Source organism: Halichoerus grypus, chromosome 1, assembly GCF_964656455.1.
Source record: "Halichoerus grypus chromosome 1, mHalGry1.hap1.1, whole genome shotgun sequence".
Classification (NCBI taxonomy): domain Eukaryota; kingdom Metazoa; phylum Chordata; class Mammalia; order Carnivora; family Phocidae; genus Halichoerus; species Halichoerus grypus.
The window spans coordinates 143,715,703-143,819,382 of record NC_135712.1 but is presented as its reverse complement, the minus strand read 5'-3'; the positions used below and the strand labels follow the sequence as shown (position 1 = coordinate 143,819,382).

General features: G+C 44.2%; 1 protein-coding gene across 2 annotated transcripts; it reads right to left on the bottom strand.

The window, feature by feature from the left end:
• Nucleotides 1–22,666: 22,666 nt before the first annotated feature.
• GPD1L (glycerol-3-phosphate dehydrogenase 1 like) lies at nucleotides 22,667–103,176 on the bottom strand. Of its 2 annotated transcripts, none has more exons than XM_078072749.1 (8): nucleotides 102,960–103,176; nucleotides 89,223–89,400; nucleotides 72,397–72,537; nucleotides 70,716–70,854; nucleotides 57,657–57,769; nucleotides 48,087–48,320; nucleotides 47,455–47,561; nucleotides 22,667–23,818 (listed from the first exon to the last, which is right to left on the bottom strand). In XM_078072749.1, exons 1-8 carry the CDS (start codon nucleotides 103,004–103,006, stop codon nucleotides 23,710–23,712), a joined length of 1,068 nt encoding a protein of 355 aa, XP_077928875.1. In that variant the 5' UTR covers nucleotides 103,007–103,176; the 3' UTR covers nucleotides 22,667–23,709. The 2 variants fall into 2 exon arrangements, with proteins under 2 accessions (XP_077928875.1, XP_035934759.1); XM_036078866.2 differs by lacking the exon at nucleotides 22,667–23,818 and adding an exon at nucleotides 38,745–41,647.
• Nucleotides 103,177–103,680: the final 504 nt, after the last annotated feature.

Sequence of the window (103,680 nt, the reverse complement as noted above, 5' to 3'; positions counted from 1 at the left end):
CAAATTGGGTCCTTTGGGAAGAGCGGAGCAGAGGGACTATTTAGGAAGTTGTGACAAGAATGGGGAACCTGCAATTCCCCAGGGAGAGGACCAGGTGGCGCTGTGACTGCTCCTGGGCCTGGGGGAGGGAGGACAGGAGAGGCTGAGTGATGGGGATGGGGGTGGGGGTTGCTGTCCTTTGAAAGCTGAAGCAGCCGGGTCCTGCTGACCTTGCAGGGAAGATGCTGGAAGAATAAACACCCTGACCTTGTCTCCCCTGTCCTTCCTCCTTCCAGCCACCTGCTGAGGCTCCCTATTGGCTACCCAAGGCAGCCTGGTGCCAGAGCAGGATGGGAAAGTGTTGGGGGGAGATCAGGAGGGCGACAAGAATAATCTCCTTCAGTGTTGTTGTCCTGATTTACTTTTCAGTGGGAAACCAGTAAAGGCTCAAAAAGATTAAATAACATTCCCAAAATACAAGGAAATGGGTGACTCTCCCTGGAGGGATGGCCCAGTCATTCCTTTTTATAAATACATCTTGAATCCAAGTTCCTTGATATTATCAGAGCCAGATTTTTATTTGGTGGTGGTGGTGGAGGGAGTAGGGCATAAATATATTCCAGTCTGATTTTAAAATCTATTTATGTCAATTAGCCTCACTGGGAAAGTGTTTCTCTCCGTGAGCTGGGCCCAGGCTGGGCTAAGAGTAGGGAGGTGGGGGTGAGAGGCGACAGTGGTGATGTAACTGCCCCAGAACCCCAGAAAGCACCATCCTGGGAATGGGAAGACACCCAACATTCCCCCCCCCTTTTTCCAAGTAGGTTTACAGTGTGACTTCAACTCAGTTCTTACTTTTCTCTTGTGTTTCAACTACAACTGGATTCTAATAAGGGCTGAGCTGAGACACATTTGTCTCCTTTGCTGGTAGGTAGTCAATATTTGTGATATGCAAGGTGTGTATACCGTAGGCAAACGCAAGAGGCTTGGACTGAATTGAGACGGGAACAAAAGCTGGTCTATTTTCAGTATTGCTGGTCACTGGAGCTCTCTGCGCCTTATCTGGGAGGCAGGAGTATAGCCAGAAACACAGATTCTGAAGCCAGAATCTCAGCTCTGCCATTTCTAGCTGTGTGACCCTTGGCAACTGACTTAACTGCTCTGTCCGTTGGATTCCTCATCTGGAAACCAAGGATCTTAATAAAAGCACTTGCCTTTTAGTGCTCTTGTCAGAATTCTATTAACACTGTCAAGCACTGAGAACAGCCACCACCTGGCGCCAACTAACAATAACCATGGGCAATTATGATCTCATGGTGTCATGGCAAGTATCAAATAAGCTCATACATGTAAAACACTCGGCATAGTTCCTGGACATAGGAGTGTTAGATAGTATGTTCTCCCTTCGTTCATTTGTGCAACAAGTTCTTAGCAGCCAGCCACTGTGTGCAAGCCCTGGTCTGGGCATGAGGAGTGGGGCGGGGGAGCAGAGGTGAAGACAATAGACTCATATCCCTGCCCTTCTGGAGCTTACATTCTAAGGCTATTAGTAGCACCCAGCAGAGGTAGACTTACCGTAAAGATGCTTACATTCTAAGCTCCTCAATTGCACAGATCCTTCCAAAAGCTCTATGAGGGCCCCTATCAATGTCTTTACATTTCTTGCCTAATTTTGTATTTATAATAGTGCATTGTCTTTCTTAAAGATGGCCCTCAAGATTGCAAAAGCTTCTGACTCCTCAAGACCTGGGTTTGTCTACTTAAAGTTTATTATCAGTGGCAAATTATTATTATTATTTGGGTGATAATAATCATGATTATTTGTTGGGAAATGAGGCAACACTGTAGGTGACTTCTGGGGTTTTATATTATTACCCTGAATCTTTATGCTATTAAGTATCCCACAGAAGGCCAGCCCTTGTGTACTCACAGGCGGGGGGCGGAGCCTTGTGAATCCAGATAGGGGTTATGGCATCTCCTCCTCCATCACGTCCCCCTGTCCTCTTTGGCACATTGCACCGTCTAGTTAAGCCCCAAAGCTCGTCTGAAAAGAAAATTGCTCCCATCAGCTGCTCCCAATGACATGTTGTCTCAAGGCTGTGGACTGGGCTAGGAAGGTGGGAGGGAGGCTTAGAGCCCATGGAGCCCCAAACCCTCAAGTCACAGATGCAAGAGCAAGCTCGGTGGGTGAGTGCCCAAAGCTAGGACACAAACTCAGTACTCTTCCCTCCCGCAGCCTGGGTCCCGCCTCTAGGTCAGGAACAACCCACATTTGTTAAAATATCAGGTAATGTGTATCCAGGTGTTTTTTCACAATGGACCTACTGCCCAGGTATCTGCAACACACATGCAAATGTCATTTCCAACCCACCTGCTGGAGTGGTGTGTTTGGATGGCAAACAAGACTTTGTTCCCTCCAAATGCCTCTGTAGACAGAGTATCCACAGCCACCTTTTCCCAGTGCAGCTGATTAGTGGAAACAAACACAACTGTTGATAGGCACGGCCATTAAAGACATATGCAAAAAAGTTACTTTACAGGGTTTTAACTAAGTCCCTCTAGAAAACCTTTTTGCTTTTCGGACTGGAACTATTTCAGCAAGTAGGTTTTAAAGAGCTTGACATTTGGGTGCCTGGGTGGCTCAGATGGTTAAGTGTCTGCCTTCGGCTCAGGTCATGATCCCAGGGTCCTGGGATCGAGTCCCGCATCGGGCTCCCTGCTTAGCGGGAAGCCTGCTTCTCCCTCTGCTTCTCTCTCTCTCTCTCTCTGTGTCTCTCATGAATAAATAAATAAAATCTTAAAAAAAAAATAAAGAGCTTGACATTTTAACCATAGCAAGGTGTGGTTTCATATCCATGTGTTGTACTATTTATTGCCATTCTGGAAAAAAAAGTGTAAAATAGAATTGCCTCTCATATAGATCTTTGGGGGGAATTACTTGCAAAATTAATTTACTCCTTAAACCGGAGAAGCATATATAATTGCTGTGGCTAGGGTTGCAGTTTTAAAGAGTGCTGGGAATAGCAATAGGTGAAAAAGAGATTTGGATGGGAGCTTACAAATAATTACTCCATTAGAGTTGGTTTATTAACTTCTGATATGAAATGAATAGATCTATGGCATACTTGTTCCAGGAACAAATTATCTTTAACCTTCTCCATATATCCAAATGCCCACACAACTTTCAAAAATTATGCTGGGCAGCCTTGCTTTTAAAAATGCCTTTCATACAATAGTCATTTGAATGAAGATTCTTTACAAGTTAAATAACTTAGTTGCACATGATTTTTCAGAGCATAGCTTTAAAGTACTGGTGGATCCAAAATGGATGGTGATTTTTATTCCAGTTCTGATTTTCCAGCCAGTTCCTTCCTTTTTGTTTTTTTATAACATGTTGTATAAACTTCCATTAGAACCAGGGACAATCTGAGTCTACGTGTCTTGTCTAGATGCCATATTATTTGTGTCCCCTCTGACTCTCAACACTGTCTTAGAGGATATATTACCTAGTCACCCCAATTATTGTGCAGGTCACACTGAGTTCTGGTGTCTCCCTATGGAGATCCCCATCCTTTTCTTTCTATCCTTGTGTCCTCAATGCCTACAACAGGATCTGACACATGGTAGGTACTCAGGAAATGTTTACTGAAGGATTGAAAACCAGTCACTAAAGGATTGATATTTCTTATCGAGATACATTGATTAAGCCCAGTCTTAGTGATTTCATTCTATTTACTGAATTATGCTTGAGCCTATCAGCTAATCAGCAATTGGCCATTATTATGGTGGGGAAAGAAAAAGTCAATGATAGAGTTACAAAAACCTACTAGGCAGAGGGAAATGAAGAAGGAGGTAAATATGATCAAAAGCCAGGGAGTGTTCCAAATACAGCAATGATTCCAGAATCTTTTTATTTAATAGGATCAGCTACTGTAAGACCAGTTTGGAAAATGCAATGTACCCTGCAGCCAAAAATTATTAAGATCTTTCAGTATTTACAGTGATATCATGTGCTGGAAAGATAAAATTATTTATGGTGTGTGGCTTGCCTGTGGCTGTATTTGATATATTTTGATCTTGAAAATATAAAAATGTTACTTTATAAAATTATAATGACTGTCTAATCTGAAGAGATCTAGAATACTTGGAGAAATGCATGCTAAGATTCAGTTTTAATTTAGTAGTTTACTTTTATTTAGCAGAATGGTAGAAATAGTAGTTTTGATGTTTAAAATTTATTCCCTTGCTGAAATTATTCCCAAAACATAACTCTCAGAACCACTGAAAACAGAGTAAGATTTCCTTCTGAAAATGAAGAATATTCAGGAACATTTTCATTGGGTGATTTGAGTATTGTCGCTGTTTAAGGAAATGTCCACTGCGAGCACTCCATGCCCCCAGATTATAAAAGCAATAAAACTTTATGTATAACATTCCATCAGTAAAGAAATGCAAGAAATGAAAATTACTTCTTCCCCAGGCCACCCTCCAGAAGTAACCATCACTTTCATTTTCAGTGTAAGCAGGATTTTTTAAAAGAAATCTTTGAGGGGTGCCTGGGTGGCTCAGTCGGTTAAGCCTCCATCTCTTGATTTCAGCTCAGGTCATGATCTTAGGGTTGTGGGATCGAGCCCTGCATCGGGCTCTGTGCTGAGCATGGAACCTGCTTAAGATTCTCTCCCTCTTCCCTCTCTCTTTGTCCTTCCTCGTTTGCACTTGCACTCTCTCTCAAAGAAAGAAAGAAAGAAAGAAAGAAAGAAAGAAAGAAGGAAAGAAAGAAAAAGAAATATTTACAATTATAAATATGCTAACATCAATGCAAGGGTACTTTTTTCCCAGAGGGCAGTATCTCTTTAATGGTGTATAAATCACTTTCTAGCCATAATGCTAAGATCTAGTGATCCAAAAGATCATTTAATTTTTAAAAAAATTTTTTATTTTGAGATGCTGATAGTCTTGTTATGGACTGAGTATTTGTGCTCCTCCCCCCAAATTCATAAGTTGCAGCCCAAATCCCCAAGGTGATGGTATTTGGAGACGAGCGAGGTCATAAGAATAGAACCCGCATGAATGGGATTAGTGCCCTTGTGAGAAGAGGTCAGCAAGCTGGCTTGCTCTCCTCCCAGCATGTAAGGATACAGCCCAGAGGAGGGCTCTCACCAGAACCTGACCATACCAACACCCTGAACTTGGACTTCCAGCCTCCAGAACTGTGAGAAATAATTTCTCTTGTTTATAAACCACCCAGTCTATGGGACTTTGTTATAGCAGCCCAAACTGACTAAGTCTCAGAAGTCGCAAAATCAGTAGAGAGGTCCCAGGTGCCCTTCACGCAGCTTCCCCTAATGGTTACATCTGATCACTATAGCATGCTAGCTAAGCCAGGAAACGGACAAGATCATTTCTTTTTGAAACATCCAAGTATTTTGGGAAAGTCCTGCTATTTATACACAAGAGGCCCCTAAGATTCTTTATGCCCAAATAAAATTATTCTACAAAGTATCTATATTGTAGAAGGACCGATTGACAAATTTTATTATTAGATGTAGTCTGACGTCAAGTTACAGGCCGGATAGATGTCAACACAGAATATTTAATGGGCTTTGGTGGACTATGTGTTGGTTTAAATTCTGTGCCATCCTAGGTTCAAGAAGCTGAATTGAAAGTAACAAATGACATCAGTGGGTCAAACACATGTATACTTAGCAGTAATGATTTTGGAAATAAGTTTTTCTTTAAAGTACACCAATGTTTTAGCTGTAAAATAAAACCCTGCTTCTAAGGCTGCCCTTAACATTAGTTTCTCAAAAGCTCTGGGTTTTAACTTATTTGGGAAACACCTACATTTAGTGCATCATTTCCTTCACCCTTGAGATTGCATTCAGCAACATCCAAGAAAACAAATGATAAGGTAATGTGGGTATCACCACAATGTAGTGTAGTTACTAAGTAGGTGGTTTGAGGCTTGGCAAGCATGATGGTGTATTTTTATAGGTCAGAACTACTGAACAGAGGAAAATAGCGGGTCAAAGGAATCTTTAAAAATTTTTAAAAAACTATTTATTTATTCAAGAAATACTTACTAAGGATCACCTGGTAGGCAGGCACAGACCTGAGCACTGGGTACATAATGCTGGATTAGACATTTTTTTCACATTTTGACATCTCAGAAATAGAAAGGTAACTAATGGCTAATGGTGCCTAATGGATTAGACATTTTTTTTTCACATTTTGACGTCTCAGAAATAGAGAGGTGGCTTAAAATCACTGTTGGCCACATGGCAGTTTTGATATACTCGTCACTGCCTACACATTTGTGAATTTAGCTATAATTCCTGGGTGTAAAACTGATTAATGGCCACCCTTCAGTGGCTTGGTCAAAAACTCATTTAGGAGGCATTTGAAGAAGGAATATGAGTCTTAGCTGTTGTCTGAAAATCTTCCATTGACCCTTCTAATAAGATCTAGAAAGCACCAACATCAAAACTTGCAAAATGCAGTCAGGACATTGGAAAAAAAATCCTGGAGATAATAGTGGAGTACTCTCTTAAGAGATCCTGAATATATGACATTCTTAATGTCTTAGAGGATAATATCAGGTATAAATAGCATTTACATGAAGACTCTAGGTTGAAAAGTGATTCAGAAGAATAAGACTATAAATGTGAATTTATTACAATTATATTAATATGCACACATATACATGTGTGTAATATATATAACACATTATATATAAAAATATATATTATATATGTATGAACAGATATGTCTTCCTTCTGCATATATGTAAGAGAGATAAATTATAAAAATCTATGTCTATATAAGTTTATAAAAAGCCAAAGCAATCTAATAGGGAAAGAAATTTTTTCAACAAATGGTGCTAGAACAATGGATATCTATAAGAAAAGAAAAAAAAAACAACCCAACCCCTACTTCACACCATGCACAAAAATTAATTTGGAGCCTTATTATGTGGCTATATGGGTATAAAATTGTTTTATTTTTTTGTATGATTGAAATTTTTCAAAATAAAATGATGGAAAAAATAAAAATTAAATAAATGTAAAGAGTCTATCAATAAATATAAAATAAAAATTCTAAGTGATAAGTCATTATCTCCTAGTTTAATTGACAGAGTTGTTTTTTCTTTCTTCTTTCTTTCTTCTTTCTTCCTTTCTTTCTTTCTTTCTTTCAAGATTTTTATTTTTTTTAAAGTTCTTTCTACACCCAACACAGGGCCAAACTCACAACCCCAAGATCAAGAGTCCGATGCAAAATTTTTTAAAAAGTATAACCATTGGTTCCAATGAATGAATGAATTAATGAGTCCATAAAGAAACTGGGGGCCAAAAACATTAATTATCCAGGATTATCTAACTAGTAAGCGCTCAGTCTAAGACTTGGTTCTTCCAACAACTCTTCCTTCTAGACCGTTTACCTTTGGTTGGGATCCCCAGAAGCAGAGCCTGAGCCAAGGATTCTCCTGTGCAAGTTATTTGTTGAGGTTGTTATCTCAGAAAATCCTGTAAGGATGAAGGGAGTCAGGATAGAGTCAGGGGATTGAAGCAACGTGAAGATGTGCGTTCAGCCAAAGTCCAGCCTCAATCTTGATCTCAAGGGAACCCTGTAGAGGGAGTTTCCCACCCTAGGGTAAGAGCACTGGGCTTATATACTCCTACATCAGTCTGTCAGTGGCTTTAGGTACCCCCACCTTCTCATGTAGGGGGTTGGAGTCTCTGAGCAAAGCGGCTCTGAGGTCAGTCCTCTGGGGAAGGTGAGGAGCTGTGACCAAAACTCAATAGTAGCGTAGGGCATGGATGCCCTAGCCGGGTAAAGGGTGGGACAGTACTGGCTTGCACTACACCCTTGCTCTTCTCAATATTATCAGAGTCATGGCCTAACACACTTTGTTAGGTGCGGCCCATTGAGATATCGAGTTCCCTGGCTAATGAGTTCCCTGTGAGATATTGCGAGCACGTAGCATTTAGCCACTAGGATTGTTCCCAGAGTTAGACAATGTTTACTGCAAAATGCAGTTAAAGAGATACTCCATGTACTGCTTTATCCGTTTACTACAGAGTTCATGAACCAGTGGTCAACAGGCGGGACTTTGGCTCACAGATGTGTTTCAGGTGGCCGGTACAGTGTTTAAACATTTTTAAAAGACTAGTTGCTGACATTTAAAATGTTGGAGAGTCCTTATAAAGATGTGGATTTCTTGCTGCCATTGATGACTTGGAAGGGCTGGATCGCACTGGGCGAGCATTCCAACGCCGAAAAAACTAACCTCCCAACGCTCAGCAGGCTGAGTAGTGGCTGCCCCTTGCCTCCCCCGCCTCCTGGGTCCACCTCTCACTTGCATATGTCTATCATTCAGCCCTGATTTTTTCAGTTTTTAGTTTAGTTTATTATTTAGTTTTAGTTAGCTTTTAGCTTTTTTAGGTTTTAGTTTAGCTACCTCAGGTTTAACTTCCTGGCAATACCTTGAATATGTTTTTTAGAAAATTGAATGAAAAGTGTATATACTTGTCCCACTTTCCCATCCATATCTAGTATAATTAAACATTTTTTTAAGATGTTTTTTTTAATTTCTGAGAGAGAGAGAGCACAAGCAGGGGGAGCGGCAGGCAGAGGGAGAGGGAGAAGCAGGCTCCCCACCGAGCAGGGAGCCCGATGTGGGGCTCGATCCCAGGACCCCGGGATCATGACCTGAGCCAAAGGCAGACCTTAACCGACTGAGCCACCCAGGTGCCCCTGAACATTTTTTACTGAAGGATAATGTACATACAGAAAAGTGCATATTTCATAGTGTGCAGCTTGATGTATGTTCACAAATTAAATACATCTGTGTAACAGCACTCAAGTCATGAACTAAAACATTTCCAGCACCCCCAAAGCCCCCGACCCCCCCTTCAGTCACCCCTGCCCCTGCGCCACCCCTCTCCTGACCTCTATCAACATAGATTAGTTGTGTCTGGTTTTTATAGTTGATAAAAATGGAGTTGCGTGTTTGGTATAGTTTTGGAAATGCTTTCTGTAGGAAATGTGTGACTCCAGTGTACAATAAAATAATACATTTGACTGTCCTACCACGCACTTCAAAGAGCGTTCTGTCCTAATCATAGAATAATTGCATTTCCAGTGGGACACAGTTTAATTGCATTGAGTTTTCCGGTATAGTCCTGAGAAGAACTTGGTCAAAGAGGACATTGTGTGTGAGAAGCATCATTCGGGTCCATGAGGACTTCCTTCATCCTGGTATTCTACCTCCGAGCATTGGTACCAAGGAGCACGGTTGCTCTCAGAAAAGACTGTGGAATTCCCCAGTGAAATAAGGTTTACCTACAGCAATAGCTTTTGTATTTGGTCGGCAAATGGTGAACGACCCCTAGTCAGTGCCAAGCCCTGTGGAGAGATGGAAGAGAAGCTTTCCCTCCAGATCTCATAGTCTGGCCTGGATAGAAGCAAGTGGTTAACTGTTTACAGTTCAGGTGATCAGTGAGGTCCAGACTCTTCAGTCAGACGACCCAGGTTTGAAATCAGGTCACCACCAATCAGCTGTGTGGCCTTGGCTCAGCTCCTTAAGCTCTCAGTGCCTCCATTTTTCATGACTGAGAGAGGTTATAATATTACATCTCCTAGTTATGAGAGTGATCATATTATAACTGGTGTTATAATAGTACCCACCTCATGGGGCTGTTGGGAGAATGAAATGAAATCAAGTAGATAGAGAGCTTGGCACAGTGCCAAACACATAGTGACAGCTCAGTAAATGTCACCATTATGATTATTGCAAGGCATAGGAGGGGAACTGACAAGGGGTCCTAATCCAGGGCAGATGGGGAAGGGGTTGGGGGAGAGGGATAACCCAGAAAGCCTCACTATAGGCGATCCTCCCGCTCAGCTTTGGAGCTGTCCTTCAAGAGTTAACCAGATGTTACCCAGCTCAACCGAAGGGAGAAAGGACTGGAATGGGGTGAAGAGTGGAAGGGTGTTTAGGAAGAAGGAATAGCCTATGCAAAAGACGAAGGGCATGAGTCAGCAGCACATGTTCTGGGGCACTGTGCTCCAGCTCATTTGCCTGGAGAATCTCTGAAGTGGCAGGAAATGAGCCTGGCAAAGTACATGAGGATCATATTTATGCAGAAGGTTAGGGAAAATTATAGAAAACCTAGCAATTAGGCCAAGTAGATTACTGCACATGCTTCCAATGTCCTACTGAAGCCATGAGTAAGAGGCCCACCCGAAGATCACACAGTTCTCCAGGTAACTGTAGCATTGTGTGATCTGGCCACATACTATTACTTAAGGACTCAGACTTCGGGAAGTTCCATGAAAATTAGTAGATTTGTGTCTCGCAGAGATGCAAATAAATTCTGTCTGGTAGAAAAGTTCATCTCAAGGGTTGCAGTTTATTGCCTTGTAGGACATTAAACAGTTTTGTATGTCATTTAGCAAACTTATTCTAACTTTCTTTTTTGAAAAGGTCTATATAAAACCTCAGTTCCACAGATGTTTCTCTTTTTTTGAAAGATTTATTTATTTTTGAGAGAGAGAGAGAACACGAGTTGGGGGGAGGGACAGAGGGAGAAGCAGACTCCCCGCTGAGCAGAGAGCCCAACACGGGACTCAATCCCAGGACCCTGGGATCATGACCTGGGCCGAAGGCAGACGCTTAACCGACTGAGCCACCCAGGTGCCCTCCTCAGATGTTTCTTTTTTTTTTTTTTAATTTTTTTTTTTAAAGATTTTATTTATTTATTTGATAGAGAGAGACAGCCAGAGAGGGAACACAAGCAGGGGGAGTGGGAGAGGGAGAAGCAGGCTTCCCCCTGAGCAGGGAGCCAGATGCGGGGCTCGATCCCAGGTTCCTGGGATCATGACCTGAGCCGAAGGCAGACGCTTAACGACTGAGCCACCCAGGCGCCCCTCCTCAGATGTTTCTTGAACCAGATTTATTTTCTTACTGGTTTCCTCACTAATGAATTCAACAAATTTTAGCATTTTTCTAGATTTTTCAGTTTTAAAAATTATGCTGAGAGTTACTGATTTTAACCTGAAACGAATAGGAAAATATTAAAGTATTTTATGCAGGAGAATGATGTAATTATAGCAGCACTGTAGAAAGTTCGTTTTTGCAGCAGCGTGGCAAGGAGCAAGTCGCTTATGTGAAAGTTAAGTTTGGAAGCCAGTGGACACTTGGTGAAAGTAATGATAAGAATTTCCGAAAATCCTGGGGGCAGGTAGTAATTTCTGTATGGAAATCTTATCATGTATAGAACCAAAGAGGAATGATATTCACATTGCAGTTTAGAAGGATGTCCTGTATATTGATATATGTTAACAACATTATGGTAATGAGTGATCATAAATATTTCAAATAGATAAAAGAAGTTGTGCCCTAGGGTTCCTGTTGGAAGCACATCAGCCACATTCCCTTGGATATGCGGGGAGAAGAATGCGGTGTAGCTTGCCTGCAACTGGAAAGAAAGCCAGCTTATCTGATGTGAAGCTGTCTCTGACACTTCTTTCCTCTTCCCATATTCTCCAAACCCAAGAGGTGAAGTGATATGAGAAAACATGTTGGGAAGCTCACATTCTCTGAGAACACTGCCCCTAGAGGGAGATATTAGGTCTGGAAGGAGATAATATTATTCCTGCCCTTGGCATTTTGAACCATTGGAATGGACAGGTATTTTGCATACTGCTGTACCAGTTGTGCACTGCACAAAGGAGTCCTTACCTGGAGAGGCACCATTTACATGGTAGGCGTTTTAGATCTGGATAAATTTTCTGGCAGTTGGCATTAAAGCCTTGGATCAGGAGTTCCCTTTTTTGTACAGAGGCACCAAATTAACTGGGGTCGCCTTGTGAATGACTTCTTTTTTTCACAGTGTTTTTAAAACATGCTGATATATTAGATTCCTAGGATTTTCAGGGCTGGCATTCTGAAGGGTTTTTCTCCTATTGTACATTACTATACTAGTTCTTCTTCCTTAAGATATATCGGTTTCTTCAAAGTTCTGCAAGTTGAGCTGAAGCCAGAAATTCTTTGCTTTACTGTTTTATTTTCACCATGTGTCTATAGATGACTCTTGTCATCTTTAAAAACTGCTCAGCATCAGGGATGTAGAGTGATACTTGATGTTGGGTTTGTGAGTTTAAGCCCCACGTTGGTTTTAGAGATTACTTAAAAATCTTAAATATAAATAAATTAATTAATTAAATAAATTAAATAAAAACTGCTCAGCATCTATTCCCCCTTTAAAACATTATCCTGGGGGCGCCTGGGTGGCTCAGACAGTTAAGCTTCTGCCTTCAGCTCAGGTCATGATCCCAGCGTCCTGGGATCGAGCCCCGCATCGGGCTCCCTGCTCAGCTGGAAGCCTGCTTCTCCCTCTCCTACTCCCCCTCCTTGTGTTCCCTCTCTCTATGTCAAATAAATTAAAAAAAAAAAAAATCTTTAAAAAAATAAAAAAATAAAAAAAAATAAAACATTATCCTGGTTTTCCTGTAGGGAACCATTTCTTTTTCTCAGACACGTGGTTTAGATGGGATTGATTTTACCCTCAGTTCTAGGACAGGGCCCTGATTGGCTTAAATCACCATGTTGACTGGCTTAGGAAAAGTAATATAACCCAATCAGAACTAATGAGAGAAGATGTTTGCTGGGGCCATTTTGCTGCCATACAAGAGGAGGGCCTAAAGCTGCTGGACGAAGGGCAATTGGTATGAGAATAAATCTAAAAACATAGAAGGAAAGAGTTTTCTACGGCGACATCATTTGGGCCCTGAATCACACTGCTCCTAAAGACAGCCTTGCCTTTGGGTATTTTGGTTATATGAGCCAACACGGTCCATTTATTGTAAAGGCAACTTGAGGTTTTGGAGGTTTTAAGGGGGAGGTTGGTTTTGTTTTGTTTTGATTTTTGTCATATGAAACACGCAGATCCTTACCTGATATATTCTATTTTTGATGTAATTTAGATTTTTAGACCAATGATTGAAAGGATGAATCTAGGCTCTGATAAATCATTTTATTTTATTTTATTTTATTTTATTTTATTTTTAAAGATTTTATTTATTTGACAGAGAGAGACACAGCGAGAGAGGGAACACAAGCAGGGGGAGTAGGAGAGGGAGAAGCAGGCTTCCCGCTGAGCAGGGAGCCCGATGCGGGGCTCGATCGCAGGACCCTGGGACCACGACCCGAGCCGAAGGCAGACGCTTAACGACTGAGCCACCCAGGTGCCCCTCTGATAAATCATTTTAAAAAACAACTATTTGCTCCTAAAAGCACTTAACACGAATTGCTGGCAAGAGAGCTTCATATTATTTGAAAATTGCAGTTAGACTTTTTCTGGCCTTTAATCAGAACTGAGTACCCTGATAGCTTTCTTGATATTTTCCTTTTGTAAAAAAGAACTTCACTTCACGTGTGTAGCAGTATGGGTCGAACTAGGAGAGAGAAGAATACAGTAGATTGAATAGGGGACGTTTTACATAAAGGAGTATTTCACTAAAATAAAAGAGTAACTGTAAGATAAAAGAGCAAATATATGGTACCCTAATGCTGAGGGAGCATACCCAAGGAAGACCAAACTTGGAAGATGTTTAGATCTCACTGAAGAAGGTATGGTTCAACCCACTGGACAGCAGAGAATTTCTCCTTTTCTTCTTCTTTCTCTTCTCTTTCTCCTCTTTGTTCTTTGTGAACTACGGAGTGACCCAGAGCGAGGCACAACCACGAAATGAGGTAGTCAGTACTGTCCCGACCCCCTAGTTGGGGCTGTTGGTATTGCACACCATCTTGGGTTTCTCCCCAGCCAGCACCCGAGTCTCTGGTGTCTTTGTCCTAGAATGGCCCTCAGGCTGCAGGAAGCCTTGTTGCAAATGCTTGGCGGTTTCCAAGCATCCTTCCCCTAACACGTCCTTAACTCCAGTGGAAGTGAGCCAGAATGAGCCCCAGTGGGATGGGGCTGGCTATTGCACTTGGGCTTGGCTGTCTGTTCCACTGTCCTCTACCCCTTGTCTATCCTGGAAATGCTTCCTGCTGTGTCACTTTCTTTTCTTTTCTTTTTCCCCCAGTAAATCAATATCGGTTTATCTATTTTTTTAAGTTAAATTTTGTTAGGTAACATACAGTGCAATATTGGTTTCTGGCGTAGAATTCAGTGATTCATCACTTACATGTAACACCCAGGGCTCATCACGAGTGCCCTCCTTAATGCCCATCCCCCATCTAGCCCATCCCCCACCCACCTCTCTCCATCAACCCTGTTTGTTCTCTGTCGTTAAGAGTCATTATGGCTTGTTTCCCTCTCTCCTTTTTTTCTTTCCCCCCTTCCCATATGTTCATCTCTTTTCTTTCTTAAATATCTGATATGTCACTTTCAAGTGAATCCTAGTTCTGGGGTCTGTTTCTAGGAAATTCAAACTAAGACATTCCTATTTAGCAGTCGGGAAATTGAGAGGTAAATTATCCAAGCTCTAAATAAATAACTAAATAGATGATAGATAGATAAATAGATAGATAGGTAGGTAGGTAGGTAGATAGATACATAAATAGAAAGAAAATAGATAAAATATAAATAAAGTGGTTGACACTGAGATCTAAACCTGGCTTTCTTCTGATTCTCCAGTCTGCATACCTGGCCATAATATTCAATACTGCTTCATGAAACAAGGTCATCGATTAACACGTAAGTATGTCTGGAGAAGGGCCGCTCTGGAAACAACATGGCTAGGCACGGCCAGCTACCCCAAGCCAGCCGCCTCTATATCCCAACGCCGGGGTTCTTTAAAGTTAGTTCTCTGAGGGCAGACTGTGCTGTATTGAGCTTTGCTTTCCCCTCCCAGTGGCCCCTAGCCAACTTACCAGTCTCCAAGCATCGGGGACTGATACCCAGCTATGATAAACTTTGCACTATGCCATAGTGAAAAGGGGGAAAAAATGTCACTATGGTAAATTTTGCATGACACCAAATGTATTCAGTTTAAAGGACTCTTCTTTATTCTGAGAGATTCTGTCCTTTCTACATTTTTAATGTTTAAATATCCTTTTTAATATAAGATAATAACAGTAAAAGTAGATAGCAGTTGATTTTTAAAGAAATGGTCCAATGTGACAAAATTAAAGTCGGCAACCTTGTCATTACAGATTTTTTGAAGGCAGGGTGGGGGTTGCAGGGCAGTTTTGTTCATCTTAAAATTCAGTAGTCTATAATTGAGTGTCTTGGGAGGAGAGGGTGGTATAGGACCAGCAGGTCTCAGACAACCTTCTTATTTGAGCAGAACCCATCCTTAATCATGACCACCAGTGTTAATCAGGATTGTTTTGACAGCAAGTGACAGAAACCCAATGATTTTAGACAAAAGGTGATTTTGCAAGATTCTCATTACTTCAAGAAGGTGCTGGTAGGCCCCACAGACGATGGAACTAAGTGCTCAAAAACCACTGTGACTCTCCATCTTCCCGAGTATACCAGTTATGTATTGCTATATAACAAGCCACCCCAAACCTTAGGAGCTTGAAACAATGACAGTCATTTATTATGATCATGAATCTGCAGTTTGGACAGGGTTTGCCATGGATGGGAAGGCTCATCTCTGCCTCTTGTGATATCAGCTGGAGGCCTCAGCTGAGGGGTGGGGGATCTGCTTCTAAGAGAGTTCAGTCAGGCTGGCAAGTTAGTGCTGTCACCTGGAGGTCAGCGGGGGCGAGGGCTCTAGACATCTCTCTATGTGGGTCTATCCATGTGGCTACTCAGAGCATGGGAGCTGGATGCCAAGGACAGGCCTCCGAGAGAGAGCCAGGAGGAAGCTCTGTTGCCCCTGTGAGCTGGCCTCAGAGTCCAATAGTATCTCCCGACCTTCCTCTAGCAGTGGTGGCAGTCACAGGGGCCCACTGGTCTCATAGGATGGGGTCAGTCGTAGGGAGTAGCTAGGTTCTAGAAAAGCATGTGGGACGAGAAATATTTCTGTGGCCATTTTTTGTAAACACAATCTGCCATATTGTCTTCATTCCCTGGGGTGGGTTTCTTCCAGGTATGGACAACATGGCCACTCATGATTCTCAGGCCTTTAGCCCCTCTTGCCTTTGGCCCAGTTTGGGGTGGATCTTTGTGGTAATTATGGTGGTAAGAGATTGAATAATGTGGTTTGGCTTATTTTGAGTAAGGGGCCTACCACTCTACCAATCACTGTGGCCTAAGGGGCGAGCATGGGATTAGGGATAAGGCACAGAGCCAGAAGAGGGGAGGAGTGCTATCATGAGCTGACAGATCTATAGCTGGGCGCCACAGGCAAGAAGTCCTGACCTTAAGGTTTGCTCTCTTGGAGGACTTGCTATAAAGCCTGCTCTTCCAGAGTGACAAGGCATGCGGCTAGGGCCCCGATAAATGGGCTCCCTGGTTACAACCGTAAGAGAAGACTTGTAGGACTTTATAGACCCAATTCTGAGAATATAACTACAGCTTTGGGTGGCAGTTGTAGAGATTTATATTTAAAGAAACAAACCCAGCCGGCTTAGCAATAAATGGGATTCATTTCTTTCTGGAAGTTTCTGCCCTGAGAAGGGATGAAGTTTCAAGCTATATAATCCTTAATGGCTGCAAGCAACCCACATATGTTTCTCAAAACAACTTCTTTGGTTGAACACTTCAGCTTTTGAATGCCAACTTTGGCCCTAAAAAGCAAGAAGCCACTTAAGACCATCTGAATAGAATCTAGATATTTGGGGGCCAGATATTCAAGACCTTCCACAGTCTGGCTCCAGTTAAAAAGGACCACCATTTCCACTACCAATTTAAGCTGTAACAAGTAGAATTTAAAATAACGTTTTAAATGCCTTTCAATCATTTTCTTTTTCACCTTTGGTAGTTTCCAAAGGAGGTGACTTATGGGCCACTTTTGTGTTCTTCTTCATGTTTTCCTGTATTTTAGGAAACCTAATAAGCACCATTTTGGGGGAAATAAAATTCTTCCCTCAACAGAGGGTTCCTCTCAAACCTGTCAAGCGCTGCTGGAACTCTTCAACAGGAAAGAACATCCTGTCAGGCAAGGCTGTCCATCTTCTGTCGCCAGACAGTTATCACCCTGAGAAGGTTATTACATTAAACCTGAACCTGCCTCTCTCTCACCCAGGAGTGCACTTCTGGGCTCTGGACCAAGGTGCACAATCCTACTGTTTCCCCCAACTGCCTTCTGCATATTTTAAGATCCCCATCAAGTTCATCCCACACAATCCATCCTGGCTCTTTGTTACCAGTTAATCCTACCCAGGGTTCACCATCCTGGTTTTCCTCAGGATGGGCCTTAATTTTCAATATTCCCTCTGACAGTGGAATGCCTGTGTTTGGTTCAGTATATCTTCATTCCTTCACCAAGTATGCACTGGGCACCTATTACCAGCCAGGCTCTGGAATCCAATTAAGGGCAAGGAGGACCCAATCCCTACCTCACCAGGTTTAGTGTCTCAAAGAAGATGGACTGTGAGAGTATCAGGGGCTGCTATTTCTCAGGATCATGACTCCTTTTTCTCTTAAAAGTTTTCTCCTAAAACTGTGTCATCTTAGTTGGTTTCTTTTGTACATGGATGGGGACAAACCCAGGCGCCTGGTCTCCCATACCTGTGCGGGCTTATTTAGTTTATACTTACATACAGCTGCAGTTTCCATTTTATCTTGCGGGTTTCAGCTCAGCATTCTGATGTGTTGAAATCATTTAAATATGCATTGTGCCATTTTTAAATTTGCCCTTTCTCCCAGTTTGGGGTCATCGACAAAGTTGCTGAGTGTGACTTTTAAGATTTGTGTTTTTAAATCAAGAGTTGATTTTACAAAATGTGGACAAAGCGATAAACGGTACCCCATGAAATACCACATCAATTCAAAGACCCTTATATATACTTGAATGAATGATTATGTACTTTTCTCTGACATTTGATAAAATTTCCTTTTCTAAAGTCTCTTTGCTTGCTATTTTCCCCATCAACTGTTTTTTCTAGAGAGTCTGGCAGTTCAATGTCGCTAGACTAGTCGTGGCATCTCAAACGTAATTCATGACAGAACTGAGTTACAAAGAACTATAATATCGGTACATCAACACAAGTATCTGTTGTCTGGAGGATTGCCCAAATTATCACAGCTCCACTACCCCCTCCCCCCCATGCTCCTTTAGAAAGGAGAATTGGGTCATTTGATATAAAGCCCAATTTAACTTCATTTGTAAGTATCAAAAAGGGATAGCTTTCAAAGAATAGCTAAGGTCAACAAAGGCATCTGCTAAAGAATTTTGTGGGTAATTTTAAAGGCACGGACTTGTCATGAAGCTTCTATTTTTAAATGCTTATTGTTGAGAACATCAGGTATCAACAGGAAAGCAAATCCTACTGAGCGAGATCAGATCATTGAGACAATGGGTTGTCCAGCCACTGCTCCAAAGCTTCTGACTGAGCCTGCCGAGAGTTCCGGGTCTCTTCCCAACCCTGGAGCAACTTCTGGTCCCATGGGCTTCACAGAGCCTCGATCAGAGGCAGATCCTGGATGATCTGTCATTCTCTGGCTTGTGTGGGGGGCTCACATTAAGGCAAGCCCAGGAAATAAAAACAGTCTCTGCTTGTGCCCGTGCAGTTCATGCCTCAGGGCTGGATGCAGGCACGTGGGTGTGTGCATGTGTGCGTGTGTGTGTGGACGCAGGTGGACTCCTTGTCGGCATAGACCCATCTCTGCTCAGTGGTTTTGGAACATACAGTGTGCCGATCAGGTAAAATTCCAAAACCAAATATTGCTTCTCATCTTGTTGTTTACAGGGACTGACAGATTTCTCTTATTATCAAAATTACACTTTATGGGGCGCCTGGGTGGCTCAGTTGGTTAAGCGACTGCCTTCGGCTCAGGTCATGATCCTGGAGTCCCGGGATCGAGTCCCAAGTCAGGCTCCCCGCTCGGTGGGGAGTCTGCTTCTCCCTCTGACCCTCTCCCCTCTCATGCTCTCTCTCACTCTCTCTCTCTCCAATAAATAAATCTTGAAAAAAAAATTACACTTTATGCCTTCCAAGAAGTTTATGGACTCTTCACATGTGGGAGTGGGTCTGGTTTGATCATCTTGGAAAGCAACAGTCTGGAAGTGCTTAGAGAACTTAGGTGTGCAAATATGTACTGCTAGTCCAGAGTTCCCCACTCCTGGGTATAAGCCTCAGAGAAACTCATTCCTACATCCACAAGGACACGTGAGAACATTCATTGCAGCACCCTATGTGTGAGAGAGGGTGATGGTGTCCATCACTAGGAGTGTGGAAAAGTAAGCTGTTGAAGAGAGGCAGACCATGGAATTCTTGCATCAGATAGAATGAATGAATTGAAGACATACACAATAATATGGACAGATCTTGAGAATAAAAGGTTGAATGATTCAACTTTAAAAATAGAGGGAGATTTAAACTAGTGCTATTCCAAGTATGGCCCACGGCCCGGCAGCCTCAGCATCCTCAGGGAACCTGTTATGAATGTAGGCTCTCCAGCCCCACACAGATCTGCAGAATCATGTCTGGGGTGAGGCCAGGAATCTTTGTCTTTCTCCAGGTAATTCTGATGAAGCTAAAGTCAGGTTACCATTTACATGCATTTCGAATGCATACACACATTACACAATTCTCTGGACTTTTTCTAAGGCAGGGTCATGACCAAGGACTACACATTGCACTATATGCTCATAGAGAGAATCCAATAAAATGAAATGAATACAAGAGGGAGGCATGCTTCAGAGAGAAAATGATAGTGAGTGATAAGCTAATACGAGTAATGTAATTTTGTAATTGAGGTTAAAAATATTTGATTCAGAAAAGCCCAACAAACAACTGGAGAAAGAGGGACATCAGAAGCAGAGGGAATCTCTTTTGCCTCAAGTTTTGAGTCTGCTGACTCCTGCGGCCAGCAGAGGGATACGCAGTGAGTCGAGCTGTTTGGGCCCGTGTATGGATAGAAAATCAGTTCTTCCCACTCCTGCTAAGCAAATATTTAAAAAGCATCACTTTGAGGGGATGCCAAATTATGAGCCTGCCCAAAATGTCCACTAATTTTATTCTGGCCCTGAGTGGGTTACCTTGTTTTAAGACACCTATAAAGCAGGTAAGAGGCCAATGCATGTTCTCCAGGAACCATTTAGCCGGCAGATCACGTAGAACCTGGCCAGAAAACTGGGTCTCAGGAGCCCTTTGCCCAACGAAAGAGAAGCTGAAATGACCATAGAATGGCCAGGCTCTCCTGTTTTGTTTTGTTTTATTTTCTCTTTTGTTTGAGAATCTTACTTTTGACTGTTGGGAAAAGTAGAGTGGTGGTTTCCTTGGCTGAGTCCTCAAGCATTAAGTAAGGAAGGTGCCAAGGGATCAGAGGCACCTCAGAGGTGTGGTGGTGAACGGGCTGGTACCATCCCGATGAGGGGCCCCAGGAGTTGATGGCAAAGGTCTGCAGGCTGGGAGTGCACACGGCTGGGTTCCCACTGGATTCTGAGAGCAAGAATCATATATGGATATTCGAGGGACTCAGAATAACCAAAACAACCAAAAAGGAAGAACTATGCTAGAGAACTTACACTTCTCTATTTCTAAACATACTCTAAAGCTACAGTAATCAGGACCGTGTTGGTATGGGCATAAGGATAGACATGGGTCAATGACATAGAATTGAGAGTCTAGGGGGTGCCTAGCTGGCTCAGTCGGTAGAGCATGCGACTTTTGACCTCAGGGTCATAAGTTGAAGCCCATGGGTGTGGAGCCTACTCAAAAAAAATCTTTTTTAATTAAAAAAAGAAGGAAGGAAGGAAAGAAAAGAAAGGAAAAGAAAAGAAAAGAAGAGAAAAGAAAAGAAAGAATTGAGAGTCTGGAAAGAAACCCATTTATCTGTGGTCAGTTTGTTTTTGACAAACGTGACAACACCATTCAATGGGACAAGAAGTCTCTTTAATTAATTGTGCTGGGACAGCTGGATAACCACATGCAAAAAAATGAAGTAGGCCCTTACCTCATGCCATATACAAAACTGAGCTCAAAATGGATTAAAAACCTAAATATAAAAGCGAAAACTACAAAACTCTTGGAAGAACACATAGGCTTAAATCTTCATGACTCTGGATTAGGCAATAGTTTGTTAGGTATGACACCAAAAGCAGAAGCAAGAAGAGAAAAAGTAGGTAAATAGGGCTTAATCAAAATTTAAAATTTTCGTGCTGCAAGGATGCAATCAAGAAAATGAAAATGAAAAGAAAATCCACTGGATGGCAGAAAATATTTGCAAACCATGTGTTTGACAAGAGACTTGTAACTAGACTATATAAGGAACTCTTACAACTCAATTTTAAAAACACAATCAACTTAAAAATGAGTGAAGTAGGGGGGTGCCTGGGTGGCTCAGCATGTTAAACATCTGACTCTTGATTTCAGCTCAGATCATGATCAGGGTTGTGGGATCAAGCCCCGTATTGGGCTCCACGCTGGGCATGGAGCCTGCTTAAGATTTTTTCTCTCCCTTTCCCTCTGGGCCCCATCTCTCTAAAAAATTAAAAAACGAGAACGAAGGATCTGAATACACATATCCCTAAGAAGATACACAAATGGCTAATAAGTACATGAAAAGATGTTTACCATCATTAGTCATCAGGAAAATGCAAATCAAAACCTTAATGAGATGCCACTCATATCCACTAGGATGGCTATAATTAAAAAGACAGATAATAACAGGTGTTGGTAAGTATGTGGAAAGCTTGGAACATTTTGTGCACTGTTGGTGGGATTGCAAAATAACATTGCCACTGTGGAAAACAATATGGCAGTTCCTCAAAATGTTAAATATAAAGTTACCATATGACCCAGCAATTCCAGTCCTCGGAGTACACCCGAGAGAACTGAAAACACATGTCCACACAAAAACCTGTACGTGTATGTTCATAGCAGCATTTTTCATAATAGCTAAAAAGTGGAAATGACCCACATGTCCACGAACTGATGAATGTGGTATAGCCATGCCATGGAATATTATTCAGCCATAAAAAGAAATGAGGTACTGATCCACGCTACATGAATGATCCTTACAAACACTATGCTGAGTGAAATAAGCCAGACACAACAGACCACATATTGTGGGATGCCACGTATATGAGATGTTTAAACAGGCATTTCCATACAGACAGAGAGTAGATGTAAGTGGCCTCGAGCAGTTGAGGGCAGGGGACAATGGGCAGTGACTGCCAATGGGGATAGAGTTTCCATATAGGGTGACCAACCTTCTCGGTTTGCCCGGGACCGGGAGATTTCCCTGGGGACGTGGTAGGAGTTTCCGTATTCAAGCTGGGACAGTCCCAGGCAGACCAGGGTAAACTGGTCACCCTATTCCATATCTGTAAATGTATGTGTCATATTTGGTTGTCTCTGAGTTGCTTTCTAGCTCACAGATTCTTTGAGATTTTATTTGTGAAAAACAAACAAACAAACACATACTCAAAGACAAAAAACAAGAAAAGCCTGTTTTTCTTTCCCTGTATGGTAGACGATACTCCTTGGACAAGCTGCGGTCATACCTTAGTCATTCCCAGAGTAACAGAGCCAGCAGCAGCGTCCCCTGGTTGTGGGAGAAGGCATGGGTACCATGTATCTAAACTCAGTCCCTGGGGCGCCTGGGTGGCTCAGTTGGTTAAACCACTGCCTTCAGCTCAGGTCATGATTCCAGAGTCCTCGGATCGAGCCCCGCATCAGGCTCCCTGCTCATGCAGGAAGCCTGCTTCTCCCTCTGCCTGCCGCTCCCCCTGCTTGTGCTCTTTCTCTCTTTCTCTCTCTCTTGCTCTCTCTCTCTCTGTGTCAAATAAATAAAATCTTTAAAAAAATAAAAAATAAAAAAAAAATAAACTCAGTCCCTGACCCCAAACTAATTAAATCAGAACATCTAGGGATGGGACGCAAGCCATGAGTATTTTTTTAAAGACTTTATTTATTTCAGAGAGAGTGAGAGAGATCACAGAGGGAGAGGAAGAGGGAGAAGCAGACTCCCCACTGAGCGAGAGCCTGATGTGGGGCTCGATCCCAGGACCCAGGCTCCCCCATGAGTATTTTTTTTTTTTTTTTTGAAAGCTGCCCAAGTGATTCAAGTGTGCAGCTCCGTGTGAGAACCAATGGCAATGTGATCTGACAGCTGCCCAGCCCCCTTTCCCTTTACTTCCAACTGGCACCAGCCTCTCCCATGACTGGATCACCAGCTGCTGAGGAATATGAGCTGAGCCAATCAGAGTCACTCTCAGGAATTTGAACGAAGACATTTTGGGGGAAGCTTGAGAAAGGCTGGAGAGGCCATGGTAGGTCACAGGTGGAGGATTGGGGAGGGTTGAGGGAAGAGCAGGGGCCAAAGGAAATTGAGGAAGACCAAGGAAAAGACAGTGAGCCAGACAGGGACCCAGCCAGATACGCAGAAGGTTTGCGGACCAGCTGTGCTAGTCCTGCCCTGCTTCCATTCCAGGGTTTTCCTAATTCTAGTCCATTGTGTTTTTATAACAGTGGGCTATATTGTATTGTCTGTAGACAGCTACAACAATATCTCCATCCCGCAGTCTCTCCTCAGTGTGACCTCGCCACTCCCCCCGCGGGGAGACGGCTTGTAACTCCTCTCTCCTTGACCTTATGCTGGAGCCAACGGAATGCAGCACAGGGGGGGGCCCCTGGGTGACTCAGTCGGTTAAGCAGCTGACTCTTCATTGCAACTCAGGTATGATCTCCGGGTCCTGGGATGAAGCCCCATGTTGGTTTCCGAGCTCAGTGGGGAGTCTGCCTGAGGATTCTCTCTCTCCCTTTCCCGCTGCCCTGCCCCAAATAAATAAATAAATCTTAAAAAATAAATAAAAGAATTCAGTGCAAGTAACACTATGTGACTTTCAGGGCTAGGTCAGAAAAGCCATACAGCTTCCAACCTGTTCTCTTGGGATCTTGACTCAGGGAGGTCTGAGCCGCCATGTAAGAAATCTGACAACCTGAGACCCAGTGTGAGTAGGGCACGTGTGGGCTGTCCAGTCGACAGTCCCAGCTGAAACTAGCCATCCAGTCATCCCCCACCAAGGCACCATATTGGACCCAGACAAAGCCATCCACTGGCTGAGTACCACTGAGTGACCTCAGTCAACACCACGAGAACTGCTCGGCCTGAGTCCTGCCCCCATTGCTGACTCAGAGAATCCATGAGATAATAAGATGGTTGTTGCTTAATCAACAGAGTTTGGTGTACTTTGTCACAAAGCACCAGTACCTGGAACAGGTACCCTAAGAAAATCTGTACTCCTTGTTATCAAAAGAGCGTGACAAACCCACCCCTCTCTATCTCTCAGGGTCTGTCCCCATTCCTAACTCACCTTAATTTAGTTTTCATCAGGCCCCAAGCCCCCAGCCACCAACCTCCCACTACCAACAGGTGAACTTGAATTGTGGATAGGAATTGCTGATGATTTTCAGTCAGAATCATTCCTAAAAACCCACAGCACGATTATAAACCCACAGCACTATTAAAAGTAATATGAGAAAATATAAGCAATGTGGTTTTTTTTTTTTAAAGAGAGAAAAAGCACATGCAAGGGGGTTGGCAAAGGGAGAGGGAGAGAGAGAATCCCAAGCACAGAGCGGGACACAGGGCTCAATCTCACAACCCTGAGATCATGACCTGAGCCGAAACTGAGTCAGACCAACTGAGTCGCCTAGGCGCCCTGCAATGTATTTTTTAAATTGTGGTAAAATATACATACCATGAAACTTACCATTTTAACCATTTTTAAGTGTACATTTCAGTGCTATTATGTGCTTTCTTGTTGTTGTACAATCACCATCATCATCCATCTCCAGAACTTTTTCATCCTACAACCCTGAAACCCCACATCCATTAAACAACTCTCCATTTTTCCCCCTCAGCCCCTGGCAACCACCGTTCTCCTTTTTGTCTCTGACTTTGACTACTCTAGGTACCTCATGTAAGTGAAAACATACAGCATTTGCCCTTTTATGTGTGGCTTATTTCGCACAGCACAATGTCTTCAAGGTTCATCCATGTTAAGGATGTGTCATAATTTCCTTACTTTTTAAGGCTGAATAATATTCCGTTGCATGTATATAGCACTTTTTGTTTATCCATTCATCCATTGATGGACACGTGGGTTGCTTCCATCTTTTGGCTGCTGTGAATCATGCTGCTATGAACATGGCCGTGCAAACATGTTTGAGTTCCTGCTTTCACTTTATCTGAGAGAGAGAAAGAGAGAGGAGAGGCAGAGGAAGAGGGAGAGAGAATCCCAAGCAGACTCCACACTGAGTGCAAAATTCCATATGGGGCTTGATCTCACGACCCTGAGATCATGACCTGAGCTGAAACCAAGAATTCGACGCTTAACCGACTGAGCCACCCAGGCACCCCCTGCTTTCAATTGTTTAGGAAGTGGACTTGTTGGATCCTGTGGTAATTCTGTTTTTACCAAGGAATCACTGTATTGTTTTCAAAAGCAGTTGCTCCATTTTACATTCTCAGTAGCCATGCACAAACCCTCCAATTTCTGCATATCATCACGAACATGGGTTGTCGTTTCTTTCTTCCTTTCTTTCCTCTTTCTTCCTTTCTTCTTTTCTTTCTTCCTATCTTGCTTCCTTCCTTTCTTTTCTTTTTTTCTTTTCTTCTTTCTTTCTTTCTTTCTTTTTCTTTCTTTCTTTCTTTCTCTCTTTCTTTCTTTCTTTCTTTCTTTCTTTTCTTTCTTTCTTTCTAGCCATCCTAATGGATAGAAGGTGGTATTATGGTTTTGATTGCATTTCCCTAATGATCAGTGATGTTGAGCATCTTTTCATGGGCTTATTGACCATTTGTATATTTTCTTTGGAGAAATGTCTATTCAAGTCCTTTGGCCACTTTTTGATCAGGTTGTTTGGTTTTTTTGTTATTGAGTTGTAGGTGGTCTTTATAAATTCTGAATATTAGCCCTTATCAGATACATGGTTTGTAAATATTTTCTCCCATTCTGTGGGTTGTCTATGAGCAATATTAAAAGAGTTAGGGAAGACTTTCTAAGCATGATACCAAAACAGAAGTTATAAAGGAAGTAATTGATGGATTTGACTACACAAAAATATGTGTTGGCTATGATAAAAATACCATAAACCAAATCAAAAGTCAAATGACACAGGAAATTTTTTTGGCAATATCCAGCAATGGATTTTTAATATACTGCAAGTAAAATCCAATCAGCAAAAAATGAACTTCAATAAAGTTAAATAGGGCAAGAGACAGAAATATGGAGTTACGAAAGACCACATGATTTTTTCTGCACATCCTTTATACACTTGTTGCCTCCATTAAGTCCCATGGTTAAGGGACAATAAATACTTTCGACCCTGTCTAATTTCAACCTGCCCACAAATAAATGAACACGCCTGAGCATTTCCTGTAAGTTGCTGACTGCTTAATGCAAACAACTTTATCCCTGACTTTTGCAATGCTGCTGTCTGAAGACTGGCCACAATTTTTGCAGAAATGATAGCCCTGTAAGAAAATTGCTGGGTTTTGGTCATGAACATACCAACTGTAAATTCAATCCCATTGGTAATTTTGTGGTGTTTGGCTTTAATGACCCGTTGTGTTTTTTATTTGATAAGCAAGTCCTTCTGAGTGTCTCATATTTTTTGCAAGTAAACTTCCTTCCTTTTCTAAATGCCATTATCTCTGAGTCTTGACTTCACTGGTAATCAATGAAATGCAAATTAAAATATCAAGATACTGTTCTCACTTATTAAATGGACAAAATTGTCTTTTTTCAAGATATTGCTGAATGCCAGCTAGATGGGCCCACCTGCAGGACTGCATGACAAATATATTTATTGAGAGCTTTTAAAATATACCCTTGAAACCCTGTAATTCTAGTACTAGCAATTCAACCAATGGATATAATTAAGTTGTATATCCTAAAATTAAAAAAAAAAGAAAACAAAATGCCATCAACTTACAAATAGTTAAACACATTTTCTAAGAATACTTAATGGCCTGGGAAAATGTTCTTGATTTAATGTAAAATGAGAAAAGTGGGATCATATAGGGCAATGGAAATTTTGATAATAAAACCATATATATGGCATTAAAAATTTTGAGGAAAAAAGAAAACATTTTAGTTACCACCCCTTCCCCTTCTTTAATGGAAAAGAAGAAATTATTCTATTTTCCTGCCATTTAATAACAGGACACTAAAACTTATTAAGTTCAATTAATTTGGAATTATATGTAATGTTCTGCATTAAGGTCAGTTAAGGTGGGTGGGACTGGATGTGGTGGTTAGAAATGAAGAAAAGAAGCGGGAGGGAGAAAGAGAGAGAGCATCATGTAGGGGAGGCAGGGGGAAAGACAGAAAGACCTAGAAATTTAGGGAGAATGAACAAATGAAATCATGGGACACTGTTTCGTGTTCTCTCTGTATCTCTGTCTCTGTCTGTCTCTCTCTCTCTCTCACACCCACACCCACACACACTGTTCAGGCTATTGTTTGAGAAGGTCTATAACAGAAACCAACTTCTTTAAGTCAGCCCTCTGAACTGACAAGAACACAGACTCTTCTGCAGATACAAGCACCAAAGTGGAAAAAAAAATGGTGTTCACATCAAATCCTTGTCAGTAGAGCGCACACAGGCTGGAATGTGCAAAGGACATCAGAGACTTCTCAGAAGTTGTGGTAGGTTGTTACGAAGGAAAAACAAATCTTGTTACAAATTGCTCCATACCCTTCTGTGGAAATCGCCAGTAAATATCATGCACGTGCTCCCACCTCCAGGAAGCAGGAAGATCAGGCTCAGGTTACTGAATTATTTACTCGCATTCTAATTTAAAAGAGTGAAACCAGTTTTTTGTTTTTCTTTTTAAATGAGAAGGGCAGGATGGGGGAGTAGGTAGGGACTGGCAGAAAGAAAAGCACAGGCTGCTATTTAGAAAGGATGCACACGCACGCACGCAACACGCACACACACTCGGGTGCAGACCTGTGATGCAATCAGAGAGGCAGTGTACCAGCAAATGAAGCAAAAGTCTTTAGCAAAGATCAAAACACGAGTAATTGCCGTCGGCAGGCCCCAGGTCTCACACCACTGGGCAGGTTTTGCTGGCTTCTGTGGATCCAGAACTGGCCCCGTGGAAAGAGCTTTGAAATGCTGGGTCAGACAAGGTCTGTCCTCTCGGAGACTGAGACGCATACCTTGAATGGCCTAGGTTTGAGAACTCTCTACTGGATTAAAAACCAAACCATGAGAGACTATGGACTCCGAGAAACAAACTGAGGATTCTAGAGGGGAGGGAGTGGGAGGATGGGTTAGCCTGGTGACGGGTATTAAAGAGGGCACGTTCTGCACGGAGCACTGGGTGTTATACGCAAACAATGAATCAGGGAACACTACATCAAAAAAAAAATTTAAAAAAAACCTCCAAGGAGTTTGCTGCAATAATAGGGCAATGTGCTGGAGTTGGAATTAGGAAAAGTATCACAAACACAGCAGATGCAACCCTTGGCGTCTGGAAAAGAAAGCAGGGTTCCTTGGCCCGGTGTGAGAGAGTGGATGAAGTGAACGGCTTAGCAGTTCAGCTACCCGTGTAGAGAACCCGAGAAGCTATTTGACACCTGTAGGCGCCCTGCTTGGTGTGGATTTCAGGAACCTCAGGGCCTTTGATTCCTGCAGTCACTCCTTTCGGCGTAGCGCTGAGGAGGCTGACGAGAGTGTAGACAGGAAATTCAGAGGACCTTGCACATGTGTCTGGGACTCGGATAATGGCAGGATGTACAGGACAAACATACCTTCCTTCCCCTCCCTCCTGTTTCCTTTAACTGGGAAAAGTGGCCTCGGCCACAGGGCTGGGACATCGCTATGACGTTAGGTGACAGAGGTAGGACAGGATTATAAATGGCCAGGAGGTAGACAAACCCCCAGCGAGGCAGTGAAACCTTCCATGGAAGGGCAAGCTGGAGACTGTATCGCTCACTCTGCCGGTGAGACGCACGTCGTGGCTGTGGCCATGAGATCCCCATGACGTGGCAGGGACAGAGACACACATTAGGCAGCCAGCGCGTGGAGGCAAATCCCCAGGGAGAGGAGCGGGGGTGCGGGGTGGGGGGGTCTGCTTGTTGCTTGTGGCCGCCGCAGCTTCCTTAGCAAAGATAAAATCGGGACTGGGTTTATTTAAAAAGAGAGAAATCCGGTGTCTACCCAAGATGTTTGTTCTTCCTGGATTTAATCTGTTGGCAGGAGCAAGGGAGGCGCCATTATTGGGTAAATGCTGCTTAAAGGAGTCGCCGTTCCTTGCAGAGCAAGTTTGTAAACTGGATACTGAAAACGAACTAAGAAATACTAGTGCGTCCTTGGCAGCGTGCCCTTCGCAGGGGCTTCAGCTGTGTTTTCTTCGAAACACAGACCATCTTTGTCAACAGAGCTCTGAACACCTGCTCAGAGAGGGAGGTCAGAGGGCAGAAGGTGGAGCTGGCCGTCACACCCCAATTCCTTAGAAGAGGGACATGGGGACCCTTCCCGGAGAGCCATCTGGTCAGTTTTGCTAAACAGAATTGCCCAGGTGCCTGTGTGGCTCAGGCTAAGCATCTGCCTTTGGCTCAGGTCATGATCCCAGGGTCCTGGGCTCGAGCCCCTCATCAGGCTCCCTGCTCAGTGGGGAGTCTGCTTCTCCCTCTCCCTCTGCCCCTCCCCACTGTTCATGCTTTCTCTCTCTCTCTCAAATAAATAAATAAAATCTTAAAAAAAAAAAAAACAGAATTGCCATCTTGATGGCTTAAAGCATGTAGCATGAATATTCCTAAATTCAAGTGATCTACAGAAAAAAGCTGGGATTGTTCCTAAAAGGTATGTGTAGTCAGGGCTTCTCAGGCCTGGCTGCTCAGTGGAATCAGCCCCGGAGTTGGGACCCACTCTACACCAGTGAAATCTGAACCTCTGAAAAGTGGGCAGGTCACTGGCATTGGTCTAAAAGCCTCCTAGGTGGTTTCAGCATGGACGCAGGGGAAGACATGGTGGTGTAGAGCAGCTCTTCTCAAACTTGAGTGGGCAAAGGAGTCACCTGGGGATCTCCCTAAACTTCAGTTTCATTCAGGCAGGTCTGGGAAGGGCTGGATTCCTACTAAGCTTCAGGTGAGTGATGCTGTCATCCAGGGTCCACACTTAGGATAACTAGGGTCTCTAGAACTTCTCTCAATGGGTATTGGACCAAGGATTCTCACCAGTAAAACGCAATTCAAAGTCAGTGATAAGTTTTTTTGCCATTTTGGTCAAAAAAACTTTTCCTTTAAGGAGGGCACGTGTGATGAGCACTGGGTGTTATACACAACTAATGAATCATTGAACATTATATCAAAAGCTAATGATGCACTGTATGTTGGCTAATTGAATTTAAATAATAAAAAAAACAAAAAACCACTTTTCTTGTAATGTATGGGAGGAGGATGGGGGTAAGCAATCAGATCAGATACGCAGAAATCAGAAGAACAATTTTCGTATTCAGTTACGTTTTTCAGTAGACATTACTTCAACTGATGAATCAGTAAACAAATGTGTTTTGGAATATTATTTGGCCATAAAAAGGAATGAAGTTCTGATACATTCTACAACACGGATCTTGAAAATACTATGCTAACTGAAAGAAGCCGGTTATAAAAGGCCACGTATTATATATATTCTATTTCTAGGAAATGTCCAGAATTGGCATTTTTACAGAGACAGAAAGTAGATTAGTGGTGGCTTAGGGCTGAAGAGATGGGGAAATAAGGATGCGGGGTTCTTTCTGAGATCACGAAAATGTTCCAAAACTAACTACTGAAAAAGCATTGAATTATACAATTTAGATGCGTGAATTGTATGGTATGTGAACTATCCCTCAGTCAAGTTCTTAAGTAATTACTGAGATAAGATCTTTGCAGTTCATATAAGCAATGAAACATATAAAGAATATCTGATATTCTTTATATATTATATATACAATATCATTATATTCTTGATATACTATCTTAATGTTATATAGGTCTATATTATGTATAGAATTTATAACATATAAAGATTATATAAAAACTTGTAGGAGCAAGTCTATTAAAAAAAAAAAAGGCAAACAACCCAACAGGAAGATAGAAGATGTGTACAGATCATTCACAAAAGAGGAAACCGGAAGGGACAATATACACATGGAAAGAGGCTCCATCTCTTCGGAAATCAGGGAAACACACATTAAAATAGTAACCAGATACCATTTCAGACCTATCAGATTGGCAAAGAAACTACAAACATTAGTATGACAACGCTGATGCTAAATGCGGAGCTGTGAGCATTCTCGTGGATTGCCGGCTGGAGAATAGATTGGTTCAAAATATTCGGAAACCAATTTAACCACATTTCAGCAAATTTGAAGTGTGTATACTCCATGACTTCTGAGCATATGCATTTGAGAAAGTCACACCACTGTATACAGGAGGCGTGCACAGGAACATTTTCTCATTGTTTTCTGTATTAGGAAAAAACTCCAAATGACCCACCTGCCATTAGTAGGGAAATGGAGAACTCTAGTGGGATTTTATTCATATAACGGAAAATTAGACCGCAGTTAAAAATAAATGAATTTGAGCTATTTTGTGTAATAAAAATATTTAAAATATGATTCATATTATCTCCCAGAAATGAGACTGAAGAGAGCCAAGGTCCAGGAGAAAGTCAATTTTACAAGTAAGTATATTGTTGGACCTGGCACCCTTCTGCCGTATTGCGTTGGTAAAGCAAGTCACAAGGCCGAATGCTGATTCAAGCGAAGGGGAGATAGACGCCATCTGTAGAGCCTCGTGGCTACGGGCAGGGATTCAGGGAGGCGTGCAGAACTGGGGCCATGATGGCAATCTATACATCACCATGATCTTGTGCTATGCTGTCAACATTATTGTCAGACAGAAACCAACGGGAACGGAGCGCCCCTAGACATCAGCTCTGGGCTGGATACCGGATGCACTTCAAGTATCCACAGAACCTTCTGGCTCAGGGGGATATTATCTAATTGAGAAGACAGAAAACATACACAAAAAGATCAGTAACATTCAACCTGAGGAGAGAGTTGACCTATGCATTGAGGGAAGAGTAGGACTCAGGGGCCAGTGGAGTAGGGGATGCTCTGGGAAGGAGAGGAGGCTGGAGGAAATGGTGGTGGTAGCCACGGCTCTTGCCTTTGTAAAGCAGATTTAATGCCACGTGCCCTGAAATGAAATAAGTTATGAGAAAGTGCCTGGCACATAGTAGCTTCTGAATAAATGTTAACAGCATCTAGAAATTTAGCTCCAGCCCTGATCTCCCTCCACAGTGCTCTCACTCTCTCAGCTCCTACCATACTATCTGTTTGTCCCTTACTCACTCGACCCTCTGCCATCGCAGGACCTTGGCACATGCTGTTCCCTTTACTTAGGATACTTCTCCCTCCCTTCTTCAATTCTACTGCATCCTGACCTATGGTTTAAGGGTCACCTCCTCAGGAAAGCCTTCCCTGACTTCCCAGGTTCAGCCAATGCCCTACTGACAAGCTCCCTTAGGGCATTATGTGCCCTCAGTAAGTGTGTGCTGATTCAGTGATGTGGGCTGAACAACCCTTGTGCAGTACTGCCCTCAAGTGAATCCTCTGGGCATTGGCAACAATTCATTTTAAATGGACTCCCAACGGCTTTCACACTTTAACTGGCTGCAGAATCAAATGCGAATAGGACCCAAGGCGCACATGAAAAGGTGCTCCATGTGCCTAATCACTGGGGAAATGCAAATCAAAACCATAATGAGATAGCACCTCTCATGTACTAGCGTGGCTCTTATAAAAGAGAAAAGAAGTGTTGGTGAGGTTGCGAAGGAAAGGGAACCCTTGTGCCCTGTTGCTGCGAAGGTAGAGCTGCTATGGGAGACAGCATGGAGGGGCCTCAAAAAATTAAAAACAGAACTGCCGTAGGATCCAGCAATCCCACTTCTTGGCATATACTGAAGGAAATGTAATCCGTATCCTGAAGAGACACCTGCACCCCCATGTTCATTGCAGCATATCCACAATAGCGAAGATACGGAAACAAGCTGAATGTCTGTTAGTAGACGAATGCATAAGAAGATGTGGTGTATACACACACACACACACACACAACTGAATATTACTCAGCCATGACAAGAAGGAAATCTTGCCATTTGCAACAACACGGATGAACCTGGAGGACACTACGCCAAGTGAAATCAGCCAAACAGAAAGGCAAATACTATATGATCTCACTTGTACGCAGAATCTGGAAAAGTCGAATTCATAGAAGCAGACAACGTGGTGGTTGTCAGGGACTGGGGGCAGGGGGAAATGGGGATATGTTGGTCAAAAGGTACAAACGCTCAGTAATAAGATGATTAAGTTCGGGGGACTGTAGTTAATAATACTGTATTGTATGGCTGAAATTTGCTATGAGAGTAGATCTTACGTTTTTTCATCACCACTACTGCAGTAAAAAGGTAACTGTATGAAGTAATGAATAAGATAACTAGCTTGATTGTGGTAATCATTTCACAATGTATATGTAAATAAAATCATCACGTTTGCACCTTAAATATATACAGTCATTGTCAATTATACCACAATAAAGCTAGAAAGAAAACAAGAATGGGTCCCTGAATGAGTAAATCCTGAGGAACAGGGTGCAAGATTTATAAATTCCTTGAAGAAATGACATGTGAACTTCTGTCCAGGCCTTCCCCTGGACACTTTAGTTTTATCTTATTTAAAATAGCTGCTGGGGCACCTGGGTGGCTCAGTTGGTTAAGTGTCTGCCTACGGCTGGGCTCATGATCCCAAGGTCCTGCGATCGAGGCCCATGTTGGGCTCCCTGCTCAGTGGGAAGCCTGCTTCTCCCTCTCCCGCTCCCCCTGCTTGTGCTCATTCTCTCTCTCTGTCAAATAAATAAATAAAATATTTTTTAAAAAATTAAAAAAATAAAATAGCTGCTCTGGGCACTGGATTTCCCCTTCCCTCCGGACCTCACAGATATGTCCTCCTTCACTCCACTCTGACTTTGTAAGTGCCTCACCCAGACAACACCTCTGCTCCTCATTCCCTTTTGATCTGTAGTCCAGAATGTTCTCTCGCCCCCAGACATCTCCCTCCAGAAGGCCCTAAGCAATTCAAAACAAATATGGATTTGTCTTTTTCTCTGCAGATTCTTTCCCTCTTGAAGTTCCTCAGTGTGTTCAGGGAACTGTGAGGAGCAAAATACATATTTTCTGACTTCTCAAAAAACCTGACACTATTGATAGATAAGAAAACTGAAGCCCAGGGAAGTGAAGTAACTTGCCCAAAGTCACACAAGTCCAGAAATTGAATCCCCAGCTGACTCCAAAGTCTTGAAACTAGATGTGGACTCATTTTATGGGGCCTGCGGCTCTCGCAACTTGGGGGCAGGAGGTGATCTCTCTTTGAGAAAAAGAACACAAATTTAAGAAAACCAAGGTACAGGGCCATAGAAGGGACTTGCACAAGGAAGCGTCCTTGAAGCTTGAATTTCATTAGCTTCCTGAAGAAATGGTGTCTAACTGAAAATTATACCATCTCCAGAGAAAACGGACAGGCAAACCAGAGGGAAGCTCAGGAGGCAGGGGTTTTTTCTTTCATTATATACCACCCTCCTTGCTGAAACTTCTTTAAAGCATGGAAGATCCGTTCTTTAGAAGTGTTTCCCCCAGTATGCTCCTAGGGTCTTTCCTGAAAACAGAAAGCAGGAAGCAGATATTTTTGCTTGTGTAGGAATGTCAGTGTCAGATCGCGAGGGAGAAGAAGACAGGAGTTATGAAAAGACAGATATGAGTGCGTGTCCAACATCGTGGAAGGGAAAGAGATCCAGAAGCAAAAAAAAAAAAAAAAATCCAATCGGACGGATGTGTGAGTGGATCCAGGCTAGGGTGTAAGTAAAACAGCCGTGCATAAAAATTTGTGGTCGGTTTTGAGTTAAAAAGTCAAAATCAAACATAGACACTGGACACTGCCTAGCACAGACTCAGCTGAGTTCCTAAGAAATGCATGGCCTTCTAAACACTTGACCAAGAATCACAGGAACAAGGAGGATGCCATTTTTTTTTTTTTAAAGATTTTATTTATTTATTTGAGAGAGAGAGAATGAGAGAGAGCACATGAGAGGGGGGAGGGTCAAAGGGAGAAGCAGACTCCCTGCCGAGCAGGGAGCCCGATGCGGGACGAGGATGCCATTTTTTGCATGCTGCCAATAGCCTAGGGCAAAGGCCTTCCCAAAGAGTGACCTCTAGTGGACAAGAGTGTCATAGTTCACTGGAACCCAGAATTTTCTCAAAGGAGCATCTTAACTACCCTTTCAGCTGTTTTTGTGTGTTTTTTTTTTTTTACAAGAGCCTTCTGGGGTTTGACTTAAACAGTGAATGTGTGGTGTTTAAAAATTTTATTAATGTTTCTTGTTTCAACCTTCCTTGTAAATGGCTAACTGAATGACCCATTCTGTGCCTATATAAACCCTTGGCACCACCAGCTATTACAACTGTTAGTTAAGACGGCTACTTGAACAAAGTTGTTGTTTGGAACAAGAAAATTTTACTTTTTCCTGTGCAACAGGGAGGAGAGACTCTAAATTCTTGATGAATACAAAATTGCACATTTTTTTGATGTCTTGGTTCACTTCAGGTCTCTATTATAAAGGAATCCCTAATAGTAGATTATAGTAGTAATTAGGAAAGAAAGTGAGGTCAGAGGCATGAATTGAAGTCATCCTTTTGAAGGTTAATTTGACAGCGTCTGTTAAAATATCAAACACACGGACCTCTGAGCCAACAGTTCCACTTCTAGGACGTTACCCTTTAGATTTACTCATATAAGTGAGCAGAGAACCATGTGAAAGGCTATTTACTGCAGCAATTATTGTAATAAGAGAAATGGAGAAAACAACTTAAATATTCATCTGTAATAAATCATGGAATAGTCATAAATAAAATATGATGCAGATATTTAAAGGATATGGGAGATTCATATGCTTCAATATTAAGACTATAAAAGAAGGTTTGTTTGTTTGTTTTTTAAGATTTTATTTATTTGACAGAGATAGAGAGACAGCGAGAGAGGGAACATAAGCAGGGGGAGTAGGAGAGGCAGAAGCAGGCCTCCCGCGGAGCAGGGAGCCCGATGCGGTGCTCGATCCCAGGACCCTGGGATCATGACCTGAGCCAAAGGCAGACGCTTAACGACTGAGCCACTCAGGAGCCCCTGTAAAAGAAAGTTTTAGGGGTCTCTGGCTGGCTCAGTGGGTAGAGCCTCTGTCTCCTGATCTCAGGGTTGTAAGTTCAAGCCCCACATTAGGTGAAGAGATCACTTAAAAATAAAGTCTTTAAAAAAAAAAAAGAAAGAAAGTTTTAGAACAGTATTTTAAAATCTTATACATGCATGAACCTAGGACATGTTTGCAAATTGGCAGAAAGAGTTGTTTGATTTTGCTTAACTACAAATGGCCATTCTTCCAAGGAGGTAGTGTAGCCCATAAATTAGGAACACAAACTCTTAAGTCAGAGTTCAAATCCTGCCTTTATCAATGATGATCTCTGTGATTTTGCCAGGTTCCTTGGCCTCTTTGTATCTCAGTGTCCTCCTCTGTATCAGGGGATGATAAATTTTGAGGATTAAATAAATTCATATATACAAATATAGGTTCACTCCTGTGAACCTATAATTATTTCAAAAAAGAAAGTTTTTTAAAATGCAGTTTAAAACAAGCAACCTATAAGAAAGACTGTCAAGGGGCGCCTGGGTGGCTCAGTCGGTTAAGCATCTGCTTTCAGCTCAGGTCATGATCCCAGGGTCCCGGGATGGAGCCCCTTGTGGGGCTCCCTGCTCAGTGGGGAGTCTGCTTCTCCCTCTCCCTCCGCCCCACCCCCCCACTCCTGCTCTCTCTCGCTGTCTCTCTCAAATAAATAAAATCTTAAAAAAAAAAAGATTGTCAAGACAGAATGTTATGTGAAAAAAAGCAAGATGCAGAACAATGTCTCTAGTAAGTGCTATTCTGTGTAGAAAAATGGAAAAGGGAATAAGAATATAGATTTATGTAAAATGAAATTGGAGGGGCACCTGGCTGGCTCCGTTGGGAGAGCGTGCCACTCTTGATCTCAAGGTTGTGGGTTCGAGCCCCACATTGGGCGTAGAGATTACTTAAAAATAAAATCTTTTAGGGTGCCTGGGTGGCTCAGTTGGTTAAGCGACTGCCTTCGGTTCAGGTCATGATCCTGGAGTCCCAGGATCGAGTCCCGCATCGGGCTCCCTGCTCAGCGGGGAGTCTGCTTCTCCCTCTGGCCCTCCCCCTCTCATGTGCTCTCTCTCTCTCTCAAATAAATAAATAAAATCTTTAAAAAAAAATTAAATCTTTAAAATAAATAAATAAAATTAAATTCTAGAAGGGTACATTAGAAACTAGTAACAGTGGCTAGTTGGGAAATGGACAATAGACTTTATTTTTGAACAAGTGACTGGGATAGCCATTCAAGAATATTTACAAATAAATAAGAGCAGGAGGACACTCTAGTGTTAAAGAAGCACATGTTATAAATCCTGGAACTTGCTGGTATTAATTCTGGAGAAAGAGGGACAAGTATATGCACAAAGTCCTGAGGAGAGGGACAGACAGACAGAGCCACAGGCTTACCCACCCACGTTCCTACACGGCCTCTTGGTCCAAACAGAAGATGCCCAAATGGATACTAACCACGATGCTCTAATGACCAATGGATAAATTCTCCCAAATCTCTTGATATTTCCGCAAGCCCCAGCCCTTAACCCCTCAAACATCTTTTTAGCAACATCTTAGGGTAAGTTATGCCAGCTGCTGTTAACAATAGCTCCTGAGTCTCAGGGGTGTAACACAACAGTGAGTTTTTATTTTTGTACCTATTACAATACAATGTGGACCAAGGGTGGGGGGATGTTCTCCACATAGTCATGTAGGGATCCAGGCTCAAAGAGGCTCTACTCTGTTCAACAGATAGCTTCCAAGTCATCCTGGAAATTGAAACCCAATCAGCATACCCAAGAACAAAGAATCAAACAAATGGCATTTCTTTCCTATGCCATTGGCCAGAACTCAATCACCTAACTGTTGGGCTGCTGAGAAATATAATTTAACTGTGTATCTCACAAGATATAAAAGGGACTCTGGTTATATCTTCCTAGCTTTTCTAGGTATTTGAGGTGGTGGTAGTGTGGATTTCAAATTCCTTACTCCAGGGGCGCCTGGGTGGCTCAGTCAGTTAAGCGTCTGCCTTCGGCTCAGGTCATGATCCCAGGGTCCTGGGATGGAGCCCCACATCGGGCTCCCTGCTCAGTGGGGAGTCTGCTTCTCCCTCTCCCACTGCTGCTCCCCCTGCTTGTGCTCTCTCTCAATCTCTCTCCAGCAAATAAATAAAATCTTTAAAAGTTAATTAATTAAAATTTATTACTGCACTGTGTGGCTGGAACTGGAAGGCCTCCATCCTACAATTATGATTGTATAAAAATATCACCAAACCACGGGAAGGAACGCAAATGGAAATAGTGTGTCTGAGGAGTGGGGTTAGAGAGGAAACTCTTCTTTAAAAAATTACCTTTCTATTATTGTTAATGCAACACAATTCAGGGAAAAAAGAGCTGACCCAGATAAATAAAACTCTTAACTAAGCTGATTATTGAAAAAAGGGCCAGTAGCACAGGTTTGGGGCATTAAATGTTTATTAAATCAAGCTTTTAAATTATATCCACCTATAGTCTGTAAACAGATACAGGATACATGTTAAGGAAAAGGCTCTTAGATTAGAAGTGGTGGAAAAATGAAAGATCCCTTTGTACACGGGCACCTCATCACTCCGTGGGCCGATGCCATGGGGCCAGGTTTTAGTTAACAGTTAAATGAAAAACCAGAAGGAGTTTAGCTCGACTCCACCTGCTAGGATGGATTTCAAGACAGATATTTGTTCCACATTATAGTAGGCTAGATTATAGCAAGGCAACAGTGAAGTTTTTACATTCACAGATTGGCTGAACTAGTACAAATTAAGCTTTTTCCTCTAGATGTCTCCCTCCCTATTACCATAATTAGTAAGGAATGAGAATTAAAATTAAATGATGGACCACAGGTGGTTACAAAAATAGATAACTTGTAGAGTAATAAATATCTACAGTCAGCAGATCACAAACTTACAAAATTTGCCTTTTTCCATTAATGTGCAGGATATCAGAAGTTATGTTCAAGAGGTACAGTCAGTGGACTTCAGATTGGCAAGAGAACACTCATAAAGAAAAAACAAGTACAAAACCCAGAGTAGGAAGCTGAATGCAGATGAGAATATACATAAAACAAAATCCTAATTCCTCACATCTAATCATCCTACAATAGACACCACAACTAGCTTACAGCCCTTTATTAAGTATCTTAAAAAGTAACACTTTGTTATCTATGTACACATTTTTAAAAAGATCATGAGACAAGCAAAAATTGATTAACTTAACAGTGGCACGAGAAATCAATGACACTTGTAGATTTTGTGTGCTTTCATAGACTTCTGTGTATGAGGATTTAAAATGCACCCCCTCCAGAATGTTTTGGATTGAGTTTTTAAAATTCCCCCCAAAAATCTATTCTACAATCATTTCAGATATAGAAGGGAAAAAAGTCCCAAACTGGAAAATTAAAAAACAAAAGTCAAAAATCTCACAAAGTGACTGAAAATCCATGAATATATAAGTGACATTCAGACCTTCCTTTAACACTTAACAAGTGCTATGTAAGGTAACTATAATGCTATCCTGAAATCAATCTCATTTAAGAAGATACAGTCATCCCCATTCTAATTCTAGAATTAAAAGCACTTATTCGACAATGTGCGTTTCAGCGAGGTTGACATCTACTTGGTTGTACTTGACAGTGTCACCCTAAAGCTTCATCCAAGATTCATTGCAGGCCTGAACTGTAAAAGTTCAGAGCTAACGATACCACAGGTAGGTAGTTACTCATCCTAACTTCTGCAGGGATAAAGGGTGTACTTGAGCTGTCCTCAGGTCACCGTAGCCTAGAACAGTGATCCCTTGAAAATTCGGCAAGATCCTCTGCCAAAAAAAATCTTCACAGTCTAAGCTGTTTGGAACTTGCTGGATTAGATAAGTTCTACTGACATACTAACATACATTCTTCGCCTTCAAGAGAGGTGTGCAGAGGCAGCTTTTCCCAAATGCACTTGACCTTGCCAGAGAACTCCCCAAATAACCATGGGATCCCAGGACACTCCTGTCCTATGGAACATGGTTTGAGAAATGCCAATCTGAGTAGAATTTCTAAAGTAGTGGTTCTCAAATTGTAGTGAGCATCAGAAACACATGGAAGGCATATTAAAGTATAGATACCTTACCCCACTTCAGAGGTCTGGGGTGGGACCTGGAAGCCGGCATTTCTGAGACTCTAAGTGGAGCTGATGGAGTGAGGACCACACTCTGAGTGGCATCCACCTAGACAGGACCCACACAAATCTCAGCTGCAGGAAGCCCTGTTAGTCTCAGGAAAGGCTGCGCATGGCATCTGCCACAACCAACCATCACTGGGATCAGCCCAGTGATGCCTGAGGTCTGGGCACCTTGGTGGGGTGGAGGAAGACTGGACTTGACTCCCAGCTCTGCCCCTACTCGCCAGGTGACCAGGCACTGTGACTGCAACTCAAAAGAGGAGTAACAGGAGTCCCATCTCAGTGGATCTGTGAGGCTTAGAGGAAATGTTTGCACAAAAGGACTACCCAACAAAAAGCATCATACAAGTGTATTAATCAGTAGAATGTGTCAGTCACAGCAGGAAAATCCCAGATGCATTTTCTGTCTTCCACCACGGCTGAACCTTTATGAAAGCACACTCTGGCAGCTAATGAAGAGAAAAGAGGCTAAAAATGCAGAAAACTGCAAAGAGGAAGATACATAAGCGGATCACCTAATTAAAAATCTCTAATTGTTAAAAAAAAGATCAACCCACAATCAAAGTAGTTAATTATGCTGGCTTTGAGATAGAGTTTAAGTTACAGTATGTTGATCTTTGAACACACTCACTCGTCCGTTCTACCATGTTAATGCTGGTTCAGTTTTAACATCAAGAGAATGAGAAAAAAAAAATCCCTTCACTCAAATGCATATGGATTCGACGTAAAAAATTTAGCTGAGATCATTCCCATCTTCTAAGCTACCACGGTGGGAAAATTTCAAAAGTAATTTTTAAAAAGGACCTTTAATTTTGGTTCATAGAAACATCCACAGCATGAGAAATGAACAGACTCACACATTCACACGTGTCTATTTGTTGCCCACCACATCTTAGCCAGTGAATCGTGTCTCGCAATTCAGAAATGAATTGGTAAAAATGCATCCGCACCCATGACAGGATTATGGTCAAGCGAACATCATGTTGCCCAGTCCCAGTTTCCATCTGAATGAAAAAGACTGATCAGAAAGGCAGCACGTTCCCCGACACGCTGCACCATCCACTTTATACGTGCTCTGGGTGGCTCTGGAGACAAGACAACATCTCTTGAACGGGTTTGCCTTCATAGCAGATCTGATACACTGCCGTAAACAACGGGAACCTGGTCGGGAGGAAATGGGAAAAAAGACAAGTTGAGCCATCTGGTTTACCTCACAGAACAAATGAGTCTTCCTCTCCTGCCGAACAGATTGCAGATGGATGTGCTACTTTGGACAACAACAAAGTGACTGCCTTCTATATTCCTCTATTATTTGGTGGGCAGAGAGCCACTGCACTGTGGCTGTAAGATGCTGGTATGACCTAGACCACCCTCTGCCTACTTGTTCGCGGTGCACGGTCTACAAACGAGTCCCATGGTAATCCTTGCAGGGCCATCTGTGGTTATTTACATGAAGAGCTGTAGCTCAGGCTCTTGGGCAAGTCTGGAATGAGTCCAAGTTTCTGTCAATAATTTAAAAGACTGGAGAATAAATTTTGAATTGCAAGGAGGTATTGCTCTCTCTCCTCCAAAAGGGATCATCCAAGGATAAAGATGAGGAGGCCCACACATCACCATAAATAGTTCGGGTCTGGAACATTCCTGCAAGAATCAACGTGGGCACCCACAATTAGCAAAGCACTGATCTCAAGTGGGAAGCTGGGCTTATTTTGCCTTTTTTTCCAAGATGTGAACACAGATATAAGTGAAAGTTTGAAATGGCTGAGGGTACAAAGGTGTGAGCTAATAATCCACCGTGAGAAAGGACAGCATTATCCCAGGGTCCAGCTTGCTCAGCAAGTATTTTAAATAGTAGGTATTACTAAGGAAATAACAAAGTTAATTTCAATCAGGCTTTTACACACACACACACACACACACACACACACACACACACACACACAGAGCCCAAAGTAAGCTTGACAGGATCAATAAAGTCCTAAAGGCCATTTTGAAAATTATCTAGTTGGAATCCTATAATGACAACTTAATTTAAGAATGGCAAACAGCCCTGATAGGTCATATGTCTTATCACTGTGGGTTTTTTAAGGTACAGAATGTTTTATTTTTTATGGAGTCAGGGAGGCAGTCAACTCTGACCCCACAGTCTATCCGCTCTGGGCGTTTCATAACTGCTCTGTAAAATGGGGCAGGACCTCTTGCGTTAAGGCCTGTCGTATGAAGTGACTTACATGTAACCTGCAGAGTGTAACACTTGGCACATGGTGGGTGTGCAGTTGACAGTTTATACACACCGCCACAAGATGGCCACTAGGTCCTAGCAAGCTCTTGGAGGACAAGGCCCCAGATGTTTCATTCACCTCTGCATCCTTGGGGCCTGGCACAGTGCACAGATGAGGGCAGGTGCTCAGCGAATATTTGTTGAATGAACTACTGGGAATGGGAGTTAGAGCCTGCAGATTTTAGCCCCTTCGTCTTTCCATGGCTTAGATGTCCTGATCCCATGATGAGAACAACTTGTGTGTCCCCAAAGCAGGGTGGCAGGTGATGAACGGCCACCCAAAGCCATTCCCAAATCCCTTCACTCTTTACCAACGTTGCAAATAGCCTAACGCTCAGTTTCCCAGCCTTACTTTCTCCTAGAATTAGCCAAGGAAGCAAATTCTAGAGAGCAAGACACGACACTTCTGCTGAGGGCTTCTGGGGAAGACACTCTCTCCTTGAGAGGCACTGGAGGAAAACTCTACTCCCCCAGACTGCACCTGCTCCATGTCACTAAGTGCAGCTGTGTATGTGATTCATGGAGCTGCTGCAGCCATCTTGAGGTTTTGAGGGAAGACCAACAGGATCAGAGATTCTAAGCTAGAGGCACTGTGCCAACACCAATAATGTCCACCTCCAGAATCCTTGTTCCATGAGAAAAATAACCCTATTGTTTGAGGCATTTTAAACTGGGCATTGCTCTTGCAGCCAGAAGCGCTCCCGACTTTCACAATCAGCACTTCCAAATTGTGTAGATGGGATGCTAACAAGAGATTTGGAGTATGGGTGGGGAGGGGGAGGGAATTTTTTATGGACAAGTAACTTGTTTAATCCTCACAACCACCCTATGAGGTGGGTAATAACATTATCCCCATTCCATAGATAAGGAAACTGAGGCATAGTTTCTGACTCTGGAGCCAAGATTCAACCACTAGGCTAGACTGCCCATCTAAATGTTATTTTATATAACATAAAATGCTATAAAGCCAATTAGATCAGTTTGGGGAGCTCTCTAAATGAGGTTAGAGATGAAAGGAGGACAAAAGACAGTATTTCATTGAAAAATACCGGCATAAGCCAAATCAATTAGCCATCCCACTAATGGGCACTGAGGACTTAAGATGTGTCAATCTTCAACCATGTGCAGGATGTGGAGTATTATCAATAAGGCCCCAGCCCTCAAGGAGCTTACAACACTGTTCTGGACTGAGTTGTGCCCTCAGCCCCCAAACTCATCCAATGAAGTCCTAAGCCCCAGTCCTTGTATTTGGACATAAGGCCCTTAAGAAGATAATTATATTAAAAGGGTTCATAAAGTGTGGGCCCCAAACCAATATGGTGTCCTTATGAGGAAAGGAGATTAGGACTCATCCATGGACAGAGGGAAGACCACATGAAGACCCAGGGGGAAGATGGCCATTTACAAGCCAAGAAGAGAGGCCTCAGGAGAAGGCACCTGCTGACCCCTTGATCTTAGACTTCTAGCCTCCAGAACCATGAGAAGGAAATTTCTGCTGGGTAAGCCTCTCAGTCTGTGGTAATTTGTTATGGCCGCCCTAGCAAACGAATACAAACACCTGATACTCACACATGCTCATAAAGATGCATGCACAAGCAAATTTAATAAAGCAAAATTTGTAACAGCAGAAAACCCCAGACAACTTTACTATCTATCCGGAGGAGACTGGTTAAATAAACTGTGGTTCTCCCACACAGTGGAATGTTCTGCAGCCATTAAATGAGATCTATTGGTGCAGATGTGGCACGATCTTCAAATCACCCTCAAGTGAAGAAAAGCAGGACAGAACGTGGAGCACAGCATCCATTCCGTAAATGGAAGGATATACTAAAAACTCAGAGAGCTGCCTGTGTCGAAGGTGGGGATCACTTTTCACTGGTGCCTTTTTCTAGGATTTGAATTTTTTTTTTAAACCAGGAGCATGTTGCCCACCCCCCAAAAAATCTAGAAGAATGAAAGTAAAATTGTGTGTTTATGTAAGACCCACAGCACATGAGCCCCGGGACTGTCTAAACCTGGGGTCAGCACACCACAGCCTGAGGAGCAAACCTGACCTGGGGTCTGTTTTGTACTGCCTGCAAGCTGAGGACGATTCAAGGGCCATAAAAGGGGAAAAAAAAAAAAAAAAAAAAAAAGGAATATACAACAGAGCTATATGTGGGCTGCAAAGACTAAATATTTATTATGTGGTTCTTTACAGAAAAAGTTTGCCAATCGCTGGTGTAAACAGCATGTTCAAAGTGGGGAAAGTTGTTTGCGTCTGGAGGAGGTGGATGAAGGCTGCTCTGAGGACAGACCCAGGCCGTCTCAAGGGTGGTCGGGGCGGGCTGACACGCCATCGAGGAGGGCTGTCCAGGCAGGCCAAACAGCAGGAGGACAGAGGCGCACAGAAGCCCCTGACAAAGGGGTCTCGGGGCAAAGGGAGGTCTGCTTCAACTGAAGAAGGGGTTGTACGGCGTCACAGGACATGGTGTGAGAAAGTTCCGTGGGTACAGAACTGAGTGGCGCTGCCCCAAATGCCAACCTAAGGACTCATTCTGGATGAGCAGGAGGCTTGCGAATTAGAATACTCGAGGTAGAAGGCGCCATGGCAATCATCAGGTGCACCAGGTTGATTTGGTGGGTAAAGAAAACTGGGGCACAGATAAAAATATGACCTGCCCAAGACCACATGGCTAGTAAGCCACCAGGTGGCTGGAAATGCTGCCCTCTCGCTCAGCGCTCTTTCTAGAACCATAGAGAAGAGAAGGGGGGAAGAAGGAAAGAGAGGAAGACCCGAGTAGAGTAGCGATGGCTGGGATGACAAAGGGAAAAAAAATCAAGGGAGAATGGAAGCGTGGTATCCCCTCCAACCCTGCAGTGGCCTCATTAATCACAGGCACAGCCTGTTCCATTTCTAATCAGAAGGAAAATGGGACTTGATGGAGGAGAGGCATCTGCTCAGAGCCAAGTTTCACCTGCTTGATTACACTTGTTTTAAAAACAGGCGCAGGTACTGATCCCAGAATGCCAGTTCCAATCCATAGCCTCCCCAAGTTCCACGATGAACACAGACTCATCCATTCATAGGATCCTATCAAATATGCCCCATGGTAGTGGACAGATGGCACTTTAAAACCGTGATTAGGAGATCATCAGCATCCACAAACACCCAAGTATTTTCTTAAGACTTAAAAAAACTCCTGATAACGGTCATTAAAGTGGCCCCACCACACACAAACACATCGCTGTTTGCCCTTAAGTATGTAAGGAAAACCATGCCCACTGGAGGTGTTTTCCTTTTAGCCACGATTTAAAGGTAATTCTCCTCCTCTGGAGGCCTGTTTATGACTTCCATCTCTGCCTGGCTGGTTCTGAAAGCCATTTCAGAAAAATAAAATGCAAATTAAAGAAGGAAGACGAATGTCCTGTCCTCCCTCCTTTTCAACTTTCCATAGGGAACTCTATGGCTGATCAGTGTGTAGTGGTCCAGAGAGGAGGAGAGCTGGGTGAAGGGGAGGTAAAGGTGGGTGGTTGGGACTAGCAGACATGTGGACTGAGCCGAAGAGCAGGAAGAAGACACACCTGAGAACCAGCCAACACGTCTATAACCATCACCGGCTCAGGGAGAAGTGTGTGCTCCGGATTGGCCACACCTGGCAGTGTCCCCACAGCTGCCCAGCCCCTTCCTCTCCCAGGCAAGCAAACCTCCCCCCTCCCTCCCGAAGAGTGAAGGATACACAGAATATGCTATGTACGCAGTTATTAGATGGTGTCATTGGCCTCGTGGTTACGGAAGGCTCAGCAAATGAGCGAGATAAAGGGCCACCTGGCAACCACAGAGAGGTTGCCAGCTTTGTGGTGCTATGGGGTTTATTCCCTCAATCAGGTGGCAAATGAGGCTGTCCCCAGCCCACCTTTAGCAGCTGACCATCCCAGAAGGGCAGTGGAGGCTAGAGGCACCTGTCCATCCACAGGACACAGAGACTGCAAAGCTGCTCAGCAAACCTTAACGCAGGTCATTGCTAGTGGTAGAATTCTGGGGTAACTTGTACCTTCTTCTTTTCCGAATTGTCTGACCTTTTATTAATAAGACTATCTTTTTATAACAAATAACAAGGTAATCTTTTTTTTTAATTCAAAACTTATGACATGTAGCGCTTAACCAGACACCCTGCAGGATAAACCAGGACCTCAAACTTCATGTTTTGTAACATGCTTTAGAGAATTGAGTTCTTGGGGCGCCTGGGAGGCTCAGTTGGTTGAGCATCCGACTCTTGGTTTCGGCTCAGGTCATAATCTCAGGGTCGTGGGATCGAGCCCTGTGTCAGGCTCTGCACTGGGCATGGAGCCCGCTTAAGATTCTCTTTCTCCCTCTGCCCTGCCTGCCTACTCCCCACCCCACCCCCCCCGCCGACCTCCCTGCTTGCTCTCTTGTGTGTGTGCACACTCTCTTTCTCTCTCTCTCTCAAAAAAAAAAAAAAAAAAATTGAGTTCTTCCCCCTGAAGCTGAACTTGGTTCTGTGTCAACACTCATTTTCAGGGCAGGAAGAAGTTTCCTGCCACAGATGTTCACATCACATGAGGGCGGAACTATTCCAGTGGAGTTCTGCACACAGCTGTGTGCCCATGTGCACTGACTGGGCTGGTGGTCATGAGGGAAGCAGGGGGTGGCCCTCTGGTCGTAGGGACAGTGTAGGGAACTTACTTGTCGACCAGCCCCTTCTGTTTTAGGATCCGGTACACTTCAGCGGACGTCTGAGGTCCTTGGAGCTTCTGTCCATTCAGCATCTCCTTCTCCAATTCTTCAATGGTCTTAAAAACAAGGATGAAAACACTATTGTAAAGACTAGAGTGGGGATGCCGGGCTGGCGCAGTGAGTTAAGTGTCTGACTCTTGGTTTCGGCTCAGGTTGTGGGGATCTCAGGCTCGTGAGATGGAGCCCCAGGTTGGGCTCTGTGCTGAGAGCAGAGTCTGCTTGACATTCTCTCTCCCTCTGCTCCTACCCCTCCCCCACTGGGCACGTGTGTGTGCGTGTGCGCGCGTGAATCAATCTTTGGGAAAAGAAAAGACCAGACAATCACTTATTTCGAGAGGACAGTGGCGGAGGGAAGCTGCCATCCTCGGCTGTAAACCAGGGAAAGAGAGACCTACAAGCTAAAGCGCTCGGGCATTAGTACTTTTAAGCGAAAACAGACAGGTGTCAGCGGGATATGCACAGCAAGTGCTCGCCGCAGCCCAGGGCTCTCAATGAGGGCGGGCAGACCGACGGACAGAAGGACGGACGGGCGGGCGGGCAGGCGGGTTGGGGGGGTAGGGTTAGGACAGGCCAGGGGCTACCTTCCCGGTTCTGGCAAACGCCTCGGCCACCCTGCGGTTCCGGCCTCCGTAGCAGGTGGTGATGAGGTCGGCCACGCCGCAGCTCTCCAGGAAGGTGGCCGTGGACACCTGGCCCTTGCAGAAGATCTTGGCGAAGGCGATCATTTCCATGAGCCCCAGGCGGATGACGGCAGCTTTGGTGTTGTCCCCGCTGTGGAGGCCGTCGCAGAACCCGGCTCCCACCGCTACAATGTTCTATGAAGGAGACAAGGAAGCCCCGGGTTGCCCGTCACACGCCCGCCGCAGACAAGGCTACTGGAAGATTGGGGGGAGCGGGGGAGGGGCAGGGCCCCTGGCCCACGCTCAGTACGCTCCACTGGCCCCCGCACTGCCCCAGCTTCTGCTCTTGCACCCTGACCGCCAGAGGTGAAAGAAGGCGCCAGGCTTCTACGTTCCCGTTTAGAGGAACCCAAGAGCCCAGGTCCGGGGTCAGGAGGAAGCCCCGCTGGGGAGCATCAGCCGGAGAATTAGAATGGCTGACTGTAGGCTCTGGTCAGATACTGTTTGGACAAACTGCCTCTTTCCTTTTTTTCTTTAATCGAATGCCTGATTGAATGATAACATTCACACGGAAAGGTATGCAGGTCATAAGTATACGGCTTGGTGATATTCTCACAAACTGAACACACCCTGGGAACCAGCACCCTGGCTGAGAAACAGAACATAACCAGTGCCCCAGAAAGCCACCCTCACACCCCCTCCCAGTCACCACCCCCACACAAAGGTAACCACTCTTCTAACAACATAGATTTGCTTCACCTGTCTTTAAATTTTATATTAGAATCAAATGCAATCATTGGTGTCTCCTTGTCTCATTTCGACATCATGTTTGTGAGTTTTAGCTGTATTTTTACATATGGCACATTTATTTTCATTGCTGCATTGCATTCTTTTTTTATTTTATTTTATTTAAATGGAGGGAGGCCTGGGTGGCTCAGTCAGTGAAGCACCTGCCTTCGGCTCGGGTCATGATCCCAGGTTCCTGGGATCGAGCCCCGCATTGGGCTCCCTGCTCAATGGGGAGCCTGCTTCTCCCTCTCCCACTCCCCCTGCTTGTGTTCCCTCTCTCTCTGTCAAATAAATAAATAAAATCTTAAATAAATAAATAAATAAATAATTAATAAATAAATAAGTAAATAAATAAATGGAATTAACTTATCATGTAGTATTAGTTTCAGAGAGGTAGAGTTCAGGGATTCATCAGTTGCATAGAACACCCAGTGCTCCTTGCATTCTACTGTGTGAATACAGTTTTTTTTTCAGCCATTCTCTTGCCAAACTAGGTAGTTCCCAGTTTGGGGCCACTGCAAATGGTGCTCCTGTGGCCAGGCTGGGTGGCCCTGGGTGACCACACGCAGGCATTTCTGTTGGGTGTGTGCCTGGGAGTGGCGTTGCTGGGTCAGTATGTCTGCAAATGTGCTTTTCAAGTTTCGGCCTTTTGTTTCACTTAATTACCCCTATACAAGCATTCGTGGGCCCCCCACCCCCACCCCGCTCTCCCAGGGCCCTCTGCTACACCCAAGGCAGATAAGACCGAGAGAGCTGCCTCTTCAGAAGCTGATAATCTGGTTCAGGGATCAGCACACTAAGGGCCAACTGCCTGTTTCTGTAAATGTCCTGGAGGCCAGGCCCCCCTGCTCGTTTGCGCACCATCTGTGGTTACCTTGGTGCTGTTAACAGCAGATCTGAGTACTTGCCACATAGCCCGTATGGGCCACAAAGCCCACAGCGTTTCCTATGTGGCCCTTACAGAAAAAGTTTGCCAACCGCTGGCCTAATAGGAAAATAAAAGGGTGCCCATAATTATAGCCTGGGCAGAAAAGGATATCCCGCAAGAGGGACTGAGAATCTGATTTTCATTTCAACCTGTGTGTACTAAGCATGCCCTGTGTGGGAACCTCTACACAGGGCCCAGAGGGTGGTGCCGGGGCACGTGGGGGCTGAGGGTGCCCCCAGGGAGGAGCTACCAAGACAGAATGAGACACAGAGCTTCTCCCCGAAGAGCTGACAATACAGTTGGCCTAAGAGACCACAAAGTGCATCAAGGATGAGAGCGAGCGGAGGGGTGACAGGGGCCACAAGCTTCATTTCAGAGTAGGGAAGCCTGCACCGAGGAGGGGGCGTCTGAGCTGGGCCTCAAATCCCGTGGAAAACCAAACAACCATATATGACAAGTAATATCTGCATGTGCCCACTCATTTGGGACTTCGGGCAAGTCCCCGGGCTCCTAGCCCTGCCCACGTGACCGGCTCCTGCACCGAGAGCGCTCGACACCAGGGAAAATGCAAGTATTTCGCCTCTGCCTAACCCCACTAGCATTTTTCCATACTACCTGGTGGCTACTGATGAATTTGTGCGTGGAGAGACCTTAAAATATGAAGCTAATTGGTAACGAATAGGAGATGAAATAAGCACAGCTCTTCCTCCAAAAACAAAAAGAAAAAGTGTTTTTTTATTAATGAAAGAATTATCTCTCAAAACATCAGGCCTATAGAATTTGACGGATGAGGTTAAAAACAGAACAAACCGGGGAGGAAAAATGTCTTCTCTGGTTGATACGCAGTTTCTAATAAAATACATCAAACGCAGCACTGATGTGGCCAGGCTCACCCCGAGAAACAGAGCTGGCCATTTAAACACAGCAATCGCTCACCGGGAGACCGAAGACACAAAGCCATTGCAGATGAAAAGGAAAAAAAAAAAAAAAACCAAAAACCACTGAGCCCAGCTGAAGCTTTTGTCTACTTCCAATACACCAATAAAACAGCACCCTCTCTTCCAAGCTTCAAGGGCAGAATGAAGAAGCCTAGAACAGGGGATGGGAGTGGAGGGGGCCCGAAATCTATCTTGTTCTCTTCCTCGGGAATAATCCCAGGGCTTACTCTGGTTGCTGGCTATTCTTCTCGTGGCTACTGACATGGAAAGGGAAGAGTAAAACAATTCTCTAAAAAATGATCAGAAAGCTGGCATGAGCACGTGCAAATTTTAGACAGATTCGCTCTCTTTCTCTGCTCTAGAGGGTCTCCCAGTGAGGTTATGGGCTGTTCTAACAGACCAACCAAGTAGCTTCCAGGTGGATCACTCTCCCCCTTACAAAGGCCAGACTCCATGTAGACCCCGCTGCCCACAGCTGCAGGTAGAGCTGGTGAGGAATCGGGTCTTCCCCATTCATGGCCCGAGCAGAGAGCCTGGGTTTTCCTACGGTACTAACTTCTGTCTGTGCCTGCAGAAGCCTCCCAACCCCTTCCTGCCCACGCAGGCAATGGAAGCTCTGGGTCTGATCAGCCCCGACAGCACCCATCCCTCACCAGGCACCTGCGGCGCATGCTCACTGATGCAGCAAGCGGGCAGCTCCTGGCTTGGCACACTCTTAGGCTCTGGCAGCCTCACATGAAGAGGAGAGGGGAGAGGCGGTGGGGAAGGAGCCCCGAGACGCTGAGGGGTGAAACAACCCCCTAACCTTTTAGGTGGGGCACGATGCAACGGCGAACCGGGGATGGTACGAACACCCAAGGGCTGGGTCCAAACAGACCCAAACACCCCTCCTGGCAGAGCAGCCGGACGAAGGAAGCCAGGGGGAGACACTGGAAGCACATGCACTGATAGCCGGCGGTTCTCTCTCTGCCTCATTGCTGTGCGACCTTGGGACAATGACTCCACCTCTCTGAGCGTTCTGGGCCTTGGGGATAAAATTCAGGGCGTGGATAAAATCTTTCAAGGCCCTTCTGGTGGTGACATTCCTCCAGGAAAGCTGGTGCAGCTGTGGCCTGCCCCGAGGCTGCAGATAAGCAGGGGCGGTCCTGTGGGAACGAAGAGACACCTGGGGACATGCAGGGCGACTGAGCACAGAGGCCATGAGGCCAACTGTTGGGTGAGCATGCTGAATGGTTGTATTGAAGTTGCCATGGCAACATGCCAAGGCCTAGGATCCAAACAGTGACTGTTGAAATGGCTATCTGCCGCCGCCTGGACCGTCTCCAGTGCCCCCTTCACCACAACGTGACCCATTCTGGAGGTTAGTTGATGAACCAACCTCAGTACATGTCTACGGACTGATTGAGAGATACAATGACTTCCTTCCAACAAGGGGCTCCTAGACACAGAGGAGGAGAGAGGGATTACTTACGAAGGGCCTACAGTGCGCCCACCACGCACACGGTCTCCTCTGAATTCTCATGACAACGCTGGCACGCGTGTCCCTCACCTCCTGGCTGGCTCACGGAGGTTCAGCGGCTTACCGAGAACACCTCTCGCTGGTGAGGGATGCCATCCCAGGGCCTGGCTTCCCAGGCCCACTCTGTTCCCTGCGCCTTGCCTCTTCCATGGTATGGCAAATTTGGCCCGGCCATCCCCCCAGCCCCCCATAGGGTCGGAGACCTTCCTGAACCCTCTGCAATCAGATGTCAAAGGGGAGTGCCTCTCTGGCCTACATGTGGGCTTGGGAGGTAAAAAGGGTAGGCTTAGGAGAACAGATTTTGGGGGGAAATAATGAAAATAACAGCTAACCTTCTTGAACTGCTCTAAGTGCTTCCAGTATTATTAACTGGTTTAATCTTCACAACATTCCTACAAGGTGGGCCCCATGATTATGCTCAGGGCAAGGTGAGGAAACTCCCCCACACACGGGTGGGTAGCCGGCCCAAGGTCACACGGTGGGTACCTGCAGGACCAGGCTGCCTGGCCCCAGAGTTCTCTCCGGGGGGTAGATCACACTGTGCTGCTCCAGGTCAGTGAATGAAAGGCACAGAGGGGCCACCTCAGATTCAAGATAAGAACTTTCCAACAGGAAGAGCTGACCTCACCCAACCAAAAGGACTTGGAGGTGAAGGAGTGAGCTCTCAGTCACTGGAAGCATCCAAGCAGGAGCTGTGTGGATGAGCCCTGAGCTCCAGAGCAATGCTTCTGATCTTTCGTGTCACTGCTCTCAGAGAAAAGACAGATGAGAGTGCCCATGGCCTGGGACTGCAGCCGCTCTCTTGGCCCTTCTGTGACCCCTTCACCGCAGGGCACACAGATGAGGACTACCTCAGTTTCCCCTAGATGGCTGACCTCCCCACGGTGGGGGCGGTGGGGAGGTAGAGAGGAGCAGGAGGCCACTGCAGGGTAAACTCCTCCCTTCCAACGGGACCCTGGGCACCGATCCAGTTTAATCGCCTTATGATGGATCTTGAAACTCTCACTCTCTCCCTCTACCACTTATCACTGTCAAAAGAAAAATAAACACACTGAGCCAGTCAGATCATGTTTGAATAGCATCCGAGCAGATGTCCTACGAGATCGCTCAGCTGTGAAAGTTATCATTATCCACTGTGCATTTAAATCTCCTCTAAACTATTCTGGGGCTAAAAATACCATGATTTTCAGAAGATAGACATGCTTAAGCCCTTCCCCATTTCCTGGGTTATGGCAATACTCAGAGGCAATCATTCACCCTGAAGCTCCGTCTTTGCAATTCTGAACTGGGGCGGTTTGGATGGGACTCCATTCCTTCCACTCCTAGCCTCCCCGTGGGAAGAATGCAAAAGCAGAGAAGCTGCCCGGCCCAGGCTACCTGCGGGTTATGCAAACACTCTCACCACCCAGGACACAGGGCTCCAGTGAAACCCAGGCAGCAGTCACTGTTTCCTGTATGGGCAGTGCTCCATCTGATTCTGCCTGAGGCCAGCTCCTAGGGCTCTGGGCCTAAGGGAAAACTCTGATTGCAGAGTGTAGGCTGACCCCGGGCAAGGCACCGAGTTACGGCTTGCAGGTCAGGCTCTGCAGAAGGCAGCCCGGCTGAGGTTCAAGGAGGGCTGAGGGACAAGCCCACAGTGAGCCCACCAGGCAGGGCACCCTAGAGCAGTGATGTCCAGTAGAAGCTTCTGCAATGATGTAGATGTTTTCTGTCTGCTCATGCAACAGAAGAGTCGCTAGCCACTGAGACTCCCTGAAGACTCATGTAGCGATGGAGTCTTTGAAACGGGGCTACTGTGACTCAGAAACGGGACTCTTGATTTTTTTTTTTTTAATTTTTAATTAATTCGAACGTAAATGCAAACAGCCACATATGGCTAGTGGGATCCAGTAGCGGCCCTGGCTAGACACTAAGCCTGAGGCTGTGCTTCACAGCGAGGCTTATCTCAGCCAAAGCCCTGGGAAGAAACTTATATGCCCAGACATCAGGGCTGCTTAACCTCACTACAGAACAGCCCTGCAAGGGAATGTCATGTGGCTGGGACACAGGGTCTGGGGTTATGCCCCAATCTACTTTCCCCTTCCAGAGTCGTAAGAGCCCCTGACTTTCACGCAAGTATATGGCTGACTGAGGGGGGAGAAAAAAAAACATTTCCCAATATCTCTTGCAGCTAGGTATAGTCACACAATTAAGTACTGCCCATTGAGATGAAGCCAAATTATTACATTGTGGCTCCCCAGAACCTGCCTTAAAGGACAGCTGTCACGTGCCGTTTATCCTTTCTTTTTTCCCACCCTAATGCCTGGGAGGCAGACGTGACGGTTGGAACTCTGGTCACCATTTTAGAACATGAGGACAAGGGCCTACCCTTGTGAGCAGGAAGGAGCCTGGGTCCCTGAGAATTCTGTAGAATGGAGCTATCACATGGATTCAGGATTTTTTACATAAGAAAGAAATTAACTTCTACTGTGTTCAGCCACTATCATCTTGGGTCTCTGTTAATGAAACCTAATCCTGATAAAGCATCTAGTAAAAATGGTAAGTTGAGCTTTACAGTTATGATTTTTGTGCTTTTCTGTAAGGAGTGCCACTTAAAATTTACATTAAAACAAACAAAAATACACCCTCAGTGAAAGAAGCCACACGCAGAAGAGTAGATACTGTACAACTCCATTATGAAAGTTCTAGAAAATGCAAACTGCAGTGTACAAAGGCAGATCTGTGGCTGCCTGGCTGGGGTAGGGGCTGAAAAGGGACACACAGAATCGCTTGGGGATGATGGAAATGTTCTGTATTATGGTGGTGATTTTCAGGGTATATGCACACGACTGTTAAAACCCACTGTATTAGGTACTTTACATAGATGCAGTTTAATGTACATGAATTAGGCTTAAATAAAGTGGATATTTAAAAAAGACATTCCCTTAATGGAGATTAATACAGGTCAGAGGTAAAGGGCATTCTGAAGGCAGTAAAATGCACTGTTACAAAATGATTTTGCATAAAACCTTTACATTTTCTTTTTGGTTTTATCCTTGTAGTGAGCTGTTCGCCTTTTTTTTTTTTTTTTTGGTACTCGAATGCCCTTATGTTTTTGAGCACCAAAAAAGAGTGTACATTTCTTTGATTGCTAGAATGGAGATTACTAAAGACTATTAATTTAATGTGAAAGAGTAAAACATGTCAAACTATTTGAACAGTAAGATCCAGTTTTTGTTTTTAAAAGGGGCCACATATATATGATACACTCACTAAAAAGACGGGGAGGGTATAGAAAAAACATCAACAGTGGTGATCTGAGGATGTAGGGATTATCAGTGATTTTCACTTTCTTTATACCCTTCTGCTGTGTGAAGCACAATGAATGTGCACTACTTTTATAATCAGAAAAAACAACAAACTATTAGTTATGTAATAAAAGAAACGATGTCCAATTGTCCTTGCCTTGGCAGCCTCTGACAAAGGAGGGCTTCCTTTTATTCAACTGGACACAAACCAAAAAAGGCAGGCTGTACATAGTAACCAAAGAACACCAGACTAAGATTCCTGGAGCCCCCGTTCACACTCCAACTGTGTCCATATTTGCTACATTTGAGTGATTTAATCTCTCTGGATCTCTGTCTCCTTATCTGTATGACTGAATGGTTAGACTCAGTTACAGCCAAAAATGCCCGTTTCTCAGTTTTAAAAAATCCCAGCTCTGATGCAAGCCGACAGGAATGATGGTAACTGATCCTGTTTCAAAGGATAGCCAGAGGAAGGAAGATAAATGGTCCTCCACCCCCATCTGTCTCTGCCCCCCACGAGCCACGCTCTGTCCCGGTAGCAGGCACTGATCCACTTACAGGTTTCCTGCCAACAAAAATGAAAAGCCAGTCTAAGTTCAGACACAAAACCAGCATGAGGTCCCATTAGCTGAATCTTTTCCAGAACCCTCCAACTAGAATCTTTCTTCTCCCCCAAGCCCTCTTTGTTCTGGGCAGGATCTCACAGCTTCTCCATCCACCACCAAAAATACCCAGTCACTTAAAAACTGTTTTGGAGCAACATAGGCTGGTGCTGAGCAATTAGGCGTTCATGATGCCCCTGCTGTCAAGTGGTCATTAGTTTAATGAAGGACTATTAAAAGCACATAAAAATCTCAACCAAAAAACACACAAGGCAGCCAAAGCCAGTGCCTTAACTGTGTAAGAGGGCCTGCCCGTAAGGTGAAGAATGCCCCCCCACACTCAAAAACGGGGTCGTGTGCTGCCCTTGGGGGAGCCCGAGCCTTTCACTGGCTTTCCTTCTTAAAATCCTCATTGTACAAGGACACGTGACCACACAAACACATGCGATATGAATTCTACAAAGTGGTTTTAAACTCTGACGAGAAAAAAGGACGTATGTACAATCGAGAGAAAGAACGGGAAGGCATTCTTTGGATTCTCGTCTTTACGGCATACTTTCTGTCTTTGCAATTTTTACCTGACAAAGCCTGAGCCCAAGCCTGATTGCCTGACTTCCTTCCTGAGGTGCTCAAATTCCTGAAAAGCGGCTTTTGCTACAAAAGAAAGGACTCAAAAGTGCCTCAAAGGGGGGCATTCATTCACACCGAGGCTTTTTTTTGAGAAGGCAGCTGATTCCAGTTGGGGTGGGGGGGAAGGATCAGAAAGTGCAGCCCAGCTTCCCACTGGCTGTTGCCCAGCATCAGGCTAGAGAGGCCCCCCCCCCCCCCCCCACCAAGAAGACTTCCACAGGCAGAGTGGAACAGGTCAGGAGCCCGTGTGGAAACTCTTCCCTCTACCCTTCCAAGCCACCGGCTAATAGAAGCTTCTTCTTTCACTGGACCATTTCCCTTTACGGATAAAGATAAAACTATTCCTAGAAAAGCCTTTGTCAGCAGCAGACTATTTTCCCTTTAAAAAGAACAACCAGCCAAGCCATCAAACCAAAGGAGTAGCATAATTCAGAGGGAATAAGTCCCTTCCCCACTCAAGACAATGTGTAAGAGAAATATATGAATTCATAGGGGGGAAAAAAAAGAATGCTTTGGTCCCCTGTGAAACTCTACAATCAAGACACCCTCCATGCTTTTGAAATATCAATGCTGCCAATTTCCCAAATAACAAAACACCACATGTCCCCCCCCCAATTTACAAATGAAAGCAAAGCGGCCTGGAAGAGGAAGTCCAACCACCCAGGACAGGCTGAGGCAAAGCAGGAAGTGATACACAAGGCTCTCAATTCAGTATTCTTCTCTCAAGTACAAGCACAGAACACAGAGCCCACTCTTCAGGACTGGATTTGGTAATTCGGACAGTGCCCCGGGCATATTAGCTCCTCTCCTTGAGCAGAAGTAACAAGGCCGACTTTACCTTAAGAGCACCACAAAGTTCGACAGTGTCTGCGTCGTCAACCACAGTAATTCGAAAATTTGGGGTCTGCAGAAGCTCTTTGAAGAGAAGGCCATTCTCCATTATTTTGCTGCCTATTGACAGGTTAGAAAGAAAGAATAAGAATGCTTAATCTTAATAACTTCCACATCTAACAGTTTTGAATGTTTTTCTTATTGCAATAAGTAATGTATATTCATCACAGAAAGTGTAGAAAATTCAGGAGTAGAAATAGAAAATAAAAGTACTCCATAATTCTACCACAGACGATCATTAGCAATTTGGCACACGTCTTTAACCTACTGAAATATGAATATACATAGTTCTTCTCAGAATTGGCAACATTTCATAATCTGCTTTCCCCCATTTTGTGGCATGAATAATTTTCAATGACATATTTGCTACATCATTTTAAATAGCTGCTTTGTGTTTTACTGTGTATATGTGTTCTATTTTATCTAAGTATCTTTCTATGTTTAATCCCTAAAACTGTTGCAACTTTCTGCTACCATAAACACTTACGAAGGCAACTTCCAGGTTTTCATTTGTAACAGATTCCCATTCAAAACCACCCACCCTGTCCTTTCCACTGGAGGAGTGCAGTCCCTTCCACTCATGTTAGGCTTGACCACGTGAAGTGCTTGGACTCAAAGCAAATGGGGCATATTTCCCTACCCCTTAACTTTGGGCTCAGTCATGTGATTTGCTTTGGTCAACAGGACATGAGCAGACACGACCCAGGGGATACTTCCAGCCCACTCACGCAGAAGTAGGGCTGGTTTCCTTGTACCTCTGCCTTCAATGAGAGAACATTCCCTGGCTAGCCCGTTGGGCCCGTAGGGAAGAGCCACCCAGCCCAGCAACTCTGGCCCAGAGCAGCCCACCCCCAGGGGACCCACAGGTGTTAGCTGTGCTTACTTTGTATGCCACTGAGATTCTGTGATCGATACTTAGCATCACTATGGCAATACAGAACTGATACAAACAACAACTATTTTCATTGACTGACCATCGGAAGATGGAACTGCATTCAAAGCATACTGGTTTTTGCTACTGCTACATCCTGTCCCCTGAGACAGCCCCTGGAATGGGACGGAGGCTCTGTAGTTTTTACTTTCCCTTCTTTTGTTTTGTTTAGGGGCTTGGGATTAAAACTAAGACAAACACAAATAAAACTTTCCGCATAATGCCTGGTGTGAAATCTGCTCTGATCAGTGAGGGTGTGGGGTGGGGCTCGGCTCTGGGAGGCCCTGGAAACCAGGTGATAAACCTTCCCAGCCACGTCCTGGCTCCCACGCCAACGTCAGCACACAGAAATGGCAGAAAGCTCACTCAGGACTACAGTATTGGGGGCTCTGCCTGCCTCTAGGTTCCCAAGTGTGTTCCCACACATGTCTTTGCACCTTACAGTCACCTGGGGATCGTTAACGATACCAATGCCCGGCCACATCCCAGGCCAATTAAATCAGTTTCCGTGGTGGAGCAGGGCTCAGTTAACTTTTGAAGCTCCCCAGACGACTCCTGGAGACAAGTCTGCAAACCTCTGATTTCACCTACTTCAGGTTCAGCTTCCTCATGAGTAAAATACTATGGCACCCTCAGGATTGTTGTGGGGTTAAATAAGAAGCAGGTGTGAAAACAGCCTATTAGTGCACACAGAGGTCCTAGAGAGTAACGATGGGGAGGGCGGACACACACTTATGACTGTATTTCCCCATTTACAGACAGGAGGCCCAGAGAGGTTTACCAACTTGCCCAGGGTCACATGGCAGAAGGCAGAGCCCAATTCTAACCCAGGTACTATGGCTCCAAGGCCCATGCTCTGACTCTCTATGCTATGCTTCCTCGCAGGGGTGGGGGGGGTGGCGGCGAGATAAACCAGCAAAACCCAAATAAACATCACAGAGCTATATTCTTCCAGTGAAGAAAAAAAAGATGACTGTCAACAATTACGATTACACCCGTAAGTTATACAATGTCAAAATAATCCAGGGGAGAGTGGAAGATGGATGATGGATACATGGGACTCATGACACTGTTCTGCCTCTCCTTTTGTTTGTTTTAAGACACTGTCCATAATAAAATGTTTAAAATCTCTACACCCAACACTTAGAAACACATTTTCTATTCTACAAGCATTGCTATTATCTATTATTTGGTTGAGTTCTCCAAATATTAGAACTGTGTCCGTTTGAGCAAACTGTCCTCTTCCTTTTCAAACAGTCCACCAGACCATGTGGGTGATTCTGTGCAACACTGTTTCATCACCTGGGTTGGGTAAACTAGCCCCCAGCCTCCACATCGTGACCTCATTACTGTCTTTCTCCTGTGTCCCTCACCATGGGCCACTCCTCAGTGCCTCCAACACAAAGGACGATCGTGAGCACCACAGACAAGCCCCTCACTCAGGTAACTAATCCAGCTGTCTACAGCTCGAAGCGAGACGCCGCTATGAGCAATCTGACAGACAAAACAGGCAGGGAGAAGGGCACTCTCCATTGGCCACTGATACAGGTGGGGTCTGTCGGGTCCTCTGTGGCTGCAAATTATACACAGTGTCCCTCAGAGAGGTGGGCTTGATTTACTGTGATCTCACTTTTTCTCAGGTGTACTTTAAGAAAAATTATTTTAAGTCACAGCTAAGAAAGCACTAACTGTATTATTACCAATCATAAGTAGTGATGAGGGAAGCAGAGACCCAGACCATCTGGTCCAGAATGGGTAATGTCCAACAGCCATGGGGAAGGGCGGCCCCAAACTCAATATGAACCAAAGACAGGGACACCTCCCTTCTGTTTCAAGCCAAGTTTTAGAGATAATCAACCTATGTAATAGGACACCTTCAAACCCTCTTTTCCGTATGTGATTCCATATTTGTTTGTGTGCTTGGAAGCTCCACAAGGAGCTTATGTATCCTCGACATCTAGCAGATGCTGGATACATAATAGGCTTTGAAAAATATTTGTGAGGTGACAGTGAGAGTCTCCAGTTCTTGAAGTCAGTCCCGAGAATGGAGGGAACTCTCACCACAAGGGGGCACCACAGTTCACCATGTCAGTTAGTATTTTTACAAGCTACTGGAAAACAAGGCTGTTTTTTCTTCTTCCTCCACAGAAGATTCCAGTGGGCTAAAACTCCTGAATCTTGGTTGCTAATGTCATCAAGAAAGGAGATCTGGATTAACCCCATGCAATTATCAAATGCAGGAAATTTAACGTTGGAAAATTATCTAATATACAACTCACATTCCAATCTCGCCTATTAGTGCAATGCTGTCTTTCATGGTAACCTTCCCTCCCCCAACCCAGGATCCTACTGCATTTGGCAGGCACGTCTCTCTCGAATCTTCTTTAATCCAGGACACTCTATAATCTTTCGTTGTCTTTCATGACATTGACATTTTTGAAGAGTGCAAGCCAGTTGTTTTGTAACATGTCTTTTACTTTGGGCTTGTCTGTTATTTCCTCATGGTTAAGTTCAGGTTATTTAAGACAATTTAGAAAATATCACCTTTGGGTTTTATCTTCCTTTCAATGTTTTACTTCATTTAATTCAGGTCACTGTTGCCAACCGTGATCCAATTCACAGAGAAGGCAGTGGACACATTGGATAACAGAAGCCAGAAGGCAAGAGACATAACTTCTGTGCATTTGTCTTTACAAAAGAGCCTAATGTGCCCAACTAGAAGCTTTCCTACAATGAACATGGCTTAGAGGTACATAAAAATTCTAGCCAAAACTCTATAGGTAGACACTGGTTTCAATCAAGGATTGGAGATGGTATCTCAGCCTTACAGAATGATTAGGGCAACCAGCCATTTCCAACCAATTGCCAAAACTGATTGCCAATTTAATAAAATTTATAATTTCACAGGCTACATTAAAATCACAGGTGGATAAAAGAATTAACTGTGAAAGAATAAAACCTATATATAGGCTAGTATACGACAATTTTTTTTTTTTCCTGGAAGGATACTTAGAAACTGCTAACAGGGATTCCCTTTGGGAAGAGGGAGGGAAATTACAATTTTTTTTTTAAGGATGCTATTGCTATTATGGAGGAACACCATGTTTTCAGTCTGGAGAATGCATGTGGAAATTTGATGTGTTTTTCCTTTTTCATGTAACAATTTCTGTGACAAGAACAGATTACATTTTCCCTTATTTCTTACTGTTCAAAATGCTGGCATAGAAAATAAGTTATATAAGAAATTTAATGCTTCTTGTGATAAACGTGAGGGGCTGGCCATTTGGTAATTGAGGCTGGATGATGTTTGCACAACAGACCTATCCTTGGCTATTTCATACTGTATTTGATTAAAATTGACTAATCTCATGATTTTATATAAATGGCTCAAATCTGCTAAACAATTTGATGAATAAATGAGATCTGCCAGCAAAGTTCACAATTTCTTCCTAAGGCAGGGTTAGGTAGAGAGCAGATTCAAGACTATTTCCCTCTGCCTGTGTGATCTTGTGTAACTCATTCATCTGTAAAGCAGGGGATGGTCTGGATGACACAAGAGGTTCCTTCCTGCTCTGCTGGCCTGTGATTTTCTGGAAACCCCATGGATCTCTATGTGAACAGAACCCAGCCCCTTTCCATGCAGAAGAGCTCCAGAGGTGGGCACAGAAATTGGTAAGCCCTTGTACCTTCACAGGAATGATCCCAAGTCACCGGTGAGTTAGGAACCAACTGAAAAGGACACTATTATATGGCATCTAAAGACCATGAGCTTGAAGTCAGACAGTCCTGATCCAAATCTTGATTCCACCAATGACTAGCTGTATAACCTTGGGTAAGTCACTATAACTCCCCGAATCTCGATTTTCTTAGTAGATACCTTAAGATTTGCTGTGGGTTTTTGTTTTTAACTTTTTAAAAAGTTTTTAATTCTAGTTAGTTAACATACAGTTTTATATTTAGTTTTAGGTGTACGATATAGTGATTCAACACTTCCATACATCACCCGGTGCTCATCACAAGTGCCCTCCTTAATCTCTATCATCCATTTACCCATTTCCCCCACCCACCGCTCCTCTGGTAACTATCAGTTTGTTCTCTATAATTAAGAGTCTGATTCTTGATTTGTCTCTTATTTTTTCCCTTTGCTTGTTTTTTGTTTGTTTTGTAAATACCACATGACTGAAATCATATGGCATTTATCTTCTGCTGACTTATTTTACTTAGCATAATACTTTCTAGCTCCATCCATCCATGTTGTTGCAAATGGCAAGAGTTCATTCTTTTTTATGGCTGAGTAATATTCCATTGTGTGTGTGTGTGTGTGTGTGTGTGTGTGTGTGTGTGTGTGTGTGTGTCACATCTTTGTCCATTCATCAATCTATGGACACTTGGGCTGCTTCCATAACTTGCCTATTATAAATAATGCTGCTATAAACATAGGGGTGCATATATACCTTTGAATTAGTGTTCTTATATTTTTAGGGTAAATACCCAGGAGTGATTGTTGGATTGTAGAGTAGTTCTATTTTTAACTTTTTTTTTTTTTAAGATTTTCTTTATTTTGGGGGGGGTGGGTAGAGTGGGAAAGAATCTCAAGCAGATCCCACCAGCTCAGCGTGGAGCCAGATGCAGGGCTCTATCTCACAACCCTGAGATCATAACCTGAGCCAAAACACAAAGTCAGACGTTTAACCGACTGAACCACCCAGGCTCCCTGTATTTTGAACTTTTTGAGGAACCTTCATACTATTTTCCACAGTAGTTGCACCAGTTTGCATTCCCACTAATGGTGCAAGATGGTTCCCCTTTCTCCACATCCTTGCCAACACTGTTGTTTCTTGTGTTGTTGATTTTAGCCATTCTGACAGGTGTGAGGTGATATCCCATTGTAGTTTTGATTTCCCTGATGATAAGTGATATTGAACATCTTTTCATGTGTCTGTTGGCCATCTGGATGTCTTCTTTGAAGAAATATCTGTTCAAGTCTTCTGCTCCTTTTTTCAATTGGATTATTTGGTTTTGGGTGTTGAGTGCTGTAGGTTCTTTATATATTTTGGATACTAACCCTTTACCTGATATGTCATTTGCAAATATCTTCTCCCGTTCTGTAGGTTGCCTTTTTGCTTAGTTGATTGTTTCCTTCACTGTGTAGAAGCTTTTTATTTTGATGTAGTCCCAATAGTTTATTTTTCCTTTTGTTTCCCTTGCCTCAGGAGACATATCCAGAAAAAAGCTGCTATGGCCGATGTCAAAGAAGTTACTGCCTATGCTCTCTTCTAGGATTTTTATGGTTTCAGGTCTCACATTTAGAGGTCTTTAAGAATTGATTTTTGTGTATGATGTAAGAAAGTGGTCCAGTTTCATTCTTTTGCATGTTGCTCTCAAGTTTTCCCAAAACTGTTTGTTGAAGAGACTTTTTCCCATTGGATATTCTTTCCTGCTTTGTCAGATTAATTGGCCCTGTAATTGTGGGTTTATTTTGGGATTTTCTATTCTGTTCCATTGATCTTTGTCTATTTTTGTATTAATACCATACTCATTTGATTACTACCGCTTTGTAATATAACTTAAGTCCAGGATTGTGATTCCTCCAGCTTTGCTTTACTTTTTCAAGATTATTTTGGCTATTTGGGGTCTTTTGTGGTTCCATACAAATTTTAAGATTGTTTATTCTAGTTCTGTGAAAAATGTTGTTGGTATCTTGATAGGGATTCCATTGAATATGTAGATTGCTTTGGGTAGTATAGACATTTTAACAATATTTGCTCTTCCAATCTATGAGCATGGAATGTTTTTCCATTCTTTGTGTCATCTTCAATTCCTTTCATCAGTGTCATATAGTTTTCAGAATACAGGTTTTTCACCTCTCTGGTTAGGTTTATTCCTAGGTATCTTATTATTTTTAGAGCAATTATAAATGGGATTGCTTTCTTAATTTCTCTTTCTACTGCTTCATTATCGGTGTATAGAAATGCAACAGATTTCTGTACACTGATTTTGTATCCTGCAACTTTATTGAAGTCATTTATCAGTTCTACCAGTTTTCTGGTGGAGTCTTTCAGGTTTTCTATATACAGTAGCATGTCATCTGCAAATCATCAAAGTTTGATTTGGTTTCGTGTTATTTTTCTTGTCTGCTTGCTGTGGCTAGGACTTCCAGTACTATGTTGCATAAAAGTGGTAAAGGTGAACACCCTTGTCTTGTTCCTGATCTTAGGGGAAAAGCTCTCAATTTTTCCCCATTGAGGATGATGTTAGCTGTGTGTTTTTCATATATGGCCTTTATTATGTTGAGGCATGTTCCCTCTAAACCTACTTTGTGAGGGTTTTTATCATGAATAGATGTTGTGCTTTGTTGAATGCTTTTTTTGGCATCTATTGAAATGATCATATGGTTCTTATCCTTTCGCAAATAATGAACCAACCCTGCAACCCAGGAATAAATCTCACTTGATCGTGGTGAACAATTTGTTTAATGTACTGTTGAATTTGGTTTGCTAGTATTTTGTTGAGAATTTTTGCATCTATGTTCATCAGGGATATTGGCCTGTAGTTCTCTTTTTTAGTGGTATCTTTGTTTGGTTTTGGTACCAGGGAAATACTGGCCTCACAGAATGAATTTGGAAGTTTTCCTTCCTCTTGTATTTTTTTTTTTTTTAATATAGGTTGAGAAGAATATGCATCAACTCTTCTTTAAATGTTTGGTAGAATTCACCTGTGAAACCATCTGGTCCTAGACATTTATTTGTTGTGAATTTTTTTATTTGTTTCAATTTCTTTGCTGGTTATTGGTCTGTCCAAGTTTTCTCCTTATTCCTGTTTCAGTTTTGATAGTTTATGTTTCTAGAAATTTATCCATTTCTTCCAGGTTGTTGGCATATAGTTTTTCATAATGTTCTCTTCTAATTGTTTGTTATTTCTGTGTTGTTGTGGTTGTTATTTCTCCTCTCTCATTTGTGATTTTATTTGTGTCATTTCTCTTTTTTTCTTGGTAAGTCTGGCTAGAGGTTTATCAATTTTATTATTTTTTTTTCAAAGAGCCAGCTTCTGGTTTCATTGATCTGTTCTATTTTTTTTCTTTTTTTTTAGTTTCTACATCATTTATTTCTGCTCTAATCTTTATTATTTCCTTCCTTCTGCTGGTTTTAGGTTTTGTTGGTTGTTCTTTTTCTAGATCCTTTAGGTGTAAGTTTATGTTGTTTATTTGAGATTTTTTTCTTGCTTCTTGAGCTGGGCCTGTATTGCTATTTACTTCCCTTTTAAGACCGTTTTTGCTGCATCCCAAAGGTTTTGGACTATTTTGTTTTCATTTTCATTTGTATCCATGTATCTTTTTATTTCTTCTTTGATTTCCTGGTGTACCCATTCATTATTAAGTAGCATGTTATTTAACCTCCATGTATTTGTGGTCTTTCCATATTTTTTCTTGTGGTTGACTTCTAGTTTCATAGTGTTGTGGTCAGAAAAGGTACATGGTATGACTTAATCTTCTTCTATTTGTTGAGGCCTGTTTTGTGGGCTAATATGTGATCTATTCTAGAGAATGCTCCATGTGTACTTGAAAGGAATGTGTATTTTGCTGTCTTAGGATGGGATGTTCTGAATATATCTGTTAAATCCATCTGTTCCAGTATGTCATTCAAAGCCATTGTTTCCTTGTTGATTTTGTTTAGATGATCTGTCCATTGATGTAAGTAGGGGTGTTAAAGTCCCCTACTATTACTGTATTATTATTATTTCCTTTGTGATTGTTATTAACTGTTTTATATATTTGGGTGCTCCTATGTTGGGTGCATAAATAATTACAATTGCTATATCTTCTTGTTGGATTGTCCCCTTTAAGATTATAATGTCCTTCTTTGTCTCTTCTTACAGTCTTTGTTTTAAAGTCTATTTTGTCTGATATAAGTATTGCTACTCCAGCTTTCTTTTGACATCCATTTGCAGGATACATGATTCTCCATCCCCTCACTTTCAATCTGAGATGTCTTTAAGTCTAAAATGAGTCTTTTGTAGGCAGCAATACATGGGTCTTTTTTTTTTTTTAATCCATTCTGATACCCTATGACTTTTGATTGGAGCTTTTAGTCCATTTACATCCAAAGTAATAACAGATATGTATTTATTGCTATTTTATTACTTGTTTTGTGGTTGTTTCTGAAGATTTTCTCTGATCCTTTATTGTCTTTCTTTCATGTTTTGCTGATTTTCCTCAATGATATATTTGGATTTCTTTCTCTTTATTCTTTCCATATTTATTAGTGGTTTTTGATATATGGTTACCATCAGGTTTGTATATAGCGTCTTCTGCATATAGCAGTCTATATTATGTTGATAGTTGTTTAAGTTTGAACATATTCTTTTCTCCTCTTCTCCCTATGTTTTAGGTATGTTACTATATTTTATATCCTTTTTTTCTTGAGTTCCTTGACTGATTTTTTACAGAAATGTTCATTTTTCCTGCTTTTGTGTTTCCTCCCTTTATACTGTCACTTTTGGTCTCTCTTTTCCACTCAAAGGGTCCCCTTTAATATTTCTTGCAAGGCTGGTTTAGTGGTCACAAACTCCTTTAGTTTTAGCCGCAGATTTTTCCCATTCAGCACTTTGAATATATCATGCCACTCCCTTCTGGCTTGCCAAGTTTCTGTTGAAAATTTTCTGTTAGCCTTATGCGTTTTCCCTTGTAAGTTACTGACTTCTTTTATCTTGCTGCTTTTAAGATTTTTTTTATCACTTTATTTTGCAAATTTAATCACAATATGTTTTGGTGTGGATCTGCTTTTGTTGATTTTTTAAAAAAGATTATTTGTTTTAGAGAGAGAGAGAGGAGAGTGAGCGAGCAGGGGGAGGGGCAAAGGGAGAAGGAGAGAGAGAATCTCAAGCAGACTCTGCACTGAGCACAGAGCCAGATGCAGGGCTTGATCTCATGACACTGAGATCATAACCTGAGCCAAAACCAAGAGTCAGACACTTAACTGCCACCCAGGCACCCCTGCTTTTGTTGATTTTGATGGGGGTTCTCAGTGCCTTCTGGATTTGGATATCTGTTTCCTTCCCCCAGATTAGGAAAGTTTTTAGCCATTATTTCTTCAAATAAAATTTCTGCCCCCTTTTCTCTCTCTTCTTCTGAGACTCCTATAATACAAATGTTATTATATTTAATGGAGTCACTAAGTTCTCTAAGTCTATTCTCCTTTTGCATAATTCTTTTCTCTCTCTTTTGTTCAGCTTGAATACTTTCCATTTCCAGGTCACTAATTCGTTCCTCTGTTTCTTCTATCCTGCTGCTCATTCCATCAGGCATGTTTCCCATTTCATTTATTGAGCCCTTTATCTCTGCTATGTTATTCCTTATCACTGCATTAAGCATCTCATTCATGTCTTCCACTCTTCTCAAGTCCAGTGAGGATCCTTAGGATCACTGCTCTAAATTCTCTATCAGGCAAGTTACTTGTACTATTTTGCTTAATCTCTGGCCGTGGCCTTGTCCTCTTCTTTCATTTTCATTTCATTTCTCTGTCTCCTCAGTTTGTCTGCCTCTCTCTCTCTGCCTTTCTCTGTGCGTAAAGAAAGTCAGCTGTGTCTTCTCTCTTGCATGCAGTGACTCTATGCAGAGGAGGTTCTGGAGTCCCTGCAGTGCATATCCCCTGTTCACCAGAACCTGGCACTTCAGGAGAGCATCCTGTGTGTGTTGCTTATGTCCTGCTGTCATGTCTGAGTCACTTTTCCTTTCAGTGCAGTTGTCGGCACTGATTCTCTGCCTGTTGTGGGCTGTGCTTGCTCTCTCTGGTGTTAGTGGGACCCAGTCAGGCCAGCTCTGAGGGGACATACCCACTGGGGAACTTGGGAGCGGGGTGGTGGTGTTAGCAAAATTTGTCTTGTGTCTCTAGTCCTATGCCAGATCCCCCGAAGTGCCACCGTGGCTGGGAGCTGCCCACAGGGGTGGCCGGGGGCGTGAGGCTGGGCAAAGCGTGTGATGATGGTTGGGTGTAGCTGAGCCCAGTGTGTAATGGTGGCTGGGGGCACATGGCATGGTATGTGATGGTATCCGGGGGCATGCAGCTGAGCACGGTGTGGTGGCTGGGGGCTACGTGAGGAGACAGCTATGCACCCGGTGGCTGGGCAGCGCACATACTTTAATTTGCCCTGAGCCCTGGGGCAGAGGCTACAGTATCTGTGCAGCCCTGCCTTTCACCTGTAGCTCTGTGTTTATGTTGGGGGTGGAGGCAAAAAATGGCGCCTGTCAGAGCCCTCATTTGCAGAGAAGTCCCCCAACATGCTCCAAAATCAATATGATCAGATCTGTCTCCTGTCTGCCCCCAGCATTGTGTAAACTGCTATTTTTACGTTGCCTCTCCACTCAGGCTGCTGTCTCTTTAAGGGTAGCAACCCAGCTCTCACTCACCTTCCAGGCTGGCCCAGTGCTGAGTCAGCTGACCTCCAAAGTGCCAGGATCGAGTCTCACTTGTTCTTACAAACTCACGGAATTCAGCCCCTCTGGTTCTTGAAGCCAGATGTTATGGGGATTAGTGTTTCCATGTGAGCTCCCTGGTACGACGGCTCGTTTCTCTGCCCTCTTCATGCACACAGCTCCCTCCCTCCTGTGGGCAGCCTCCCTCCGCCTTTCTGACCTTCCTAACCTGTCAGATGCAGCTTCTTCTATTTCGCTGTGAAGTTCGTTCTGCCCATCTTTGGATCCCTCTCCGGTTTACTGACTTGGATGTGGATGGTATCTAGTTGTACATGTGGGACGGGGTGAGCTCAGGGTCCTCCTGCTCCACCATGTTCCCAAGGTCGAGAAGTCACAATCTTAATTCTCATACTGTTTGAATTTTCTTACCTGTGTCTATATGTATCATTTTTATAAATATCAACCTGGGTTGACTATAGTCCATTTTGTTTTCTTCATTATATTATTTGTGATACCTCTGTTCTCCACAGATAGTATTTCTCAAAACAAAACAAAAAAAAGTTTTAAGTGCCCAGATATATGGGATTGTTGATGGAATACTATCTAGCTATGAAGATGTTGACAGACTTCGAAAGTTGTTATATATTAAGTAAATAAAGCAATTATAAAACAGTATGTAACTTATATAAACGTACATTAATAGTTTGCACACGCAGAAAAAAATGGAAATTAAATGTAAGAAATGGTTTTCTTTTGATCATCCCTATTTTCCACAATATCTATGTAATTAAAAGAAAAAGAGAAATAAGCAAAAGAAGTAAAAATGTCCTAACTTGCAGGCGTGTATGAAAGTCAGGAGCTACCTTTTCCCACGCATTCTATCTTCCTGAAAAGAGCCTGACTTCTCTGAGAGCTTCCTTTTACAAAGCTGCAAGGAGAAATCATGCACATTGCTGCTATGTTTCACAAGGGTAGAAGTAAGGTGGTAAGTAAACTCAAACTTTTGCAAAGCATGTGCAAAGATAGCAATATTACTTTTCTATCAGTATTTTAATATGGTACATGGGCACATGAGAATTTCAAAGCCCTTTTTAAAAGAAGCGGAAATCTTCACAATACCAATGTTGTGTAAGAGTAGAAAGAGCTTTCTAATTTAGGAAACAAGATGGCCAAGTTCATGCCTGAGTTCTAAATTGGCTATGTGACCTTGGGGCAGGTAACTTATTCACTGAGTTTTGGATTATTCACCTGAAAACAGGGATCATTCCCACCAATTTTTATCATTCCAATTTTTAGATAGCACTGGAATCCAATGAGGATCCAGATACTGGCATTTGTGAGTAAAAAAAAAAAAAAAAAAAAAATCTGGGTTTTCTAAGGCCAGGCAGCCCCTACATGGATGTCATCACCTGCTTCTCAGTATAAGCCACTTTGCATTTTTTGTGTTTAACCTTGATAATTCATTATCGGCTCATGGGAGGTCCAAATGGTCTCCTTGCCTTTACTTTGATTCTGGAGGCTGTTGACTTCCTTACATTAAATCCCCACCCCACTGAATATCTACCTGAGGAAGAGTCCACTACAGAAGATACCAGAAATGGCAAATGTGCTTTTAAAACACTGAATGTCCGGGCTCCCAAGGCTCCCCACCCAGCCAACCTCACCGATGGTGGTCTCACAAAACTTCTCTGCAGCCACTTCACTGGCAATGTTGGCTCCCATGAGCACGCTGACATCAATGCCCATCTTCTCCCGGATGATGTCGGAAATGAGCTTCAGCCCCTCCGGACCCTCGTCTATGCCCTGTAAGGATGTCAACAAGTTAGGGGAACTCAAACCACCAAGTGAATGAGGCATGCCACAGTCACTCTGTTACTTGAAAAAGAGCTCTTACAAGAGTAACATACATACCATGTCTGCACCGTTGAAAGGATAACAATAAAACGGAAAGAAAATGACGTCCACCCAGAACGTGACGTATACCACTGAAGTCCCATATGTCCCTCCCCAAGTCCGTCCTCCTTCTCGCTACTGGTCCACACCCCCACCAGGGTAAACCACTATCCTGTGGGCTGTACGCACCGCTCCCTTCTGCTCTTGACCATTTTGCCACATAAAGCTATCCCTAAACAAGATGTTATGCCATTATGCCTGCTTTTGAAAGCCTGTAAGTGAAATTGTACCATTCACCCATGAGGTACTGTTTGGTGCTACCCTATCATTTTAGAGACTCACCCATGTGGCTGCATGAATGTTCTGGTGTGTTTCTATTTACCACTGTGTTGTATTCCAAAACGAAAGGCCACTATTCATTTATCCATTGTACTTATAACTGACATGTAAGTTGTTCAAGTTTGCTTTCATAAACACTCATCTATGAACCACTCGAGAGAACAAAGTCTCTCGAGGGGTTCTTAACCTTTTTTATGATGTGGCCCTCACACAGGGCAGTCTTGTGAAGTTTTATGGACTCATTCTCAGAATTTCATATGCATAAAGCAAAATGCATGAGATTACCCAGGAAGCCGATTACATTGAAACATAGTTATCAAAGTGTTTTAAAAAAACACACAAATTTATGACAAAGTAATATACGTGCTGTTTTATTAATGCAATTAGAAAAAGATGATTTGGCAGGTTTAACAATTACCATAATTTCAAGGTCGTGATCAGCATAAATGATACCTTCAGATAACTTGGAGCCATTATAAAGTGGCATGAAAATACCTGGGATTTCTATTGATAACAGGGCCACAGACTGTTATGGCAAGTCTGGCCTGTGGCTGGCATTCATACACGAGAGCAACGCTCATTTCAGTTAGAAGTTACAATGAATAAAAATGTAGTTTTTCTCCCCACATTTAAGTCCAGGAACCTCCTGAATTCTGTCTAGGGACCTGTGGGGGTGGTTTGTGGACTTCTGGTTAAAAACTCCCTTTAGGGAGTATACCCAGGAGTGGAAACTAACAAGGATGCAATTTCCAGCAACACAAACCACCAGTGATTTCCACAACGCAGGCTGAGAACCATGTCCTGGACAGGTTCTTTCTGACAGCAAGGCTCGTCAGGAGGAGCCCATTCTCACATCACTGCCACTGCTCAAAGCCGCTGTGATAGAAAGCAGCCCTCGCCTGAAGTGGGGCTCAGCTGAGCTCCTGAGCTCCTGCGATGTGTGTTACTGATTACCTTCCAGGCATCTTTAAAAAAACCAGAAAACAAAAAACTGCCATAACCTCCCTTTCCGCTCCTATTTCTAACAGATGGAAGTGAGAGGAAATAAATCTCCCCCATAACTGACGTCCAGCCCAGCGATGCTTGTTCTGCCTGGGGTCACCGGCCAGTTACCTTGATGAGGGTGATTCCTAGCGCTTCCTTGGGCACTCTCCCGGTGATCTCGTCACAGATTCTGTTAATGAACTGGTGGGGAATGACAAACACCAGCAGGTCTGCATCCTGCACGGCCTCACTGAGGTTTGGGACAGCAACCTGCAATGACAAGGAGGAGGAAACAGTTACTCCTACACCAAAATATGCCTCTCCCAATGATTTCATTCACTGACCATTTATCAGACGCCTACTGTGTGCAGAGTACTGTGCAGACAGACAGGAAAGGCAAATGTGCTGTGGGCTTGGCCTTCCCCTTCAGGACACATCCGAAGCTAGCAGAATCCTGCCTCTTGCTTACCAGCTGGGCAAGTGACTTAGCTTCTCCATGCCTCAGTTTCCCTACCTGAAAAAAGGAGTCCTAATACTGTGTGGGTTGTTCTCTGCTGTTCTCCCAATCTCTCAATCCATTTTCTGCCCTTCTTTGCCTTGCTGTGTTCCCCAAGGAGCTGCTTTCTGTGGACCGTTTTCGCTGGGGGCCCTTGCTCTCTGCCTTCCAGTTGGCCTCAGCCAAAGTGGGATGCTGTTAGGAGATCCAAGGTGGGAGGAGAGACAGGTCAGGTATGTATCAGCCTCCTGGGGCCATTATGGCCCAGGCTCACAGGGATGCTGGCTTGGCTTCATTCTACAGTTCTACCTCCTGACAGGCAGCCTCTCTTCTATGTCTCAAAGCTCTGGTCAGGCTGGTTTGGTGACACTAGTCTGTCCCCTTGCCCTTTCAGGGGTGGTTATGATTTCCTGCCGTTGCTAAACTCTGGACACTCCAGGAAGCCCTTTTGGTTCTCTCCACTCTGCCCACACCTCTGTAAACAGTCCCATGCTAAACTCTCCTAGGTAAAGCACTTGGAGAGCACTCTCTTGAAGAGTAAGTGATATAGATCACGTTTCACACCTGGTATGCACTCAGTACATGTCAGCTCTTATGGTGATTTCTTTCCTTCAGATAAATATGAAGATGGGTTTTAGAATTTAACATGGGCAGGGGCGCCTGGGTGGCTCAGTCGTTAAGTGTCTGCCTTCGGCTCAGGTCATGATCCCAGAGCCCTGGGATTGAGCCCCGCATTGGGCTCCCTGCTCGGCGGGAAGCCTGCTTCTCCCTCTCCCATTCCCCCTGCTTGTGTTCCCTCTCTCACTGTGTCTCTGTCAATTAAATAAATAAAATCTTAAAAAAAAAAAGAATTTAACATGGGCAGAGAAACGCATACACACACACACACACTCAGAGGCAGAGGTGAGGGCAACTAGTGAGAACATGGGGGCACATGGTCTCTCGCAGAGACTGCTCACTGTTGCTCAAGGTCCATTCTCCCCTTCCTCCTCAGCATGAGAAGGCCCCAGTTTGGTGCTAGTCTCATAAATGCTCAGAAGGAAGGCTACGTTCCTCATCCTCCCTTGCAGTTAGGTGCCCCATGTGATTCAGTTCTGACCCACGGGGTGTCCATAGAAGTGCTGTGTGTGACCTCTGGGAAATGTCCTTGGAGGCCTTTCCTCCTTCTTTTGCCAGAGGGAATGTGAAGAGATGGCTGGAGTTCAGACAGTCATCTTGGACTATGAGGAAGAAACCAAATGCTGAGATGGCAGAACAGTGGGATAAAAAGAGTCCCTGACATCATTAACACGTCATTAATACCATAAATGTCGGGTGATCCAGAAAGATGGCGGAGGAGTAGGGGACCCTATTTCAACTGGTCCCCGGAATTGAGCTGGATATCTACCAGACCACCCTGAGCACCCACGAAACCAGCCTGAGGTGTAAGAAGATCTGGATCTCTACAAACAGAATATCGCAGGTGGTTGGTTTTGAGGTACGAAGCAGGGAGCCCTGATTCCGCGGGCAGATGTAGAGGATAAACGGCAGCGGGAGGGTGCCTGGCCGTGGGGATCCTACACCGCCAGTGAGCGACAGCCTCGCGTGCTGCGGACGGGGCACAGACTCGCTGACCGGTAGCGTCGGGAAAGGACTTTAGGGCAGCCCCCAGGGTGGAAACCCGGAGCAGCGGGGTCGCACCCAGGAACTGCAGCCCCCGGGGCAGAAACCCGGAGCGGGCGGGGTTACACCCAGGAACTGCAGCCCCCGGACGGAAACCGAAGCAGCGGGGTCGCGCGAGAGCGTGAACTGGGAGCGGCTGGCGGTTTTAGAAGCACAAAGGGCAGAGACGCGCCCCGACCTGGAGGCAGGACTGGGAGCGCTGCAGAGGGGCGCACAACCCAGGCCGCTGCAGTTTATAGCAGCACGGACAGAAACGGAGACAGTGTGGCCTGGAGAGCTCACTGAAGAACAGACTGTGGTCTCTCTGCTCTGAGGCAGAGGGTTGGAAACGGTCTCTTCTGCTCTGACTCGCGGAAGAGACGCGGAAAGCCGCCAGGGAAAGGCGCCAGAGAACAAAAGCCCCAAAGACTGATTCCCGCTGAGCCCATCCCCCACGACAGGGGGGGCAGGGCAACTCTGCCCAAACAGGATTGCCTGAGTAACAGCACGGCAGGCCCCTCCCGCAGAAGACAGGCTGGGAAAACAAGAGGCCAGCAACCCTAAGGTCCCAAGAAAACAGGTGCATCTTGCTTGGGTTCTGGTCAATAATTTGGACTCTATACATTCCCTCAAACACCCATCAACAGAATGACTAGGAGGAGGAGCCCCCAAAATAGAAAAGAATCAGATATTATGACTTATGCTGCAGATTTACAAATGGATGCAGATATAACCAAGATGTCAGAGATGGAATTCAGGCTAGCAATTGTGAAGACAATGGCTAGAATGGAGAAATCAATTAATGGCAACATAGAGTCTCTAAGGGCAGAAACGAAAGCTGAATTGGCAGAACTTAAAAATGCTATCAATGAGATCCAATCCAATCTAGATAATCTAACACCTAGGGTAACTGAGGCAGAAGAACGAATAAGCGACCTGGAAGACAATATAATAGATAAAAAGGGAAAAAAGGAGGCCAGGGAAAAACAACTCAGAATCCACGAAAATAGAATCAGAGAAATAAGTGACACCATGAAGCGTTCCAATGTCAGAATAATTGGAATCCTGGAGGGAGTGGAGAGAGAGAGAGGACTAGAAGATGTATTTGGGCAAATCGTAGCTGAGAACTTCCCTAACCTGGGGAATGAAACAAACATTCGAGTCCTAGAGGCAGAGAGGACCCCTCCTAAGATGAAGGAAAACAGGCCAACACCCCGGCATGTAATAGTAAAACTTGCAAATCTTAGAACCAAGGAAACCATCTGAAGGGCAGTTAGGGGGAAGAGATTCCTTACGTACAGAGGGAGGAACATCAGAATAACGTCAGACCTATCCACAGAGACCTGGCAAGCCAGAAAGGCCTGGCAAGACATATTCAGGGTACTAAATGAGAAGAACATGCAGCCAAGAATACTTTATCCGGCAAGGCTTTCATTTAGAATGGATGGAGAGATGCAGAGCTTCCACGACCAGCAGAAACTGAAAGAATATGTGACCACTAAGCCGGCCCTGCAAGAAATATTAAGGGGGTTCTATAAAAGGAGAAAGACCCCAAGAGTGATCTACAACAGAAATTTACAGGGACAATCTATAAAAACAACGTCTTCACAGGCAACATGATGACAATTAATTCATATCTTTCAATAATCACTCTCAACGTGAATGGCCTAAACGCTCCCATAAAACAGCACAGGGTTGCAGATTGGATAAAAAGACAGGACCCATCCATATGCTGCCTATAAGAGACTCATTTTGAACCTAAAGATACATCCAGACTGAAAGTGAAGGGATGAAGATCCATCTTCCATGCCAGCGGACCTCAAAAGAAAGCTGGGGTAGCAATTCTTATATCAGACAAATTAGATTTTAAACTAAAGTCTGAAATAAGAGACACCGAAGGACACTATATCATTCTTAAAGGGTCTATCCAACAAGAAGATCTAACAATTGTAAATATCTATGCCCCCAACATGGGAGCAGCCATCTACATAAGCCAACTGTTAACCAAAATAAAGAGTCATATTGATAACAATACGTTAATTGTAGGAGACCTCAATACTCCACTTTCAGCAATGGACAGGTCATCTAAGCAGAAAATCAACAAGGAAACAAGAGCTTTGAATGACACATTGGACCAGATGGACCTCATAGATATTTACAGAACATTCCACCCTAAAACAACAGAATACTCATTCTTCTCGAGTGCACATGGAACTTTCTCCAGAATAGACCATATACTGGGTCACAAATCAGGTCTCAACCGATACCAAAAGATTGAGATTATTCCCTGCATAGTCTCAGATCACAATGCTCTAAAACTGGAACTCAATCACAAGAAAAAATTTGGCAGAAATTCAAACACTTGGAAGCTAAAGACCACTCTGTTCAAGAATGTTTGGGTCAACCAAGAAATCAAAGAAGAACTTAAACAATTCATGGAAATCAATGAGAACAAAAACACATCGGTCCAAAACCTATGGGATACTGCAAAGGCGGTCCTAAGGGGGAAATACATAGCCATCCAAGCCTCACTCAAAAAAATAGAAAAATCCCGAATTCACCAACTAACTCTACACCTTAAAGAACTAGAGAAAAAGCAACAAACGACGCCTAAGCCACGCATTAGAAGAGAAATAATTAAAATTAGAGCAGAAATCAATGAATTAGAAACCAGAAACACAATAGATCAGATCAACGAAACTAGAAGTTGGTTCTTTGAAAGAATTAATAAGATTGATAAACCACTGGCCAGACTTATCCCAAAGAAGAAAGAAAGGACCCAAATTAAATTAAAATTATGAATGAAAGGGGAGAGATCACAACTAACACCAAGGAAATAGAAACAATTATTAGAAATTATTATCAACAACTATATGCCAATAAACTGAGCAATCTGGATGAAATGGAGGCCTTCCTGGAAACCTATAAGCTGCCAAGACTGAAACAGGAAGAAATTGACAACCTGAATAGGCCAATAACCAGTAACGAGATTGAAGCAGTGATCAAAAACCTCCCAAAAAACAAGAGTCCAGGGCCTGATGGATTCCCTGGGGAATTCTACCAAACATTCAAAGAAGAAATAGTACCTATTTTACTGAAGCTGTTTCAAAAAATAGAAGGAAAACTTCCAAACTCATTCTATGAGGCCAGCATTACCTTAATCCCCAAACCAGGCAAAGACCCCATCAAAAAGGAGAATTTCAGACTGATAACCCTGATGAATATGGATTCCAAAATCCTCAACAAAATCCTAGCTAATAGGATCCAACAATACATTAAAAGGATCATCTACCACGACCAAGTGGGATTTATACCCGGGATGCACGGGTGGTTCAACATTCGCAAATCAATCAATGTGATAGAACACATTAATAAGAGGAGAGAGAAGAACCATATGGTCCTCTCAATTGATGCAGAAAAAGCATTTGACGAAGTACAACATCCTTTCCTGATTAAAATTCTTCAGAGTATAGGGATAGAGGGAACATTCCTCAAGTTCATAAAATCCATCTATGAAAAACCCACAGCGAATATCATCCTCAATGGGGAAAAGCTGAGAGCCTTTTCCTTAAGATCAGGAACATGTCAAGGATGTCCACTCTCGCCACTATTGTTCAACATAGTACTAGAAGTCCTAGCAACAGCAATCAGACAACAAAAAGAAATAAAAGGTATTCAAATTGGCAAAGAAGTCAAACTCTCTCTTTTCGCAGATGACATGATACTTTATGTGGAAAACCCAAAAGACTCCATCCCCAAATTACTAGAACTCATACAGCAATTCAGTAACGTGGCAGGATACAAAATCAATGCACAGAAATCAGTTGCTTTCTTATACACTAACAATGCAACTGTAGAAAGAGAAATTAGAGAAACGATTCCATTTACAATAGCACCAAAAACCGTAAGATACCTCAGAATAAACCTAACCAAAGAGGTAAAGGATCTATACTCTAGGAACTACAGAACGCTCATGAAAGAAATTGAAGAAGACACAAAAAGATGGAAAAATATTCCATACTCATGGATCGGAAGAATAAACATTGTTAAAATGTCTATGCTACCCAGAGCAATCTATACCTTCAATGCCATCCCGATCAAAATTCCAATGACATTTTTCAAAGCGCTGGAACAAACAATCCTAAAATTTGTATGGAATCAGAAAAGACCCCGAATCGCCAAGGAAATGTTGAAAAAGAAAAACAAAGCTGGGGGCATCACGTTGTCCGATTTCAAGCTATATTACAAAGCTGTGATCACCAAGACAGCATGGTACTGGCACAAAAACAGACATATAGACCAATGGAACAGAATAGAGAACCCAGATATGGACCCTCAACTCTATGGTCAAATAATCTTTGACAAAGCAGGAAAAAACATGCAATGGAAAAAAGACAGTCTCTTCAAGAAATGGTGCTGGGAAAATTGGACAGCCACATGCAGAAGAATGAAACTCGACCATTCTCTAACACCATTCACAAAGGTAAACTCAAAGTGGTTGAAGGACCTCAATGTGAGACAGGAATCCATCAAAATCCTAGAGGAGAACATAGGCAGTAACCTCTTTGACATCGCCCACAGCAACTTCTTTCAAGATACATCTCCAAAAGCTAGTGAAACAAATGCAAAAATGAACTTTTGGGACTTCATCAAGATAAAAAGCTTCTGCACAGCAAAGGAAACAGTCAACAAAACAAAGAGGCAACCCACAGAATGGGAGAAGATATTTGCAAATGACACTACAGATAAAGGGCTGGTATCCAAGATCTATAAAGAACTTCTCAAACTCTGGGGCACCTGGGTGGCTCAGTCGTTAAGCGTCTGCCTTTGGCTCAGGTCATGATCCCAGGGTCCTGGGATCGAGCACCGCATCCGGCTCCCTGCTCTGCGGGAAGCCTGCTTCTCCCTCTGCCACTCCCCCTGCTTGTGTTCCCTCTCTCGCTGTGTCTCTCTCTGTCAAATAAATAGAATCTTAAAAAAAAAAAAAAGAATTTCTCAAACTCAACACCCAAAAAACAAATAATCAAGTCAAAAAGTGGCCAGAAGATATGAAAAGACACTTCACTGAAGAAGACATACAAATGGCTAACAGACACATGAAAAAATGTTCATCATCATTAGCCATCAGGGAAATCCAAATCAAAACCACACTGAGATACCACCTTACACCAGTTAGAATGGCAAAAATGGGGAAAGAAACAACAAATGTTGGAGAGGTTGTGGAGAAAGGGGAACCCTCTTACACTGTTGGTGGGAATGCAAGTTGGTACAGCCACTTTGGAAAACAGTGTGGAGGTGCCTCAAAAAATTAAAAATAGAGCTACCCTATGACCCAGCAATTGCACTACTGGGTATTTACCCCAAAGACACAGATGTAGTGAAAAGAAGGGCCACATGCACCCCAATGTTCATAGCAGCAATGTCTGCAATAGCCAAACTGTGGAAAGAGCCGAGATGCCCTTCAACAGATGAATGGATAAAGATGTGGTCCATATATACAATGGAATATTACTCAGCCATCAGAAAGGATGAATACCCAACTTTTACATCAACATGGATGGGACTGGAGGAGATTATGCTAAGTGAAATAAGTCAAGCAGAGAAAGTCAATTATCATATGGTTTCACTTATTTGTGGAACATGAGGAATAGCATGGAGGACACTAGGAGAAGGAAGGGGAAAATGAGGGGGGCGGGAATTGGAGGGAGAGATGAACCATGAGAGACTACGGGGTCTGAGAAACAAACAGGGTTTTGAGGGGGGGAATGGGTTAGCCCGGTGATGGGTATTAAGGAGGGCACGTACTGCATGGAGCACTGGGTGTTATACGAAAACAATGGATCGTGGATCACCACATCAAAAACCAATGATGTATTGTATGGTGACTAACATAACATAATAAAATTTTTTTAAAAATACCATAAATGTCTTTTACAGGAGAGAAGAAAAAACATTTAGGTCACTGCTGTGATAGGTTTTCTGTCATATATACCTGAACCGAACTCTAACTGAGATAGCTCCTTTTAAGCATTCGCGGTTCCCAAAATGAAGGGACTAGAGGAAGATTCTTCTCTGAGCAAGTGCTACTATGTGCCACAGGAACATCATTCAGGACGGCTAAGCCTCCTACGAAAGCTAGTTTGGGCACTGTGATGGAAACTGCCAACTCCTCACCAAAATTCCTTCTCACCTTCTTCCGTAATCACAGAGTGGAAGCCAGTCACTAGTCACCTCGCTAAGGACCACATTTCCCAGCAGCCCCTGCAGTTACACGGGCCATGGACCAAGTTCTCATCAACAGAGCGTGAGAGGGAGCAGTGCATACCACTTATGGCCCAGAACCCCTAAAACAGCAGGCTGCTTCCTCCACACTTTCTTTCCCCACTTTCTGTTGTTGAAACCCAAGGCAACCCAGACCTAAGAGATGGCACATGAGGAAGAAAGATGGGACCAAGCATAACAGTGTGAAGCAAAGCTGCTAGACCACTATTATGTGAGAGGGAAATAAATCCTTTTGTTCTTTAAGTCACATGATTATTATGCCTCTTCTTTTATCTTAGTCTATCCTCTTAACTAATACATGTGCTAAGAGTTGCTCCCTCCCTCAAAGAATCCCCCAAGGAAATCTATCTGGAATTATTTCATCCCCTTATCCCTTTGGTTGGTATGGAAGACTTCTGTAATTTCCCACCCAGCCTGGTTTCTCCTTCTTTCTGGCCAAAGTGCCCCTAAATTTCCTTCCAAAAGCTACTGCATCCCCATTTTAACCATGCAATTTGGGTGGAGTTGGCCGCCCCCCTGCTCCACAGATGTGTCTTTTTGTCCAAGCCAGTGGGCACATAAAATAATGAGAACCAAGAAGATGTTTGCTGGGGCTTCTTTGTGACAGTTGCTTCCTTACTCTTCTCCAGTAGCTATTGGGTCTTTCCTTGAACACTGCGGGATGATGGTGTGAGGTCTGGAACAGCTGCAACCATTTTACAAATGTGAGGGGGAGAACCTAGTCCTGCCTGCCAAGGGCTCCCTCGTGAATGAAGCCAACTTTGTGGAAGGCAGAGCAGAGAAACCGAGGAAAACACAGGGCCTTGTGAACCTCATTTAAGCCATTGGTTCAGGCTATGCCTGAAACCAGCCCTACCTGGATTTTTAGTCATATGAAACAAATCATCCCCTATCTTAGCTTAAGTCAGTTTGAATGGCAGCATAGTCATTCCCCATACAGCAAATCATAACCCAAACTTTACTGGCACTTCTCCTCTTATTCACACTCCCCAGAGCAGGGGAGAAGCTGTTTTCCTCTTCAGAGGGGCTTGTCTGGATTAGTAATCCAGGCTGAATAGCCACAGGTGACAAGGATGCATCACCCAAAATCTACCTGCCTATTAGTTCCCTCGAATTTGGAGATTCTACCTCCTCCAAAAGAGCAATTTCTTATTCTATTCCATTAGCCTTCTGATGCCAATCCCCAGCTGCTCTGTCCTTTACTGGAAAAGTTCTTTCTGCTCTTATGTATTTGCCTGTGGTCCCACTCAATCCCCTCCCAGCCTTTGTAAAAACTCTGACCCCTCACTCCACCATGGGTAACTAACTAGCCTTACTTAGGTGGGGATTTCTGCTCTGTACACTCTCATGCAGAGCCTGACAGCCTGAATTCTAGTTAAAATCTTTTTTCTTCTCTAGACCTCTTGTTTCTCCTCTTCCCCATCCATCCCACACACGCGCACGCACACGCACACACATGCACGCACGCACACACACACCTGCATTTCTACCCCTTTCAAGGCATTTCCCAACATGGTGAAATGGAAAAGACACCAGAACCAAAGAGAAAATATGGAAAAGATGTACGTTTGAGTCCCATATCTGCAAATGATCAGCTGTGTGACCTTGGATAAGTGATGTATCCTCACTGACCTCACTCACCCCATGTACAAAGGGGTATAAAAATCACTTTGCCTACCCAGCCACTTCACAGAGCACTTTCAGATTAAGTAGTATAAATGGGAGTGCTTCAAAATGATACGAAACAAATGAAAGAGATTACGCATCAGAAAAATCTACCTGCTTCCTACAAATTCTTACCTTTTAAGGAGTCTGCCCATCCCTGTGTCCCATTTTAAAAAACATGCAAGGAAGCTGCCAACTGGTCTGGATTTCTTCCTGTCCCTACCATTTCCTTCTTCAGTAAATCAAAGAAGAACCTGCAATTGGTTGGGAACGTGATGGATCTCCAGGACGTATGACTGGGGGCTCACCGTACACACAAATGTCCTTCCACTCTCCTTGGTGGAGCGCTTAGGGTTTAACCCACAGAAGCAATGTGTAACATGAGCTGCATTTCGATGGCATGCATGGCCCATTCACAGAACATTATTCCTCTTACACGGTATCAAACGAGCTCTCCTCAACTAACCCAGTAACTGGAATACCCTATTTCAGAATAAAACCTAGAGCTAAGTCTTTGCTTATCTTTTACCCTGAACAAAATCAAGACACTGCTTTAGAAATGCTGACCTATTTCACATGCTTCCTGTCAAAATCTTTCCGAGGGTGTCCACCATGAAAGAACCTGAAATACATTGGGAAAGACAAGTCAGAACAAAAGGGCTTGCCTTTCATAGGCAAGGAGGATAAATAGTCAAGTCAGAACCAAGGCATCATGGTTGGCCCACTTAATGTTCAGACTTCCAGGAATCCGGGGCTCTTCGTCCACGTTTTTATATATATACACACACATATAAAATCATTTATTAAAACAAAGCTGATAAATGTATGTGGAGAAGCCTAAAGGTTCTTTTGCATCCCCCTGGCTTGGTTATCACTGTACAGTATAGGGACACGTTGGCCTAGCTCTATCACCAGTTAGCTAACTGGACACCCACAGGCAACTCACCTACATTCTCAAGGGAATGAGCATTTAGATTAACCACAACAGCATATGAGGAACACACAAAGCAAAGTAGAGGTTCAAAAATATTATGGTGCCCTCCTGTTCTTCTAATCTCAATTTCGGCCAAGAGCATAGGTGAATTTATGTCCTTGCTCTATATTCAGAAAAATGATCCTCAGATACAGACAGACAACCTTATCTGATGAGTCTTATGTAAATAAGCCACCAGTGAGGCTGCTTCGAGAGAAACACAGCTGTTAACCGCCCGGACTCCCCAAGACTACACCAGTAATATAGACTGATGAGGTAGACCAGTGGTGCCCAAAGTGCGGTTCCTGAAGCAACCGCATCACCATCACCTGGGAACTTGTTACAAATGCAAACGTATGGGCTTCATCTGAGACCCAGTGAATCAGAAACGCTCGGGTGGACACGGCAATCCCTGTTAAGCTCTCCAAGCGATTCTGAGGAGCATTTAAATTCGAGAAGCAGCAGTGACAAAGACTCTTCTAACAAAAACCAGAAAGCTAAACCCAGGGAGGCTTCTACTGACCTGATATTCTAATTCTGAGAAGGCTTGCAGCCAAAATTAATAGTTATTATCGCAACTCTATTACCCAAAAGTAAGGGGCCATTTTTTTTTTTTTTAATTGTCTCGGCCTAACCTCACATCGCATAGGATACCACTTAAAGCACTGAGACAAAACTCTCCACCCTGCTTTGTTCTTCCTCACCACCTCCACTGGCCCTGGCACTCCTTCGGACCCCAAAAAATCCAGTCACTACTCTAGGTGCGGAGGAAACATCAGCCAATGCGGGCCTATCCAAGAAACATCCAAAGAGTTAGTAAGGAAAGCAAATATATAAATTCGCTTTCAAACTTAGAAGCTTTCATGCTTCAAAGGACAGCATCAAGAAAGTGAAAACTTGAAGAAAAGGAGAAAATACTTCTGAACTATATATCTGAAAATGGACTTGTATCTAATTTTATTAAGAATGCTAGGGGCACCTGGCTGGCTCAGTAGGAATAGCGTGTGACTCTTGATCTCGGGGTCGTGAGTTCGAGCCCTACGTTGGGTGTAGAGATTACTTAAAAATAAAATCTTTAAAAAAAAAGAAAAAAAGGGGGTGCCTGGGTGGCTCAGTCGTTAAGCGTCTGCCTTCGGCTCAGGTCATGATCCCAGGGTCCTGGGATCGAGCCCCGCATCGGGCTCTCTGCTCAGCGGGAAGCCTGCTTCTCCCTCTCCCACTCCTCCTGCTTGTGTTCCCTCTCTCGCTGTGTCTCTCTCTGTCAAATAAATAAATAAAATCTTAAAAAAAAAAAAAAGAAAAAAGAATTCTTACTACTCCTTAATAAAAAGACAACCCAATTTTTTAAATGGACAAAGATTGTGAATACACATTTCTCTGAGGGAGATATACAAATGTCCAATGAGCACATGGAAAGACGCTCAACATTGTTAGACTTTAGGCAAGTGAAAATCAAAATCACAATAAAATATCACCTTATACCCACCAGGATGGGTAGGATCAAAAAGTTAGATAATGACGAAGGTGTTTGTAAGGATGTGGAGCATCTGGAACCCCTACACGCTGCTGGTGGGAGTGTACAACGGTGCAGTGACTTTGGAAAACAGCCCGGCAGTTCCTCAAAGAGTTCAACGTTACCATATGATCCAGCAATTGCACTCCTAGGTACCCACTCAAAAGAACTGAAAACACATTCACACAAAACACTGTATACAAGTGTTCATAGCTGTATTATTCACAAGAGCTGAAAAGTGCAAACCACCCAAATGTCCATCAACAGACAAGTGGATAAATAACAATATGGTACATCCATAAAATAGAATCTTGTTCAGCCATAAAAAGGAATGGAGTACCAACACATGCTACAACACAGATAAACCTTGAAACACGATGCTAAATCAAAGAAGCCAGACACAGAAAATTATATATTGTATGGTGCCATTTATATGAAATGTCTGGAATAGGCAAGTCTATAGAGACAGAAAGATTAGCAGTTGCTTAGGGCTGGGGCAGGGGATAGGAGGAAATAGGAAGTGACTCCTACATGGTGTGGGGTTTCTTTTTGGGGTGATGAAAATATTTTAAAATTGATGGTGGTAATGTTTGCACAACTCTGAATATACTCAAAACCACTGACTTGTACACTTGAATGGGTGAATTGTATGATCTGTGAATCGGACCTCAGTCAAGTTGTTTTAAAAAGAGTTGGTAAGGTTTAGAAAGCAAGATGAGAAACAATGACAACGGTATTTCACAGAAGATGCTGTGATCGTAAATCCTGGCGCCACGCTGAGGCTGGTTAAACCTGCAGCGAGAAGGCAAAGGAGCTCTCTACCTGGTTGAGACCCTAGACAGACAGCTATAAAACAGGATCAATGATTTACATCCAACAGTGGCAAGAAAAGGGAAGCGTTCTTTCCGCTCAGGTTTCAGAGAAAACTGCAAACCAAGATTGTCCCAGCTTTTAGTCAACAGGTGATGACATGGTGACATCACTGTTACAAGAGGTTGGGGGAAGGGGGGGGGAGTCACCTGATGAGGATGGGCATGAAGAAGGTCAAGTGGGAAACAGCGTGGGGGCCCCGAGCCAGAAAGACTCACAGTCTCACATCAGCACACCAACTGACAGACATCACAAATAGCAATCCTATGTGGATGGAAATGCAACATGTCTCTCATGACGATTAAGGGTCTTACCTAACACTAGTTGATTTTTTAAAGGACCAAATGAGATAGCTGAAAAACTGAAATAAACATATAAAACTAAAAAAAAAACAACAACAACAAAAACAAATCCCCAGCTCTTAAAAAAAAAATACTTCACAGGAAACTAAATATACATATGGATCACCTCATTTACTCCTCACAAAACGCCTAAGGGTAATAAAGCACTAGGAATAGCCGTCCATCTGACCATGCTCACTCAGTGAGCACCAAGCCCTGACTCCCAGGGAGTCCCTCCACCACTACACTTCACCATCGGCTTTATTATGCAACATTTTCTGAGTGCAGTTCAAAACTATAAGAAGTATAGAGAAAAAAACCACCTGTGTACCTTCCACCAGCTTAAGAAATAAAACTTTCTAGCACCCCAGGTATCCTCTGCCAAGCACGGGTAAGCATGTGGAACAACGTGAACCCTCAGACGTGCTGGGGGAGTGTAGACTGATACAGCCGCTCTGGAAACGAGTGGTGTGACATGGTGACATTACGGCCGTGCGTTCCCAGTGACCCTGCGATTCTACCCCCTGGGAACACGGTCCATGACAACAAACAGCTGGAAACCACGCAAAGGTCCATTCCAGAGAATGGATACGTTCACTTTTGTGAACCTACAAGGCTTCAGACATCAACAGGGTCCTGGGAGTGGACAGTTCCTCCTTTCTCTCCTCCCTCTGTCCACACCCGGGGACATGGGGCAGGTGGTAGAATCAGTGTGGGCACTGGGCTCTGAGTGGCAATGGCTGTTGGCTCCTCTATGTCAATTCTTTCCCTGCCTCCTTCCCTCCTGGCTCCCCTGCTCCCGGCACAAGCTTCAGCTTCACAGAACCAGCTGGCAGGTCCCCCGCCCCACTGGGTACTGCGCCAGGAACCATGGAAGACCAAAAAACCAGAAAGTCAGGTTCACACACTCGGGGCAAGTGGGGCTGAACAGGTAGGTACATCAGGGACTGGCACAAAGCAGAGTGGAAGGAATGTATTTAACAAAGCATTGAGTCCAACAAGAATGAGAAGTTGAAACGCACAAATTTCCTACTCCAAGCAGGGGTCAGAGATGACCTCAGAAGCCCCCCACTGCAGTGGGAATAGCCGCTCCCTTTGTTCTTCCCCTCGGATATTTGGACAACTTAACTTCTAAGCTCAGAACCATAGGGATCCTTTCTCTCCCCACCAACAATGCCGAAAATGACTGCAGAAATGCTGCCTGACCCCCAGTGCAGTGACACAGAGAAGAAAGTGATCATTTGTCCAGAAGACAAGGGATTCAACGGGATGAGTCCGCTAGGAATCAAATTCAAACCCCAGCCTCTAGCTATGGGACCCCAGGCAAGTTCATTAACTTCTCTGGGCCTTGGTATCCTTCCCTACAAAATCAGAATCATCCTCGTAATAGGAAAACTAGCAGTATCAACCTAAGAGGGTTATTGAGAGCATTACACGAGACAAGATATGTGAGCTACTTAGCACAGTGCTTGACACTAATGAACCCTGTAACCAAAAGCCAAACAGCAATCTCCAGCGAGCAAGGTCTTTGCAAATCCGGACTTCCTGGCATTTATCAGTTTCCAAATCCGTCTCCCCTGCTGGACTCCTTGAAGGAAGAAACGTCATTTTAACCCTCTTCTTGTCTCCAGCAATGAACACTGTGCTTTGCATGCACTGTACATGCTCATAAAGGTTGATGAGTGAATATATGCAGAGATGAATATTTCATAAACAAAGAAGATGAGTTCGTCCGGTTAACCAAGGAATCAGGCAGGGAATCAGACCACAATGGTCCGGTCTTCAAACAGACTTACTACAGAAAGCCACCAAGGGGTGAATCTGGCAACAGAAGTTCAAATTCCACTCACACAAGCAGCACGGTACACTCTTTTTATTCTTCTTGCTCATTTCTCCCTCCCACCTCCGGCAAGTCACTGGAATGAGGCCAAGCAATTACCTGTATTTTTCCCTCTCAGACCTAATAAGCTTAACTTTTAAACTGTCAGTCTTACAATCTTCTATTTTCTTCAGTCTCCTTCTGTAATTTAGGCCTTAACCCTGATTTTAATTACAGACTAGTACATTAGCTGTTCTCGTGTGTAGAAAGGGAATATCAGGACTGGGGGTCACAAGCAGCCGAAGGCAAGGCTGTGAGTTCCAGCTCTGATGGGACCAGCACCTTGAATGCCAAGAAAGTAGCCTGCTGTGGGCTGAATTGTGTGCCGTGCCCCCAACCCCAATTTCACAAGTTGATATCCTTTTTTTAAGATTGTATTTATTTATTTGACAGACAGAGACACAGCAAGAGAGGGAACACAAGCAGGGGGAGTGGGAGAGGGAGAAGCAGGCTTCCCGCTGAGCAGGGGGCCCGATGCGGAGCTCTATCCCAGGACCCTGGGATCATGACCTGAGCCGAATGCAGACGCTTAACCGACTGAGCCACCCAGGCGCCCCATAAGTTGATATCCTAACCCTAGTACCTTGGAATAAGACTGTATTTGGAGACAGGGTCTTTACAGAGGTTATTACATTAAAATGAGGACATTAGGGTGGGCCCTAATTCAACATGACTCGTATCCTTATGAGAGGAGATCGGGGCACCTGGGTGGCTCAGTCAGTTAAGCATCTGCATTCAGCTCAGGTCATGATTTCGGGGTCCCGGGATCAAGCCCCGCATGGGGCTCCGTGCTCAGCGAGGAGCCTGCTTCTCCCTCTCCCTCTGCCCCTCCCCCCCAGCTCCTGCGTGCGCGCTCTCTCGAATAAATCTATAGCAAAAAAAAAAAAAAGGGAAGAAGAAGAAGAATAGATTAGGACACGGACACACAGAACGAAGACAGTATGAAGACACAGGAAGAAGACGACCATCTACAAGTCAAAGAGAGAGCCTCAGAAGAAACCAAACTTGCCAACACCCTTATCTAGGACTTGAAGCTTCCAGAACTGTGAGAAAATACATCTCTGTTGTCTAAGCCATCCGTTCTATTGTACTTTGTTATGGCAGCCCTAGCAAACTAACACAAAGCCCATCTTCAGAATCAGGAAAACCAAAACTGACCAAGCAAATTAGTTGGTAGTAGAAAGGGAAAAATGAGGAGGGAGGTAGCTTTTCCATTTCCCCAAGCCCCAAGTGCTAACTCAGCCAAGCGTTACTTTCAGAATTAACCAAAAGTACTTTCTGTCCCAAAGTCTTACCACATTTTCTGGCAGCTTGTGTCCAGGGAGATATTTTACATTTTCATGGTCATTATTTATGATGTCTGTCAGTTTTCTCCCATTAACTGTTTCTTCAAAGACCCACATCTTAACTGTGGAGGCAAACTTCTTAAGTTTCTTGACATTATTACCAATTATTTTTGCAACAGCTGAACCCCTACGAAAGAAACAGTGGAGAAGAAAAAAAAATTAAACTCACTGGGCAGAAGAGAAAAAGCATTTGATTGTAATTCAGACGAAATACGTGCTGATTCAAGCACAGGGCTTATAACTTCAGATGGGAAGTCCTATCAGCCACAAGCTTACAACCCTTTGAAGCCACAACCCTTTGAAGCTTAGCTGTTTTCACCTGGAAAGAACACCTGCCCCCCCCCCCCCCCCCCCGTGATCAGCAAAGCCCCAGAATTTGGTACAAGGTCAAAAACACCACCCCTTGAAACTAGTAAGCATCAACCTATCTTGGAAGAGTATCACAGGCAGAAAAGAAACCCACCTAAGAGATGACACAAAACATAAAAATAATACTTGGTGGGTACTCTAAGCCTCGGTGGCAACCAGGCTTATTTCAAATCCATCACAGAGATTAAAATGTAGCCACCGTAGAATAAACTGTGTTCTGGTGAACTGCAACAGAGTTGCAGTCATAATGGGAAGACAAGAACCTGAGTGAATTCCAGGAAAGGAGCAGAGCGAGGGCACCGGGGCTCGGCTGCCTGAGTATTTGGTGCCCCCCGCAGACGTTCACCCAGCTGGCCTCTAGGCCCCCACAAGCTTCCTTTTTCTCCTGCATCTCTGTTCACCAAACACATTCTGGTAACTAATCAGTGTCCCAGAGGCTTTGCTACAGGGGAAGAGAAGGCATTCCAACTAGTTAAACGCCAGTCCCCTGGACAAGGGCTGTAGGTCCGGGGCCGGCGGCCACCACAGCAGAGGTGTTCCTGGTCAGCCCCGGCACCTGTGCCTGTCTCACGAACATGCGCAGAGTGCACAGTGGGCCACGGGCCGCTGATTGAGCCTGGGTGACTCTGAATGGAGAAATGGTTTGTTTCGGGGTGCCTGGGTGGCTCATTTGTTAGGCGTCTGCCTTCAGCTCAGGTCATGATCCCAGGGTCCTGGGATCAAGCCCTGCATCAGGCTCCCTGCTCGGCGGAAGCCTGCTTCTCCCTCTCCCACTCCCCTGCTTGTGTTCCCTCTCTCACTGTGTCTCTGTCTGTCAAATATTAAAATCTTTAAAAAAAGAAAAGAAAGAAAGAAAGAAAGAGTTTGTTTCTTATACACCTTTCCTGGTGTGGAAAGTAATTCCCCTTACCTTGTTCACCTCTCTGAGTGGGTGGTAAGCTTTGGAGAGCCAAGAACGCATTGCCTTCGCTCTACTGGATCACCAGCATCTAGTCCAATAGCATTAGGCACAGTGGGCACTTGGCAGATATGTGATAACGGAGATAAATGAGTGAATGAGTGACTGATCGAAGTGACTGGTGAAACCAGGGAGAAGGCAGAGCCAGGTCCCTGATGACCTCACATGTAACATAATGGAGTGTCCCCCCTTATTTTTGTCATGTCATTTTCAGCACCAATGAATCCCAAAGGATACACAGCATGGTCTGGTGGGCTTAATGTTTAACACTTCCAATATTCATTTAAATTTTCTGAACTAAGAAAAATAAATAAAATTAAATAAATAAATAAATATTCTGAACTAACTCATTGCAGCAGATGCTACAGGTTTGCCTTTGGTTGCAGATGCTTGGCTTCCCCGAGAGGGGTTTGTAAAGGGAGAAGCAAGTATGTTCTGGTAAGACCACCAGGAGGGATCTGGTGGTTCTGGCTTATTTTCCCACTTGATTTACTGGATTTGGATTCCTTAGTGCCTAGTAGTCCCCCCTCACTTTGCTCACTTCCCCAGAATCACACTTGCCCTCTGTGACCTTGTGTGAGTTACTCAATGCCAAGGAACACTGTGAGCCTGAGCTGTTACCTCCCTGGGAGTCCGTAAGCAGCTGTTTCTCAGATTACAATTAAGGTGACAGTGATCGTGGGGAGAATCTTGGCCTCTCCTCTTTTTTTTTTTTTTTTTTTAAGATTTTATTTATTTATTTGAGAGAAAGAGCACAAGCTGGGGGTGGGGGAGAGGGTGGGGGGGGGGGACGAGAAGAGAGAGCAGCGGACTCCTAGCCAAGCAGGGAGTCCGACATGGCGCTGGAGCCCGACATGGGGCTGGAGCCTGACATGGGGCTCAATCCCAGGACCTGGAGATCATGACCTGAGCAGAAGGCAGACACTTAACCGACTGAGCCACCCAGGTGCCCCTCTTGGCCTCCCTCCTACAAAGTGTCAGGAGGAGAACTGGATGAATAGGTGTTTAGCTAACAAACTGTCTTGCCAGCATAGAGTAAGAATTTCACAGGTAAAGCCACAGAGCTTTGATATGTGCAATAGTTTATGCTATTCTTACTTGTGAGAAAGGACAGCGACGAAGTTCTGCATAGTTGTTTGGAGCAGCTGTTCTCAATGCTGGCTGCACGTCAGTCCCTGCGGAGCTTTAGAAACTACCCACACCTGACCCTACTCTGGAGGCACAGATTTCATTGGTCTGGGGGGTGGCCTGGGACTCAGGATTTTTAAAGTTCCCAAGTAATCTAATTTACAGCCAAAGTTGAGAACCACCAGCTTAGTTTATCCATTTATAAGGAGATAAGGGAAGGTGATCAGGATTGAGGGACGAAGGATGGAATTTAATTTTTTTTTTTAAGATTTTATTTATTTGAGAGCGAGCGAGCACAAGCAGGGGGAGGGGCAGAGGGAGAAGCAGGCTCCCCGCTGAGCAGGGAGCCCAAGGGACCTGGGGCTTGATCCTAAGACCCCGGGATCACAACCTAACCAAAGGCAGATACTTTTTTTTTTCTTTTTAATTTTATTATGTTATGTTAGTCACCATACAATACATCATTGGTTTTTGATGTGGTGATCCACGATCCATTGTTTTCGTATAACACCCAGTGCTCCATGCAGTACGTGCCCTCCTTAATACCCATCACCAGGCTAACCAATCCCTCCCTCCAAAACCCTGTTTGTTTCTCAGAGTCCATAGTCTCCCATGGTTCATCTCAAAGGCAGATACTTAACCAACTGAGCCGCCCAGGCACCCCGAGAAGCATGGATTTTAATTCAAGGACAAATCTAGCAAGGACAACAAAAAGATTCTAGTGCCTACGAGGCCTTGTCTTGCTCTTTCTAAATAACTTACACAGTAATCTGTTTTGTTTTTTGGGATCAGGACTTAAGACACTCTATTTTATTGTTTTAAACTCTTTGACAATCTCGTAAAATCTTCACGTCGAACCAAACATTTTGGTTGTTATTTGGTACAATCTCCATGTGGAACAAAACATTTTCTTTGCTACCCACCTTTTTTCTGGGTTGTTTATAAAACCTCTAAAATTATAATCCACCTCAACATAATAAAGGCCGTATATGACAAGCCCACAGCTGACATGACACTGGGTGTTCTTACCACCAAAAATGTGGGAGGGGGGTCAGGCAGAAACTTTTTATTTTAGGAAATAAATGTTTATTTTCTTGTTTTTATTTATTATTAATTTTTTTATTTTTTATTTTTATCCAAGATTTTTATTACCTTGGTTTGTAGTGGTTTCATGGGTATATTCCTTTCTCCAAACCCACCAAGTTATATACATTAAATACGTTCAGTGGTTTCTGTTATGTCAATTATGCTTCAAAAAAGCTGTTGTTTTGTTTTGTTTTGTTTTGAAAGTATATAATCCACACCCCAAACTCCTTTTTGGCTCTGAAATGGTACTTGCTGTGCTCACTACACGTTTGTTACTACTTCTGACCAACATGAAGGAAGAGGATCAGACAGCGCAAACCAAGTGTTCTGGCGGAGCCTGAGTGTTCTGAAGGGACTGGAGGCTATTGTAAGTGACATACCCTGTTCTTAAAAAAAAAAAAAGAAAGAAAGAAAGAAAGAAAGAAAAAAAAAAGTGCCTGGCCTGCTGAGAGCGAGTCCAAAAAACACTCCCAGATATTAGAATTGAGCTTAGTATAAAAGTCCTGGCTACCGTCCACGCAGGCAGTTTCTAAGTGGTCTGGTCGGGGTTGGGGCAAAGGTCCCCAGTCACGCTGCTGGAGCTCTCCACGTTTCAGGGGTTTTTCCTGCCACGGCACAAGCAGACCCAGGCATGGATCTTTCACTGTCAGGATCAAGGGCGTGGGCAGCCGTTTCCACACCGGCCCAGCTCATTCATCTACTAAATGACAGGTGGGACAGTGATCTTTAAGGTCCCTTCCAGGTCTCAGATCCAGTCCAGTGTTTTCCAAAGTGAGGAATGGGTGCCAGGGGCACCCCCAATGGCCAAGGGCTGCCCACACACACAGCACCAAAGGACACTGATGCACTCATGCGCTCTCAACACCCATGGCCTTCTGAGAGAGTGCAGAATGTCTCATTTGAGTGCTACTGTGTTGTTACCATCTCTCCAGCATGTGCTAATTTCCCTTCTTCATGAAGTCTCTAAGTGTCTCAGACACTGAGCCTCAGCAGGTTGCAGGATTTGGCAAGAATTCTATTAACACTGTTTGGTTTCCATTCTCCTGGTTGTTGTTACCTCCAACATAAGATATTGATAGTAGTGATAGCAAGTTTTCTTTTAACACAAAGTCTAATAAGCAAATAATAACACAAGTATGAAGCAGAGCCAAAATCTATATGGACGGAGCCTGCAAGATGGAGGTTTAATCCTGTCCAAACTTTTGACCTTGCAGATTAAGACACTGAAGATCAGAGTCACTCTGACCTTGTGTCACACAACCAGGCAGTGGCCGAACCGGGCTAGGGACTCAGGGCTGTTCATGGCCAGTCCTGAGTCTTCACACAGATGTATAGTTTCCAAAGCCCACTCTTCCTGCTCTTTTATATTTGCCCTCACACAGAGTAGAATCATTTGTTGAAAATGCATGCTGAACACCTATCAAGCATAGACACTGCTGGGCACAGGGCATACAGGGAATAAAGCACATAAGTCCGCACCCTCATGGAGCCTGGAGACTGGGAAATGGAGACTGAGGGTGCTCCAGCAAGCTCACAAAGAAAAGTAACTATGCCGTGGTGACCAAAGTGGCTAAGCAGATGACACGGTGACACTCAGGTCAGGGAGAGCCGGGAGGAAGTGCAACTAGGGCTGAACTCTGAACTCCAAAGGCTGAGAGGCCCTCACCTGGGGGAGGGGGTGGGGAGACTTCAAGGCCCTGGAGCAAAGGTGCAGGAACAGGTGGGGCCAGGGGATTATCTTCTGTTTTTACCTGGAGCCAACACTGGGTGGGAGAGGAGAAGGAGGGGGAAGGAGGAGGGCATGGGAAGCGGGAGGGGAGAGGTCACAGGAAGGAAAGGGAGTGACAGGGAGGAGAGAGGGAGGATAGGAGGGAGGGGGGTGGAGAGAGGGAGGAAGAGGATGGGATTGCACAGGAGGGAAGAGAAAGTGAAGAGGGGAGGGGTGGGGGCCAGGCCAGAAAGGGGTAGGCCTGCCAGGTGTCAGGCCCTGGTTTTTAATGTTTTTATTGAAATATAAATGACATATAACATTGTGTAAGTTTAAGATGCACAACTTGTTGATTTGATACATTTATATACTGCAGTATGATTACCACCATAGCACTGCTTTCAATATCTTACCCGTATTATCTGTTTCATGCCTCCGCAACCCTTTGAGGCAGGTTTTATTATTATCATTATCATTATCATTATTTACATATATTATATATATTACATATATTATAGTATCCATCTATTATCCCCATTTTTTTTTTAAGAGGGAAGAGAGTGGAGAGGGGGTAAAGGGAGAGGGAGAGAGAGAATCTTAAAGCAGGCTCCACGCCCAGCATGGAGCCCAATGCAGGGCTCAAGCTCACAGCCCTGAGATCATCACCTGAGCTGAAATCAAGAGTCAAACATTTAATCGACTCACCCAGGTACCTCTATTATACCCATTTTTTACGTGAAGAAACTGCAGCCCAGAGAGCACATAGGTGGTTAGTGCAAGACCAGAGAGTCACACCCTAGGCCCTGTCTTCAACTCTCTGCTCTCCCTCCCTGGGTCCCAGCTGGATGGACACCCACCTGCTGGAAGTCCTAACCTCCAGCATGGCATACCTCAACCCCAGCCCCCTTGGCATTCACTCTCTTGCCTTCTTGCCCTTTCCTCTCTAAAAAGGTGTAGTATTTTCATCAGGCTGGGGATGAGCTGCATCAGCCAAGGAATGGCCACCTAGCAAGCCAGCAGCAAACCCGACAGAATTCTGGTGGCCCATGCTCCTCCTCCACAGAATGCAAAATCTTTCTGGGCCAGAAAGGACCCTACAGTACCTCCTCCTTTTTACGGAGGAAACTAAGGCCCAGTGAGTGGAATTATCAAGGATTCAGCCAGATTTTCCACATTCCATGCCCCAGACTCTTCCAGAGCTGATCAGACTATGGAACCAAGGGAATTTTGTTTTAAATAACATCTACTTTTTTTACTCATAAATGCAATACATGAACGATGAAAAGGCAATTACGAATAATCTCACCACCCAGGGAGAACCACTGTTAACATTTTGTGTAATTCTTTGCATTAAAGGGTCTTTAAAATACAATCAAATGCCAGAGTAATAGATGCAAATGTGAGAAATGAAGTATTTTAAATACAGATTCCACTCGGCGAATGTTTATTTGATCTCTGGATCGGGAAGCTTTCTCAGCTTAAAATCAAAGGAAGAAACCACAGAGGGAAAAAAGATCAACGGCGCAACTTCACAAAGAGGGGGAGAAGATGAAAAAAAGCCTTTCTATCTATCAAAATTCAAAGGGCAGAAGAAAAAGCTTATGATAGAATGTTATATTTAACTAAAAACAGGAGGCAAAATTGTACATGCCACATGACATGCGATTAACAAAAGATATACCACCTCGCACCCATTAGGATTGGTTACGACAGGAAAAAAAAAAAAACCCAAACAAACAAAACCAGAAAATAATGAGCGTTAGTGAGGGTGTGCAGAAATCGGACCCCTTGGGCACTGCTGGAGGGCACGTAACGTGGCGCAGCTGTCATGGGAAGCAATACAGTGGCTGGTCAAAAAAAAAACTAAAAATAGAATTACCATATGATCTGACGATTCCACTTCAGGGTATGGACCCCGAAGAACAGAAAGCAGGGACTCAGATGTGTGTACACCCACAGTCATAGCAGCATGACAGAGGCCCCCCTCATCTGCCCTTTCTGTTTGCCGTGCTTTCACTTACCACCCCCAACCCCAAATGCCAGGTCCCAATCCCTGTGCCATTCACCTCACTTCACCTCCTGTCTGCAGCTGATCATCTCATCTCACATCATCACAAGAAAGGGGAGTACAGGACAATTAGGTATTTTGAGAGTGATGAAACTACATTCACATAACTTTTAATACAGTATGTTGTTATAACTGTCCTATTTTATTAGTTATTGTTGTTGATCTCTTACTGTGCCTAATTTATAGATCAAACTTTATCACAGGTACATATGCACAGGAAAAAATACAGTCTTTATAAGGTTCTGTACGATCCACAGTTCCAGGCATCCCCTGGGGGGTTTTGGAACGTATCCCTCGCGGGCAAGGGGGACCACTGTATTCACAACAGCCAAAAGGTGGAAGAAACCCAAGTGTCCATTGAAGGATGAATGAATAAACAAACAAAATGTACTATATAAACACAAATATTATTCAGCCTTAAAAGGGAAGGATATTCTGACACATGCTACATCACAGATGAACCCTGAGGACATTATGCTAAGTGAGCCAGCTGCGAGAAAGATAAATACTGTATGATTCCACTTATATGAGGTACTTATATGTGCTCTCTCTTGCTATTGTTGGAATCCAGCCACCAAATGGAGAAGTCCAAACTAGCCTGCTGACGAATGAGAGATACACAGACCGGTCACTCCTCTCGGCCTGGCAGAACCTGCCCACTGCCAGATACACAAAGGATGTCATCTAGGACCAAGAGTCCCAGCCAGCCCAACACCGGACCTCAGCCTTATGAGTGAGCCCAGGCTAGACCAGCAGAAGAGCCTCCCGGCTTAGTTCAGATTGTTGATCCCCAGAATCGTGGGCTAATAAATGACTACTGTTTGAGGCCATTAAGTTTTGGGGGATATGGTTAGGGAGCAACAGAAAACTGATTCAGTTCCCAGCTCCCAAATGTGGAAGGGACTGAGCCCCAGAGGAGAATGAGGCAAAATGCCACTGTATAACCTTAAGAGAACTGAGAAGACTTCGGGCAGGCTGAGCTGAGTTTGTGACATCACCAAGCATGGAGGTGAGGGATGAAGGGAAAAGAGAGAAGGGAGACCTGGCTGGTGTGGACCCCCAAAACAACTTCCCACCAGCAACCACTGAGAGACCTGGAGACACTACCTGGCTTGCCGCAGAGACGAGCAGAATGAGACTTCTCCACCCAATGGGATGTCTTAGAAGAGAGTGGGCTCACCCAGACAGTGCTCGGAGATTAAGGAGTGGAAGTTAGTGACAGATTTTTCACTCAGATATAAGGTTTTTCTAACAATTACTCTGCTAGATTAATTTTAGGAAGATCAGCTGCCTTAAAAATAGTAAACTATGATCATCTGGTATGTGTACAAGAGGAGGGATGCCTGTTCCAGAGGGAAACAATGACAATTTTCAAGACCACATTTCAATTTGGTCTTTCTTTTTTCTTTCTTTTCCTTTCTTTCTTTCTTTTCCTTTCTTTTTCTCTCTCTCCCTCTTCCTTCCTTTTTTTTAAGATTTTTAAGTAATCTCTACACCCAACATAGGGCTCAAACTCACAACCCCAAGATCAACAGTCACATGCTCCACTGACTGAGCCAGCCAGGCACCCCTCAATTTGATTTTTCTTAAGTGGAATATTGTTATACTAGACTTTTGTTGGGAGGGTAAGATATAAGATATTCGATATTTCTGTGACGATGAGATTTGTCCTCAGATAAAAGTATGCTTCTCACTGAAAATGACAAGAATATATAGAAACAGGGCCCTTAGATGTAGAAGGATCTGGGCTTCAACTCCACCTTATTAACCACTGACCTTGTAATGTTTTCTCTCCATCTCCGTTCTGTCATCTAAAATTGGGAGAACAATAGTACTGCTTGGGCTTGTTATGAGGTTTAAATGAAGTAACGTACATATCTGACACTCGGAATTGGAAATCGACCTCCCGGGGAGGGAGGAAGTAGAAGAGAATGATAATGACAGTGGTGAAAGGCTCAGGGAGAATTGCGAGCTCCTGACTCACCCCTACAAAAGCAGCCATGGTTTATATACATATCTTCCTCAGCTTACAATGGGGTTATGTCCCAATAGACCCATCGTTAAGTTTCAAATATCCTAAAATGTATTTAGTACCCCTCACCTCCCGAACACCATAGCTTAGCCTAGCTGAACTGCAACATGCCCAGAACACTTACATTAGCCTACAGTTGGGCAAAATCATTGGACACAAAGCCTATTGCACAATGAAGTGTTGACTAGCTCAGGTAATTGATTGAATACTGCTGTCCGTGTACCACTCGTTCACCCTCGTGATCAGTGGCTGACCGGGTGCTGCAGCTGCTGCCCGGCATCACGATGGAGGATCCACTGCGTAGCCCCAACCCGGCAGAAGATCCAGATTCACAATTCAGAGTATGGTTTCTACTGAATACACATCACTTTTGCACCATCATAAAGTCGGAAAGGTGTAGTGGAACCATCGTTAAGTTGGGGACCTTCTGTACTGAACAGGGGACAGAGGTGATAGAAATAGTTAAGCATCAGGGCTATTCTGGGTTTTAGTTGTACAAACTCTCACTCTGGCTCACAAGGAAACTCTGGATCTTTTCCCAGTTCAGCTCCCACCCATCCCATCATTCAACTATCCCTCTGGCTCCCAAAGCAGAGGTATGTCAGTGGCACCTATGGACAGGGAAGGGATTATTTCTGCCCTCAGAGGAGCTCACTTACAGCGGCTCAGACTGCTTCCATGTGGGCATGTAGCAAGAATCACCACAGAAACTGAGTAGCACAGACGAAACGGTGACAGAGCTGGGCTAAGGGCTGCAATGCTGCACTCAGATGGTTCCAGCAGACCAAAAAAAGATAGTCACCCACATCCAGCTCCGGTCATCAGTGCAAAGTAGGCCAAAGCTCCCCCTGCCCTTCAGTCCAGCTGTGGGGTGATGGTGAAAACAAGGGTGAGAGAGAAACAACTCCCCCAACTCCGCCAGCTGCACATCAGTTACACTCTTTGTCTTTCACCTTCTCTCCCTTCTCTGCCTCTGCTTCTTGGTCAGACTCCAACTGGATCCATTTGGTGACTTAATGATGGTGCTGGTCAAGGTTGATCAAATAAACGCAATAGCAGTAGCTGATGTCTACTGAGTGCTGGTCACTTTGTACTCTCCCCGGCTCATGTCATTTCATCCTAACCAAAATCCTAGACAGGAGGTACCAATATTACAACCAGTGATTCTTGAAGAAGCAGTTTGCTCAAGGCCTTATGACTGCCAAATAGGGGACCAGGATTGAAACCCAAGGAGTGGGAATCCCCAGCCCCTCCTGTATTACCCTGCCTCCAAAGGGGTTTGGGGGCTTGGACATATGCTCTTTACCGCAGAGGTTTGGCTGTAACTACAGCCCTGAGGTTTCAGTGCTAGAATGGGATCTTGCCCTGTGTCTGGGTCATTTTCCCAAAGTTCTGATAAGGAAACTTTTTTCATCTTTGGAAGAACTTACGAAGATTTACATTTGTTTTTTGTTTGTTTTTTCTTTTTGTTGTTTTCTGAATTCCCAGGGCCATAAAAGCAGGTCAGGAAACACCTCCCTGCACCCCAGGTGGTGGGCAGCTTCTTGGGGCTCAGCTGGATGCATGAGAGCCCCCTCTGGCCTCCTATCTCTGACCTGTCTATAGGAAAGGAGGTGCCAAAGGACATGACAAGGGCGCGTTACACAACCCCTTGACTTTGCTCCCATGTCATTCCGGGCTGAAGCTCCTGGCCAAGTCAGCCAGATTCATTATCTGTATTGCAATTAATGATCATTTACATAGGGGAGGGCACTCAAATGTGAGCACTATAGCCACCTTTTAGCTATGCGTTTAGATGTGACAACACCTTTATTTACACAGCCACACTCAGCTACTTCCAAGTCCCATGTTTAAACATTGCTTAAGCAACTTCACATTCTTGAATTAAGGACCAAATCTGCAAGGGCAGGTCCATCTCTAGATAGTATTTCAAAATCAGCAGAAGGCCAAAGTCCTGTAAGGAAAAATCTGTCCCACCCTCAGGGCAGATGAGTCAGCAAGTGTAGCCTCAGTGGTCATTCTGATGCAGGTGGTCTTCGGATCACACTTTTAAGCAACACTATTTAAAAATGTAATGTCTAACTAACCTTGTGACAGGTATTTTATTCCACTTTCCATTTCTTCTGAATTTATCTTCCAATTTATCTCAGCCCGGAAGGTAAATTCCTTATAGGCAGGGATTCTGTACCATTGTGCCTGCGTCGCTGGAAATGCCTGCTGACCAGAGCTGAATACCCCCCAGGCCCTAGGAAGCCTCTCCATGCTGTTTTCAGTTCCCAAATTTCTGAAATCTCTCTGGGGAGGTCATGATCCTCTCTCTAGGACTCGAGTGCGAGCAACAATGTTCCTGTCTGCTCCCATAATTAATGGAGCTGGGCAGCCAGCCCAAAGGATGAAGATGGCACATTCTCAATTGCTGCGCTCTAAGGTCACTAGCCAAGTTCTACTCCATTTCCTTGGGCTGGAGCGGGCCAAGAAGAGAGTCAAGTACAGCAGAGTGAAGCTGTGGGAAGGCAGCCAAATCCCGAACTGGAGGGGGCAGGAGTTTACTTCACTACTCCCGCTCCAGGCCCAAATCCAGCATGGCACGCCATGCTCCTTCTGCACCTTGCAAATTAGGAAAAGGCTCTGTCATCTGTGGTTCTGTGTCCTCTTACAGAAGAGGAAACTAATGTTAAAAGAACACGTGCTAAAGGAGAACCTTTCCAGTCCCATGGCCAACAGGCCACTGTAATCTCATTCAAAATGACCTTGGGATCAAAACTGGCAAAGCCAATCTGGAAGTCCAAATGAAGCTTTGCAGCGGATAGGTACCAACTCCACTAAGTGTGTAGAACATTCTGTTGCTGGCCAAAAAAAAAAGAAGTTTACAGTAAAATGCATAATATCCTAGTATTTGCAGGGCAGAGAGGGAAAGGAATATATGTAAGCATTTGCTGGCATCTGATGGAATATCCTTCAGAAAGGCCAGAAGAAACTGATTAATTACTGGTTTTCTTCCAGGAGATATCCTGGGGGGCAAGTGTGAGTGTCAGATATTTCATTGGTTTTTTGTACCTTCTGGTTTTTGAATGTGCATATATTACCTCATCAAATATAATAACATTTTTTAAATTAGTTTTAAAATTTTTATTTAGCATATGCCAAGCACTAGGGTAGATGGCTGTTCTCAAGAACTGGATAGGGAGGAGTGGAAACAGATAATGAAATAAATCATTACCTTGCCTGATGGGGACGGGGGTGTGGCACAGGGAGAGGCCAGTGGCCTCGCTGGGATGGAAAAGTGGAGAACCAGGTAAGATTTCCTCCAAGAACTTTCTGGGCCAAGTCAAAGAGTAAGACAAATAATTAGGACCACTCCTAATGCTGTAGCTCTCCTGGAAGCCTGAACTGTGATGAGTGTCCGGCCACAGAAAAACACAAGCACTGAAAGGACCCAACTCTGAACTCTTCTATACCAGTCCCTCTGATGTGCGAAAAAAAGGGCATAACAATGGAAAAATGACTGCAAATATCAGAGGCTATTATATTCTGCTTCCTTCCACCCACCTGGCCTCTTTCCACTACACTCGCCCAACACACCAGAGTAGCAAAGTTTGATAAAGGGAACTAAAAGAGCTGACGTTTACAAGTGCTTAGAAGAGCGCCTGTCACAAAGTGCTTGTATAAATGTTAAAAGTCAAATAAAGCCTAGCGGAGATGCGAAGCTTCGCAAATACCCCTCCAGAGAATTCCCAACGCCCCTGGACTACTCCGGGAGCCGGGCCTGTTGAACTTGGATTTTCTTATCTACATAACGTTCCTAAGATACTGGACGTGTCAGAAGCGGTGGGCGAGACCCGCACTTGGAAAGGCAGAGCCGGTCCCGTCCATCACCTGGGTGGCAAGAGCCCTTTAGCCCCTCTCTGTTTCGGTTTCCTAATACCGAAACTACGGCCAAAATGCTCGAGTCTCCACCGATTCCTCGACCCAGGCGATCCGCCCAGGAGAATGGAGAACGCTCTTAGAATGGTGCGCAAAAACACCCGGGCGTGGCGAGCAGGTGGCCTCCGTGCGCCCGCCGCGCGGTGACGAGAGCGCAGACAGGTGCCCGCGGACCGCAGTACCCTCTCGCCGTGCTGCCCTCCGCGGGCACGCGGGCCCAGGGCCTCCCGGGCCAGCGTCTCGGCGCGGCCTCCCCGGTGCGCGGTGCCCAGCCCTGCCGCGAGGCCGCCCGCCCCGCCTCCCTGCGCGCGGTGCCCGGTGCCCACGCTGCGGCGGGGACGCGCGGCCCTAGCCCGCCCGGGAGAGGGGCTTCCTGGAGGCGGAGCCCGCGCCACCGGCCCGCCGCCGCTCACCAGTTCCCCGAGCCCACGATGCACACTTTCAGTGGCGCCGCTGCCATGGCCAGGATGGAACGCAGCAGCCCGACCCGTGCCTCCCCAGCCGGCCGCCTGCCTGCCTCCGCGCGCACGGCTTTACCCACAGCGGCTCGCGGGGGCCCCGCCCCTCCCGCCTCTCCGCCAATGGCCGCGACCACCGCCGCCCGGGCGCCCCGGGCCACAGCTGACAGCCTGGGAGGACCCGCCCCGCCACTCCCGAGAACCACTGCGCACGCCTGTGCCCGGCTGGCCTCCGGGCCCGGCTCCGGCGCCGACCCGCCCCTGCCCGAGGCATGCCGGGACTTGTAGTCCGCGCCCCCGCCACCCCCGTCGCCGCGCGCCCCTGGACTGCGGCTGCAGCCGCGCCACGTGCAACCGCGGGTGGTTGCGCAGCTGCTCTCTCGCAGCGCCCGGGGCTGCCCCGCTGTTCCCGCAGAACGGGCCTACCCCGGCTCGTCGTGGTGCCCACACCCCGCTCGCGCCCTTCTCCCCACGTGGGAAGCGCTGCCACACCAGAGTTTGGAGCCGAGAGAGGATCCCAGGTTGACTCTAGAGTCGACTCGACTGGGGGCGAAGTTCAAAGTACCCACACCTGCCTTTTCAGCCTCTGCCTCATTTGTGGAAACAGGAAACAGTCTGGCACCTCCTGAACTTCTTAGTGAATTTCTGAGGCCTTCTGGACGTAGCTGGACCTGAG

Excerpts from the sequence above, each read along its gene's own strand:
- GPD1L (XM_078072749.1), bottom strand. The coding sequence starts at position 103,006 with ATGGCAGCGGCGCCACTGAAAGTGTGCATCGTGGGCTCGGGGAACTG. Across the intron at positions 47,562-48,086 it reads CGTTTGCCAGAACCGGGAAG|ACCATTGAAGAATTGGAGAA; the intron begins GTAGCCCCTGGC and ends CTTGTTTTTAAG. Across the intron at positions 23,819-47,454 it reads CAGAAGGGGCTGGTCGACAA|GGCAGCGGGAAAGGGAGAGA; the intron begins GTAAGTTCCCTA and ends TATTTGGGGCAG.